Here is a 144,179-nt window from a genome sequence, read left to right on the forward strand (position 1 = left end):
TGAGGGTAGATGGAATGTTTAGATTTAGGCCATATTTCTAGAACCTTTCTCACCATCTGCTCAGTTCTTCTCTAGGTGGTTTCTCCACCATCGCTATGTGGGTTTCTTACAGCATGGCAACTTGATTCCACACAGCAGGAATGAAGCTTGCTACACTCTCAGTGTCTGAGCTCAGAAATCCCAAATTATCACTTGTAATATGTTCCAGCAGTCCAAGGCGGCCACAGGATGGTCCATATTCAACATGAGGAAAAAATAAGCTTTGGGTCTTGAAACTAGGTACAGAGAGTGTACACAGTACAGGGGAGGTGTCATTGGGCAAATTCTTTTGGGACTAATTTGCAAAACCCAAAACAAAATTTTCATCTAGTATTCATTTGTTTAATTTTGTGAAAACCTGAAAGTTATCTGGCTTAATTTCATTGAAAAGTATTTACCAGGATCTTACTTGTGTTGTATAGCTAGGTTAGCTTTTGAGAATTTGGCATAGAAGACAATATTTTTTGAATAAACATTTTAAAAATAAATTATGTTCTAATTATAGCTGTTTCTCAATATTACTTTGGGGATTTTTAAAAGTCACTTTCAAATAAAACAATAAAGCTTAACTGTTATGAATGTTAACATTTTAATTTAGAAGGACTCTACAAAGTAAAAAGCAAAATTAAAACTTTTAAGAACGTCTCAATTGCTTCAGTAGTTCAAGAGCAATTAAATTCCCAATTTTGCACATCTATTCATTCATTTTCCTTTATATGTTTATAAAACTCTTTAAAAATATTGTCCTTTATGGTCTTATAAGCATATAAAACACATTCACATAAATGTCTCTTGCCCTTCAAACATTTTTTTCTTTCATGATGAAATCATTTTGGTAGGTTCTAATTAAATCAATGAACCATAAATATTAGGGCAACTGATCAACTGAAGAATTCTTGCTGTATTCAGTAGAAGTAGTTCCTAGGATTTTGTGTTTAATTCACTCCATTTTACAGGTTCATAAACCATGAAAACATCAATTTTATTCAATATTTTTTTTGGCACACTGATTGAATAAGTTTCCAAGGAATGAGACGTATGGTTGAGACATATTCTGCTCTATGAAAATTTTTTCTCACATGAATGTAATTTCATAAAATTGCCAAGAAGTTTTTATTTCTAGACAAATACAAATATATGCCTATTGTATGCACTATCAGTGCTCTTAAATCTTCATCTCTCTCAAAATAAAATCAATGGCAGAGGCAATGTTAGCAAAACTCTTCTGTCTTTTGCAAATAAAAGCATTTTTAGGTGAATTTTAAAATAATGGTTCAGAGAAGACTTAATTGTGAGTAAATTAATTCTTGCCACTTAGAAACTGCAACACATATAAACCCTCAGCTCATAACTTTGGAAAAATTCTGTCAATGTTCCTTCATTATGTTTCCTGACTTCTGTCTCCCTTTGAGTTCCAACATTCTTAGGTCAGGGATGTGTGCCTTTGTTTTTGCACAATCTTCGATGTTAAGGTTTGCTGAAGCATGATAAGGTGAGAAAGGTCAGCCAAACAGCATAAAGGTGATCAGCAGAGCAATCACTAGAGTATCATTAGTTGATCGTGGATGGAATTCAAAGAGATCATAAATTTGTCTGCAGAAAAAAAAATATTTTTGTTCATTATTCTCTAATTGAAATTTCACATTTCCTAAATGAATGTAGGTAACAAATTATACATGTATTATGATTAACTATTACTTGTCACCAATATAAAACATATATTTCCATGTAAACTTACAGTTGTTGCAGATATCTCAAAATAATAAATTAACCACTACTTTGATATTATGGTAGGTTTTAGAAGTGCTACTATTTCTCATTACTTAATGTGTTAATGAAGAAATACTTACATTAATATATTATGTTGTAAAAATGTGTATAACTGTATATTTCCTATGAAATTTTTCACAGGGAATTTTTCATGAATTCATAAATCCACTCTAAAAAAGAGGTGCATGGATCAAAAACGATTAAGAACCCCTGCAGTTCTCTCTGAGCATGACTGTTAACTGATATTTACCATTTCCTTCTTCCATCATCTATTTTAGATATCTCATGTTACCTTGTATAAACACCTTTCCTGGTGGAGTTACCTGGATTTTTATTTTTAAGTTGCCTTGCCCTTAGCAGGACATGTTTGCTAAAAGTGTCCTTTAAATATCATTTAACATGAAAATACATCTTCTATACAATCTATAAGCAAAATGTATGAGACATATTTTCAAAAGATTTTCTGACACTGAACTTTTCTATTCATCTTGTATTTTCCAATATGGTATGTTACCTAGTAACTATGCTAATTTCTATGGCATCCATTGTGAATTTTCATTATCCATGCTATACTAGGCATTAGGATTTTGCATATCATCCCTGTTTCTCACCATCTTCAATGTTATTACTTTACTGTAAGACATTATCTTCTCTTACCTGGTTATTGTAATGAAGGCCAAGTTGATCTTCCTGTTTCCAATCTTATCTTCTCTTCCAAGTAATACACTGCACAGCACCTAGAGATTTCCTTATTCTGCATGAGTTTAGTCATGTCACTGCTTTTCCAAAATCACTCCAATGTATGTCCATCTCATTCACATCTAATAGCCAAGTCCTACAACAGGCAGGAATGTTTTATATAATTTCATTAAATGACTTCTGTCCGGGTAGGCTCAACTGTGTTTTCTGCTTATGATCTCACAAAGGTGAAATCAAAGTGTCAATCAGGCTGAGTTCATATCTGAAGGCTTTGACAAGAATTTGCTTCTAAGCTCTTTCAGGTGATTGACAGAATTCAGTTCCTTGTGGTTGTAGGACTGAGTCCCTTGTTGGCTGTCAGAGAGGAGTCACTATCATCTTCTAGAGGTCCACCTGCGTTCCTTGACATGTTACACCCCTTCATCTTCAAGTCAGCCCTGTGATATCAATTGTCCTCATACTAGGAATAACTATGACTTTATTTTCTTCTGTTGGTCATTATAAAAACAACATCAACAACAAACTCTGCTTTGAAAAAGCAGAGAGTAATTTCCACTCACTCAGTTTTCTTTTTGAGAGTTTACTAATTAAAGTCCACTGGTTAGTAAACTTTATTACATTTTCAAAATCTCTTTGTCATGTAACATAATATAATATGGCTGAATATCTCACCATATTCACAGTCCTGGGAATTAGGGCTGGAATCTTAAGGTAGCCATTTTAGAATCATCACTGGCACAGATGGAAAATGTTTGGGAAAAGGGATGTATTAGTTTTCTATTGTTACATAAAAATATTGTCACAAACTTTACAGCTTAAAGCAGCATTCATTTACTAGGTCACAGTTTCTAAGAGCCAGGAGTCTAACATGGCTTATCTGGGTCCTTTGCAAAGCTATTATCAACATATCCATCATGGCTGCATTTGAATCTGGAAACTTGGCTATAGAAGGATCTACTTCAAGTTTATGTCATTGTTGATAGAATTTAATTCCTTATGGTTATAGGAAGAAGGACTTTATTTTCTTGCTGTCTATTGGGTGGAGATCACCCTCAGTTCCCAGAGCACACTCTCAGTGTTTTGTGTCTTGTGTCCCCAACATAGCTGTTTGCTTCATCAAGCCAGCAAGGAAGAGTCTCTTCCCAAAATGGGCAATACAGTCTTATAGAACGTAATCATGTACATTAATCTCTATGTCTCATCATTTGTGTCTTATTCTATTGGTTAGAAGCAAGTCATATGTCATGTCTGCTCAAGAAAAGAGGATGATAAAAAGGAGCAAAAACTAGGAGGGAGTGACCAGGGGGTGGGGGGCACCTTAAGAATGTTTTCATGACAGAGAAGTTTTGGAAAACAAAAGTAAGAACAGAGAGAAATGTGTGTGTGTGTGAATGGAGCTTGTGTGTGTGTGAGAGAGAAAGAGAAGAGTGAGAGAGAAGTAAATACATTTTGGTATGGGGGGGCAATAAGACTAATGTCATTTGAACCATATCAATGTATGTGTAAACCTGTTGTGCTGCTTTATTCTATGGCCATTGAACTCTAAGTCTGATTTTCTTTTGCTTTGAGTAATATAGTTTGAGTTTGGTTTCTGTCACTAGTAACTTCTGTCAATTGTGAATCATAGTCCTATATCAATAAAATGTTTTAAATAGTAAATGAACATTAAATGGCAGCTATATCATTATTATTCTTAGACAGAAATAAGAAATAAATCACAAAAGTCCTAGTTAAATTGCCATAAAAGATTAAGAAGGCCATTTCCTCATCAACTTAAGTGTCCTAATGTCCCTTCCATTCAAAAAGTCATTTTAGAAATGTTAACTTTGCCATAAGAAAGGATTTATATATTTTAGTCAATAAAATGTTTAAATAACCTTCTCTATGTCCAATATTATTCTTAAAACTAAAGATAAGCCCTGAATACAATTATAAGTAAAAGAAGGAAACAGATATAATATCATGATTTGAAGTTTTTGTAAGTATGCCTCAGAGCAGAAGGAAGAGAATATCAAGGTGTGTTTTATCAAAGCATGTAATACTTAGGTTGGATGTAGGGGGAAAGAAGAGTGAATCAAAAGAATAGATTTTGAGTAGGAATGGTGCAAATTATAAAGAGTTTTGCATGCTACATTAAGGATATTCTGTTCTGAAGTAGTTAGGAGTTATACAGGATTTTACTTCAAATGGTATCCAAAATCAGTTTTTGAATTAGAAACATCATAGTGATAACAATATAAAATGATTAGGCTTAAATGATAAGACATAGGAAGAGCAGTTAAGAGATTATTGAAATATACCAAAATAAATAATGAAAAGTATGAACTGGGAAATTTCAGGAATTATAAGAAAGGGGAAATACCTTCTGGAATATTTAGAAGGAGTTATCGATAGAATATGATACACAATTTAAAAACGAGGATAAGTCAAGGACTAAATATTGATTTGGAACAACATCAGCTGGGCAAATTGTACAGAAAATATTTGAAAAAGGAATATAAGAGGTGATGTTTGGTGAAGTTTGCAGAGCAAGGCAGAAAATTCAAGTTTGGATATTTTGTGTTTGATATTGGGAAATCATCAACATGCAGAAGATAGCTGAAGCCATATGGATGAATATCTTTTTCTAAAGGAAGAGTTTATATTCAAAAAACACTTTTAGAATTGCAGGGAAAGCCACTGAGAGGTAATTATCAAAATGTGAGGTGGAGAACAAGGAAATAGCTGAGTACTGCATAAGGGGCCAAGGCAGTTTCATGAAGGAAGCGGTCTTCAACATGTCAAATATGGATGTTGGAAGGGAAAAAAATCAAACACTGGAAAAATATAAGATTACCTATTGAATTTTACATGTAAGAGTAAATACACTTTAAAAGACCATTTTGGGGAAAAATTTGAAGATAGAAGTCATTTCGTAACATCTTAAAAGTCAATGTGGATGATCCACATTTAGCTTGAGATTAGGTAAATAAAGCAGTAATGATATTAAATATTTTTTATTGAAGTATATTTGATTTAAAATGTGTTAGTTTCAGGTGTACAGCACAGTGATTCAGTTATATATGTATATTCTTTTTCATATTCTTTTATCTTATAGGCTATTACAAAATGTTGAGTATAGTTCCATGTGCTATACAGTAGGTCCTTTTCATTATCTATTTTATATATGGAAGTGTGTATATGTTAATCCCATCCTCTTAATTTATCCATCCCCCCCCCCTTTGGTAATCATAAGATTGTTCTCTATGTCTGTGAGTCTATTTCTGTTTTGTAAATGAGTTCATTTGTATCCTTTTTTTTTCAGATTCCACATATAAGTGATATCATATGATATTTGTCTTTCTCTGTCTGGCTTACTTCACTTAGTATTATAATCACTAGGTCAATCCATGTTGCTGCAATTAAATATTTTGAATAATTAAGTGGCAGAGAAGAAGGGACAGCATATTAGTGGAGGCATGCCGTAGGGTGTATATCCTAAAAAAATCAAGAGGCTAAAGTAAATAAGACTGAAAAATAAGTTCTATGTCAGTGTTTTGCTTTAATATTCTCTAAAATCGTTCCAAAGTGTGTTCTGGAGAATAGCAGCACCTGACAATCTTAGGACTTGCCCCAGACATTCTGAATCAGAATCTGTATTTTGACAGCATCTCTAGGTGAAATTTGCATTACTCTAAACTGTCTTGATGTACACATGCCTGCGTACTTAAAGGAGGAGACGTTTTTGGCAATGACTTATGACAACTTATATTAATGCTCAAATAATCAGCTTATGATCTGAAGACATCCTTTGTTAAGCAACTTATTTCTAAGAAAATAATCTTACAAAGAGCACCTCACTGGATCTAACTAATATGAGATAAACTTGAGTTTTGTCCTTTGGGTAAATACAGTTTTAACTATCTTAATTCTTACATCTGAAAAGCCAAGTCATTTTGAATAGCATAAACCAGAGACCCAGGAGGGAAAATGTGGTTCAAAGTTGCCATCAGAGTGTGCATTAAGAGCCCCATAAAGACAAACCCTTCTGCAAGTAACAGACAGTTGGATTGGAAGTTCTGGTTCCTTTGAGTAGAACTTTTACAGACAAGTATTCCCCAAAGAGTAAGACCCCAAGATCCCAAAACACACTGCCTGTCAACAAGCAGTTACCAAACTGGAACCACATGAGACCTCACAGGAAGGGTACCATATCATTGCATTCTCCTCTAGATTCCCTAGTAATTAAATGTGAATTTCATTTGAAAATGAAGTTAAAAATAGTTTTTTAATCTATATGAAGGAACAATATAAATATTTAAGATACACTACCAAATGTAAAATAGATAGCTAGTGGGAAGCAGCCACATAGCACAGGGAGATCAGCTCAGTGCTTTGTGACTGCCTGGGGGGGTGGGATGGGGAGGGTGGGAGGGAGGGAGATGCGGGAGGGAGGAGATATGGGAACGTGTGTATATGTGTAGCTGATTCACTTTGTTATAAAGCAGAAACTAACACACCATTGTGAAGCAATTATACTTCAATAAAGATGTTTAAAAAAAAAAAAAAGTGTGTTCAAACAGGTTTATATAAACACAAAAGTTAATTGTCAATACCTGTGTAAGGAAAAGTACCCTGGAAATTTTATACAACTTACTTCTTTAATATAAAAATTTAAACATACAAGTTTTAAGAAGAAAAATATTGGAAAGTCTATAGCATTCTCTGAACTCCTTACCAGAAATAATTATTTTATTCAATGGTATTATATTTATTTTTATCTCAAGTCTTTCATTCACCTATTTTACTAATATTAACTGACCATATACTTTGAAACAGTTAATGTGCTACTCAGTTGGGATGCATTCGTAAACCTGAGAGTCCTTGCTCACAGAGCTGGACATTCAGGAGACAATAAAAGTAACGAATTGTTGTTCAGCTTAAGGAAGGGGGATCGCACACGGCAAATTCATTTCAACTTAGATCCCATTTCAGTGATCATGACCGGAAAAAAATGTTTGAATTAAACAGGATATGGGCAATGTAAAATAATAAACTGTTTCCTTTAGCAAATTAACTTATTTAACATATATTAAGGAGAGTGTTTGAAAACTACTTACTAATAGTGAAATCCATGGCCCAAATCAGCCAGTAGCAATGCTCTCAATCATTAATATGCGTAGGTTGAAATGAAGATTCTGATTTGATAGGTCTGTAGTAAGACCCAAGATCCTGAATTTCTAACAAGTTCTCAGGTTATCCCAAGGCTGCTGGATCACCCTTGAACTGATTGACAAGGTCATCTTATAGAACTGCTGAGTCACTATTCATAAGATTTTCCTCACAGAGTTACTTTTCCTTAAGACATAAATGCTCTTGCCACGTACCTTTAAAAAACTGTTGGATGTCTCTGTCCAGTGATTGTGTTAGTGTCTGTGGTTAAGGCTTTTGCGTGTGGCTTTTAAGGTGTTCATTTGCCCAGATCTCTTACTAAAGTAGGATGAATGTTCTTTGTAAACTTTCCTCACCAGAAGACTGACGTATCACCGCCTGAGGTGGTTACTGTGTGAGCAGGTGCATTGGAATAAAAAGCCAGATCAAGAAAATGAAATCCAAATTTTCCATCATTTACATTGTGTTACTGAAACACCTGACACAATTTTAAAGAGGACAAAAGAAATATCAAATACCCTGACATTTTATTTGAGAATTATTTCTTTCTATAAGAACCACATGTCTATAGAAAAGATAAAGTGCAGCTAAAATCTTTACAAGCAAAGCACACTGAAATGGAGCATTATTGTGTTGTTGAAACATCCCTTATCAGAACAGTTCTGTAAATAGGCTGTATTGTTAAAGGTAAAGCAAGTACTTTTAGCTCAGGTAGCCCATACTTCCTGACTGCTCGAAATACATCATATATATGTATACACACACACACACACACACATATATATAATGTTGGCATTCTGTATTAAAAATATGCTCTTTTAGTTATTCTTAAGTTCCATTAAAAATCCAAATTGGAACAATAACAATGGTTGACCAGATTAAGAAGTTCCAGTTTAAATCTAAGCTCTTTTGTTCAAAATCATGAGATATGTAAAGCACATAATTTCTGAATCTCAGCTTGATTCTTGTCTGTATCCCTTTGAGATTATGAAGATAAATAAAAAATAAAGGAAAAGTGTTTTATAAATTATGAATACTTATATAAGTGCAAAACATTATTCCTATTATTATAATATCTGAAACTGGGGAAAATAAAATAATGCCTAACTTTAACACTGGCTGATTGCAAGATGCTATATCAGACGTGGATTTTAAGTGTTATCAATTCACTTAATATATTCTGCTTCTGATTTCATGGATATTTACATAATCTAAAAACATTCTTCTCTAAAACTACTAGACACTGAAAACAGCAAATTTTTTTTTTTTTTTTGGAAGTTTGCAATAAAATCAAGAAAATCCTCAGGAATCAAAAGAAAAGTGCAAACCGAATAAAGTTGCATAAGCGTAGACTAAAATTGAAACCCTCCTGAAGAAGTTTGCCAATACCAGCATCTTAACAGCAGCCCAGTGGAAGGGAGACAAGGCCCTATGACCTCATAAGTTTCCTACGACAGTATCATAAGGTGAAAAGTCAGAACAATAGCCCTTAAGAATTTGTGGACTGCAAAAGGATACACAGGCAATGAAAGGGTAAACGTTAAAAATCCACCCACTACTAAGAAGATAAAATAAGATCTTTACTAGTTTTAGCTGGGGCAGGGGAAGCTATATTCCCAAGAGAATATGAAATTTTAGCCATACTCTTACTCATATTTGAGCTTTAAAAATTTTACTGGAAATCTAGGCCAACAAATAGCTTTAAAATGTTTTCAGATTGGTAGCACCCTGGAGCACTTGGCAGCAACAAAGAAATTTTCTATTAAAAAAAGGTCCCTACCAACCCAGGCCTTAGGAATTCATTTAAAATGATCCAAATATCTACTTGCCCAAATTTCAAAACACAAGAAACAAACAGTCATAAAGGATTGTCTTTAAAAACAAAATTAAATAAATCCAAAAAAATATTGCTGCGATTTATGTCAAAGAGTGTTCTGCCTACGTTTTCCTCCAGGAGTTTTAAAGTATCCAGTCGTACATTCAGGTCTTTAATACATTTTGAGTTTATTTTTGTATATGGTGTTAGAAAACATTCTAATTTCATTCTTTTACATATAGCTGTCCAGTTTTCCCAACACCACTTATTGAAGAGACTTATTGTCTTTTCTCCATTGTATATTCTTGCCTCCTTTGTCATAAATTAATTGACCATAAGTGTGTGAATTTATTTCTGGACTTTCTCTCTGTTCCTTCCATTGATCTATATGTCTGCTTTTGTGCCAGTACCATACTCTTTTGATGAGCATAGCTTTGTAGTATGTCTGAGGTCAGAGAGCATGATTCCTCCAGCTTCATTCTTCTTTCTCAAAATTGTTTTGGTTATTCAGGGTCTTTTGTGTTTCCATACAAATTTATTTATTTTTTTGTTCCAGTTCTGTGAAAAATGCCATTGGTAATTTGATAGGGATTGCATTGAATCTGTAAATTGCCTTCGGTAGTATGGTCATTTTAACAATATTGATTCTTCCAATCCAAGAACATAGTATATCTTTCCATCTGTTTGTGTCATCTTTTATTTCTTTCATCAGTATCTTATAGTTTTCTGAGTACAGGTCTTTTTCCTCCTTAGACCGGTTTATTCCTAAGTATTTTATTCTTTTTGATGTAACTGTAAATGGAATTGTTTCCCTAATTTCTCTTTCTGATATTTTGTTGTTAATGTATAGAAATTAAACAGATTTCTGTATATTAATTTTGTATCCAGTAACTTTATCCAATTCATTGATGAGCTCTAGAATATTTCTGGTAGCATCTTTAAAATTTTCTATGTATAGCGTCATGTCATCTGCAAACAGTGACAGTTTTACTTTGTTTCCAGTTTGGATTCCTTTTATTTCTTTTTCTTCTCTGATTGCTGTGGCTAGGACTTACAAAACTTTGTTGAATAAAAGTGGTGAGAGTAGGTATCCTTGTCTTATTCCTGATCTTAGAGGAAATGTCTTCAACCTGTCACCACTGAGTATGATATTTGCTGTAGGTTTGTCATATATGGCCTTTATTATGTTGAGGTATGTTTCCTCTATGCCCACTTTCTGAAGAGCTTTTATCATAAATGGATGTTGAATTTTATCAAAAGCTTTTTCTGTACTTATTGAAATGATCATATGGCTTTTATTCTTCAATTTGTTAATGTGGTGTATCACATTGATTAATTTACATATATTAAAAAAATCCTTGCATTTCTGGGATAAATCCCACTTGATCATGGTGTATGGTCCTTTTAATGTATTGTTGGATCCAGCTTGCTAGTATTTTGTTGAGCTTTTTTTTACATCTTTCAAGGAGAACTCAGTGCCTTGTCTCTGATTGACCTTTTAAATGAAGATAAGCTATATTTCAAATCATTGCTTCACTTCAAACCTGTGATTCCAAGCATTCTTAATCATTGACATGAGATTATATAACATCTAGTTCAAACCTCTTGTTTTTTAGTTGAGAGAAATGATGCTAAATAGAGAAAGGTATTTGTATAGAAGATCACAGGGCACAGATATGTGCTGTCTCTCTTACTTATTGATTTGGAGTTGTAGTTTCTGCTACCTGACTCAGTTTCCCTTTATGCTTTGTTTTGGTCTGATTTTAATGATCTGCCCTCATAATTCCATCAGACATCCTTTTTAATCTTGTCAGGACAGAATCCACCACCCCAGATAATTTTTAGTGTGTAATAACTCTAATAACATCTAATAATCCCTGTCATCTCTGAATGTTTATTGAACTAATGAATGAATACATCTAAATCACCAAATAGATTTGACTTTCTACTAAATATTGGCTTAGAAAGGGATCTTTTAAAACATCAGGGAATTACTCTATTGGAACTGAAGAAGACTAAAATATATGAACACACACTTAAATTGAATTTAAAAGCTTTGCAATTTTAGGTTAATTAAATAAGATCTATTTCTTTAACGATATTTCTATAGATGTTTTAATATACTCAAAATTATTTAAATGCTATAATTTTCACTTAAAATTACCTCAAGATGTTGAATTTATATTCCCAAACCCAGGCATATGCAAAGTGTTTTTAAAATTTATACTATACTTTATAAAATAAGTTTTATTCAGATTTATCCATGTGAAGATATTGATTTTGGTGTATTTTTTAAAAGTATGCTATAATTAGCTTTATATATTTATTGTTTCAGCCCATGTCTTAGGATTTTCTGCATCTGGTAAGCAAGCTTGCTTTATACACACTGAATAGCAATAACTGTAAAATATTCAAAAAAGTGAATTCCTTCTTGTAAATTAGAAATGGTAAAACTTGATAAGTTTACTTTAGGCTACTGTATCTTCATAGTCTCCCTGTAATTCTATGAAAGCTAATACCTGAAGAATAGTCCGAAAAAAATCAACCCCTTAAATAAGATACTTTTTACCACTTAAAAATGTGTGTTTTATATGAGAATTTCAAGCCCAGAATGTGGAAATTTTCAAGTAAGTATTTATATGATACTCTCATTTCTCATAGAATGTGGATCTCTAAAAAAATAAAAATAAACTGCATCAAATGAGACAATGGATATGAAAATATGTAAAAATATATATTACCTCATCAATGTAAATTATTGTTACTATTATTATTATGCTATTATTTTTCACCTTTACAGAGCAGTAGTGACCCTATATAATACAAATTATGTGCATTGTTCTTCAGCCTTTGATGCAGTGATGTGCTCAAATCATGTTTTTTATAGAAGACCCCATCACATTTCAAACTTAGTGTAATACCATGGCAGTAATAGTTCATCCATTCACTGAAATCTGAAATGAAGTCTATGGTTGTCATCAACTTTTATATCATCTTCTATTTCTTGCATTTTTAAGACAGCCAAATATATAAAACAAGATAGACCCCAGATAGCAGGGATAATAGTCCCTTTATTTTTTCTTTAATATGTGATAAATGGCCTAAAATTAGCAGTCTTTATAAATTTAGAAAAAATAATGTAGAAGCTTGATATGATACAAGCTACTAGAAAAATAAAGGGATATTATGAGAAACACTGTGACAACTAATTTTATAACTTAAATGAAATAGACCAATTTCTTGAAGAACACAAAAACTCAAACAATGGGAAATAGATAATTTGAAAAGTCTAGTCTTAGTCTAGCCTTAGATCTATTAAAGATCTGAATTAATAGTTAATAACCTTCCTAAAGAAAGCACTAAGCACTAAAGATTTCACTAATAAATTCTACCAAACATTTAAGAAAGAAATGATACTTTATATTCTTCACAAACTAAAATAGGAGAATAAACACAGCTATTGCATTTTATGAGGCTAGAATTACCCTCATACCAAAATCAGATAAAATCATTGCAGCAGGGAAGGAAAATTATATACCAGGGGTCCCCAACCCCTGGGCCACATATCGATACCAGTCCTTGGCCTATTAGGACCCAGGCCACACAGCAAGAGGTGAGAGGAAGGCAAGCAAGTGAAGCTTCATTTGTATTTAGAGCTGCTCGCCATCACTTGCAATACCACCTGACCTCCGCCTCCTGTCAGATCAGTGGCGGCAATAGATTGTCATTGGAGTGTGAAGCCTACTGTGAATTGCACATACGAGGGGTCTAGGTTGCGTGCTCCTTATGAGAATCTAATGCCTGATGATCTGGGGTGGAGCTGAGTTGGTGATGCTGGCACAGGGGAGCAGCTACAAATATAGATTATCATTAGCAGAGAGGTTTGACTGCACAGAGACCATAATAAATCAATTGCTTGCAGACTCATAACAAAACCCTATCAGTGAGTGGCAAATGACAATTAAGCTGCATCTGGTGGCAGGCTTTATAGTGGCAAGTGAGTTGATGTACTTCAATTGTACAACCACATCTGGTGGCAGGCTTTAAGTCAGAATCTGACACATTTTAGTCCACGCGTGGCCTGCCCATTATTTTATTTACCACTTCCGTCCGTGCCTCTTTCCCACACTGTGCACTTGTCTCAGTCACAGTTTTGGTAAGCCCACAAGCTAATCCTAGCTGAAATGAGTAAAAAACAAGCATCGCTGGAGAGCTTCTTTGAAAAGGGGGAAAGACCCAATCGTGAGACAGCAGAAGACTCTAAGACGGCCAACAAGAAGAAAGTTGCATTTAAAAGAAAATACCAAGAGTCCTACTTAAATTACGGGTTCATTGCAACAGGTGATTCACATTCTCCAAGCCCACTTTGTATAATATGTGGCAATCGGCTATCCAACAAAGCCATGAAACCTTCAGAACTGCTTCACCACATAGAGACCAAGCACCCTGCATTAAAAGACAAGGCTTTGGAGATTTTCAAAGGAAAAAAAAACGTGAACAGGAAGAACAGAAGCATTTATTGAATGCCACCATTCATCAAATGTATCTGCACATAGAGCATCACTCTTAGTGGCTAACCTCATGGCTAAAGCTAAGAAGTCCTTTACTATTGGTGAAAAGTTGATCCTGCCAGCTGCTAAGGACATTTGTTGTGAACTTTTAAGAAAGGCTGTAGTTCAAAAGGTGGCAAGTGTTCCTTTTTCGGCTATCACCATAACTAGACAAATTGATGAAATAGCAGAGGATATTGAGGTACAATTGTTAGAGAGGATTAATGAGTCACCGTTGAGTCATTAATGAATCCAGATTGACGAGTCTACCGATGTTGACAACAAGGCAACAATGCTTGTTTTGTGTGATATATTTTTCAGGAGGATGTGTATGAGGATATGTTATGTGCACTTTTATTACCAACCAACACACACAGCTGCAGAACTATCCAAGTCTTTGAATGATTACATATCAGGAAAATCGAATTTGTCACTTTGTGTCAGCATATGCACGGACGGAGTGGCTGCCATGACTGGATGGCTTTCTGGTTTCACTACTCAGGTCAAAATGTCGCTTCTGAATGTGAGTCTCTGTGCTGTGTCATCCATAAAGAAATGCTGGCTAACCAAAAAATGTCACCTGAACTTAACAACGTTTTGCAGGATGTGATCAAAATTATCCCTCATTAAAATACATGCCCTTAAGTCTGTTTGCGCAGCTCTGTGAGGAGATGGACACAGAGCACACACGTATTCTCTTATACACAGAAGTGAGATGGCTTTCTAAAGGTAGATCACTGGCCAGAGTTTTTGAGTTATGAGAGCCGCTCCAGAGATGATGTCTTTTAGTAAAACCGTCACCACTGGCAGCACATTTCAGGGATACAGAATGCGTCGCAAAACTTGTTTACTTGTGTGACATATTCAACCTGCTCAGTGAACTCAATCTGCCACTTCAGGGGAGAATGACAACTGTATTCAAGTCAGTAGATAAAGTGGCTGCATTCAAAGCCAAACTGGAATTAAGGGGGCGACTAGTGAACATTGGGATTTTTGACATGTTTCAAACATTAGCAGAGATTTTGAAAGAGACTGAGCCAGGGCCTTCTTTCTCCCAGCTGGTGCATGATCACCTATCTCAGCTTTCAGAAGAGTTTGAGCATTACTTCCTAACCACAAAAGACTCTCAAACTGGGAAGGAATGGATCCGCAACCCATTTGTGAATAAGCCAGGTGAATCGACTTTGTCCGTGCTAGAAGAGGATCAACTGCTTGAGATCACAAAGTATGGTGGCCCTAAAAGTATGTTTGAGACAACTTCAAATCTCCATGCGTTCTGGATTAAAGTCAAGGTGGAATATCCTGAGACTGCCACAAAAGCACTGAGAAGCCTACTTCCATTTCCAACATCCTATCTTTGTGAAGCAGGGTTTTCTGCAGTGACAGCAACCAAAACGAGATCACGGATTGGACTGGACATAAACAACACACTTTGGGTGTCACTGTCTCCCATCACCCCCAGATGGGACCATCTAGTTGCAGGCAAACAAGCTCAGGGCTCCCACTGATTCTGCATTATGGTGAGTTGTATAATTATTTCATTATATATTACAGTGTAATAATAATAGAAATAAAGTGCACAATAATGCGCTTGAATCATCCCGAAACCATCCCTGCCCCAGTCCGTTGAGAAATTGTCTTCCACGAAACCTGTCCCTGGTGCCAAAAAGGTTGGGGATCGCTTCTATATACCATCAACTCTCATGAATGTAGATGCAATAATGTTACATCTAACAATATATAAAAGTAATTTTATACCATGACCAAATGGGAAATATCCCGGTATTCAAGGCTGGTTCAACATTCTAATATTTATCAAGATAAACTACCCTATCAGATAAACATCATATGATTATATGAATTGATGTGAAAAAAGGGAATTTGACAAAATGAAACACCCAGTCATGATGAATTTCAATTCAAGCTAAGAATAGAGGGGGACTTTCTCAACATCATAAAGAACATCTACAAACAACCCACAGCTAACATCAAACCAAAAATAAATACTTTTCCTCATAAGATTGGGAATAAAATGATGTTGTTTTCTTACCATTACTATTTAACATCCTATCTGAAGTCCTACCTAGTGTAACAAGATAAAAAATGGAAGCAAAATATATATCTATTAGGAAAAGGGGGGAAAAAAACTATCTTTGTTGCAGATGACATGATTATCTATGTAGAAAATTTCAAAGAACCAGAAAATTCCTGGAACTAACTAGCTAGTATACCAGTGTCACAGGGTACATAGTGTTATGGGTTGATTGGTGTCCTCCGAAAGATATGTTGTAATCCTAAGTCACGTACATGTGAAAGTGACCTTGTTTGAAAATAGGTTCTGTGCAGATATGATCAAGTAAAAATGAGGTCATTAGTGTGGATGTGAACCTGATATATCTCCTTATAGAAAGAGGGAAATTTGTACAGAGACAAATAGGAAGAACATCATATGACAACAGAGACTGGAGCAATGCTACTGCATGCCAAGGAACACGAAGGATGGAAAGTTAACAACTGCAGTTAGGAAGAAGCAATAAATGATTCTACCCAGGGTCTTATACAGGGAGCATGGCTCTGCTGACACCTTGAATCTGGACTTCTATTATCCAGAACTGTGAGAGAATAAATTTTGGTTATTTTAAGCCATCCAGTTTGTAGTTACTTTGTTATGGCAGCGTAGGAAACTAATACACAGGTTTAGATACAAAAGTCAATTATTTCCCTTTTCAAGAGCAACAAATAATTGGAATTTGAAGTTAAAATCAAAGCAATTTATAATAGAACCAAAAGTAAACTATTTAGGTATAAAGCAAAATATGTGCAGGGTATGAATGCAAAAAACTGGAAAACTCAGACAAAAGAAATCAAAGAGAATCTAAACATATCAAGTAATATCCTATGTGTATAGATAAGACAAATATTGTTAAGATACAAATTGTTCCCAACTGGATTTCTAGATTCAGTGCTACCCCAACAAGTACCATTGAGCTGTTTTGTAGATATTGACAAAGTGATTAAAAAGTTTATATGGAAAAGCAGAAGACCTAGTAAAGCCAACATAATACTGCAGAAAAACAATGTCAGAGGGATGATTCTACTTGATTCAAGATTTGCTATAAAGCTACAATAATGAAGACAGCATGATACTGGCAAAAGAATATACACATAGATCAACTGATCAGAATAGAGAGCCAAAAACACCCACACAAATATAGTTAGCTTACCTTTGACAAAGGAGAAAAGGCAATTCAATGAAGAAAGGAGTCTTTACAACATATGGTACTGAAACACTGAATGTCCACATGTTTAAAAAATAATCTACACATACACCTTACACATTTCAGATAAATTAACTCAAAATAGATCAGAGATCAAAATGTAAAACACAAAACTAAAAAACTTCTATAAGAAATCATCATAGATAATCTAGCTGGCCTTGCATTTGGCAATGAATTTTTAGATACAGCACCAAAAGAATGATCCAAGAAAGAAAAATCCGATAAGTTGGACTTTCTTAAAGTTAAAACTTCTATTCTATGAAAGACACACTGATGAGAATGAGATGATGTGCCATGACTCAAAGTATTTGCAAAAAGAAATGGCAAAAGGATTTATATCCAAAATACACAAAGAACTCTTAAAATCCAACAATAAAGAAACAAACAACACAATTGAACACAGTCAAAAGGGGGGAGTCTATGAGTGTGTGGAGACATGGTATATATGGGAACTTTCTCTACTTTTCACTCATTTTTTTCTGTGAACCTAAAACTGCCCCAAAATAAAGTCTGTAAGGAAAATAAATGATAAACAAACAAAAATGAGCAAAAGATCTTAACAAACACCTCAACAGAGAAAACACAATAGGCAAACAAGAATGTGAGGATATTCTCAATATCAAAACAACAATGTGATACCACTACACACCTTTTAGGAAGGCTAAAATTAAAAAAAAAAAAAAAAAAAAAAGGAAAACCAAAAAACTGATATCATCAATTGTCAGTGAGGATGAAGAAGAAAAAGAACCCTCCTTCATTGCTGGTGGGAATACAAAATGGTACTGCAACTTTGGAAGAGAGTGTGGCAGTTTCTTACAAAGCTAAAAGTGGTCTTGCCATATGACCCAGTATTGTGCTGCTATTTATTTGCCAACTGATTTGAAAGCTATGTCTACACAAAACCTGCACTTGAAATTTTATACAACTTTATTTATAATTGTCAAAACCTACTAGATGAAACCAAAATTTCTTTCAATAGGTGAATGTATAATCAAAGTGTGATGCATCCATGCAATGGAATATTATTTAGAGATTAAACAATTAACTATCAAGCATAAAATGATATGGTTGCTTCTTAAATGCATGTTATGGAGTAAAAAAAAGAAGCCAATCTGAGAAGGAATTATATCATGATCTGGAAAAAGGCAAAACTAGAGAAACACCAAATAATGGGTGGCTGCTAAGGGTTTGGGGGGAGGAAGGGAGAGTTGAATATATGAAACATAAGGAATATTTTATGTGATTCTATTTGTATGTTACTATAATTATGGATGTGACACTATGCATTTATCAAAACATGGAAATTTATAACATAAGAAAAGAGAGAATTTTAATGCATGCAATTTAAAATGTTTTTTAACAATAGGGTGATTTAATACACTTATATACACCTTAAATTTACACAATGTTACAGGCCAAACATATCTCAATACACCGAAAAAAAATTTTTACAAAGTTGGGGAAATCACAGGATTGGGTGTGAAATTGTATAATCTTACTGTATTGCAAATGTATGAGACAACCTCACTGAAGGAGGTAGAAGAAAATGTCCTAACCTAAGCAACTTCAGAAATGAGTGAAATTTGTAAAACTAAAGGGCAACTAGTTGTTAAAGTTGTTTTCCATGAGAGTATTGGTTAAAAATTCTGATTCTGCTACACATGTATACTGGAATGGAAACAATTAAGTAAATGGATGGCAGATGGTAGGAGCCTGGTTTCTCACTGTTGGAAGGGGAATTTACAAACAAGGGGAGGAGGCTAGAATGATCCATAGAACAATGGGTTAGAATTAGATACATCTGCATAAACTGATGTTTAACTTAATATAGATACAGATGGTTACATATATCAATTTTTATAGATGTTTGTATATCCATTGGTTAGTATATATGCATATATTTCCTTCTAAGTTAAGAGAGTTTAGAAGCAAGATACCTGGTAGCTACATATAGACCTAGTGCTCACTTCTTGGTTTCTAATACCATTCCTCCAAAGAAAGGAACCAGGGATCCTTGTAGCAATGAAAGGAAATATACAAGATGAGCCTGGAGCATCTTTTAGTGCCAGAAAGTAAGGAAATGCTATTTTTAAAAAGCCAGTCACACCATTTGGGTATGCTAAAGGGACACAGATGCCAACTGAAAGAGCTCCTGATAGCCAAATCTGGAAAAATGTGGGCAAGAAAATAAAGCAACATTGTATTACAATCTAAAGAGTAAAATACATATACAAGAGTTCATACTGATGTCAATTAATGATTGAATAAATCAATACCTAGGAACAGAGAGAAAATCTCCCATGGAGAAAATGTCCAAGTAATTTATATAGTTACTTTGTCCTCAAAGAGTTCACTCCTTAATCATGGGCTTAGTGACTTTCTTCCAAAGACTACAGTATGGAAGGTTGAAAATGGAATAACTTTACAATGAGTAAAACTGACAAACCCTAACTTTGATAATCAAAGTCATCATCAACAATGATAAGTAGTGTGGATACCACACTTCCTTTTTAGGATGTGAGTAAAATGACACTTCACCTCTGTAGTATTTTTTTCCCCAAATATCTGTAACCCCACTCTAATCATGAGAAAAAAACACAGACAAATGCTAATAGTGGGGCATTTTATTAATTATCTGACCAGTACTCTTCAAAACCATCATGATCATCAGAAACAACCAAAGTATGAGAAACTACCACAGACAAGAGGAACCCAAAGAGACATGACAAATAAATGCAATGTGGTACCCTGGGTGAGATGCTGAAACAGAAAAGCAAGGTAGGTAAAAACTAAGGAAATCTAAAAAAAAGTATGTACTTTAGTCAACATTAGTTTGTTAATTGTAACAATACTATACTCATGTTAGATATGAACAAGAAAGGAAACTGCAGGGTATATGAGAACTCTCTGTACTACCAATGCAAATAATACATAAGTCTAAAACTGTTAAAAACTGTATTAAATTAATTTTTTTCAGAGATTGAAACTTCATTTATGTGAGTATTGGAAAAACATTTCTATGATGTAAATCCTTTACAGAGATCTAAAGTTTCAAACACAGTGTAACATTAGAGAATATATTTTTAAATATTCATATAATGCAAAAAAGTAAAACACTAGAAAGGAAAGAAGAGATTTTATAAGAGCAAGCAAATAGAACACAAATTATAAAATTATATATTCACAGCATACACTCTAATAAGCAGAGACTGTCATCTAATTTTACCAATTTCTAGTTACTTCATAAATTTAAATGTAATGATTTCCTTCATACATTTCTCACTTCTTACTATGGCCTATTTACAAACATTTATTGTGGGGAACTGACTCTATAAGTATGCAGCATATACCAATGTATAAATTATCTAAAATATCTTTAATTAAAATTTTAAAAATATACGTTTCACATCAAGGGAATATTTCTAATAGAAATTTTTGCAAAATGCCACCATTATTATTTAAGGCTACTATTTAACAATGAATATGACAGTAATATATTTGATACAAATTATTTTTTCCTAAATACATAAAACATCAACCACATTAATAACATAGCCTAGATCAAGAAGTATAATTTCATATAAGAAGTTCAGTAGGGCTTCCCTGGTGGCGCAGTGGTTGAGAATCTGCCTGCTAATGCAGGGGACACAGGTTCGAGTCCTGGTCTGGGAAGATCCCACATTCCGCAGAGCAACTAGGCCCGTGAGCCACAACTACTGAGCCTGCGCGTCTGGAGCCTGTGCTCTGCAACAAGAGAGGCCACGATAGTGAGAGGCCTGCACACCGCGATGAAGAGTGGCCCCCTTGCCGCAACTAGAGAAAGCCCTCACACAGAAATGAAGACCCAACACACCCAAAAATAAACTAATTAATTAATTAATTAAGAAAAAAAGTTCAGTAGAAGTCTACTCAGTTCTTAATAGAGTTCCTTAATTTATTTTCATTAATTAAGATCCAAAAAAAAATCCAGAAGTTTTCAACAATCCATAAAACTTTAATTGAACATATAAAAATATTCCCTATTTGCAGATCAATGCAAACAGTCAAAAATTTGAGTTTTTGAATTAGAATCTTATGAAACACGCACTATGAAGACATGCTTACAGTATGTGTGTGTGTGTGTTTCTTAGTGAATTTGTTTCTGGGTATTTTGAATGGATGGCAACAATCATTTGGATATCAAGAAAATTGTTTTATTTTTCCAAATGAAAAGTGACAGAGTCACTCAGCCTTGAGATGATTGACAATATCCATTATAAACTGTAATGAAGTATATTTGTGGATGCTTTCTCCAATTTTCTTTAATAAAACGACAAATTGAAGCTATTATATGACAATATTTCAAGTATTTCAGAATTTGTTTTATATTAATATATCATTGTATCTAATTTCTGATATTTGAAATATGTAACATGATTAAAAATTTCATTTAGAATGAAATATAAAAATGTGATTTAAAAGTAAGAATATATATATTTTAATTTCATATTAATATCTATTTTATTTGCAAAGTTTATAAAATATGTTCATTTATAAAATTTTGAGATTACATAAGGAATATATTAGATATTAGTATGTAGTTGAGGTTATAGTCATATTAGTGTAGTGGGAGTAAAAATGACTTTACTTTTCTCAACTTTATTTTCTTAAATTCCCAATAAGCACAGCATCGGAGTCTAATAGTGAATCATCTTTTATGTTAAAAAGTTTAGATTATTCCTTTGGGTTGTTAATTTTGATACATGATTATGTTCAGCTCTCCAATAGTGTTTAGTCAACAATATATTTCAACTTATGGATTTATCTGTGAACTTTTCATTCAGAAGTTGCCTGATAGGATTTTTTAACATATTGTGGAACTGCATTAAAACAAAAAAACAAACAAAATCTGTTAATTAAAATAAAGCACTGACTGTAGCTCTGAGCACCACAGATGTCATAGTGTAGCTTAAGAAAGCTAGCAACCTAGCACATATGGATTGCAGAGATAGGAATCAGCAGGCAGATTTCAGAATTTTTTTAAAGTATTTTTTTTTTTTCATGACTATTCTTGCCTGTAAACATAAGCATTGGGAATAAAGCGATTTCATATTGTATTTCTTGTGTAAATACTCATATTTGAAGGAATATATATGAATACCATCAACAGAATTATTGAACATAACAATGCTTAAGACTCAGGCTCAAACATTATTGCTTTGCCTCCTGACAATATCTGAGAAGCCATCTCTAGGGGGAAGGCTCATGAGACTTAAGAGTGAAGTGAGCATTAGAATTAGAATTTTTATTTCTTAATTTTGAATAAATCAATTTTTATTATAAAAAGATGGCTATTATTTGCTGTTTTATTTTCTTAAGATTTAAATGTACTTATTGTAGCATAATTGTCGTTTCATTTTTTTTGCTTGTTAAATGTTTTTAGAAAAAGGTTACCCAAATGATTTTATTTTTTAGTTTTCCTGAAGATTATAGATAATTTTATGGTTATTTTCCCTAATAAAAGTGCTTCCCAATTAAACTTTGTCATTTGATGATTTTCAGATACCATAGTCTCATATCTCTTTGATGATTATTCTACCCACATAGTATAATGTGTCCAACCCTTCTCTATCAAGATAGATATAAAGGCAAAGACCAATAAATGTTCAGCCATGGGGTACTTGGACAGGGGCATCATTTAAGCTCTTGTAGAAGGTAAAGGATTTAGAAGCTCCTCATATCTTACAACTCATGTGAAAATTGTTTTAAGCTATCATATTCTACTTTTTGTCTTAATATATAGTTAGCAGCTCCCCAGTTTTCTTCCAAAATTGACACTTAAATAAGAGGCATCAATTTTATTGTTGTCCAAGCACCTTATTAGGAATTGTACACCCTGATGTTACATAAAGTTCACTTTCAGAAGCAAAACCTAGAGGATACAGATTACTAGCTTCTTGTCAATCATCGTAAGTAAAAACATTAAACTCTGCTGGAAAACAGGAAGCAGATTCTGGGAAACAGAATTCTAAGATGGCTCCCAAATTTCTGCTCCCTGATGTACACACCATATATAATCCTTCCCCCTTGAGTGTGAGCAGAACCCCTGAGTTAGTGGTTTATCACTTCTATGACTACACTTTATTGCATGATAAAAGGACTTTGCAGAGGTAATTAAGGTCCTCAATCAAAAAGTAGATTACACTTGGGGGGTCTGACCTAATCAGGTGAGCCCTTTAAAATAGGGTCTAAATATGAGAGACTAAAGTAGCAGAAACTCTCTCTCCACTTTTTCCCATTCTTCTCTCTCTTACTCATCTGCTTTTTTGCTGACTTTGAAGAAGCACACTGCCACGAGTTCTACCACTGCAAGGAAATACATTTTCCAACAACTGCGTAAGTTGGGAAGAGTACCCCAAACCTCAGATGAGAACACAGACCCAACTGACACCTTAATTACAACTTTGTGAGATCCTGAGCACAGGATCCAGCTAAGCCCTCACAAATTCTGACCCGTGCAAATTTTGACAGAATAAATTGTGTTGTTTTAAGCTGCTAATTTTGTGGTAAATTGTTATGAAGCAATAGAAAACTAAAACACAAGTGTCTAGCACATTGAAAATCTTTAAAAATATTATAAATTCTACTCACCTCTATATATTTCTCTTGCCCCTCACTCTTTCCAAAAAGCCATGCATAAGACTGTAATATTTTATAATACCCTATGTTTAAAAATTCTACAGAATATAGGGAATCATGCAAGAAGCTTGAATGGGGGGACATTGTAGAGTCCCAGTGGGTGGCTCAACATTGGGAGGTTTTGCTCTGCCTCCTTTATTTCAGATGTAAAAGGTCTATGTTATCTCTATATCTCCTATTATTTCATAAACATTTTTAATAAAGCAGTTCCACTACTAGTCATTAACCAAGGCCCTGTTATAAGTACATTTAATATAAAAGCATATTCTTTTTTATGTTAATATTCCCATATTGTATCAATTGATTTTCTATTTTACCACAATGCCATTTTTCAACTCTATATACAGAACAGATATATATATATATATATATATATATATATATATATATATATATATATAATCTCCCAATTCATAATCATGCTTAAAACTGAGTCCAATTGGTATTGTTCTTATATAAATTTGAAAAGTTAGAGCAACGAAGAAATTAAACAATGATTTAAAATGTCATTAAGTATTTCAGGGATATTGTTACCTTCTAATAATTGTAATTACAAATAAAAATATTTTTCTCTCTTCTTTGTAAATTAAAACAATTTAAGTAAGTTAAACAAAGCTATAGTGCCAAATTATTATAGAAATAGTAAATAATATGTTGTGTAAGCATGGTACAAATAATGCAAATAATTAAATCATAGTTTAAGTTTCATCTCCCAAATTCGCGATAGTATTCAATGGAGTATTATATTTTTCCTGAAATTGCATGAAAATTTCAGCAGACTCAAGATACTTCTGATCACTGATAAGTAGGACAATCTCTCAGTTGCTTTAAACTTTGGAACAGAAGCTGAGTTCAGAAATTAGAATGCTCATCCAGTTATGTTTATCAGAACTTCAATCCTCATTGAAAAGTAAGACATCCCTCACCCCACACTCGACCAACAAGGGTCTGGCAGTAGAGGACTCTCTAGCCCAGCGGTCCCCAAAATTGTTGGCACCAGGGACCGGTTTCGTGGAAGACAATTTTCCACGGACTGTTGGTGGGGGGGAATGGTTGAGGCGGTAATGCGAGTGTTGAGGAGCGATGGGGAGAGGCAGATGAAGTTTTTCTTGCATGCCTGCCTCTCACCTCCTGCTGTCCCGCCCCGTTCCTAACAGGCCATGAACCAGTCCGCGGCCCGGGGGTCAGGAACCCCTGCTCTAGCCCTTCTTCATTCTTTCCTCCTGACCTCTTTCCTCTCCCATAGCTTTGATATTAGAACTCTCTGTATTTATGATAAGCTCCTCTTTGACCGCTGCTTTAACAATATGCAATTATTCTCCCGTGGGTATTTTCATGGCTTCATCACCTCCTTCCAGCTGGGCCCTTCCATATATGTCTCTTATTCACAGGCAGTCCCTTGCCCTCAGTGGGCTCTTCCTACCCTCCTTTCAACTTCTGATTTGCAGACATTTTAACCCGTTGTAAACTCTCACTGTTTTGATCTACTTTTATCTAACAGGTCTTCTTAGGCAGGCCCCATTTTAAAGTACTGGAACATTGCTGCCTTGGGTCTATATGTGGTCCTTGGATTTTGTGACTCTTACAGGTTATGGAGAAATTTGGAGTTATTTACAAAGGCAGTATCGATTCTTTCTCAGGCTGTCTCTATCCCTCAAGTCGTCTCTTTCACCTACTCCATCTGACAAATAATCACAGTTTTTAATCTATACTGCCTCAGCTATTTAATAGAAATTCCCAATTTAACACCCTGTCACCCGTCTCAATTCTTCTGTTTCCCACCAAAAGAAAAAGTGAACACAAGAGTTGAATGTCATTTGCACATAAGTTTAAACTAGAATAGAAGAGTTTTTGCCCATACTTAGTACCTCTAGATTTAACTGAAGGAAGTAAATTAACAGAATATATTGTTACTTACCATATAATAGATTTATGGATGAATGTTATGTTTTCCTTATATTATCAATATTATTCAAGCTCTGTACAATGATTATGTACTGTACTTAAATCAGAAATCAAAACAACACAATATTTAGTTCTTTAAAGGCAAGCAACTTTAAAGTGAAGGAGATTTCTGATTATAGCTTTCAGGACTTCTATTATTGTTTCCTCAGTTTTTTGCTGGGTTACCACCTCAATCTCACAAATGTTATCCACCCATGACTGTGAAGTGAGGTTGGGTCATAAGAGATATGGTTCTAATGCTCAGTTTCTTTTTAGGATTATTCATCCAAACATGAAGTCAGAGAGGCACATGCTGGTGTCATACTCTGTACTCTTTTTTCCCAGCACTAAAGTTAGAATGCTCCCAGGCTTCAGAGGGAAGTCTTCTTTTAACACTTATTTCATTTTCTGAATGTGACAAATATGCCTAGCTAACTACACTTGTTAAGGTTGGTATTTTAAAATGCCATTAAACCTGCAGAGTGTAAAGGATCTTCTTCTACAGTGTACAAAAAAATACAAAGAGAATAGATTTGTTTCTGTCCAATTAGTATGGTGAGTTATTTCACAAAATATAGGATCCCTTCAAGGCAGTGTTTGCCTGTTAAAAAGTCACTTGTGGTAAGAATAAAATGCCAGAATTTTTGAGTTTCTTTATATATATATATATATTTACTATGTGACAAACATGCATCCCTAAAAATCTGCTTAATAAGGAGAATGAAATTTGGCACTGGTTTAGCCTCCTAAGTATGTTATGTCCAAGACTGAAAAACACCTTGAACTTTTTAATGATGAAAATTCCTTCACTGCATGTAAAACAAAAACAAAAAATTCTTGGAGAGGGTAAATTTAGTGTAATGTAGTAGCTACTTCACTGAATGATCAGTATGGGAATAGCATATCACTTGCAATAATTTTACAGACGGAAATATCAAAAGATGATTTTTCTAATTTCTTATTCTAACTTTCCTTCTCAACAAATAATACATGTTTTCACTGAATATCAAAATTTCAACATTAATCTAAACCACCTCTCCTTTAGAGGGTTTAAAATATTTTTTCAATCACTATCCTCACAGTTGTAACCTCTCCTTTATAACACTGTACCATATACATGTATAAAAATATACATATAATTGTCCTTGTTAACTGTGTGTCTGTGTTATCTCTTGTACTAGATTATAAGTTCCTGGACAACAGAATTTAGGTATTAGTTATGCCTATCATACAGATATGGCCATGGTGCTTTGTTATTAATAATTATTTTTAAAATGAGGTATAATTCTATTGTGTTTGCACTAGGAATAATATACATAGAAATAAAAACTGAATTAGATGATACAATGTATGATGTGTAAGTTTCTTAGGTTGTGCTTTTTGAACTCTAGAATTTCAATAGCAGTAATTAGTAAATAGAAAAAAACTACTATTGTGTGAAGTTTGATTTTATTCCTACATAACAACTTATGAAAACAAAGGATTTTGTTGATAGTTGTAGCATAAGTGTGAGAGTGGAAAGAAAGCACAGAGTAAAAGCAAACCTTTTGTCTTTTTGGCATAAAAGTTAATTCCTAATTCAGAACTGAGATGAAAATACTCTCTATGGATGGTTTATATCTGTATCACAGTTAAGCTTCCCAAGTCTTATCCAACACTGTAACAACAGTGTCTGAAGCAGAGTCTGGTACTGAGTAGTTTTTCAATAAGTATTTGTTGAATGAACAATCCAAAGACTTTGCTAAAGAAAAGAGATAGAATTCACATCTCTTTGTTAAATAGCTCAGGAATAAGGGCAGAAGCTTTGCAATTTTAGCTTTACCTACCTCCAGTTCTCTGTCAGTCTCTGACAATGGATGGGGCACAAAAATGTTAACTTTTACAATAACATGGATTGGAACTCACTGGATATACTCATTCTTGGTTTAAAACCACATTTTGTGTTTTTCCATTTGTAGTCTTCAAAAGACAAATTGTTGGATGTAACTTTCAATAATTTATTCATTCAGTAAAATATTTACTAAATACCTATCAAGTATCAGCCACATTACAAAAGCACTAAGTGTATGGAGAAGGGTTCCTGAGGCTTTGACCTAGTTTGGTGGCCAGGATGTCTGCCTGATCTAAGGAAGACTGAACTGGGAACTGAAGAATGAGAAGGCAACATTTAATTTCGGTAACTATGTGAGTGGGTATGTGTTGGAGAAGTTGTGAAGGTTTGTACATCGAAGCTAGAGCAGGACAAAACAGCACTGCTAACACAATGCATTCGGGGAACTGAAAGAAGCCAGTGTGGTTGGAGAGGAGAATATGGCCTCATGCAAGTTTAAAGTTGAGGAAGTTCAGAGTAGCCAAATACAAAAGGCTTCTTAGCTGGTAGTAAAAATTATTAATCTTAAAGGAAGAGAAAACCGTTACATATTACAACACTTTCCTCAAGAAACACAAGATTATGTGTATTCTCTGTGTTATAAGTCCCTCTGCCTCACCTGAATATTGCAAAATCCTCCATTTTCTTTTTCCTACAGATGACTGTTTGAGGGGTGCTTTGTGCCACAACTGTGTGTAAAAGTCTCTAATTTCTATTGTTAAACAACTGTGATATCATACCATGCTGAGTATGAGACTCCTTGTTTTTCATGCATGCAGAATTTTTTTTTAAAAAGGTAAAATCCTGGGAATGCCCCAGCAGTCCAGTGGCTAAGGACTCTGTGATTCCACTGCAGAGGACACGGGTTTGATCCCTGGTCTGGGAACTAAGATCCTGCAAGCCCCATGGCCACATAAATAAATAAATAAATAAATAAATAAATAAATAAATAAATAAATAAATAAATAACTTTTAAATTAAAAAAAAACCCAAATTAAAAAAAAAAGGATTATAAAATCCTTTTAGCAAAAAGGGGTACTGTGATAAAGCAGGAGAAAAGAGGAACATTGATGTAAAAAGAAGGATTCTTGCACTAAGTAATTGAAAATATGAGTTGCCTATTAGATGTGAATTTAATGGCATCAACAAGTATTGACCAACTCTCTTTCTTCTAAAGAGTAGAGTGTTTTTTTAAAACAATTTTTATTTTCTGTAGTATCTTTTTGGTACTCTCTTATTCCTTTATTTTCTTTCCTTATATTAATTCTATTCTAATAAGTATCCAAGTCGGATTTGGTACCCCAAATGAGAATTGTGATACTTATATTTCACACAGGATGATTTGGAAGGTATGCCTGTTATATTAATTTTGTAAGGTTTGGATAAAAGACTTCCAAAACCTTTACCTTTTTTTTTTTGTAATCATAATCAAGGAATAAAAATATATCTGTAGATTTTACCATTATAAAATAGTAAATTTAGTTGTTTCTTCCTTTAATTTCTCCATTTTGTACTTCAATTTTTACCTCCTCAAAACAAGGTTTGCTTTCCTTTCTTATAACATTTAATAAGATGGTATAGAGTTTAAAAGGCAGCTTCTTATAAAACTGGCAATAAAATATACTCATTAATTCAAACTATGTTGATCTTTAAACTTTCATTGGGCCACACTGTCCATTTATACCACAGTTCCCTACTGTCACACTAGAACAGTATGATAGAGTGATTAGCAGCCCCCCCCAAAAGGTATTCACATTATAATCCCCAGAACCTACGCATTTGTTGCCTGTCATGGCAAAAAGAACTGTAAAAATGTGACTAAAGATTTTGAGATGGAGAGATTATCCTGGATTATCTAGGTGAGCCCAATGTAATCACAAGGGTCCTTGAAGGAGGGAAACAGCAGATTTAAACTCAGACAGAAGGTGATGTGATGACAAAATCAGGGGACAGAGAGGGAGATTGGAAGATGCTACACTGCTGGCTTTGAATATGGAGGATGAAGTCATCAACCAAGGGGCGCAGTAGCCCCTAGAAGGTAGAAAAGGCAAAGAAGTGGATTCTCTCTTAGAGACCTCAGAAGGAAGGCAGCATGCTGTCAATATTTCAAAACGTCTGACTTCTAGAACTGTAATAATAGAACTTCTAGAGCTGTTTGTGATCATTTGTTGGAGTAGCCACAGGAAACTAATACAGACCATTCAAAATATTTGATTCGCTCTCTCTCCTTCCTGGCATATAGTAGAATTTTTCTTCTCCACTCTCAGGAATGGCTTTATGACCTACTTTGACACATCAATGTGAACATAAATAATTCAAGTCACTTCTGGGCTGAAACTCTAAGAACCATGCTGTTTTTCTCTCAAGCCTCCTGACTGGCAAGGATCCAGAAATCCTATCATGTGGTTTCTGCAGTGAGTGAGGATGAAATAACTGACATGACCCACATGATCAAGTAGCATAAAAGACAACCCTCTGTTACTTTAATAATAGACAATAATAAAAATAAAATATGAGCTTATGATAAATACATGATTTCTTATAGTATACTATTTGCTATTTTGTCTATTATCTAAATAAATACTGTGGTTTTTTTTTCAGATTGTTCATTTTAGAGTATGATTTTCTTTGTGTTTCTTTTCTCTAACTAATACTTCCATGAAATCCTATTATTCCTGTCATTATTCTGACATAATTTTAAGCAGTAAGAGAAAACAGTAAGTGAAAAGTAGATCTAATTATGATAGACCCAGTGATTCTCATTCTTTAGAAATGCCATTAAGGTAAAAATGTATTACCAATGAATATTTGAAAAAGATCAACCTTTATGTATAAGCTAATGATGTGAACATTAGTATACACATACATATGTGAATGGATGAAACATTAAAATTATAAGGACTAAAAGTGAAAAAAATGTGGTAGTGGGGCTTTGAATTAAGTTAAATTAGAGTGTTGGTTTGGTTTCTTCATATAACTTCATGGAATAATTATGCTTCTGCACAACTATTATGTTAAAATTTGTTACCCCTACATTCTAAGAAACTTCTACAGAGGTCATTAAATCCAAGTAATTTTCCAATGAAAAATCAGCTTTACAAATGAAGAATAAGACATAAATTAAACTAAGATAAATTATCATTCTTGCCAAGTTGATCAAGTCTCATAAAAACTGCAGAGTATCTTTAGCTCATCTGGTATTTTCTAGAGTCTTTGAAATAAGAATCTGTATAAATTGTATTTGTAACACTTAATAGTAGTAATTTTGGTTCACCTTTTCCTGCTGCCAGATATTTTTTTTAAAGCCAGGCACTGGTATTTACATGCTGAAATATCTGCTTAAGCCAAATTTTTAAATGGCTTTTTACGCTGCAGTTGAAAAGCCACAAAAGCCCAGTGAACTGAGATTTCCCATCACCTAGTTTTTAGTTCCGAGCCTGAACTCCAAAGAGAGGACCCTTGTAAGGTGCAACACCTAGATTTCTCAAAGTTATGTGTCAAATTGTAGAGGCTAACCTATTGTGAGATAGAAGAAACAAAGCCAATAAGGCAATCAGGCACCAAGAATCAAGAAACCCTTCCACTTACAAGGTTACTACCAAGCTGCATCTAGGAAAGGGTCAAAGAAATCATGATTTCTTCTGCATCAAAGAAATCATGATCGAGGTGGAATTTCTCACTATGCAGGTACATGGCACTTGAAGCACATATCATTTTGTAGAAAAAGTGAAGGCATTCCTTGCATTTTAAGAAGATAATTCATATAAATTATATGATGTTTATTTCATTTTATTCCTGGACCTTTGCCATGTCTGCTAGAAATGCATACAGCAATGAAGGTTCTTTAATTTTAGGTTCAATATTAAAATAATATTTGAGCTACTTATTTCTAAATCTAGCAGAATAAGTCTAAATAATCAGAACCATCAGAAATATCATAATAAGTCTCTTTGTATATGTATTATAAATATGTCACATTCATATATATTTTATATATTTGTATGAATTAGAAGAGTAAAAGACAGAAGAATAAAGAATAAATAGGGATTATTGGTAAAGAGCATCATCTTATTATGAGAATATATAGTTTATGATGTTTATCAAACACTCATGCGGAGATGCTCTATAAGGTATAAAAGTCTGGGATTCAGGGAAGAAGGGTCAAAGGTATACATGTGTGTCACCGACAAGCAGAAGGTAGATAAACATAATGTCAGCAGATGATTACATAGGATTGAGGCATGAACCCTCAGCACTTCACACATAAGAATTGCAAAGAGAAGAAGCATCCAGTGAAGAAGACTTGGGATATTTGGACAGTGACACGGAGGAAAAACTAAGAGACTGAGATGACCTGATATGCAAGAGAAGAGAGCAAACCAAGACAGAGAGTTTGGTCAATGCTGTCTAAGGCTACTGTTCAGGAGAGGAATTTGAACAAAGCAAAGTATGCACTGTAATGTGGAGGACACAGGTGGCCTTGAACAGCAATCTTCCTGGTATAGTGAGGATGAAGTTCCAATAGACTGTGGCATAAAGGAAGAATATGAGAATAAGGAAATTGAAGCAGTGATTGTAGACATTCCTTTACATAATATGCTGTGAAAAGGAGGGAAGATATAGAATATTGCCAGCAAGGATAAAGAAGTTTTAATTTTTTAATTTCTTTATTTTTCTATTTGACAAACTAGAACTTATTTTCAGCTGGTTGGAAAAACCAAGAAGAAAGAGATAAAATAATTAACTAGGGCTTTGGTCCTCGACAAGGAAAATAGGAGATGATATTCAAAACTGAGAAATTAGAGAATTTTAAGAAATGGAGATAAGTCATTCATAATAACAAAGAAAGAGGCAGAGATTGAGGCCCTGACTGAAGTTGGTCAGTAGATCCAGTGGTAAGAAAAGCTGAAGTTTCTGTATCAAGGTGTGCTCTTCAGACCAAAATTGATGTACTGTAACAACAGTGGTCCTTTCTCAGGACCACTGGCTGTAAGAAGGTTGTACCTACCTTGATGACATAACCATCTCTATTCCAAAGCCAAATCCCCACTACTCTTCAATGTGTCAAATCTTGGGTGCTAACATTTTCTAACTTTTTTTCTATACCTATTTAATTTGGTAAAAGGTCAAGGGCTGATGTTTAAGAAGTGATAGAATAGACATTTTAGTATAAATAACATTAAAATAAAAGTTCCAGCTTGTGTTTATCACTAATAGTGTGGTTGAAGTTGATAGATTTTAAGGCAGAAGATGGTAGGTATCTGAGATATGATGGAAGAGAATGATGCTTTATTTCTTTTTTGTATTCCCCAGAAGGCAAAATATTTAACTTTACGTTTCTTACTACTTCAACAGTGCTGAAAATGTATTTATTAAAACTGAACTATTTTAACTCTATGCCTTCAACATTATTTCTTACCTTCTGCAGCACAAAAGCAACTTATATATCTTTAGAAATGTACTGTTACAGAGCATGCACATAAATCGATCATTATCCCTTTGTGGAGCAAGAAGTCACTGATCTCTCCCAAAACCTCACAGGTGAGATTTTTTTCCTCTTGAAGTTTTGGGGATTAGCGATCTAGCCTGCTGTGTTATCTATCCCAGTGACTGAAATATTAATAATTATAGAGAACTTATAGTAGATAAGCACTTTCACCAAAAGATATTCTCTCAAATCTTGTTTCCACTATAAAAACTAAAGATGGTTCCTCCTAGATTCGTTGTTTCAAAGAACTGTATTAATTAAGTCAAACTATATGTGCTCTTTATTCTAAAATAAACACTTGTTATGTGGCCCTCTAATGGAACAATTGTCTAAGAATGGTATATTGATAACAACACAATTAATTTTGGTTATTAAATTTCAGAATTGAAGTTATTTATGATCTTTAGCAAAATGAAGTTTGACTTATTCCTGTTGTCAGCATACCTTATGTGACCAGGGCAAAATGGTCAGAATAACTTTAAAATATTTTTTAAAATGAAGAATTACATATTTCTCATCTTTTATTTTCAAAAATGTTAAATTTTATTCATCACCAGTTTCCCAGTGGCAAATTTAACCATGTATTCTATTATATAATTTTATTCTACACAAATGGTGGCAAATGTTATTTCCCTAATGACATATCAATACTATAAATGTGAAACTGGTTGAATTACAAATGCTTTAACAAGACAAAAATATAAATTTTACTTGAGAGATAAATTTAAACTTCATTAAACTTGCAGGACCTTTGAAATCTTCTGAAGTATATGGATTTAAGATACAAAAATATGACTCTTTCAGTGTAAGGAGGGGAACTTTAAATTAAATCACAATATGATTTTTGCTTAGAGGAAATACAGAGCTATTAATAAATTTATTTTCTTACTTTTTCTTTCATTTGTCATTTCAATTTTGTTCTTTCCACTTTTATTCTATAGCCAAATACATTCATCCTGACCAACTAGAAGCACAACTCAAATTAAAGAAAATGCATACAATAGCAGAATTTGTCTCTTCTGGAACATAATTTCCCTTGTCCCAACCCCTAACAAATTTATTAGCCTTCTCTCTCTCTTTCCCTGCTGCTCCCTCATTCCTCACTAACTTGACTAGTTTGAAACAAGGTCAGTGAAAGGATCAGTTCAAGGACCAGGTGACAAAAACAGCACATGTAATCTCCTTACTTTTCAGATTAACTTGGAAAAATATTGAAATAACATTCATTGACATTCAAAGGCTATCCATGAATCTTTTAAAACTCACCTTGTAAATGGTCACCTCATAAAATGTAAGGATTGAAGATGCTATATTTTTATCCAAGACATAACTCCAGGGCTATGATAAATATTGTTGCAGTTTGTGGCTATGCAAGAAGGTGACAGGAGATAGATATTCATTTATTTCTCAGCTAAAGTTTTGTCATAATAACTACTACTTGCAGTCCTAACAGCAATGAAATTTCAGGTCATCAGCTTCAAATGCCACGACAAGCAACATTTACAACCTGGTTTACAAAAGAGAATTTTTTTCCCCAGGTTCATTGAAAGTTTGAAGCTTGACTGCTTTCCTTTGCCATAATAGTCAGGAAGGTAATATTACAACAAATAATTATATGTATTACATTTAATAGCAGAGTCTCATTTGCTATAATAATAGTAGCTGTGCTCCTGAAAACATTAAATTGTCCAAAACACATTAAAAAACAAATTTGAGGGGAAAAGTTTAGAAGCTAGTGAGAGTCACACTTACAAAGAAAGACACTTGCCCTATAACAAAAGAAAGAAAGATTGTTTTTAATAGTTATGTTGGGACCTTATGATAGCAAAAAATTGGATTTCATTACTGCAAAAATTAATATTACTGGAGTGGTCTCTTAAATCTCAATTAACACTTGTATCTCTTCCCTTTCCCTACAATGACCCTGCTGGCAACACAGTTTCAAAATGTTTCAAAAGAAAACAAACTCGGGATGTATCCCGAGGTTTTGACCTCAAAATCTATTTTTCTATTTCTGAGGTGCTGATCAAGATACAGTTATATTCTGTATATATATATACAGAATATAACTGGATCTGTATATATGTGTGTGTGTGTATATATATATATATATATATATATATATATATATATATATATATATATATATATATATATAGTAACAGGAGACATTGCAAATTGCAAACCCTATTTGACAGGTCACTTAAATCCAACTTTAAAACTTGTGCTTATAGCTTATTATGCAAAGTTCATTTCATTGCCATTGCTTGGCCAATATATTCAGCTTTGAATTAAACCAACGTGTCATTGAGCTCCCTTATTCCATCTGCAAAGCAAACAATGTTGAGTATCTCTGATTTTTATTAGAGATATTTTATTACAGAAACTTCTTTCAAAGAACTCTATTTTCTCCTATAGTGATTTAATAAGCAAAAATAACATTTTCAAGAGCTTTCTGAATTGTTCTATACTTACCTGCCACCAGGCTTCAAATTATAGTTTTTAGAAACCTTATAGAATGCTTTCCCTGTGAATGAGTTTTCTATGGTTGCTATAACAAATTATCAAATATTTAGTGACTTACAATGATACAAATGCATTACCTTACAGTTCTATAAGGATCTCACTGTGCTAAAATCATTCTTTCCTGGAAGCTCTAAAAGAGAATCAATTTCCCTGTGTTTTCCAGCTTATGGAAAACCCACATTCTTTTATGGCTCCCTTATTCCATCTGCAAAGCTAGCAATGTTGCGTACCTCTGATTATTCTTCTGTAGTCATTGAAAAGGAGCAGGGCCCTGTGGTCCTTGTCCCCCCATACCCTGTGCCTGCCTTTTGTCTGTGGAAAAACTTTAGCCAAAGAATAAGTTTAATTAGAGAAGTGAGAAAATTCAGAAACAAAGGAAAACAGTCAAAGGACACCAAATAATAATAATTTAGTCATTAAACAAAGTCAAGGACCTTTTACTCTTCCTTAAGGGCTACAGATAATATTCTGAGCCATATCCTGTGAGCTGTCTTGTAGATACTGAAACCCCACCCATGGAAAAAGTTAACTACATGAATACCAGACTGTAGCCATGACATAAGCTGCCACAATTCCAAGAATTGGCCTCAAGGAAATGGGAACAAACTGACCCTGGAACTGAGGAGTAACTGTACTTAAAACAATTAAGATGACGCTGGTCAGACCACTGATGACCAGTTTCAAGATGACTGTCAGAGCTGACTGTGCTCTTTCTGCATGTAGCCCCCTCCCTCTGTCTATAGAAGCTCTTGCCCCCTGATTGTCGGGGAGCGGGGAGGGAGTCAGCCTTTGGACACAAGTCTGTCTCCTCACCCCAGTTGCTGGCGTCCAAAATAAAGCAAACTTTTCTTTCCACCAACCTGGCCTCTCTATTGGCTTTTGAGCGGTGAGCAGCCGGACCCCACTTCCTGTTGCAGTATCTCCGCCTGAGTCTCCTCTTCCGCTGCCTGCTTCCACTTTTAAGGACTTTTGTGATTACATTGCACCCACCTAGATAATGCAGGATGCCTTTTCTATTTAAGGTCAGCTGATTGATAACCTTCATTCCATCTGCAACCTTAATTTCCTTTTGCCTTATAACCTAATATATTCATGGAGTTCGAGTATTAGGACTTGACATCTTGGGGAAGCATTATTATTCCTACCACTCCTTGCAAACTGATGAACTCCTTATTTGCATCTGTAGTTAGCTACAACGTTCACAGTAATCAAAAATGGATCCAGAAATTTTCCTCCTTAGCAAATCCTAGCAGCGATGAAGAGAAAAAAAAAAAAAGATAATTCATGCATATATTCTGTCACAACCACGGAAAAAAAATTGGGAAACCAATACTCTGAATACATCTCTCATTGATCAGATTGAACCTAACTGTTTATATTGTTACTCATATCTTTTAGACATAATTAAACAAAATTTTCCTTGATGTATTTGATATTATTAATTTGATTAAGATTGAATATTATACATATGCTGAATAAAGCTTACCACATTTGTTTATATTCAATTACACAATACTTCTTTTAATTCTGTGTTTTACATTTGACTATAAGTTCCTTGAAATAAGGGCTATAACATATCCATCCCCATGTTTATCACGGCTTACATATTATTATGTTGCACATTACAGATGTTCATCGAGTGGACGAGTGGATGAGTGGATGAATGCATGCCAACCAGTAAAGTTCTTTCCATATCATTTAGTCCAGTAACAGGCCTTTAAAAGCTTCAATCAATATTCATCCTGTCATGTGATACAATTTCCCTTTTTTCCCCATCTCTTTCAAATAACAATTCAAATCATTGACTTTAGAGTAATTTAGGCAATGTTAAGCCAGCCATCTTTACTTTTCATTCCAAGGTTTATTATAAGTGGAGAAAGAGGAAACTAAAAAAAAAAAAAAATATATTGCTGACTTTGAGGGCAGTTGCAATATAAATTTTTATAACATAGTTTATTCAACCTTGCTAGGTAATCATTTCATGTTCTCAATCATTTAGCATATAATTTTAAAATCAAAAGAACAGCATCATATCTAGGATTAATAAAGATGAGTAGAGGCTGCCACATTCTGATGTAAAACTGAGATGCTTCTGGGGCCAAGCCAGCTGCATTCTTCATTATATCATAACTTATTGACAAGGGAGACATTCTTGAGCTTCTTTAATTTTGTCAGTTATGGAGTCTAAAATGGCTATCTCAGGCTGGAGAAATACAAAGTCTCTCTGGGTTGGGCATTGGATTTCAACAAGAACTCAGTACCAAACCAATAGCTACTTTTTGAAAAGGGATGTGTCCAGTAGCTTTGTCATATTGAAGTGCAAAACTCCAAAAGGAGGTATCTCCAGCTGCCGCTCTTTGCATGCTACTTCTCTTTTTCATGGTAAGGGGGCAAAATGACAGCAATGTTTCCTTGGTTTACAGACCTCAGAGATTAGAGGCATTTGTATTAAATCCTAACTCATCTGCTGGTTGTAAATGTCAGGGTAGTTTGTCCCACTAAAGTACTTGTCTAATTACAGTTTTCCCTTATTGAGATATTTGGATGGTCTCCTCTGGCACTTATGAGATGGGAAATTACAAGCAAATAACATAATCCGTCAATTCCTTACATACATTCAAAACCCTAGCAGTTAAATTTGCTGTTTCAAGCGTTCAGTTACAGTTGCCAGGAGATCTTATTATCTCCTGGCTAGAGGATTGAGAAACCAAAGCTGGAATTTAAGTGACAAAGGCTAAGTTAGGAGTAACTAAAGCAGCCAGAGAGACTTTCCTCTTTCTCTCTCTCTCTGTCCTTTGATCCTTTTGCCCTAGAATTTGTTTTCATCCAATGTCTCAGCATCTGGAGTGCACAAGGCTCAAGGGATTATTTACTCTGCCCCCTCACCTGCTACCAGAGTTCTACCCTACATTTCTTGGTGCCTTTGCTCACCTCAATACCCAGCATTCACAAGAGACTGGGCATGTGAGTGCCTGTATCTAATAGAGCTCTAACAATTCAAAGTCTTGTTTCCCTGAAGTTCTTATGTGTATTCAGATGGGCTACATTTACAGTGAGATCTTGGCTCTAATCTTTAAACCCCTAATCTTTAAAGCAGCTGAGGTCTTGGGTACCTGATTTTTTTCTCTCTCTCTTGTCCATTGTCTCATCTTGTATGTTACAGACAATGACTTTTTCAGCATGTAGTTATTGAACATGTACTATGTGCCAACATGAGGATAAAGCAATGGGCAAGAGAGAAAAACTTTCTGCCCTCATGACATTATAGTGGAAAAAGACAGAATTAAGAAAACAAATAAATCAAATGGTATATTAATGATAGAAGCTAAGAAGAAAAAATAATGAGAGAAGGATTTGGGAATTATGAGGATTTGATGACTTTAGGAAGATTGCCCAGAAAAGGTCACCTTAATGAGAAGATGGAACTAAAATTAAAAAATCTAAAGGTGAGGGAGTAAACACTGAGGATGACAGAGGGAAGGGGTTCAAGTAGGGAGATGATGAAAAACAAAAAACTTATGGTGGAGTCATGTTTGGACTATTTGATGAATGGTATGGACAATAGTATGTCTAGAACAGAGCAAGTGGAATACAGAACACAGGTGAAGTTACACTGGCTCTGATGAACTATATCTGTGGTCATGCCATTAGGGAAGTTCATTTAACATATAACTGAATGCTAACGTATAACATATAATATAAAGTAAAATTGGAGAAAGTGTCATGAAGAGTTGGAGACCGAACTCCTTCTGTAAAAGATACTTGAAGTTTACATACTGAGAGTAGAGATTGCAAAAATCCAAACAAAGGCTTTGCATTCAAGACTCCTAAGTGATTACCAAAATTCATTCTCCTCTTCCTCAGCAGAGATGGTTACATTTGAGCATATGGCTTCTCAGCTAGATTATATTTCCCACACTCCTTTATAATTAAGAGTGGCCATATAACTAAATTATAAAAAAAGGCAGGTATATGGGAGCTAAGTAAGCCTTGAGACATTCGGAATGCATTATTTCTCATATCTTCCACCATCCTGAATCTAAAACAAACTTCTTCCCCCCTACCTTTATCCTTTACTCTTTCCATTCTTTCTTTACTTCCTTCCTCCACTTCTTCCTACTTTTACAAATTATTCATCCACATCTGCATGCCAGGCACTCCACTAGCTGCCCGAGGTTCAATTATAAGCCAAACCAGAATCTGTTCTACCTCTAATGAATCTTATATGAATAGATCATGAGAAAAGAGTTGCAGAAGTTACAGAGATAAACGTTACTTTATGATAATTACAATAGTAATAAAGGAAAAGTATGAATAAAAATAATAAAAGAAAGATGGCACTATAGCATATGGTTTAAGAATTCTGTCACTTTCTGTAATTCATTACTGCATAAACTTAGGGAAATTATTTAAACATTAAATTTTTCACTTTCTATTTTAAAAGAATATTCAGAGAACACTTTACATAGCTTCTATCATATAGTAAGCTCTTAAGAAATGCTAGTTTTTGTGATTATAAATAATTTTAGACATTGTAAGGATGATGAATATGATACATGGAAAATTCATGTAAAATGTTCACTACATTCTCTGGTAAATAGAGCTTAACAAATGTAAGCTCTGGATATTTTGAATGAGTAATTAATAGATCATGGCAAAGTCACCATGGAAGTCTTCCTGAGAATGTAGTGATGATCTGAAAACTTAAGAGTAGGAGTTAAGGGGCTTCCCTGGTGGTGCAGTGGTTAGGAATCTGCCTGCTAATGCAGGGGACATGGGTTCGAGCCATGGGTTCAGGAAGATCCCACATGCTGCAGAGCAGCTAGGCCCGTGCGCCACAACTACTGAGCCTGCACTCTAGAGCCCGCTCACCTAGAGCTGGTGCTCCAAGACGAGAGAGGCCACCACAATGAGAGGCCCGTGCACGGCAATGAAGAGTAGCCCCTGCTCACCGCAACTAAGAAGAAAGCCCACGCACAGCAACGAAGACCCAACGCAGCCAAAAATAAATTAATTAAAAAAAAAAGAAAGAAATGTAATTGCAATAAAATAAAAAGAAAAAGAGTAGGAGTTAAATGTAATGTGTGGGAAAGTACTATTCAAAAAGAAGGAATGCTGTGTGCAAAGATCATATGTCTAGAGACTATAAAGAACATTAGAAGAACTGAAGAAAATTCAATGTGTTAGAAGTACTGAGAATGAAGGGAACATGGAGTGATTAAAAATGGAGAGGTAAGTAGAGGACAGGCCACAAAGAGACTAATAGACACTTTACAGGATATATGCTTTAAATTGATATTATTTGCAAACTCAAATACCTTCAAAGGATGGGCAAGAATATGACCATGTGAGAAGCCTAAGCAGAAGACAGCAGAAGGTATGGAATTTAGTTGGGGCACCAACCACTTAAATAATTTATAATCAAGCTTTAGAGTTGTCAAATTACACATCTTAATTCAAGGATCAATTTTGAGGATAAACCCTTGGTCATCCACTTGATTTGTTCTGGAAAAAATATATATTCCAAAGAGTCTTTCACTCAGTTGAAAACAATGACTACTGATCAGAGTTTCCATAAAAGAAATATTATTAATTTGCTGTGACAAAGAAATTATAGATTTTTCTCTATATCTAATATTAAAGTAACACCCATGAAGCTTACTGATACAGTTATTATAGCAAATCCATGTTAATTGTGAACTGGAATTGAAAAGAATGATATTGACAGGAAACTATGCATTATGTTCCATACTTAACATCAAGATTTGGCAATAAAAAAGAGCTATCGTGTTACCTAGACCTTACAGTCCTTAAAGATCCTATCACGATATATTGCGATTTGGATAAAGATGACCATTTAAACAAAAACAAAAAAAAATCAGGAGTGAAACAATACACTCTTTCTTCCACTCAGATCAGAGAGACTCTATTTTAGTAAATTATACTTTAATTAAAATTTTTAAAAATCGTTGAACTCTCTTAACGTGAGATCAAATAAAGTTGGTATATGTTAGGAATGTGTTTCACTTTTCAAATAGCTCTTCAAAGCTAATTATTGATCAGATAATGATGCCTTTTTCTAAATTGGAGTGATACATTCAGTGTTAGAATAACCCCAGGGGACAACAACACTGGAAATAATCAATTAGAATATTTAATGTCAGCAAATGCCATACTCCTGGGTACCAAGAGAAAAACCTCACCTTCAGAGATGCATGCTTTGTGCATCTCAATAATGTGCAGAACTAGAACTCCAAACCTAGTCAACAGGAAGTATCAGAAAGCCTGAAAATCCTGCAAAAGCTAAGGCCTTAGGAGAAGTGAACATATTTGGGGAAAGAGGAAATAACTCCTTAAAGACGGAAAACGGTTCTCCAAGAAAAAGGGCACCTCTGAGAGCCAAGACCGCAAAGAAACATACCTAGAGGAAGTTATAGGTATAGGAAATAAATCTAGGTTTTAGATGAAGGAACAGTCCCCTACTAGTCCCCAGCTATGTCTTCCCCAATTTGGGGGTTTGAGGGCAGACATAACCTGAGAAGAAATTTTTGTCTAGCACACACTCTGACCTTGAGGATCATGGATTTCAAAACTTTGAGAAATAAAGTTGTGAGATTTATCTACTATTGTTCTGGTCACTTTGAACTTTGAGGTTACATCTTCTTCTATTATTTCAAAGTGGAACTAAAACAAACAAAACATATATTTTTTAATTGGCTATTTTCAGACTGAGGAAAAATATAAATAATATCAACTAGTAGTTTACAACACCTCATAACAATTTATGGGAGATATATAAAAAATACCTTTCAAACAATTTGCAAATAAGTGGGAAAATAGTTCTCTGCTAACATCAGATTATAGTTTTTAGTCTGATATGTCTGGATGTACATGATTTAACTTCAATGAAATAGTTACTGAAACAACAGGCTTCATTGATTTTATTTATAATAAAATCTATTTCACAAAAGGGACCATTGAAATTATAAAAATGGTTTTTTTTTCTGCTTTTTTTAATGTGAACTTAATCTGAGTCTTTAAGATTTTCCAATTTGAGAGCTTTTTCTACTGGAATATATTTATAATCAAGTTATTGCTTATGAACAGACCATTTATTTTAGACCATTTTATTAAAATAATATACTGTTAAATGTGATACCCTAAGCATTTCATGCACAGGACAATGTTATATATATTATCACAGTGTGAGTGACCATGCAAAATTACATATATGTGTGGTCATTTTCACTGTGACAAATATATCACTGTTCCATGCATAAAATGATCAGGGTATCACATGAGACTGTACAAATAGTTATAAATGGTATTTCCTACTATAGCTATATTATTATAAAAAGGATGTGGTGATTACACTGTTAGCGTAATAACATTATTAGAGATCTAATGTAAAATATAACTAATTTTAAGTATACTGATGGCTGTCATTAATATATTTGGAAATGGATATAACCTGACCAAAACACAATAATTAAAATATTGCCACAAGATACAATTTTTAGACTTGTGTTAAAATATGTAACTAAAAATACATACGCTTCATATGCCTGCTAAGCTGATAGCCCCCCTCATCAACTGATTTGTCCCTATGCTATGTGTTTATGGCTTCTATTCAGACAGATGAATAGCTTGCAAAAATAAGAATTACATGATTTCCTTGTGTCTTTATTGTACTACAGTTCCCTTCTCCATTCTCTGCACAACAGTCAATGTGAAAACACTGAAGGGAAAACAATGTTAGTTACATGCAAACTTGACTTGACAGGGCCAACCAGAAGCAGGCAACATGGATTCTTTCAATGTTGAGTTTAAGTATGAATGTGAGTTTCTCCTGGATCTTACAATCTAATCAGGTATAAGATTAAATATATTAGTGTATCTATGTCTTTCCATGTATTCTCTATGATATGCAGAATCAGGGTAAACAGTGGCTGAAACCTCAGCAATATGAGTAGCATGGTTGAAACAAAATGCTCGTGAGAAACATGGTTGAGAAAAAGAAGGAATCAAAGCTTGGAGGTGATGCCAATCATATGGAGCTGGCCTAAAGTTAGGAGATCACTAGAAGTGCTTTAAACCAGAGTATGACGTGGTGAAGACCAGTGTATCAGCAGTGAGGAAAGTGAATGTGAAGAAACTGAATGAGAACAGAAACTGACCCATGGTGGACCAGCAGGGGTGGAAAGGAAGTGTCAGATGTCAGAACTATTTAAGAAGCAGGATGTGCTGACTTGTCTAAAGATGGAGTGTTGAGCAAAATAAGGAAGGAAGGGTCTACAGAAACTAGCAATTCCTGTCTTTGGGAATGCCATGGCTTGTGTAACCCACATCTTATGGGGAGTGTTTAAGAGGAGAAAAATATTTCCTCGCTCATTCATTATTCAGAAACATTTTACCCTGAGTGTTGTCGAAGGCGATTTCGTGATCATAATCTAAATCTTAGTAGAGATAAATGGGAGGTGCTATTATGTATCACCTGGTACAACATCTCATCCTGTTATTGTTCTAATTACATGAATGAGCAGTTTAACGTACCATAAAATCCCAGCATATAGAGAGAAACATCACCAGCCTGCAATTCAAATAGGATTTTTAGAATAGTTTTACCTATGGCTTTTAAATTAAAAACCTAATGTGATTTCATCTTCAATTAAGGGCAACTGCCAAGTATAATTGACCATAGTAATGTAACTAGTAATTGGAGGATATTCAAACACACACATGCTCTATACATATTTTTAAGTGGGTTTAGCCTATTTCATGGAGCTGCAGGCCTAGAAAGATCTTCATGAAAGATCTAGTTCAATCCTTTTTCTGAGAGGAAGAGCAAGAATTATGAAATACAGATAGATGCTCAGGAAGTATAAGGTACAACCAAGGGGAACAACTAAGTCTAACCTTACATGTAGCAAGGTCAGGCTTAAGCATTGTCCATTGACTTTGTTTCCAGAATTCACACTAATTAACTAGCATCCCCATCTAATCCTCTTTCTCCCCCTCACTCCCCACCAATCAGTTAATACTTTTCATTCTGTCTTCTGGTTGGAGCCATTAGCAGCTGACCCAATATATGTCACCATTGCATTATTAAAATGTGAAGGTTCAAGCACAAAAGAGTAAAACTGTGATATTTAAACTTGGAAAATTCAGGTGAGAATCTTGTCACTATTCTAATTGCATGGAAGGAAAAACTAAAAGCTAAGGTGTATTCTTTAGGTAGGAGGAAAATAGGAGGTAAAAATACGGGGTTAAATTTTACCACACACAATTATTATGAATTTTAAATTTTTTGCAAAACTAACTATTGTTCATTCTCTTTATTGTACCATTTTTTACATTTTTTATCTTTTAAATAAATTTATTTATTTATTTATTTTTGGCTGCATTGGGTCTTCATCATGGGGTCTTCGTTACCGCACGCTGGTTTTCTCTAGTTGTGACGAGCAGGGGCTACACTTCATAGCGGGGCGAGGGTTTCTCCTTTTGTGTCTTCTCTTGTTGCGGATCTCGGGTTCTAGGCACACATGCTTCAATAGTTGTGGCACGTGGACTCAGTAGTTGTGGCTTGCGGGTTCTAGGGCGCAGGCTCAGTAGCTGTGGCACATGGGCTTAGTTGCTCTGAGGCATGTGGGATCTTACCGGACCAGGGATCGCACCCGTGTCCCCTGCATTGGCAGGTGGATTCTTAAGCACTGTGCCACCAGGGAAGTCCGAATTGCACCATTTTTTAAATGTTTCTTTGCTCTCTGATCTCATCATTATTATTTCCTTCTTCTACATTCTGTGGGCTTATTTTGATGTTTTATCCTAACTCTTTGGGATAGATGTTTTCATTAATTTTCACATTTATTCTTTTTAATAATTATTGATAATTAAGACCACTTTCATCTTTACACTGCTTTAGGTCAACCCACAAGTTGTCACTTGTATTTTTTTGGCATAATTCGTTTAAATATGTTTTCTAATTCCACTGTGGGCTTATGATTTGTGGGTTATTTTAGTACTTTATTAATTTCCAAACTTGTGGAGATATTCTAATTATTATTTTATTAGTCATTTCTCACTTAATTTACAGACAAAGAACATACATAGACATTTTGAAAGTTGCTAAGTTTTCTGGTTGTTTTATTAGTTACTGAGAAATTGTTAGCTGTTAATTTGGATTTGTCTATTTTCCATGTTATTCCATGGAAATTTTTCCATGTAAATTATTGAGTTATATATTAGATTGTATTAAGTTCTTACATATTTGTTATATCATCTTGGGAGTTGATCTTATTATCAACATGAAATATTTCATTTATTTCTAGTGATCCATTTTTGGCTTAAACTTTGTTTGATATTAATATAGCTATAGTTTAATGTTTGCATGGAATATCCTTTTCATTGTTTTACTTGCAAACTTTCTCTAAGCTTATGTTTTGATGCTTCTCTTGCAATTAGATTAGTTGTTTTTTTTTTTTTTTTTCCATTCTGAGAGTCTTTTTTATTGGTGCATATAGTCTTTTCCAATTAATACAATCATTGACGCATGTAGGCTTAAATCTGTCTCCTTAATATGTGCCATTTTTTTCCCTTGTGGTATATTTTTCCCTCCTTTGTTTGCTTATCTTGTATTGTTTGTTGTTTTTCTGCTTTTATTCCCTCTATTTGTTTAGATCTTACATACGCTATTTTGCTATTGTTTTATAGTAATGGTTTCATTAGAGATTGCAACATATTAAAGTATCTCAGAGTCTTATATTGATTGAAACCTTTTACTCTTTTGCCAGCAATGCACTGACCCTTAATTTTCTCCTCCACAAGAATATTCTATTACTTCTCTGAGTTTCAAAATTCCACATGGTATTGCTATTGTTTTATAGAGTCAATATTTATTTAAATATAGCATATTTACCTTCCATTTTTCTCCTGCCTAAAAACACATTTCAGTATTTCCTTCAGGGCAGTTACAAATTCTCTTTCTGTCTCTCTTTGTCTTTTCATCTCTCTCTTTCTTTCTCCCTTTCTCTCTCTCTCTCTCTTCCCCACCTTCTCTTTCCTCTCTCTTTTGCCTTTCAAATATATTTATTTTAGCATAACAAAAGGAGATTATTACTGGCAGTACTTGTTTTCAGTACATGGAAGATTCATACCATTATCTTCTTGCTTTGATTTTTTTGTACCTTTAGAATTTTATCTATTTTTCTTTTTCTGACTTTTAAAATATATCTTTTTTGCCTTTGCTTTCTGCAGAAATAACAGTAATGCATTTACCTTTTTTTAAATGTTGCTTAGCATTCTGTGGATTTCTTGCATTTTTGTTTTTATATCCTTTATCATCATCACCTCCAATCCTTGATCTCTTCCTCTTTCTCAGTCATATTCTTACAAGGATTTTGTTTCAAGCATAATATGATTGATATTGCTGAGACTGTATTGCTGAGGCCTCAGCCATTATTGATGCTGGTTGTGCTTATCACAGAGATACTCATGTTCACAGTTAAACTCAATACCAAAGAAATCCATAATGCCTGTATCTTGGTCAGTCTTGTGTTTACTTTCAACAGCCAAAAGGAAGTCAGAATGACTATAAGTCAAAATTTTTCTTATATGCCTTTCCATGGGATTATTCACTGAGCACCTTGGGATGAATAAGTATCTTCCAGATTCCCTGCAGCTAGAATAATTGCACTTGTTGCTCATATGGTTTTGTCTGTATGTACCTGGTACACATACACAGAGGAATAAAACATCTCAGTGATTTAACACAAGAAATGTTATCATTTCCCTCATTCGTAGTGCGTTTCAATGCAGATTATATGTCTCATGTGGGTAGCATTCCTCCATGCAATAACCTGGTGTTACCATCTTCTTCTAGATTTTAATGCCTTCCCTTTTGCCTCATTTCTTCTGCCTTCATCTTCTGACACATCTCTTTTACTAGCTGGAGAAAAAAATTTTTAAGGCCTATGTAGTTATACTGGACACCCATGGGTAATTCAAGATAATCTCCCTTTTCAAGGGAAACTGATGATTTTAATTATATCTGCAACGTCTCTTGACAGTAGTAGTTAGATGAGTGTTTGATTGAATAATCTGGAAATAGAGATCTTTAAAATTCTGCCTACCATAATCAGTAACACAAACTTGAACCCCAAACACATATTTCATTCATTTATATTACCCTAATCTTTCCTAATGAAAACATACAGATGTTTTTGTTTAAAAGTAAATGGAAGCTTAAAGTCATTAGTTTAAAAATTATATTTAAGGAGTAAATTTAAACTTTAATGTGAGCGCCATTGACAAGATTTTATAATTGTGAAACATATGGATGATAAAATAATTTAAAGACATGGGAAAATACCAGGAAGCAACAATTTTTGTCTATTACATAAACGGATATAATGGAAAGTCACTTTACACACCTGTGCTCTAAAAAATCAGGATCTAAATGAGAAATAGAGACATAGGCTTAGAGATGAGGAAGAGAAGAAGAGAACTATAAAAATATTCAAGATTACATTGTTCAGAATCCAAGGAGAATGATATTATGGTAAAAATAATATTTTTTTAAAAAGTCCAGTAACTGTTGCACTATTACTGCTCCTACTGTGGGGTAATTATTAAGGTGCTTATTTACATGCACTGTGGTAATATTTTAAGCTTAAAGGTTAAAGTCAGTAATAGAAAGGAATTAATCAAAAAGTTGATATTTTAAAATTCTTTAGGTCTCTTCATATATAACGTTTAATGGTAAACTAAATAAATGACCCAAATAATTGGAGTAAAACAATTCTTATGCATCCACAAAGTGAAAAAAAATCTCTGAGGTTTAAATCAGGTATAATTATCATCTACATTGATCAAATTGGTGCAGTAGTTGTTCAACAAAATTTTTAAATTTTTACATTTGCAGACACTGCTTTATTGACTTTTTGGATAAATATATGCATTCATTAGTTGTCTGGGATGCAGATGCTGAGATGGGGTAGGGAGTTGAAGAGGTCTATCTGGGGCTGATACCTGTGAAATATATTGCAGACAAAACAGAGTGGGGCAAAGAAAATTTCCAAACTGCAATGTAGACCTAATACTTGTAAATAGAAACAGGTATGGAAGCAGAATGAGCAAGAAGAGGCTTAGACCACAATTCAGATACACAAGTTCTTGACTAATTCTTCAGGGAGCTCCAGAGCAGAGACTGTCTGTCAGAGTTCTTCACTGAGAAGAAATGACCCAACTCTGGTACCCTCAGGTCAACCATTAGCTGGATATTCCTGGGATGAGTGTGATCTAAGTGTGAAGTTAGTCAGATACTGATATTGGAGTTAGTCAGAGCTGGAGAATGTCAGTTAATCGTACTTCTTACATCTGAATGGCATCTTCCTTTGTGAATAGTTATCTGAGCTGTACAAATTCATTGCTCTCACAGTCCACAACTTGTACAACAGGCAGTTTCTTTTCCACATGTGATTGGTGTCTAGGATTCCTGTGGACTTGTCTTCCTGAGATAAAACTTAGAAGATGCAGATTAGTGGGAAGAACTACAGCCCTCCTCACTACCAAGATCATATCTGCTTTTCATGGCTGCTGACTTGTGGTTTCGTCAAAATCCTCATTCCGTAGATGTCTGAGCCTTGGTAACCACATATTTCTTAATCAAGGTCACTGCACTGATCCATTCAAACTCACAATTGTGAGAGACAATTAAAAGAGCAATGGGAAGGCAAACTTCTGAGTCCAAAACACATTGCAGCCTACCCGCAATGTAATAGCAGCCCTACCTCTTATTGCCTATCATGGTCAATTATGGTGTTGAGATAGTGATTCTTTTGTTTTCATCTACTGGTCCCTGGATATGGAAAGTCCAAAGGAAATATTGATTTTATATTTGCCTATATATTTACTTTGGATTTTCATCATTCCTTTTTATAGATTTAGATTTCCATCTGGTATCATTTTAATTCTAACTAAATGGCCCCTTTTAAGATTGTTTTGTTTTAAATTTTCAGTTGTTTAATATCTGTAATTAATCATGGTCTGATAGATTTATAGAAAACACTGTTTTTGAAAAATACATATTGTTGAATAAATCTATATAGTATAGTAAGCACAATTTCGTTTCTAACATTACTGCGATACTTTCTTTTTTTCTATAATTCACAATTTTGTATTATGCCAAGGGCAAAGAAGACTCTCATTTGTGTTAGATATTTCTTACCATTAAACTGGTTTTAAAATAACCCAAATATCGTATTCTAAAACATATTTAAACTATAAATATTTGTACCAAAAAAGAACATTTCACTTAACATTACTTAAATTACTATGTATAATTTTTGGCTGTTTTTTAATATGTTTCCTAGAAAAATAGTTTGCTCATTAGAATATTGGTTCATAGTCTTTATTTAGGAATACAGATTCCTAAACCTGATACAGTCAAGTGTCTCTTATCCATGTGTAGATTAATTTTATTAGATATTAGTAGGTTAATTTATTAACTGAAACTGGAACTAATTATTTTAGGAAATATACTTCAAATGTTCAGTCTATGACTGCTTTCCAATACTAATTCACCATAACCTCCTACCCTTCAGTAGGGGTTGGTCAATATAAAGACTGTAATTGACAATGAAGACAGAGTTGTCTCTTGTGCCCTTTAATCCTTAAAAGGGTGTTTCAGCATTTTTACAGGGAGCAGTGGAATTGTAGCACTAGCAGTCAGGCTAGATTATTTTTTATCCCTTTGCCTACCCATTTGTGTTTGGGGCATCATAGGGAAAACATGTGACAGTCAGGATATGGTTGCAGTATATTGGTGTCCATAGTCAAATACCATTCAGTACCATCTAGTTCCTCATGATTACGTGTTGTAAGAGATTTCTAAAAAGTTGTGAAAAAGAACTGGTTGACTGCTCTTCATTTTCTTGTAACACCTTCAAAAAAAACACTGGTTAATTCCTGAATTTTATCTATCTCTAACATTAAGGAACCAAGCATCAGACATGGGCTCCTGGTGCCAATTTAGTGAGAAGACCTTGAAATAATTATTACTTGTTTATATGAGGGACATTAGATCAGGTTGGACTCTGGTCATGCAAGCCTTCCCAATGGTGATTAAAAAATTGGTAGAAAAAATAAACAGACAATATTGAGATAGATAATAACCTGCCATCTATCCCACCTTCTGAGTTTGGACGGAACTGTGGAGCTACATCAAGGAGTAATAGTGGGTCTGGGGTGGGGTAGTGCATTAAAAGATAAGGACACTAGAGGACACTAGATTATATTATCCCTCACATCTACTGCCCTGTAAACAAGTGTGGTGTGTCACGATGTCAAATTAGAACACAGGTAGATTGGGAGAGAAGGAGCAAGGATGAACTTTCCATAACAATGGAGCAGTTAGGACCTTGCTTTTTTATTTTAATCAGTATTTAGGTTTAATCTCTGATTTATTATCCAGTCCACTGGATAATAAACTCCAGCCATGGACCTGTGAATTTGAGTTCCACTGAAAAAAACATTGCTACAAGACAGGCCTAATCATTCCAGAGAGACCGCTGTAGTGTTAGTGTTTCAGTTCCTGACCTGAGAAAAGATAGTATGCAGGCGGACCAATGGAGAAATCATCCAGGTTATCATTGGCAGTCGTTCCTCAGTAATGTGTAAATTTCTCCTCTTCACCAATATGCTTGCCTTTCAAATCAAGGAGGCTAGTGGACTATCTGTATACAATTGTAGTACAGGCATCTAGGCAGGCTTTTTCAGGTGAGACCAATTTTTGAGTAAGGTGTGAAATTTGAGTTAGGACTGAAGACATAGCGTTTTCTGGGAAAGGAGTCAGAGAAGATGCAGGCACTGGTATCAAGCCAAGAGGTAACTTGGCATCCTCAGTGAACTAAAGGACGAAAAGTAAAATTAGAGTGCTACTTATAAACTAGGGAGTTTTGCGGGCTAAGGCTACACAGGGAAGCAGGAGCCAGTCTTGTTTGGACATGTTTTAAGCAGTAGAGTAGTGAATAACTTGATTAGATTTATGTTGTGGAGACAGCGAATCAAAAAGAAGGTGCTCATAGTAACTGAAAAGAAAAGACATGATGCTTGTCTGAGCTAGAAAACTGGAAGAGGGAAAGGATAGTGAAGATTCCAAAATTTAAGAGCTTCTAACAGACAGCCTTATACACTGGAGAAAAGCAGAGACTGAATTCAGGTAGATCGGGTTTCAAACACCATCTTTATCATTTAATGATTTTTGTACTTTGGCCAAGATGTTTAATCCCTGTAATTATCAATTTACATTGGTAAATTGAAGATAATAGCAGAACTTACTTCTCAAATTCTTGCAAGAATTCACTGTAATATTGTATGCGAAGTTCTTGGCGCAGTGCCTGATGTAAATCCTCAAGGCACAATAGTTATTTTTACTATAATCCACTGAACATGGCTATTGATCAGAAGTTGCTATAAAAAAAAATCACCCTAATATATGATGAGAATAATGATATTTTAACAATTGTTCTATCGAAATGTTTCTTCATATGATTTTGTTTGTGTTTTAATTGAGCAGTGTTTGTAATGCTATATAAATTACAAAGGGATAGATAATATTTTCCTAAATAGAACAAATAGGCATTTACTCTCAAGTTTCTCAGAAATACTTAATTTCATATAATCTAGAGCGTCAATTTTCTTTTGAAGTTTAAGTGCCTATATATGTAACAGCTTCATGGGTCATACTTAGGATGGTTGATGGTTACAAAATCTATTCCTTAATCTAGAAATAAAAATGTTACTGACACAATTTGAAAGTAGTAAAAATGGGCCATGTGAAATGTGGAATGTATGATCATCTTTAAATATTATTTTTAAACTGGAATAAACAATAGGGTCATATTGTTTTTACAATACCCCCTTGGACCCTTGTTTTGAGGGCACTGGGTAGAGAAAGAAGAATTATTTTTTGCCATACTGGCAAAATGTAGCCTTTTGTAAAGCTTTCTAGCTTTTAATCTGAGGTCAAATTTTTAAATAGGATTTTTAAGATATGTTCTTCATGTTCTCCAATTTCACATTGGTTGGATACCCTCAAGTAAATCCTGAAGCACTGATTACCTGCATTTTGTGCATGTGAGGCCTCTTGCTATTTTACAGATTAGTTTATGAAACCATTTATCTCAGTTGGTAGCTGAGTATTCTCTTCTTCTCTGGCTAATTCAGAGCTGTTTGTTTTTTGCTCCTGCTGTGTATCCGCCATGCGGCAGCTGTGGCTCTTTTTTTTGTACAATATCTTCACTCCAGAATTCAAGCTGAAGGAGCAGCCAATAGGAGGACCATTGTTAGTCTTTATAGGAACAGGAAATAGAAAGCATGATGGTTCTTTTACCGGAAGTGACACATTACTTCCTCTCCCATGTCACCAGACTAAACAAGTCACGCAGTTGAGCCAAATTTTATCAGGAGAAAATCTCCTCCCAGGAGGGAGCAGCAGATATCGGTGAGTAGTAATGCAGCCTACCACAGATAGCAAAAGTGCATGATGATTGTTTAAGTTTACTTTTGTTGGCTATAGTGCGCTTTACCATTTTTTTACATGTTCTTTGCTGGTTGTATTTTTCTTGTATACATCTTTATTCATATCATCTGTGGCATGCAAGGCTCTTATTATTCCCTGAGCAGAGCACAACAACATGAATTTTCCAAAGTACCATTCGGGGCCCCTTAAGAGTCTCAGGATATCTTTTAGAAAGAATCTGAGGGGCAGAACTGACTAGCATGCTGATTTCAGTGGGCTACTTGGCTGCAGAGAAATTGATAAAAGTCCTCAGTACAGCCTCTTCCTAACACCCCTGTGGATAGTTTCAGGTTGCAGGGAGACTGAATGGATCCAGGTCAAAACAAAAACACACTTTCATGTACACTTCCTGACAACTTGAAAGTGATACCAATACATAAAGAAAACCTAATACAGAATGAAAACCTGGCCCAGAATGTGGAAGATCACAATTCTGAGCTTTATTATTTCAAATTCACTTCTTACTGAGAAGGAAACTATTGAAGTGACCTAAGATAATGGCATCATAACCAAAGAATTTGTTCAGAAAACAAATTTTAGTTTTTAGTTTTAACACCTCTGTCATAATTTAAATGTTCAAATTAAAATTTTTCTACATTCCAATATGTCACATTATTTCATTCTCAAGTATGGATATTTCCATTTTATAACTTTTCAGATTATTGATAATGGGAGATATCACGAAATTCCATGCTTTTTGAAAATGTTAGTAAATGTTAGTAACTTGAGTAATTTGTATTCAATTGCAGATGGCTTTATTTTCCCAGATGAAAATATAGTAATTCTATAATAGAAAATGAATTTTTAAAGCACTAAATGGGAATTTGTAATAAGAACTGGAATATAATATCTAGGTGCCATTTATTAATGCTGATTATTTTATGATGATGATACAAAATATCCCTTGCTAAAATCAGTACATTTATTTTGGAAGCATGTAATTTGAAATTATAATATCATCTTAGTCTTATTGAGACAATTTTTTAGAAGTATCGTTTGTTTTTCACTTAACATTACTTTCATTCCACAGATAATTACTGTCACCTTCTTGGTGACAGGCCTGGAGTATACTTATGGTGAACACATCTGAAAACGTGTTCTCCACAAGCATATCGCCTGGAGCATGAACTCAAATGATAAATAAATGAACACATAAAGCTATAATATATCAGTTAGTGGTAAGCTTTGAAAAACAAACAAAAAACATTATAATGACAGAAATTGAGGGATTACTATTCTTACAGTTAGTGAACATTTCTTTGAGGGATAGATATATTAGCAGAAATGCAAATGAATTATATCCTTTGCACATTTTCACCAATTGAATTGTACTGTAGATTCATTTTGGATCAGTGATGATGGTGAAAGTAGGTACTGTGTAGTATCATACCGTCAAGTAGATATTTGAGTTATCAGAGGACATGCAGCCTTCCTGGAATGTTTATCCACACTGTTGCAAGGAATAGCCCAGAATCTTAGATGTGTCACTTTTTTCACATTCTCCTGACATAAGTGAGAATCTTTGAGGTTATACTTTTTAAGAATTTCAGGTACTTAATGTCATGTGACAAATGGTGATATTTTCATTTTTGTGTCCAGGGGAAATATCTTACTCTTGAAAAAATAGGAAGATATAAACACAAAACAAAACAAAACAAAAAAACTCCCCAGTTGATTATGAACATAATTTGAATTTCTGAACTATAGCTGACCTTGCTGGAGCACAGGATTCCTAACAAGGGAAGGAACTGCAGGTGATTCTTGAGAAAAATGTGTTATTAAAGGAAGAATTACTGACCATGAAGCTTTCAAGTGAAGATTTGAGCAGAGGGAAAATATCAGATAAAATGAAGGATAAAGAGTGTGAGGAAGAAAAATGAACCAAGAGTTCTGCATTGGGATGTGATGATCTTAAAGGGATCTTCTTCTTGTAAGAGTGTCAGTAATTCTTTTCAGCTGACTTTGAAAGTCATCTGACTTTTCTTTAGGTAAGCAAAGATTGTTTCAGCAAATTGTTTCTGTAAATAAGTGTTTCTTCACCTTTTTTTCATTATCATCCTCCTCTACTATCTTTGAAGAATGTTTTTCCAATAAACCACCCTTGAAACTTTAATAACACAGACATACTGTCTATCTGGTTTATCTTTATGTACCAGTTATCTTTGCTTTATACAAAAAGTTTAAGATTTTTCACCACCACCAAGAACCATTTTTTGCCCACTTGGAGACAATATGTTTCCCACTGATAATTAATGCTGGAAATCAATAGAGGAACTTGTATCTTTATAGTTGTACTTTGTGCATTTTCTACTTTTAGAGTGTTTTGAAGGAAATAATAATTCTCATAAAATATCCAAGTTATATCAAGTCATATGTTAGTTTTTTTAAAGATTATCCAAAAATGCACTAAGGATTGCAGCTAAGCTGGAAACTGAGAGTGTTTTTATTTGCAGAGCCACTTGCTGAACTTAATGATAAATGAAATGCACATGAATTAAAGTTTTATGATAAAGTGATAAAATGTTTTCAGACTCAAGACTTCTTCAAGCATAAATTTTACCTCTGGCCTTACTGAGGACTCATTTGTAAGAAAGACCTCTGAACTTACTGACCCTATTAACTCAATTAACTGGTGTCTGAACCTTGTGTCCCTATTAACTCAATTAACTATCTGCGTAACTGTGGTCAAGTTACCTAGCTATATGGGACAATAAGTTTTTTGTCTAAACCTGAATACTCTTCAAAGTGAAAGTGGGTTCTTTTCTATCGTTGGAAGTTTCAGTTTATTGTGGGGCTGAGCACATAAGTCTGTTTGCACACTGCCATCAGAAAACTGAATTATATGTTCACTCCCCATATTTGAGCCATATCCTTATTTGTTTATTAATTGTAATTTGTAGCCCTCTATATTCTAACCCCAGAGAGAATTCATTGGACAAAGGGTACCAAAGTCAACCCAGATTAACAGTTACAATGTTTGTTTTAAATGAATAAAGGACATTCTATTTTTATATTAGTCTCCACTGTCCTTGATTGCTAGACAGTCATCACCAAGTGTCTGATTCACACTTTATGTGTGCTAAACCATGTAGCCAGGGATCAGGATTTGAATTGTGTTGATATATCAAACCAATTCCCTAGTCTGATGGTTAATGGCAGCTTCCTGTAGTGCTTCTCACTGAGATGTCCAAGGCTTGCCTTGTGATTCTTTCTAAATGTTACATCTTCCAGTTCTGCCTTTCTATTATTACTGATATAAACCCGAGTAGACTATCAGAGCATAACTCATTATTATGAACAGAATGTCATCATCGTAGCCAGTACAAGGAGTGAACTATCTATTCAAGATTCTTATTTCCTCAGAATCCTGTAAAAACTATGGGTGAGCCAATGTATCACTCACAGATATAAACATAAGTTGAAGTAAAAAAAAAAAAAAACAAAAAACTTGCTTTGAATAAGAAAAAAAGAGAAAAGAAACGTAAGGACTGGGGCTTCCCTGGTGGCGCAGTGGTTGAGAATCCTCCTGCCAATGCAGGAGACACAGGTTCGAGCCCTGGTCTGGGAGGATCCCACATGCCGTGGAGCAGCTGGGCCCATGTGCCACAACTACTGAGCCTGCTCTCTACAGCCTTTGAGCCACAGCTACTGAAGTCCGCATGCCACAACTACTGAAGCCCGTGCGCCTAGAGCCCGTGCTCTGCAACAGGAGAAGCCACCGCAATGAGGAGCCCATGCGTCGCAACAAAGAGTAGCCCCTGCTCGCTGCAACTAGAGAAAGCCCACACGCAGCAGCAAAGACCCAATGCAGCCAAAAATAAATAAATAAATAAATAAATTTATAAAAGAAACAAGGTAGTAGGAACATCAAAAGATTATAAAAAAGAAAAAGAAAAAAGAAATGGAAGGACTGTATTTTGTAAATATCAGAGATTATTGTAAACATCATTAGAATCATAGACTCATTGAATCTTAGAGCTCACCAAGTCTCTTTTATAACATAGCCAAGTGGAGAAGTACACTTTAAAACATCACTAGGAAAAACTATTTTGGCTTCCCCTTAAATAGTCTGTACATCTGTGGCTACTACTGGTCAAGTGGCTTGTTTGGAATAAGATAAAGTGTTCTTCAAAGAGAACAGAGGTCTTAAGCAAAGAACAACATAAATGTCCATTTCATCTCTGAACAGTTAAAACTTTACCAGGACCAGGTAGGTATTCCTTACATAGAACAGGATTTTTTTTTTTTTTTTTTTTTTTAATGGCTGTGTTGGGTCTTCGTTTCTGTGCGAGGGCTTTCTCTAGTTCCGGCAAGTGGGGGCCACTCTTCATCGCGGTGCGTGGGCCTCTCACTATCGCGGCCTCTCTTGTTGCGGAGCACAGGCTCCAGACGCACAGGCTCAGTAAGAACAGGATTTTTTAACTTTAAAATCTAATTGATTCTGATTCTCACCTCTTTAGTTATGCCAGTCAAGGTCCCATCATATTCCAAATAATATTCCAAATAATATGTGTTCAAACACTTGAATCAGTCCACATTACATGTCATCAAGTTATTTCAAATGTATATTTATGTATCATTCTTGTTTGTAATACGTTTATGATGGTTTCATGTGAAGAAATGGACAACACAATTAAACTGTAGAAAACGCAGACTAAAATGGAATAATGAAATTTTACTTAGATGACTATCATTCTATTATTTCTGCTGTTATTTTATTCATCTTTAGTAAAGATATAAAATGTTTTCCATACTTTACTAAATTAACACGTTTTTGACATCAAAGATTTCTGTCTTTTTTCTATATCATATTAACACATCCTGATTGGGTTTACTACTTAAATCAACTGAGTTGTTTATTATTTTAAATTTGATTCTACTATCTTTTAGGATATTCCTACCATCTCATCTCATTTGTAAATTTTAAAACTAAGACAATTGCAAATTCATATACCAGATACGGTTTAAGTCAATTGTGCAAGTTTATATTCTTTCAGTAATATTATTTAGGTATTATATACTAGATAAATACACTAATAGCTCCCATCTCTCAACCCACTTTTACCTATTCTAACACAATAAACAGTGTGCAATGTTCTAGGTAGTTAGAATAATCAGAGGTGTATATTTTATTGATTAACCATTTAGTAGCCAGATGTAATTAGACATTTATATTCAGTGAAACTTTGCTGTATCTTAGCAATTACTTCTTTTTCTTCTTCTTTTTCATTTCCAAGTCAATATCCAACCAATTGAGATTTATTATAAGGTAATTCCTTATAATAAATATGGTAATTCCTTTATTCTACTCTCTACTTTTCTCACATTTTTTACTAGCTTTTTTGGATTAAATTTCTCATTTTACAAAGATTGTAATCACACATGTTACTTTAAAGCCTAAGAGTGTAAATCTAACTTGGGTAGAGAAAACAATATACTAAAGGTGCTAAATACTCTCATATTACACTATTCCTTGAACAGATCTTGCATTATTTTGCAGTAATACTCAAAGTACTTGTTACAGTTTGAATTCTGTCCCCCCAAAAGATCTTGAAGTCCTAACCCCCAGTACCTGTGAATGTGATCTTATTTTTAAACAAGATCTTTGCAGCTGATCAATTAGAGTCATCCCTAATCTAATATGACTGGTGTCCTTATAAAAAGGGGACATTTTGGACACAGAGACAGACATGTAAATGGAAGACAATGTGAAGACACAGAGAGAACACCATCTACAAGCCAAGGAACTCTTGAAGTTACCAGAAGCTGGCAAAGACATGACACAGATGCTCTCTCACAGCCCTCAGGAGGAACCAGCCCTGCCCACACTTTGATTCCAGACTTCTAAATTGTAGACTTCAGAACTGTGAAACCATACATTTCTGTTGTATAAGTTACTCATTTTATACTACTTTGTTATGCCAACCCCAGAACACTATTAAAGTATTCTTTTAATATTCCAGATGTGTTTCCCTTTAGAGCATATAGATTTAATGTATTTGATTTCATTGTAGTATATGCTCTCTTTGAATATGGCATATATTCCAAAACTTTAATAATTTATACAACAAAAGTGATATTGTGCTAAGCCCTATGCTTTCTATTTTCTCCCAACCATTTTTTTTTTTATTGAAAAGTTTATTGCTCATGGCTACTTCAGAATGGGTAGACATTCTGAATTCCCTTTTCTTATTAAAATATTATGATTTATATAGGGTTTTAAAATTCAAAGGTTAGCTTTGGAATCCAGCAGATTTATTTAGTTCTTTACTATTTTATGATCAACAGTTTAATTGTATGAACATATTTTGTCAATAATTTTAGAAATTTTAATACCATTTAAAGTTCAAAGCATGCTCAATTTAACTTCAGTTTCATAAGTAGTATTTCTGAGAGTAGGAAACATTTCTCTTATATTTTTGCCACTATGACAACTAATTTATTTTTGTCCACATAGTAAATCTCCAATAGATACTTAGGCAATGGCAAAAGTATAAAAAGAAAGGAAAGGGATACATAGTTGTTGTATAAAAATTTTATCAAATAGGATAGCAAATAATAGACAGCAATGCAGTCATTTTATTTTAAAAACATAAATGTCTCATGTCTACATGAGAGATTTTAGCAAATTTTCTTATTTTCTTTACAAAATTTCTGAGACCTTTGGAACACTGAGAAATAGACAAATCAAATTGATTCCTTTCCATTTAAATGTACAAAGTTGCTTTTTATAGTCCATTTTCCAAGAACTTTTTTCAATTTACATTCATCGTCTTTTATTCCTAATGATATTTAAAAAGGACTGCAGTACATTTATGCTTCCTAAATCAATTTAGCATTTACACAATCTTTGGAATGTAAATAAAATTTGCAATTCTGCTGATTCTTGCTAAGTGCTACTATACCTCCTTGTAGGTCAATCAAATGCATTTATGAATAATGTTAAAATAATACTAGGACTGTGGAAATTTATAAGAAGTCCCATCACTAGTTCGATTTAGCTTACTCATCACACTAAGATTTTTAGTCATAATTTTTACTGATTTCTCATTGATTTTGAGGAATGATTTATGTACAATAAACTTCATCCATTTCAACTGTACAGTTCAATGACTTGTGACAATGCTATAAATCTCTGCAATCACCATAATGATCAAAATCTAGTACATTTCTACCTCCCCTTCCCCTACAACACACAATTTCTCATGCCTTTTGACAAACCATCCCTCCCTCCACCCCTGGATTCAGCAATGGCTGACCCGCTTCTCTTCTCTACAAACTAATTTGCATTTTATGTGCTCTATTTTGTTCCTGGCTTCCTTCATTCAGCATGATTCTGAGATTCATCCATGGAGTTATGTTTATGGTAATTTGTTTCCTTTTGTTGTTGAGAAGTATTCTATTGAAAGACATAATACATTTCATTTATCCATTTATATGTTGATGGACATTCAGGTTGTTTTCAGGTTTTGACTATTGTGAATTTTGTTGCTACGAATATTCATGTACATGTCTTTGTGTGGATATATGTTTTCATTTCTTTTGATTAAGTATCTAGGAGTGGAAAGCCTGGGTCATATAGGAGGAGTATATTAAAATTATTTAAGAAACAGACAAAATGTTTTCCAAAGTGGTTGTTCAGGTTTTGTTTTGTTTTTTTTTAAACTTTCAGTGGGCAAAGTGCTGAATTTTTTTTTTTATTTTTATTAATTGATTTATTTTTGGCTGCATTGGGTCTTCGTTTCTGTGCGAGGGCTTTCTCTAGTTGCGGCTACTGGGGGCCACTCTTCACCGCAGTGCGCGGGCCTCTCACTGTTGCGGCCTCTCTTGTTGCGGAGCACAGGCTCCAGACGCGCAGGCTCAGTCGTTGTGGCTCACGGGCCTAGTTGCTCCGCGGCATGTGGGATCTTCCCAGACCAGGGCTCGAACCCGTGTCCCCTGCATTGGCAGGCAGATTCTCAACCACTGCTCCAGCAGGGAAGCCCGGTTGTTCAGTTTTATACTCCTAGCAATGTATGAGAATTTCAGTTGCTCCAAAGCCTCACCAAATACTTGGTCATTTTAGCATTAGTCATTCTAGAAGATATCTAGTAGAATCACATTTTTTTGGTTTAATTTGTATTCACCTTATTTCTGGTTTTGATGAGCATATTTTCATTGCTTAATGACTGGTTTTTAGTTTTATTTTGTCTAGTGCCTGTTCAAATGTTTGCCTGTCTTTAGTGAGTTGTTTCCCATTTCATGATTGAGTTATAAAAGTCCTCTATATATTCTGCCTGTAAATCCTTTCTCAGATATGCATATTGCAAATATTTCTCCCATTCTGTAATTTTCATTTTTATTTTCTTAGGTTTTTATTCTGATCAAGTCCAGTTTATCATTTTTTTTTATTTAGTATGCCTGACTTTTTTTTTCCTAAAACATATTTGCCTACTCTAATATTACAAATATTTTTTTCTTTTTTTTTTGTCTAGAAGTTTATATTATTCTAGCTTTTGTACTAGGGTTTATGATATGTTTTAAGTTAATTTTGTGTGCGGTATGAAGGAAAGTCAATATTCTTAATATCTCACATAGATATATTTCACATAGTTATTTATTTTTTCCAATACCGTTGGTCAGAAAGATTTTCTTTCCCCTTAATTGAGTCGGTATCTTTGTTGAAAATCAATTGGCCATTTATGTGTAAATCTATTTCTATATTCTTTATTGTGTTTATATACTTATCATATATTGCTCATTGGAACACTATTACAAGTAGTTTAAAGCCTCCAATGTGTTTCTTCATTTTATAAGTTGTTCAGAGACAATGATAACTATGTAAGATGATGGATATGTCAATTAGCTTGATTGTGTATATGTTTTATATATCCCAATGTATACATATGTGAAAACCTCAAGTTCTACACTTTATATATATATATATATATATATATATATATATATATATATATATATATATATATATAATTTTTAATTATGTCAAGTAAATTATTCTATCAAGTCTATCATAGCTCAGTAAAGCTGGAAAAACTTTTCTTATTTTTTGGTAGCTTGTCATTTTATACCCCCCCAAAAAAACCTGCTAATGTTTTAATGGTATTGTACTGGATCTAAAATCTATTCATCACTTTTGTGGTAATTGTCATTTTAGGCATATTAAGCCTTCCAAACTATGGACAGGGTTATTCCACTATTTATTTAGATCTTTTAAAATTCCTATCAGTAATGTTCTGTAGTTTTCAGCTTAAAAATCTTTCATGTCCTTTGCTAAATGTGTCTCCAAGTATTATATGTTGGTACTGCTGTAAATAGAATTAAAATAATAATCCTATGTCATATCATAGAATACTATGTGCACCTACTTACATAATCCACTTATATTTAGAGTTTGTGTTATGTAGGAGAGAGTACAGGCTTTGTAGTCCTACAGATTTAAATTTAATTCTGACAATTATTAGATGTACATTTTATTCATCTCTACAATGATTATGATGATAATATCTATTCATTTAATTGTGAGAATGAAAAGAGATTTCATGGTATATAGAGAATGCCAGTATACTTTAAATCCCTAGTTGCAAATGGAGAGGAGAGTGAAAAAAACAAAAACTTTCTTTTATCACTTCCAAAGAAGATGAAAATACACTTTCTTTTTCTGTTTTATGAAACAATTCCCATTTCTGCCAACACAACACTCTCCTCTCCATATCCTGTACAAACTTTCTTACAATTGTTGGAAAAAACTGTTGGAAAAAATCAGATAGCTATCCAGACAACTACAGAATTTCTCCTTTTTATTCACATGTAAAACATTTTCCCAGCTTTAACTATTTCTACTACACACATTCTAAACAAGTACTTATAATAATCTTAAAAATTTGATTTTAATGCCTACCATTTATGAAACAAAAAAGTAAACAAGACAAATCATAGTAAACATAGAAACTACACCCTAGCCCTTTACATCAATTGTTGATGAAAAAAATAACAAAACCTTCTCACTTCTTTATAGATTGTGTCCTTTGAAGCAACAATAAATTGAGCCATTAAAATGTAAAACACTCCATTGAACTTAAAGGCAAACAGTGAATGTGAAAACAAATACCAAAGGGAAAAAACATGTTCTCTAATCTCTGCTTTTATGCCTCCTTTTGTCTTTGATAGGTGATGAAAAATGCAATTCTAAATAAAAATGTCACAGGGATCGCCATACTAATATTTCAAACTGCTTTGCATACCAATGAGGGTTACTAAAATATAAAAATAAATAAAACATAGGAGATGCTACCTAAATGGGAGTGGGAAGACAGTGAGACAAACAATTCTATCAAGTCTATCATTAAGTAGCTCCTTTTCTAATGACAAAGATGACATTTATTTCATAGTCATTCAACTTATTTGCTAAAGATATGCTAAAATATATTCTGAGACTGTTCAGATTTTATCGTTAGTTTCTAAGTCCTTAAGTACTGGATCCTTCTTCAGCTTCTCCAAATTCTGCGTCGAACACGTGTGCTTTTGTGTGTGTGTTGACTCCATAATAAGGGGCCTTGCTTTCTTCAGGGCCTTCACTCTACTAAGGTCAGAGGCAATGAAAATTGACAGGCGTTTTAGTCTATCTTTATGAGCTGCAGCTCTTCTTGTAGGTTCCAGCTTACATTTGATCTTGCCAACCTTGCATCTATTTGCCTATTTCATCTGCTTGCACTGTGCTATTCAAGTTTTAGCATCAATCAGACAGGAAGACAAGCTCCTTAGAGAGACTGCTTAACTGGCTCTCACAACTTCCTTAGGTCATATCCCTCTAACAAATCACATTGAAACTTGACTGATTCACTATAATCCTAATATAAAGGAGTTAGATCTTTGTGGAACGTTTTTTAAGGATAAGCTTCTAAGGTCTGACCATGTAAGTAGTAACTTCAAAATTACCTGTATTTTTTTCCTCTTATCACTTTCTTAGAATGCTTACTTAGTGAAGATGAATCCTACCCAAGAAAATGAGCAATACTATGTAAATGTATAGCATTTTGTTATATCATTATTGAGTAGAACTTAATATCCTTTGAAATAATTGAATGCTTATGCTTATTAGTCTACTAATATGTAGAAGAAAATAGAAGCATTTTTTGTTGTTTCTATGTTAGATAGATATTTTACTAAAATGATATAAGGTATAGTACAGTCATGCATTGCAACTTCATTCAAAGGGTTAATATAAATAGGTCTATTTAACAGATTCACTATAGTTTATTGGCTCAGACTTCTAAGACTTAAACTTTGAATGGTCACAGAAAAGATATTGCTTCTTTCTCTTTAATATTTTTCACAGACTATGTTATCACTTTGTGTCATTCTTTTTCCCTAGAGGAGATACACTCTTTTGATTTCAGATTGAAAATGAAAGAGGCACACTAGAAAACAAAATGAATTTTGACATGTTTTACTCTTGAGAAGAATTCTGGACTTTGGCGGCACTGAATCTTATCAGAACAATTCACTGTAGAAGACTAAACTCTGAAATTGAGGCAGGATTTCAAAACTCTATAGATTTGGGGAAAAAATAATATAAAGAAGCCTCTAAGTATCACTTTGCTAAACTATATTTCTTCTACTGCGTTTGTTTGACCTATTTTACTAACCATACTGAAAATAAGAGCCCTATATGACAAGTTGTTGTAGGTAAGAAGCTCTTCAACTACTGTTCAATACAACTAAACTAAACAATCAAGTTTTATTAACTTACACTGTTAATAAGTGAGACCCCAAAACTTAGAAACTTGCCTTAACTTGGAAGTTATGGGAAAAGGAACTAATGAAAACTATGGCAGAGTGCTATTCTTTTTTCTCATTTCTCTCTCCCCTCTCTATACAGTCGGCCTTCTATAATCTCAGATTCTGCATCCATGAATTCAACTAACCTCAGATCAAAAGTAATTTTAAAAAATTTCTAGAAATTAATGAAAAACAAAATTTGCATTTTCCATGCTCCAACAACTACTTACATCGTATTAGGTATTTTAAGAAATTTAGTGACGATTTAAAGGACGAGGTGCCTAGGTTATATGAAAATACTATGCCCTTTATATAAGGAACTTTGGCATCCATGGATTTTGGTATTTGCAGGTGTCCGGGACCCAATCATTCTCAGATATTGAGGGACAATTGTACTTTTATGCCATACTCTTCGGTCTGAACTACAGGTTAAAATTATTTTCCAAAAAGGGCCCAATAAAAAGGAGGTTAAGGCAATCCTACCAGATTATTAAGGAGATGTTACTATTGAGAGGAGTATTGATTATATGGAGGAATATATTGAATATGAGGAGGGAAAGGCATTGAATTAAATGAAGAGTTAAATTAATAAATTAAAGAGAGAAATGGTTCAGTTAAACAAGACCTTGAAAGTAAAAACAAAAGCAAACAAGAAATTAGTACTGTGGAGTGGGTTTTACTCTTTTAACTGCAAGAATAAAGATAGGCAGGGGCAGTTTACTGTTAAGACCAGTTAAAGTGAAGTGTCCTACTCAGAGTGATAGGGTACATACTCCATTCCCAGGTGTCCTTGTAATCAGGACTTTCAACGTAAACTCTTAGCATTGTAGTGACAAAATGCACGTGACTTAGATAAACACTGTTTGGGACCAGATACTCAGGTGATCTACTTATAGAAAATATCAGAATATTTTATTGTAGCACATTAAAAACTATCCAGTTAAGTGAAAAAACATACAGTTTATGAATGGGAAGAGGCCTTAATGGCAAAATAGCAATTATCCAGGACTAAATATGTAAATCCTTTCATACCAAATAATGATATCTGTCAAAATGGATTAAAATATATTTGGAAGATTAAATCTCAAGTAATACTTATGGTAATTCTTTTTTTTTTTTTTATTTTGACTTAATTTTATTGTTTGAATGTGTTAAAAGAAGTACATGTCTGCTGGTCAAACTATAACAAGGTATCTTAAGAGTAATATTGCCTCCATCCCCGATCCTTCCATTCTGTTTCCTACCTCTTCTATGTGTAACATTTTTTGTTAACATCTTTATTAGAGTATAATTGCTTTACAGTGGTGTTACTTTCTGCTTTATTACAAAGTGAATCAGTTATAAATAAACATATGTCCCCATATCTTTTCCCGCTTGCATCTCCCTACCTCCCACCCTCCCTATCCCACCCCTCTAGGTGGTCACAAAGCACTGAGCTGATCACCCTGTGCTATGCGGCTGCTTCCCACTAGCTATCCATTTTATGTTCGGTAGTGTATATATGTCCATGCCACTCTCTCACTTTGTCCCAGCTTACCCTTCCCCCTCCCCGTATCCTCAAGTCCATTCTCTACTAGGTCTGCATCTTTATTCCAGTCTTGCCCCTAGGTTCTTCTGACCATTTTTTTTTTCTTTTTTTAGATTCCATATATATATGTGTTAGGATATGGTATTTGTTTTTCTCTTTCTGACTTATTTCACTCTGTATGACAATCTCTAGGTCCATCCACCTCACTACAAATAACTCAATTTCGTTCCTTTTTATGGCTGAGTACTATTCCATTGTATATATGTGCCACATCTTCTTTATCCATTCATCTGTTGATGGACACTTAGGTTGCTCCCATATCCTGGCTATTGTAAATAGAGCTTCAATGAACATTGTGGTATATGACTCTTTTTGAATTATGGTTTTCTCAGGGTATATGCCCAGTAGTGGGATAGCTGGGTCATATGGTAGTTCTATTTTTAGTTTTTTAAGGAACCTCTATACTATTCTCCATAGTGGCTGTATCAATTTACATTCCCACCAACAGTGCAAGAGAGTTCCCTTTTCTCCACACCCTCTCCAGCATTTATTGTTTGTAGATATTTTGATGATGGCCATTCTGACCAGTGTGAAATGATATCTCATTGTAGTTTTGATTTACGTTTCCTTAATGATTAATAATGTTGAGCATTCTTTCATCTGTTTGTTGGCAATCTGTATATATTCTTTGGAGAAATGTCTATTTAGGTCTTCTGCCCATTTTTGAATTGGGTTGTTTGTGTTTTTGATATTGAGCTGCCTGGGTTGTTTGTATGTTTTGGAGATAAATCGTTTGTCAGTTGCTTCATTTGCAAATATTTTCTCCCATTCTGAGGGTTGTCTTTTTGTATTGTTTATGGTTTCCGTTGCGGTGGAAAAGCTTTTAAGGTTCATTTGGTCCCATTTGTTTATTTTTCTTTTTATTTCCATTTCTCTAGGAGGTGGGTCAAAAAGGATCTTGCTGTGATTTATTTCATAGACTGTTCTGCCTATGTTTTCCCCTAAGAGTTTGATGGTGCCTGGCCTTACATTTAGGTCTTTAATCCATTTTGAGTTTATTTTTGTGTATGGTGTTAGGGAGTGTTCTAATTTCATTCTTTTACATGTACCTGTCCAGTTTTCCCAGCACCACTTATTGAAGAGGTCGTCTTTTCGCCACTGTATATTCTTGCCTCCTTTATCAAAGAGAAGGTGACCATATGTGCATGGGTTTATCTCTGGGTTTTCTATCCTGTTCCATTGATCTATATTTCTGTTTTTGTGCCAGAACAATACTCTCTTGATTACTCTAGCTTTGTAGAATAGTCTGAGGTCTGGGAGCCTGATTCATCCAGCTCCATTTTTCTTTCTCAAGATTGCCTTTGCTATTCGGGGTCTTTTGTGTTTCCATACAAATTGTGAAATTTTTTGTTCTAGTTCTGTGAAAAATGCCAGTGGTAGTTTGATAGGGATTGTGCTAAATCTGTAGATTGCTTTGGGTAGTATAGTCATTTTCACAATGTTGATTCTTCCAATCCAAGAACATGGTATATCTCTCCATCTATTTGTATCATCTTTAATTTCTTTCATCAGTGTCTTATAATTTTCTGCATACAGGTCTTTTGTCTCCTTAGGTAGGTTTATTCCTAGATATTTTATTCTTTTTGTTGCAATGGTAAATGGGAGTGTTTTCTTAATTTCACTTTCAGATTTTTCTTCAATAGTGTATAGGAATGCAAGAGATTTCTGTGCATTAATTTTGTATCCTGCTACTTTACCAAATTCATTGATTAGCTCTAGTAGTTTTCTGGTAGCATCTTTAGGATACTCTATGTATAGTATCATGTCATCTGCAAACAGTGACAGCTTTACTTCTTCTTTTTCAATTTGGATCCTTTTATTTCTTTTTCTTCTCTGATTGCTGTGGCTAAAACTTCCAAAACTATGTTGAATAATAGTGGTGAGAGTGGGCAACCTTGTCTTGTTCCTGATCTTAGTGGAAATGGTTTCACTTTTTCACCATGTAGGACGATGTTGGCTGTGGGGTTGTCATATATGGCCTTTAGTATGTTGAGGAAACTTCCCTCTATGTCTACTTTGTGGAGAGTTTTTATCATAAATGGGTGCTGAATTTTGTTGAAAGTTTTCTCTGCACCTATTGAGATGATCATATGTTTTTTCTCCTTCAATTTGTTAATATGATGTATCAGGTTGATTGATTTGCGTATATTGAAGAATCTTTGCATTCCTGCGATAAATCACACTTGATCATAGTGTATGATCCTTTTATTGTGCTGCTGGATTCTGTTTGCTAGTATTTTGTTGAGGATTTTTGCATCTATGTTCATCAGTGATATTGGCCTATAGTTTTCTTTCTTTGTGACGTCTCTGTCTGCTTTTGGTATCAGAGTGATTGTGGCCTCATAGAATGAGTTTGGGAGTGTTCCTCCCTCTGCTATATTTTGGAAGAGTTTGAGAAGGATAGGTGTTAGCTCTTCCCTAAACTTTTGATAGAATTCGCCTGTGAAGTCATTTGGTCCTGGGCTTTTGCTTGTTGGAAGATTTTTAATCACAGTTTCAATTTCAGTGCTTGTGATTGGTCTGTTCATATTTTCTATTTCTTTCTGGTTCAGTCTTAGAAGGTTGTGCATTTCTAAGAATTTGTCCATTTCTTTCAAGTTGTCCATTTTATTGGCATATAGTTGCTTGTAGTAATCTCCCATGATCCTTTGTATTTCTGCAGTGTCAGTTGTTACTTCTCCATTTTCATTTCTAATTCTATTGATTTGAGTCTTCTCCCTTTTTTTCCTTATAAGTGTGGCTAAAAGTTTATCATTTTGTTTATCTTCTCAAAGAACCAGCTTTTAGTTTTATTGATCTTTGCTGTCATTTCCTTCATTTCTTTTTCATTTATTTCTGGTCTGATATATGATTTCTTTCCTTCTGCTAACTTTGGGGTTTTTTTGTTCTTCTTTCTCTAATTGCTTTAGGTGTAAGGTTAGGTTGTTTATTTGAGACGTTTCTTGTTTCTTAAGGTAGGCTTGTATAGCTATAAACTTCCTTCTTAGAAATGCTTTTGCTGCATCCCATAGGTTTTGGGTCATTGTGTTTTCATTGTCATTTATTTCTATGTATTTTTTGATTTCCTCTTTGATTTCTTCAGTGGTCTCTTGGTTATTAAGTAGTGTGTTGTTTAGCCTCCATGTGTTTGTATTTGTTACAGATTTTTTTCCTGTAATTGATATCTAGTCTCATAGCATTGTGGCGGTAAAAGATACTTGTTACAATTTCAATTTTCTTAAATTTACCAAGGCTTGGTTTGTGACCCAAGATATGATCTATCCTGCAGAATGTTCCATGAGCACTTGAGAAGAATGTTTATTCTGTTGTTTTTGGATGGAATGTCCTATAAATATCAATTAAGTCCATCTTGTTTAATGTATCATTTAAAGCTTGTGTTTCCTTATTTATTTTCATTTTGGATGATCTGTCCATTGGTGAAAATGGGGTGTTAAAGTCACCTACTATGAATGTGTTACTGTTGATTTGCCCTTTTATGGCTGTTAGTATTTGCCTTATGTATTGAGGTGCTCCTATGTTGGGTGCATAAATATTTACAATTGTTATATCTTCTTCTTGGATTGATCCCTTGATCATTATGTAGGGTCCTTCTTTGTCTCTTGTAACAGTCTTTGTTTTAAAGTCTATTTTGTCTGATATGAGAATTGGTACTCCAGCTTTCTCTTGATTTCACTTTGCATGGAAAATCTTTTTCCATCCCTCACTTTCAGTCTGTATGTGTCCCTAGGTCTGAAGTGGGTCTCTTGTAGACAGCATATATATGGGTCTGGTTTTTGTATCCATTCAGCCAGTCTATGTCTTTTGGTTGGAGCATTTAATCCATTAACATTTAAGGTAGTTAGCGATATGTATGTTACTATTAAATTTTCTTAATTGTTTTGGGTTTGTTATCATAGGTCTTTTCCTTCTCTTGTGTTTCCTGCCTAGAGAAGTTCCTTTAGCATTTGTTGTAAAGCTGGTTTGGTGGTGCTGAATTCTCTTAGCTATTGTCTATCTGTAAAGATTTACTTTCTCTGTCAAATCTGAATGAGATCCTTGCTAGGTAGAGTAATCTTGGTTGTAGGTTTTTCTCTTTCATCACTTTAAATATGTCCTGCCACTCCCTTCTGGCTTGCAGAGTTTCTGCTGAAAGATCAGCTGTTAACATTATAGGGATTCCCTTGTGTGTTTTTTGTTGTTTTTCCCTTGCTGCTTTTAATATTTTTCTTTGTATTTAATTTTTGATAGTTTGATTAATATGTGTCTTGGCGTGTTTCTCCTTGGATTTATCCTGGATGGGACTCTCTGTGTTTAATGGACTTGATTAATTATTTTGTTTCCCATATTAGGGAAGTTTTCAACTATAATCTCTTCAAATATTTTGTCAGTCCCTTTCTTTTTCTCTTCTTCTTCTGGGACCCCTATAATTCGAATGTTGGTGCATTTAATGTTGTCCCAGAGGTCTCTGAGACTGTCCTCAATTCTTTTCATTCTTTTTTCTTTATTCTGGTCTGTGGTAGCTATTTCCACTATTTTATCTTCCAGGTCACTTATCCGTTCTTCTGCCTCAGTTATTCTGCTATTGATCCCTTCTAGAGAATTTTTAATTTCATTTATTGTGCTGTTCATCTCTGTTTGTTTGCTCTTTAGTTCTTCTAGGTCCTTGTTAAACATTTCTTACGTTTTCTCTTTTCTATTTCCAAGATTTTGGATCGTCTTTACTATCATTATTCTGAATTGTTTTTCAGGTAGACTGATTATTTCCTCTTCATTTGTTTGGTCTGGTGGGTTTTTGCCTTGCTCCTTCATCTGCTGTGTGTTTTTCTGTCTTCTCATTTTGCTTATCTTACTGTGTTTGGGGTCTCCTTTTCACAGGCTGCAGGTGCGTAGTTTCTGCTGTTTTTGGTGTCTGTCCCCAGTGGCTAAGGTTGGTTCAGTGGGTTGTGTAGGTTTCCTGGTGGAGGGGACTAGTGCCTGTGTTCTGGTGGATGAGGCTGGATCTTGTCTTTCTGGTGGGCAGGTACATGTCTGGTGGTGTGTTTTGGGGTGTCTGTGGCCTTATTATAATTTTAGGCAGCCTCTGTGCTAATGGATGAGGTTGTGTTCCTGTCTTGCTAGTTGCTTGGCATGGGGTGTCCTGCACTTTAGCTTGCTGCTGGTTGAGTGGAGCTGGGTTTTGACGTTGAGATGGAGATCTCTGGGAGACTTTCACCATTTGATATTACGTGGAGCTGAGAGGTCTCTTGTGGACCAGTGTCCTGAACTTGGCTCTCCCACCTCAGTGGCACAGCCCTGATGCCTGGCTGGAGCACCAAGAGCCTGTCCTCCACACGGCTCAGAATAAAAGGGAGAAAAAAAAGAAAGAAAGAAAGAAGAAGATAAAATAAAATAAAGTAAAATGAATAAAATTAAGTTATTAAAATAAATAATAATTAAGAAAAATTTTTTAACAATAAAAAAAAAAAGGACAGTCAGAACTGTAAGACAAATGGTAAAAGCAAAGCTATACAGACAAAATCTCACAGAGAAGCATACACATACACACTCAGAAAAATAGAAAAGGGGAAAAATATATATATATCTTTGCTCCCAATGTCCACCTCTTCAATTTGGAATGATTCTTTGTCTATTCAGGTATTCCACAGATGCAGGGTACACCAAGTTGATTGTGGAGATTTAATCTGCTGCTTCTGAGGCTGCTGGGAGAAATGTCCCTTTCTCTTTTTTGTTCGCACAGCTCCCGGGGCTCAGCTTTGGATTTGGACCCGCCTCTGCGTGTAGGTCGCCTGAGCGCGTCTGTTCCCCGCCCAGACAGGACGGGGTTAAAGGAGCAGCTGCCTCGGGGGCTCTGGCTCACTCAGGCTGGGGGGAGGGAGGGGTACAGAGGAGGCGGGGCGAGCCTGAGGCGGCAGAGGCCAGAGTGACGTTGCAGCAGCGTGAGGCGCGCCATGCGTTCTCCCAGGAAAGTTGTCCCTGGATCACGGGATCCTGGCAGTGGCGGGCTGCACCGGCTCCCGGGAGGGGCGGTGTGGATAGTGACTTGTGCTCGCACACAGGCTTCTTGGTGGCGGCAGCAGCAGCCTTAGCGTCTCCTGCCCGTCTCTGGGGTCCGCGCTGATCGCCAAGGCTCGCGCCCATCTCTGGAGCTCCTTTAAGCAGCACTCTTAATCCCCTCTCCTCGAGCACCGCGAAACAAAGAGGCAAGAAAAAGTCTCTTGCCTCTTCAGCAGCTCGACTTTTTCCCAGACTCCCTCCCGGCTAGCTCTGGTGCACTAGTCCCCTTCAGGCTGTGTTCACGCCGCCAACCCCAGTCCTCTCCCTGCGATCCGACCGAAGCCCGAGCCTCATCTCCCAGCCCCGCCCTCCCCGGCGGGGAAGCAGACGAGCCTCTCGGGCTGGTGAGTGCTGTTCGGCACGGGTCCTCTGTGCGGGAATCTCTCCGCTTTGCCCTCCGCACCCCTGTGGCTGCGCTCTCCCCCGTGGCTCCGAAGCTTCTCCCTCTGCCACCCGCAGTCTCTGCCCGCGAAGGGGCTTCCTAGTGTGTGGAAACCTTTCCTCCTTCACAGCTCCCTCCCACTGGTGCAGGTCCAGTCCCGATTCTTTGTCTCTGTTTTTTCTTTTTTCTTTTACCCTTCCCAGGTACATGGGGAGTTTCTTACCTTTTGGGAGGTCTGAGGTCTTCTGCCAGCGTTCAGTGGGTGTTCTGTAGGAGTTGTTCCACATGTAGATGTATTTTTGATGTATTTGTGGGAAGGAAGGTGATCTTCGTGTCTTACTCTTCCGCCATCTTGAAGCTCCTCCCCCTATGGTAATTAAAAAAAAAAAAAGAAAACGTACAGTGTATGGCAAACTGGAATGGAAATGAAATAAGAGATCAATGGATCAAAATAGAAATGAACCAATGCCTATGGCAATTTGCTAAAGGACAAAAGTCTTATTTTACATCAGTTGATAAAAATGTATGCTTTAAAAACTGGTATTGCCAAAATTGTTTTCTATATTAAAAATAATACTTGACATAAAAAAATTATAAGTAAAATAATATAATAATGTATTCAGTATTATGCTGGTTAAAATATTTAACTCTTGGATTTTGAGGGGTGGGGAGAATACTGATGTGTACTATTTTCCAATTTCTACGATGTAAGTATTACCGCCATGACCAATATCAAGCTATCAATGTGATGTCAATAGGTTCACAAAATTTCTGAAAATTTAACAATTGGCCCTTGCAAACAGGTAGCAGAGCCCTCAACAAATCACTGCATAGATTTGTTGTGAGAATTAAATTATTTAACTACATAAACCGTTTGCCACACAGAAAAGAATATGTATTAGCTCTCATTGAGTTTCTTTTTTAGTGCAATATAGGATGCTTCTCCTATTTGCATCACATGTGTAGGTGAACATACATAATAATCATTTAAATTAATAGCAATATATGTACACATAACGACATTGAAAAAACAAGCTAATATTGAAGGGCTAGAGAACTCCCTAGCATTCCTATGATTGTGTATTGCTCATCTAGTGGATGGTGTGAGGAAACAAGTATGTACAGTAAAGGATTATTCAGCAGGCCTCGGTTGTCCAATGCCTGCACATTCCAAAGAATGGTTTGGCTCTTGACCAGCTTTTGTGAGATAACCTCTAAGTTCTTGGAATATCCTTCCTGAGAAGAATGTCTTCATTCAACTGAGACCTTGAGCCATGTCAAATAGTCTAGGATAACCATGTGATTTATGATGGGGGTCTTGGACTATGTGGTATGACTTGACCTAGAGAGGGACTGGAGACTGAGTAACTGAGGTCAGTTATGTGATCACTCATTTCATACATGCCAACTCCTAATAAAAACTCTGGACACCAAGACCCTGGTGAATTTCCCTGATTGTGACACAGAGTTGCTGGCAGAAAGTGCTTTCCTTACAACTCCACTGGGAAAGGACAATTGAAGCTTGCCCCTATTTTCTCTAGGACCCTGTTCTATATACATTTTACCTTTGCTGATTTTAATCTGTATCCTTTTACTATAATAAACTGTAACCCTGGGTATAACAGAAAGGGCCCAGATGGTGTGGGTAGCTGAAGTTTAAATCTGATGGCCTCTTATTTCACTTTTCCCGACTTTTCCCCACAAGTTGTTTTCTGATTCCCCTGGTCCTATATTATGTTCTATTTCTTATATTATACCCTATTATTTTGTTAAAAAGCATTGTGATCTATTAATTTTCACTAAAGAGTTAGCTGGTAATAACATAGTTTTGCCTTTCCCAATCATACTTGTATTTGAAGAGATTCTTTAAGGTTGAAAAACCCTTTGAATAATTACTGAAAATGGAATTTTATCCAAGATGAACAATGAAGACAATGTTGAATATTAATTCCTCTACAGCAGTACTGCATTTGACAATGTCTGAAGAAATATTTGGTTGTCAAAATTGGGGTGGGGATACTACGTGTAGTTAGGGGATAGAGTCCAGGGATCCTACTAAACATCCTACAATGCACTGGACAGGATCCCCACAAGGAGGAGTTGTCCAACCCAAAATATCAACAGTGCAAAGTTGAGAAGATACCTGCTCTATAGTTATCTATAATCATTTGATCTGAAAGTATTGAACTCCACACTATTTAAGGGAATAAAAGAGCACTAAAATATTTCTTATCGAAGACAAAAATCAGCCTGTGAGGTTTACAGTTTCTAATGAATAAGCATAAACCTACAACACAGAGAGCTAAAGATATTCAAACTACATGAAGTTTAATCACAGGTATAACCAGCTAATAGGACTTGAGGTATTAGTTTAAATACATGCTGATATTTTATTTGGTTAATGTATTTACAATGAAAGAATTTTTTTCCTATTTACTAGATGAAAATTTCCTCTTGGTCATTATTGATACTTACTTTAATGGAAAAATAATGCAATATTTGCTTGTGTGCATATGGATTATGGTATTAATAAGACAGTGCTTTGTATAGCAATATCTCAGTTTAGAAAAAATTCACACCACATTAAGTCCCATCAATATTTATGATGTTTCAGTTAATTTTGCTATGACCTTCAAATTGCAAATAAAAAATTCCTTTCAAGTTTTTAAATTTTGAAATTAAGCAAGTATTGCCCCCCATATATAGACAGCTGGTGAGCATTTGACATTAAGTGTCCTCGCAGAGTATAAAGTTAGCACAGTGAATTTCAGACAATTTTTTTTGTCATCAAATGTATTGTTGATCATATAAATGGTTATCCTTTGCCCTCAGTCCATGCACATAAAATTCTGATTGATGTCAGTGGGAGCCATGCGAGGCTTCTGAGGACACTGAAGTTTGACACTTTATGGTGTTTTCAGAATATTTTTGAAGTCCAGTTACTGAGAAGAAATACACTGTTTAAAAAGTAGTTCTCTGGGGCTTATTCTTATCCACTAGGAACAGGTTTAGATTGCCTATTCTAAATGCAGTGTTAGGCTGGAATTGCAAAACACAATATGGGTAGTGAGTAGTTGATTTCTAATGGATTGTTTCAGTTGATTTCAATTCCAGATTTATAGCCTTGGGGGCCCATAGTGGCAAACCATCCACCACTCTTTTTGAGCACTAATATTCATGAGTTTCTTTCATTCAGTTGCATTAGTGGTAGTTTTTTTTATTCATAGTATTGCTATAATTTACATGCATTACTTTTATTAACACAGGCTACAAATTTCATTAAACAGAACAAGTGAGATCACCTTTGCATCAACAAATTCATTAGTGAATTTCACTTTTACCTTGTGATGAAGTATGTTTTTATAAAACGTCTTCATTTTTTATTGATGCTTATCTTGATAAATATATTTAAGTACTCAACAAATAAATCTCCTTGAGTTTTTTCTTACAGAGAGAGATGGGGTCTTAGGGTAATCACAAACAACCATCAAAATGATGGCAAGTGATGGTTCGTCTCAGAAGATCTTAAGTATATAAGTCTGCTATTCAGCATATAACATTTATCATTTATAACAATATTAAATACATCAGCTGTTTTAAAATGAAACAATTTTTGAGTAATCTAGATTTCTTATGTAACAGGACTAAAAATATCTAAGCAGTCAATTAAATGAAATGTATTAAATAAGATAAGGAAGACTTGCTTAATCTCATTCACCAAAATATTTAGTCAGGTTTACAGATTTTTTAAGAAAATGCATATCATGTATAGAAATAATTATAGTTTTTTAGTCAGAAACAAATTTTCTGTTATCTGATAGCTCCATGTCTCCCATTTGAAGATCTAAATGCCATAACCCAAGTTAAATGTCCTAAATTTTGTCTTTCTTAGCTACCTCTGGTTTTCATTTTGGAGCATAATTAAGCTGTGCTTAGAGCTACTGAATCTGAGAATCTTCTCAGAAAAATCTTTGTCATTTTGCTACTTTAATCTTATTACTTCCATGCAGGCTCAATGCTCTTGACAGCTCATCCAGCATGAGCCTGATAATACTTCTCAACCAAAACTGAAGGAAAGTGCTGAAGCAGCGGTCAAGAGAAGGGATGCTTCAGAGAAGAAAAAGGATTGACAGACAGCCTTTCAACCAGGAGCTAACCTTTACGTTCAGGAAGATTTCAGGGAGAGTATGCAGAAGTCAGGATTAAGACAATGAAAGTTCAGAAGACAGGAAGCAGAATGTAGAAATGGAGCCAAGAGATGGAAGCAAGAAGATAGCAGAGACACAGTTTAATAACTTTGACTTTTTCTCCTGATAAAAGAGAGATATTGAAAAGCTTTAAGTAGGCAAATGTTTCATTAGATTCACATTTTAAAATGCTGGTTCTAGTTTTATGGAGAGAATGCAGTGAAGTGAAGACGGAAGTCTCTGAGACAAGTTAGACTCTTGAGAGAAGATAATGTCCTGAGGTCATGCAGAAGATAAAATTAACATCCCTAAGAGAAATAGACAGTAGTGAATATCCAGGTCGTAGAACTGATTATATTTATTAATTAGTTGGCTGAAGAAAAAGAGGGAATAAAAGAGTCAGAGATAATCTTAGATCTTGGGCTATTTTGCAGACAGAAATGTCATTCAATGAGAAATACAATACAGATGATAAACCAGCATTTTGGATAGCAAGATAAATTTAGTTTTAGACATATGGGGTTTGGGGATTCTATAGGCATTCAAGTGTGAAAGTTTGGAAGTTACTTTTTAAGTTTATGTGCCACAGAAAATCACCTCTTCTGCTGCATAAACTATGCCTTCAATAGATTCCTCAAAACTGAGTACTGCACCAGAGAACATGGAACCGCAAAGCTCATTTTCCTTGAGTAATGACTTGTCTCTGAGGTTCTGCTAGAGAGGTCTCATTTGTTCCACCGGATCTATTCCACTCCTTGCCATCCTGCTCTGTACAGCTGGACTGTATCAATGGATCCTTTGTTCTCTGGCTTCTGATCAACTTCAGCTGCTAGTAAGAGATCAAAATGGAGGAGGAGAGTGAGGACACTCCTCTCCGTGGAATTGACACCAGCTGGTTGCATTGGACTGAATGTTTGTGTCCCCACCTCCCCCTCCAGATTCGTATGCAGAAAGCTTAATCCCCAAAGTAATGGTGTTTGGAGGTGTGGCCTTTGAGAGGTAATTGGGTCATCAGGGTAGAGCCCTCATGACAGGATTAGTGCCCTTATGAAAAGAGGAAGAGACAGGACCTCTCCCTCTCTCTCTGAGTGTATGTACTAAGGAATGACCATGTGAAGACATAACCAGGAATAGAGCCCTCACCAACAACCTGACCCTGCTAGCACCCAACCCCTCCAGAAAGATGAGAAAAAAATGTTTGTTGTGCAAGGCACCCAGTCTATGGTATCTTTCTTATAGCAGTCTGAACTAACTAAGACACTGGCTACTGAAAGGTCAGCCTCTTCATACAGACCTTCTTTTCCAGGTTTTGATAGCCAACCCTTCCTCTTCTTGTCCCATCAAGTCTAAATGCTGTAAGCCACCAACAAGAACCCCACTTCTTGTTCGCACACAGTGTCACCAAATTACCTCAAGTTTTCCTACGTTCTTTTGACATCTTTGTAAACAGGCCGTTTATTACACTTCTCAAATTACTCAACTTGAGAGCACAACTTTATTTCTGTGACATATTAAAGGCTGAGATTTGTGTCATTTTGGTTTCTCCAATATCACCCTCAGCTGAACCTAGTTATCTTTCATTCAGAAGGGAAAATATTATTAACAGAAAGAAAATTACATGATACAGAGAAATGCCCATGGGGTGAAAATATTTTTCTCCCTAGGTTTCACTAATGACTATAAAATTTTAAAATCTCATTGTTTCTCAAAGGGAATTAATTATGAAAACAAGACTAGTCCCCTTCCATTTGAATGGAGTATAACTTACCCTCTAATCTGTGCAAGATTAGATGTGAGATGTGGTTCTATCCAAAAATGCTATTTCTCTACATACAAAATAAAAAATTACCTGGGGAAGATTTTTCTTTGATTACAGAATCATAAATGAATGCCATGTCCAATGAAAATCAAAACTACTGTTTTTAATCCTTCTGGAAAAGAATGGAATGTCTTCAGTCCAACATTTACTGTTTGATTAAAAATATGGTTTATTTTAATATCACATTATGATCAATTATATAAGATGACAGGATAAAAGTCTCTGAATTTACAATAACAATGTCAGATCAATATGCATGGTCATTTATTCAGGTTATTTAAATAAATGTTTTGACTATAATATTTACAGACATCACTATTTTTAAGTGCCCACCAAATTATAAAAGGTTTGTAAATTGCTCTCCTCAACTTCTCCTTTGACTTGCACTCCCAGAGAATTGGGTGCATTTGTCAACTTCCCGGCTCTATTTTAGTGTCCCTGTCATCATTCCCTCTGGGCCCCTATTCTCTGTCACACTATCCACAGGTGCTTTGCCATGTGTATTTCAAGATGAAAAGCAATTTATGAATGTATTTAAGCTGAAGTCTGACAAAAACCACATTTTAAAACTTATGTGTTATGAGTGTGTATAAATAGACAGATACAAATCCTTACAAAAACCTCCATAATGTCATTTTTTCCCCCAAATATTTCAAACGAACAAGTAGCATTCAGTTTTCTGCAATGTCCTGACATCCAAAGCACACAGCTAGAACGACTACTATCTGCTCTCCAGGCCAGAGGAATCATTCTATTACCACTAAACTCAAAAGCACTTCTGTGTTTCATCTCTCCTACTAGGACACCAATAAAATGGTCTTCAGAGAATTTAAGTTAAAAAAAGATGCATGTAAAGTCATTGGCTTAAAGCAACTTCTCCTCTCTGACCTTTGAGAGTTCTTAGGAAATACAGAGGTTTGGGCTACGTGCCTGTGCTTGGAGGGTGTATGTATGTGGGGAGCGGTCTGTTGTGCAAAAATATATTCACAACAACAAAACTGTGCCTCTCAAATAATCCAGTTACAAGAAAAACAATTTGCCAGACTTGGACATGGATGGAAGAAGAGACTTCCAGCTCTTATGATATAGGAATTGCCAGAAAACATAGTGACTTCAGAGTCATATCGTTCTGATTACTGGACATTAAACATAAGAATACATGTAAGTTTGATTTTTAAATGGGGAAAAATCAGTAAATTAGTCATGAGAATCTGCTTTGCTGTGTGTGTGTGCGTATGTGTGTGTGTGTGTGTGTGTGTGTGGTTTCATTCTCCTCTATCCATCTTTATTCCATCCCTGTGAAACATATCTAGAGACTAGTTTAGTAAACACGCTTCTGACCAGTGCACTCATCATAGAGTGTGAATGAGTCTTAGTGTGACCCGAACCAGCACTGCCAGACCAGGTCCAGGACAGGATTTCTCAACATTAGCACTATGGACATTTTCAGCCAGGTAATTCTTTGTTGTCAGGGATGTCATACACACTGTAGAATGTTAAACAGCATCCTTGACCTCTAATGCACTAGAACCAGTAACATCTCTCTCCACTTCCCCACCCATTTGTCACAATCAAAAATATCTCCAGACATTCCCAAATTTCCACTGAGGGGAGGGAGGACACAGTCACCCCCAGCTGAGAACCAATGGTTATAGGATAAAAAACATCATTGATAATGACCTGATTCTATAATGCTTGAATAAAACTATTTAAATTTTTCAAAACAAAGCACACATGACTAGTCACATTGCCAGGCTAAAAGGTCTTTTTATTGTGTAAATAAAATCCCAGTTTTCAGTTTAAACATTAGCAAATAAGAGGCAGAGTAACTGAATGGTTGAAGACCTTGCTTTTTGGATCCAGATTACCACTTACTGGGTGACCCTGGAGAAATCGTCCAACATCTCTGTCCCACGGTTTCTTCACTGGTAAATGGGGATAATTAATAACTATTTTATAATGTTGTTGAAGGATAAAACCAGTTACCATATGTAAAGTACTTAGAATACTGCTGGGGATATAAGGATGCACTCTTATTGTTTCAAAATAGAGGAATAGATCTTGAAAGAGGGTTTAAGGTAGCTGACCTGTGTGTAGTACCAGCCCCACCACTAATTGCATATCCTCAGAAAAATCATAACTTCCTTCAGCCTTAGTTTCTTCATGTATAAAACATGGCCTTGAATGATATTCCAAAAGTCATAAAATTCCAAATTCTGAATCTTTGATCGTGAAATCTTATTTTTCTAGCAATCTTTTAAACAAAAGGCAGAATTTTATAGTTATATACACCATAGAAGAAATGTGCCTACCCATGAAAATTACTGTCTTGATCTAACATTTCACTGTAACATGCATAATTTCTAGCCACACAGAACATGTATACACCACCGATGCACTTTTTTCTATTTGCTGTGTTTTGCCTTCAGGAGCCATTACTCTAATGAGCTTACTCCTCATGATACTGTCAAGAATGAATATCAGACATGAAAATAATGCTAGTAGCTGAATTCTCTCCAAGTTTTCAGTAGCTTTTGGTCTTAGTGGTACATCAGCTAAGTCATAAGCAGACAAGGAAATGGAGAAGTGGTAAATCTAGAAAAATGAGATTATAAGTAGAACACACACTGAACCAAGGAGTGTTACAAGGGAATTTCCAAGTTTAAAGCGCAAACTCAAAGTTCTTAGAAATGAAAGAGGAGAGAATAATTATACCTGTTGTGTTTCTAGATAAAACAGAACATTTCTGGAGAGTAACCAGCCAGACACTTAGGAAGAGAGCATCTTACATTGTAAGAACTAAGAAAAGGGTGAGGGGGAGACATTAATAATCTTTCTTTCCAGTGGAAATATTTTGTTATGTCCCTTAAAAAGGGTTGAAAGTGCAGTAATTTTAACTGACAACTGGGTTTCCTATCTCCCAAGAAAGAGCTCTGAATACAGTTTGATCACCATTCTGCTCAACTGTTCTGTGATAACAGAAATAGTCTATTGGAGTTAGATGGCCCAAGATATTAGATCTCCCATGGAAAACACCAGTTTTCTGCCACATTCCTACCTTCTCATTCCTGAGAAGGCCACATTCCTTCTCAAAGCTGTCACTCATCATTCCTTGGAGTGGGATGCGATCCAGTTGATGCTGATCACGGGTGGCCTCCACCTGCAGTGGTTTGCAGCAGGCTTTCAGTCCCCAGCCAGAGATTGAAGTCAGGCTGGGGCAGTGAGAGAGCTGAATTCTAGCCACCAGACCACCAGGGACCAGCGGCAAGTGACAAGGCCCTGACCCATATGGCTTTGTAGAAAATGAATTTCCACAAAGAAATGGAAAGTAGTGAATCAAGAAAAGCGTTTATTAGGGGGGAAAAGAGTACATGTGGATAGACACACAGGTGGGCTCAGAGAAATAGCCATGCCCTCATGGTAGTTTGAATCACTTATATGGGGCGTTTCTTCTGGGTTTCCTTTGGCCAGTCATCTTGCTTTGCCTGGTTCTGAGCCCGAATTTGGTCTGTCTCAGGGTCCTCCCCTGTGTGCACGTGCATCTCTTAGCCAAGATGGATTCTAGTGAAGAGGCCTGTTGGTAGGTTGACATCACTGCCTCTTTGACCTCCAAGGAGCCTTTCTGTGCATGTGTAGTCGGGAAGGTCTCTTTGACCTCGAGAATGAGAAACATGTGGTCTCTTATCTGGGCAGGGCTTAGCTCCTCCTCCTCTTCATCTTGGTGTATCTGTCCACAGGGGACAAACTCCAGCTACTCAGCCTGGGGCCTATCGATCTCCTCCCTCAGTGCCACTATACAAAGGACCCATTGGAGTAACTTCTCTTAAGCAGTCCTTCCAAAATCAAAAAAAGATTTGGCTCAATTTTTTAAAAAATTTATTTATATTTGACTCAATATGAAAGGAACTGGGGACCCTAAGGGTCTACCAACCAGCCAGGGTGTCACTTTGGAGGCAGTACTGACTTTTGTCACCCAGCTGATGTAGGTCCACTTGACGGGTCCCAGCAATCCTAAACATTTTATTTACTCAGGGCCACTGTTCTTGGTAGAAGCCAGACATTAGCTAATCCCCTTCCAAAAAACACTAACTTGCCTCTCGAGGGCAGTCTTAAATACTTAGAAGTGCTTAAGGAAAGACTAGCTCTCAGAAGAATATGAGGGTTTTCCGCGGTCAGGCTACCCTAGGTTATGTGGAATTTCCCAACGGATAACTGAATCCTAATGTATGGGCAAACTGTGAATAGTTATCTTACTATATAAGTTATTCAATTATAAAGTGGGAACAAAATTTGTCTCTGACTCTAGGTGAAGTGATCATTATCCCTTTAGTTCTGGTAAGCATTCAGTTCAGCCTCACCTGATTGGCCAGTGTTGTTAAGGAAAATGAAATAGTCCGAGACATCCTCCTTGTAGACCAAGGCAGATTCTATGCAATTGCTATACCTATACCTGGATTAATGCCTCAGGAAATTGGAAGGGTCAGTACAGACTTTTAAAGAGAAAACTACCTAGATGTCTAAGGTGTACCTTGATGGTTAGGAGATCAGTTCAGCTGGCGGGTTTGGGACTCTGGAACATTTTTGAGGTTAGTACTTCAGGTTGACACATCCTGCTGATTGGTGTCCTGTTGAGGGTAGCCTTAATTAATTAACTGCTCTATACGAAAAATGGATTGCATCACAGTCTCTGTTGGCCAGAGTAATCCAAGTGGCCAATGGAGTGTCATATTCATGGCCAGAAGACAAGACAGTGTAGAAATGAGGAGTAGATATTTCAGCAATTCTCTATGGATTTCTTATGTTTTAGCACATCTTGCGGGAAGAGGCTCTGCCCTTTTGTTCCATAATGTTTGTGTCGTGAACAGCCCGGGTGGACATAGTGTCTCCTTCCTGAGCAAAGGGAAGTTTTTTTAACTGTCTCCCTCTGTTCCAAAGGCCAGGCAGTTTTGCATGAAGCCCACTGTAAAAGATCAGGATTTCCTAAACTAGGATTCTTTTCCTATAATGCAACCCATTATGTGTACAGGTGTCACCTGATCCTCCTTTACTTACCCTTTGGCAGTAGAGGCTCAGAGAAACATCATAAGAAAATGCTGCCATTCGGGCTATAACTACTGCTATGATTAATAAACCATATTTTGTTACTGGCCCAGCAGTCTCATTTTCAGCCAGCATCCATGAAACTGTGGTTGACTAGTTTGCAAGTAGGATAAAATCTAAGACACTTTTAGAATTCTTGAGACTAATTAGCAGAAGTATGCTTCTGTCCCTCAACCACAAAACTAGCTTAAATAACAGTGCATTCTATTTTCTCTTTTGACATTGGACATTCTTCTGTTTGTTCTCTGTTATTCCCTAGCCATTCCACTGCCATGAGATTCTAGGATCCAAGGAGATCAAGAACAGTTCCACCACATATAGACAGAAGAAGGAAGCACTACCAGTTTTACTTTCCTTTGTCTGATCTTGCCTGTGTTTTGTCTCTTTTACCCGCGTCTTGTTCCTGTACTTCTTTCTCCAACTCTGTGAAATTGTTGTTATCTCTCCAATTTAAAAAGCGACTTAAGTATTACAAGTAAGTGTGAATTAAAAAGAACTTAAATGTTTATAAATATAATACAATATATAAGAATTAAAGAAAAAAATAAAATTTGCCCCATAAAAAAATGCCAAAATTTCACCAAGCTCTTATAAGACTTGATTCTTAACTCCTGTACCAGCTTTGTGCAAAAATCAGTTGTTCTGGGAACACCTCATGGGGGTCCTTTTTCTTTTTTGTTTTACATTCATTATGGCAACCATCTAAGCTAAGTAAATTCAATTTACTCAGATTATGGAGGTGCAAGTTTGCACCCTAAAGCCTTATTAGATTATTCATTTCACATATCCAGAATCAAAATCTGTTTGAACTTGTTAAATATTGTCAGTATTCTTAATTTAATCAGATAAAAATATTAGCAAAAACTAAAATAAAGCATCTTAGGTTGTGTTTGTTTTTAGATGTGTGTTTCCATGATTATACAATCAATTAAATTTAACAGTAATAGACACAAATAGATATTTTTGCCATGTTTGTATATCATACTTAATGTTTATATGCATTTATTTACTTTCTTCAATTAAATAGCAAGTTATCTGGGAGCAGAACTGGCTTCTCTTTTGTTGATATAAAATCTCTACTCAAGAAGCTTATATTTTTGGCCAACTGCTTGCTGTTTAGATTAAACACATTGATTTATCCAAACTCCTCTTATCCTATAGGATATGCTTTTAAATAAACATTCATGTCAAATGAGCCACAAACTTGTAAACATTTGGGCGTAAAAGTAAAAGAAAATGTGCATTAACATTAGAGATGATCTTATGTCTTAGTTCAATCATTCTTTGTAAGATATTACCATGTTTTTTAATCTAACAGCCACAGAGGGAAGACTCATGACCTTTCAAGTTTCTCAGAATCATCTAGGAAACAGCAATTTCAGAAGCATTTTTATCTGTGACACTGTACAGTGCAACAAAATGTAAAATTCAGAAATTACATTCTATGATAAATCACCAAAGAAGTTCCTTTATCACATTCATTGACATTTCTGCAGTGAACAGATGAATTTATAACAGAACTTTGCCCAATAAAACTGAACTAGATTAATGGAAGAGAAAAGGAATCCTAATTCTGTGTAGGCATATTTTGGGAATCTATTTCGACTCAACTTCTTTTTGATAGCAGGAGTTCTTTTATTTAATGTCATGCTAGACACTAAAGCAATTAGACTTTGTATATTTAGATATGCGTACAAGAGGTTTTTTTTAATCCATTGAAATGAAATTTAATATTTAATTGTATTCCAATTAGTTATGTTAATCTGATATGTAATTTAAGGTTGATTGTAGGCAAAAAGGCCACTTTTATTTGTGTTATAATATATTAAAAATGAAGTCATTCTTCCTATCTATATGGTATGTTTTTCAAATTTATTTTGTTAATTTTTAAAAAATTTTAAAACTTTTATTGGAGTACAGTTGAAATATGATATTTTGTCAATAAGATGTTTTAAACCCAAGATGCAAAAGGCTATTATTCAATATAGATTTATTTTTCTATTTATATTAAGAATATTTTTGACACATAAGGAACTGTCAATGTACCTTGATTGTACAAAAGAAGAATGAGATTGTGTTATGTAGTTTGCCTAGTGACCACAGGTAGTTACGGCAGAACTAGTAATGGGCTGGTGATTAGTGAAATCATTTTTCCTATTAAACCTTGTGCTTACTTATGAAAACAAAAAAAAAAAATTGGTCACCTCTTCGTCTAGTATATTTTAAAATAACAGGAGGAAACTGAACAAAAAATCTTCTAAGCAATTTTCCTAGCCTAACATACGTATTTCTCACTAGTCTTAATTTTTTTTTAAGTTTTTCTAGGCTTTATTTTGAGAGTTTGAAATACTTTTATGGGTACAGGTACATGCAATCTAAAACAACTGAACAATGAAAAGTATTTTAAATAGATAGAAGAGCTAAATCAGTCACTCAAAAATACACACGCTAAAGTCTAGATCAGCATGTCCCAAGCTTTTTGGCCCCAGGGGCCAGTGGTTTTGTGGAAGACAATTTTTCACGGACGGCGACGGGGAGGGAGGATGGTTCAGGCGGTAATGCCAGTGATGGGGAGCAATGGGGGGCAGCAGATGAAGCTTCGTCACTCGCCTGCCACTTACCTCCTGCTGTGCGGCCTGGTTCCTAAAAGGCCGAGGACTGCTACCAGTCTGCGGCCTGGGGGGTTGGTCTAGATAATTCCGTCAAGGAATCTACTCAATCATTACAAATAAAAAAAGCTTCTAAGGCAAGTATTTCAATAGCCATATTTGACAGCAAAGCAGTGAGCCCAGTTTAGACCATTAGTTTACTATTTAACTTAGCGTGGAGTCTTCTATTTGAAAATACAAGATAAAAATATTTGCAGCCAAAGGTTACATTTTAATTCTCTGGAGCATAACTGTGATTAGTTCCTTATATTTAAACAGGAATTTTTGTAAAATGCTCACCAAGACCAGCATTCTTTTCACGTAATGTATTTTCTGATGCATCAGACACAGTTTAAACATAAGAAGAAATCCCCCTGGAAGAATATGTATGTGACATCTAGTTTTCTGTTCTGCATATAAGGAGCTTGGAAGTCATCACTGCCTATGAAGAAGTAAAAAGCTAAACACCTGAAAAATCAACAACTCTTCTTGGATCTACATATAAGAGAGCAGAGGACACAGGGCAAACCTCTGTCCCCAAGACTGGGGAGTCATACAGGGAATACAGAAAGTCTTGGCTTACCTGAACGGAGGGTCCTGAACAGAAACCATGAGGGAAGGAGAGGATGGAGAGAGACCATCAGTCGTCTCTGACTCTGGAGCCGATGTGCTCACCTGGCATACTATACTGTCTTAATCTAGATCTCCTGATACCCAGTTGTCTTTTCCCTCTGCCACATTGACATTTTAGTTGACCAAAACATTTTATTTATGTATAAATTGACCACATTTTTCATTGTATTCTTAATTCATTATGCAGCCATTCTCCAAAATAGCCTATATCACTTAACTGGTATTAAGACTTTGGAATAATGTAATAATATTTGTGATCTTATTATATGTTCATATTTATAACTAAGTTAGAACAAACATGCAGTGTTCTAATTTGATCCATACTGATCAATATACAGACATTCAACACAGTTGTCATTAACAAATTAGAGAGAGAAATAGTTCCAACTACTTTAAGGCTATACACATTGGCCCTAGTTGTTCATCAGGTTGCATATAAAATAGTCATTGAATTTGTATTCTTTGTAAGGAATTATAAGTTTCATATTTTATTAGTACAGATTTAATCTAGATAATAAATGAAAAAGGTATATAAAAAGCCTAAAAAAACATTAAAAAAGTGAAATTAAACAGGATTTGATAAAAAGACTTTTTATCATTGCTTTTAGTTTTTAAACTTGACTACTACTGAGTTAACCCCTAATTTCAGCAGTGACTCAAAAATCATAAGATAAAATTAATTTCCAGATTTAAAAAAAATTTAATTAGAACTTTGTTTCTGAAAACGTTCAAAACATTTCTATGTGCAAGACAACGTAATTAATGTAATTTTTATTACTCTTGAAACTGGGAGATGGAAGCATCAAAAAATTAATTGGATACTAGATATCACAATAGGGAAATATTATTTGAATATATTTCTGGTTTGAATCCCAGAACCCACTACACAGATTTTTTTTTTTTTTTAACGTTTTTATTGGAGTATAATTGCTTTACAATGGTGTGTTAGTTTCTGCTTTATGAAGAAGTGAATCAGTTATACATATACATATATCCCCATATCTCTTCCCTCTTGCATCTCCCTCCCTCCCACCCTCCCTATCCCACCCTTCTAGCTGGTAACAAAGCACTGAGCTGCTCTCCCTGTGCTATGTGACTGCTTCCCACTAGCCATCTATTTTACACTTGGTAGTGTATATATGTCCATATGTACACTACCACTCTCTCACTTTGTCCAGGCTTACCCTTCCCCCTCCGCATGTCCTCAAGTCCATTCAAGTCCATAGGTCTGCATCTTTATTCCCGTCTTGGTCCTAGGTTCTTCATGACGATTTTTTTTTTTTTTTTTAGATTCCATATATATGTGTTAGCATACGGTATTTGTTTTTCACTTTCTGACTTACTTCACTCTGTATGACAGACTCTAGGTCCATTCACCTCACTACAAATAACTCAATTTCATTCCTTTTTACGGCTGAGTAAGATTCCATTGTATATATGTGCCATATCTCCTTTTTCCATTCATATGTTGATGGACACTTAGGTTGCTCCCATATCCTGGCTATTGTAAATAGAGCTTCAATGAACATTGTGGTATATGACTCTTTTTGAATTATGGTTTTCTCAGGGTATATGCCCAGTAGTGGGATAGCTGGGTCATATGGTAGTTCTATTTTTAGTTTTTTAAGGAACCTCCATACTGTTCTCCATAGTGGCTGTATCAATTTACATTCCCACCAACAGTGTATGATGGTTCCCTTTTCTCCACACCCTCTCCAGTTTTTATTGTATGTAGATTTTTGATGATGGTCATTCTGACCGGTGTGAGATGATATTGCATTGTAGTTTTGATTTGCATTTCTCTAATAATTAATGATGTTGAGCATTCTTTCATGTGTTTGTTGGCAATCTGTATATCTTCTTTGGAGAAATGTCTATTTAGGTCTTCTGTCCATTTTTGGATTGGCTTGTTTGTTTTTTTGATATTGACCTGCATGAGATGCTTGTAAATTTTGGAGATTAATCCTTTATCAGTTGCTTCATTTGCAAATATTTTCTCCCATTGTGGGGGTTGTCTTTTCATCTTGTTTATGGTTTCCTTTGCTGTGTAAAAGCTTTTAAGGTTCATTAAGTCCCATTTGTTTATTTTCATTTTGATTTAAATTCTCTAGGAGGCGGGTCAAAAAAGATCTTGCTGTGATTTATGTCATAGAGTGTTCTGCCATTCTTTTCCTCTAAGAGTTTGATAGCGTCTGGCCTTATATTTAGGTCTTTAATGCATTTTGAGTTTATTTTTGTGTATGGTGTTAGGGAGTGTTCTAATTTCATTCCTTTACATGTAGCTGTGCAGTTTTCCCAGCACCACTTATTGAAGAGGCTGTTTTTTCTCCATTGTATACACTTGCCTCCTTTGTCATAGATTAGTTGACCATAGGTGTGTGGGTTTATCTCTAGGCTTTCTATCCTTTTCCATTGATCTATATTTCTGTTTTTGTACCAGTACCATACTGTCTTGATTACTGTAGCTTTGTAGTGTAGTCCAAGGTCCAGGAGCCTGATTCCTCCAGCTCCATTTTTCGTTCTCAAGATTGCTTTGGCTATTCGGGGTCTTTTGTGTTTCCATACAAATTGTGAAAGTTTTTGTTCTAGTTCTGAGAAAATTTCAGTGGTAGTTTGATAGGGATTGCATTGAATCTGTAGATTGCTTTGGGTAGTAGAGTTATTTTCACAATGTTGATTCTTCCAATCCAAGAACATGGTATATCTCTCCATCTATGTGTATCATCTTTAATTTCTTTCATCAGTGTCTTATAATTTTCTGCATACAGGTCTTTTGTCTCTTTAGGTAGGTTTATTCCTAGGTATTTTATTCTTTTTGTTGCAATGGTAAATGGTAGTGCTTTCTTAATTTCACTTTCAGACTTTTCATCATTAGTGTATAGGAATGAAAGAGATTTCTGTGCATTAATTTTGTATCTGGCTACTTTACCAAATTCATTGATTAGCTTTAGTAGTTTTCTGGTAGCATCTTTAGGATTGTCTATGTAAAGTAGCATGTCATCTGCAAAGAGTGACAGCTTTACTTCTTCTTTTCCAATTTGGATTCCTTTTATTTCTTTTTCTTCTCTGATTGCTGTGGCTAAAACTTCCAAAACTATGTTGAATAATAGTGGTAAGAGTGGGCAACCTTGTCTTGTTCCTGATCTTAGTGGGAATGGTTTCAGTTTTTCACCATGTAGGATGATGTTGGCTGTGGGTTTGTCATATATGGTCTTTATTATGTTGAGGAAAGTTTCCTCTATGTCTACTTTGTAGAGAGTTTTTATCATAAATGGGTGCTGAATTTTGTCAAAAGCTTTCTCTGCATCTGTTGAGATGATCATATGGTTTTTCTCCTTCAATTTGTTAATATGGTGTATCACCTTGATTGATTTGCATATGTTGAAGAATCCTTGCATTCCTGGGATAAACCCCACTTGATCATGCTATATGATACTTTTAATATGCTGCTGGATTCTCTTTGCTAGTACTTTGCTGAGGATTTTTGCATCTATGTTCATCAGGGATATTGGTCTGTAGTTTTCTTTTTTTTGTGGCATCTTTGTTTGGTTTTGGTATAAGGGTGATGTTGCCCTCATAGAATGAGTTTGGGAGTGTTCCTTCCTCTGCTATATTTTTTAAGAATTTGAGAAGGATAGGTGTTAGCTTTTCTAAAAGTGTTTGGTAGAATTTGCCTGTTAAGCCGTCTGGTCCTGGGCTTTTGTTTGTTGGAAGATTTTTAATCACAGTTTCAATTTCAGTGCTTGTGTTTGGTGTGTTCATATTTTCTATTTCTTCCTGGTTCAGTCTCGGAAGGTTGTGCATTTCTAAGAAATTGTCCATTTCTTGAAGGTTGTCCAATTTATTGGCATATAGTTGCTTGTAGTAATCTCTCATGGTCCTTTGTATTTTTGCAGTGTCAGTTGTTACTTCTCCTTTTTCATTTCTAATTCTATTCATTTGAGTCTTCTCCCTTTTTTTCTTGATGAGTCTGGCTAACGGTGTATCAATTTGTTTATCTTCTCAAAGAATCAACTTTTAGTTTTATTGATCTTTGCTATCATTTCCTTCATTTCTTTGTCATTTATTTCTGATCTGATCTTTATGATTTCTTTCCTTCTGCTAACTTTGGGGTTTTTTTGTTCTTCTTTCTCTAATTGCTTTAGGTGTAAGGTTAGGTTGTTTATTTGAAATGTTTCTTGTTTCTTAAGGTAGGATTGTATTGTTATAAACTTCCCTCTTAGAACAGCTTTTGCTGCATCCCATTGGTTTGGGGTCATCGTGTTTTCATTGTCATTTTTTTCTAGGTATTTTTGATTTCCTCTTTGATCTCTTCACTGATCTCTTGGTTATTAAGTAGTGTATTGTTTAGCCTCCATGTGTTTGTAGCTTTAACAGATTTTTTCCTGTAATTGATATCTAGTCTCATAGTGTTGTGGTCAGAAAAGATACTTGATATGATTTCAATTTTCTTAAATTTACCAAGACTTGACTTGTGACCCAAAATATGATCTATCCTGGAGAATATTCCATGAGCACTTGAGAAGAATGTGTATTTTGTTGTTTTTGGATGGAATATCCTATAAGTATCAATTAAGTCCATCTTGTTTAATGTATTATTTTAAGCTTGTGTTTCCTTATTTATTTACATTTTGAATGATCTGTCCATTGGTGAAAGTGTGGTGTTAAAATCCCCTACTCTGATTTTGTTACTGTCGTTTTCCCCTTTTATCGCTGTTAGCCTTTTCCTTATGTATTGACATGTTCCTACATTGGGTGCATAAATATTTACAATTGTTATATCTTTTTCTTAGATTGGTCCCCTAATCATTATATAGTGTCCTTCTTTGTCTCTTGTAATATTGTTTGTTTTAAAGTCTCTTTTGCCTGATATGAGAATTGCTACTCCAGCTTTCTTTTGATTTCCATTTCCATGGAATATCTTTTTCCATCCCCTCACTTTCCAAATGTATGTGTCCCTATGTCTGAAATGGGTCTCTTGTAGACAGCATGTATACGGTTCTTATTTTTGTATCCATTCAGCCAGTCTATGGCTTTTGGTTGGAGCATTTAATCCATTTACATTTAAGGTAATTATCAATATGTATGTTCCTATAACTATTTTCTTAATTGTTTTGGGTTTGTTATTGTAGGTCTTTTCCTTCTCTTGTGTTTCCTACCTAGAGAAGTTCCTTTAGCATTTGTTGTAAAGCTGGTTTGGTGGTGCTGAATTTTCTTAACATTTGCTTGTCTGAAAAGTTTTTAATTTCTCTGTCAAATCTGAATGAGATCCTTGCTAGATAGAGTAATCTTGGTTGTAGGGTTTTCGCTTTTCTCATTTTAAATATGTCCTGCAACTCCCTTCTGGCTTGCAGAGTTTCTGCTGAAAGGTCAGCTGTTAACCTTATGGGGATTCCCTTGTATGTTATTTGTTGTTTTTCCCTTTCTGCTTTTAATATTTTTCATTGTATTTAATTTTTGATAGTTTGATTAATATGTGTCTTGGCGTGTTTCTCCTTGGATTTATCCTGAATGGGACTCTCTGTGCTTCCTGGACTAGATTAACTATTTCCTTACTCATATTAGGGAAGTTTTCAACTATAATCTCTTCAAGTATTTTCTCAGTCCCTTTCTTTTTCTATTCTTCTTCTGGAACCCCTATAATTCGAATGTTGGTACGTTTAATATTGTCCCAGAGGTCTCTGATACTGTCCTCAATTCCTTTCATTCTTTTTTCTTTATTATTCTCTGCCGTAGTTTTTTCCGCTATTTTATCTTCCAGGTCACTTATCCGTTCTTCTGCCTCAGTTATTCTGCTATTGATTCCTTCTAGAGAATTTTTAATTTCATTTACTGTGTTGTTAATGATTGTTTGTTTGTTCTTTAGTTCTTCTAGGTCCTTTTTAAACGTTTCTGTTATTTTCTGCATTCTATTTCCAAGATTTTGGGTCATCTTTACTATCATTATTCTGAATTCTTTTTCATGTAGACTGCCTATTTCCTCTTCATTTGTTAGGTCTGGTGGGTTTTAACCTTGCTCCTTCATCTGCTCTGTGTTTCTTTGTCTTCTCATTTTGCTTAACTTACTGTGTTTGGGGTCTCCTTTTCATAGGCTGCAAGTTCATAGTTCCCATTGTTTTTGGTGTCTGCCCCCAGTGGCTAAGGTTTGTTCAGTTGGTTGTGTCAGCTTCCTGGTAGAGGGGACTAGTGCCTGTGTTCTGGTGGATGAGGCTGGATCTTGTCTTTCTGGTGGGCAGGTCCACGTCTGGTGGTGTGTTTTGGGGTGTCTGTCACCTTATTATGATTTTAGGCAGCCTCTCTTCTAATGGGTGGTGTTTTGTTTCTGTCTTGCTAGTTGTTTGGCAGAGGGTGTACAGCACTGTAGCTTGCTGGTCGTTGAGTGGAGCTGGGTCTTGGCATTGAGATGGAGATCTCTGGGAGATTTTCACCTTTTGATATTATGTGGAGCTGGGAGGTCTCTGATAGACCAATGTCCTGAACTTGACTCTCATACTTCAGAGGCAAGGCCCTGACACCTGGCTGGAGCTTCAAGAGGCTGTCATCCACACGGCTCCAAATACAAGGGAGAAAGAAAGAAAGGAAGGAAGAAAAAGATAAAATAAAATAAGATAAAATTAAAAAGTTATTAAAATAAAAAACAAAAAACAATTATTAAAAAATATTTAAAGAAATTTTAAAAAAAGAAAGAAATAAAGAAGAGAACAACCAAACCAAAAAACAAATCCACCAATGATAACAAGTGCTGAAAACTATCCTAGAAAACCACGCCCCCCCCAAAAAAAATAATGGACAGAGAGAACCCTAGGACAAATGGCAAAAGTGACACTATACAGAGAAAATCACACACAGTAGCATATGCATACACACTCACAAAAATAGAAAAAGGGAAAAATATATATATATCGTTGCTCCCAAAGTCCACCTCCTCAATTTGGGATGTTTCATTTTCTATTCAAGTGTTCCACAGATGCAGGGTACATCAAGTTGACTGTGAAGATTTAATCCGCTGCTCCTGAGGCTGCTGGGAGAGATTTCCCTTTTTCTTCTTTGTTCGCACAGCTCTTGGGATTCAGCTTTGGATTTGGCCCTGCCTCTGTGTGTAGGTTGCCTGAGAGCGTCTATTCTTTGCTCAGACAAGATGGGGTTAAAGGAGCAGGTAATTAGGGGGCTCTGGCTCACTCAGGCCAGGGACAGGGAGGGGTATGGATGTGGGGAGAGCCTGTGGCTGCAGAGGCCAGCATGACATTGCAACAGCCTGAGGCGCGCCGTGCGTTCTCCCGGGGAAGTTGTCCCTGGATCACGGGACCCTGGCAGTGGCGGGCTGCACAGGCTCCTGGGAGGAGCGGTGTGGATAGTGACCTATGCTCGCACACAGGGTTCTTGGTGGTGGCAGCAGCAGCCTTAGCATCTCATGCCCGTCTCTGGGTCCCGCGCTGATAGCCACGGCTCACGCCCGTCTCTGGAGGTCCTTTAAGCAGCGCTCTGAATCCCCTCTCCTCGCGCACCAGGAAACAAAGAGGCAAGAAAAAGTCTCTTGGCTCTTCGGCAGCTCTAGACCTTTTCCCGGACTCCCTCCCAGCTAGCTGTGGTGCACTAGCCCCCTTCAGGCTGTGTTCACGCCGCCAACCCCAGTCCTCTCCCTGCAATCCGACCGAAGCCCGAGCCTCAGCTCCCAGCCCCCACCCGCCCCGGCGGGGGAGCAGACAAGCCTCTCGGGCTGGTGAGTGCTGCTCGGCACCGATCCTCTGTGTGGGAATCTCTCCGCTTTGCCCTCCTCACCCCTGTGGCTGCGCTCTCTTCCATGGCGCTGAAGCTTCCCCCCTCCGCCACCCGCAGTCTCTGCCCGCAAAGGGGCTTCCTAGTGTGTGGAAATCTTTCCTCCTTCACAGCTCCCTCCCACTGGTGCAGGTCCCGTCCCTATTCTTTTGTCTCTGTTTTTCCTTTTTTCTTTTGCCCTACCCAGGTACGTGGGGAGTTTCTTGCCTTTTGGGAAGTCTGAGGTCTTCTGCCAGCGTTCTGTAGTTGTTCTGTAGGAGTTGTTCCACATGTAGATGTATTTCTGACGTATCTGTGGGGAGGATGGTGATCTCCACTTCTTACTCTTCTGCCATCTTGAAGCTCCTCCTATGGGTTTTTTTTTAAATATAGAAAACAATGCACAGGTTTTGTTTTCAATAATCTTTTTATTCAATTCTGCACGTGAAGCAATTATTTTATGTTTGAAATACCACTAATCATTTTGCCATAATTTGAAATTCTGTAGGAATTTCCAGGAATGCCAAAGTAGCTGAATATATATTTTTCCTTTTCTCCATTATAGTATATATGAATCCCATCTGTAAAATGTCATAAAAATATTTCAGCATTGGTTCCAGTCCTTTGTCAACCCATACTCATAATTATTTGCACTAGCTTGCTGTCACATGTTCAAAGGGAAAAAATCAGACAGAATAAGTGGTACATTACGAATCATGAGCATTTTTCATTATTATTTCCATCAATAAAATGTAGGATTAAGTGGCTTAATCATTTAGTTTCTAGGTACCACCTCATTTTGGAAAGCTACCTGGGATGTCTTTTGGAGATTATATTTAAAAGAAATTTAGACTGGAAAAGACAAATATGAGACTAAAATAAAATTGTGAAGGTAGTATTGATCAATATGAGAAGCATATTAACAGGACACAGGAAGTAGTTACACTGAACACCTTCTCCATGCAGGAGCTTCATGGAAAGAGACGCCATTATAGTTTTACCTATAGGCTTCCTTCCGCCACTGCATTTTGTAAACTCATGTTCCTGCTCACCTCTGAAGTGTTACTCGGTGTCATTTCTGCAATCCCGCACTGCAGCAAACAGCACTCTGTTATTTGGCAACAGGAAATATTTCCTTTCTTCAATACGGGCATATCCACTTTTTGTCCTCTTTGCTCTGTGTTGTTCACTCAATCTCAATCACTCTGTTCAGTGTCCCCAATTCTGAAACCTTCTTTTCTTTTTTTTTTAATTTTTTGGTTACACCGCACGGCTCGCCAGGATCTTCCCCAACCAGGGATTGAACCCAGGCCACCACAGCAAAAGCCCGGAATCCTAACCACTAGGCCACCAGGGAAGTCCAGAACCTTCTGATTAAAACTTGTCCTTCACATCTCAATCACATATCATTTTTTTCCAGAATACGTTTATTGATGGCTACCCAATACCATCAATTTTAAGTGGGTTTAATGTCACTACATGGCATTTTCATGGTAATCATTAGTTGTCATAATTTTAGAATTCCTCAAATTTTATCAAACTTGTTTTTGTTTCTTTAACCCTCAAAATTGTAAGTTTGATGGAATTTTAGTTTTAGGGATCTTTACATACCTAGTATCTAACATATATACATGGCATAAGTTCTCAATAAATATTAGCATGAATTGGTTATTTATAAAATTCCTCTCATTTTTCCTCTCAAAATGTTCACTCCTCAGATTTTCATATACAGTAAAGTGTCTTACAAGTAGAACTTCTGTTAAGTATTTTCTAGACTATTTAGTCTTGGGTCTATTTACCCAATAAGATGATAGTAAAATATGGTTATGCTTATAATCTCTCAGATCTTAACAAGTTGATACTTTTTGACAATGCAAAAATATTTAAAGATTATTTATATGTTAACTATACATACTCCTCATTTTCATGTTTTGTGTGGGTGCTACAACTTTGTAAGTATAACGTATAGTTTTAAAGCAATACACTAAGCTTATGAAAATGAGAAAAACTTTAACAAATTAATTCAAATAAGTTAAAAATATAGATTTTAGCAATGTTGTGTCCCTCAAGGATCTATGAGACTCAACAGTTTGTTAAAACAACACAACCTGCGATGATCAGAATGTACCAGGGTGAATTTAAAAATTAAGCCTGAGGCAAATCAATAAGCAAATTCCTCTCAAAATTCAGGACCCATCAGGAGAATTTGCATTTCATAAAACCACAATGTTTCAGGTTAGAGTAATTACTCAAGATGTTAGCAAAGTGTATGTATATGAGGTTTTATAACAGTAAAAAGATAAAATACTGCAGGAGAAAGAAACACTGACAAACACCCAACATGTGTGAGAGACATTTAAGCAGTTTCCAGGGTTTACTCTCAATTGCATAGAGTATAGTTTGTCTCTAGATCATAAACCACCAATATCCATGTACAGTAACTTGATTTCAGGAAAGAACCAGTCTCACTCAAGGAGGTATTTTTTATAACCCTCTGGCTGCATGACCAAACTTCAATGCAGAAATCAAGAGACCAAAACAGAAATCAGGTGTAAACCATCATTATGGATATTTTCTATACAAACTGGATTGGCAGGGATACATTATTTCTGGAAGATATAGAAGAGAACCATATCCTCGACTTTCAAGCTTCTAGGGGTTACCTTCATTCCTTGACTTGTGTTCTCACATCCCTCTAACCTCTGTTTACATCATCACATCTTTTTCGCTGACTCTGACTCTCTTGCCTCCATTTTATACAAACCCTTATAATTACATTGGGGCCATCCAGATAATACAGGATAATCTCTCCATCTAAAGGTCCTTAATTTAATAACATTTGCAAAATCCCATGCACAATGTAAGATAATATATTCACTGGTTCTAGAGATTAAGGGGTGGATATTTTGGGAATCTTCCACAGATTTTTTAAAAATTTATGCATTGAGTGTGGACAGTTAGAGAGCTCAAATGCAAATTATATTTTCCATTTTTAAATTCCTACAGACTGGTGGGACCATAATTATCCTGTAAGTTTATTTATTGTACTTCTACTTGCAGAGATCCCATCATCCTTGACCTATGCGTACCTTTATCTGTAGAGATACGTTTAATTGCTCATCTTGAAATAGTGTTCACAATCTGTCCCAACTTTCTCCTCTAGCATGGTGTTCACCTATTTGTTGAGTTTCTGTAATTTATTTCCTATCTGCCCAAACTTCTTGCCACCTTTTCTTTCCTCCTGAAATAACATTGCCAATAAATCATTTTCCTCAGTAGTTCTCCCTTTTAAAGGTTAATTTAACTTTTCCCAGGAATCCTAGACTATTGTCATTTATGTTTAAGTCTCTTTCACGCTCATTTGGAAAAGCTGATTTATCCACCAAATATGTATTTTCATTGCCTGCTCATTGTTTAATCATGGTTTGAATCTAGCTTTTGACAGAAAAGGACTAAGTTTCCTAGGATAATATCTTAAAGGTATTATTAGCCACTTATACACTTTAGATTGAGTATGCCAAAAAGTTTACCATAGGTGACATCTGTGGACATTGGGGCTATCAGTAGCATGTTTGTAAACCCCACAAATAAACTTTAAGCTAAACTTAAAGTTTACACTTTCGGTTTACACTGTCCAATTATACTTTACTTTGAAAATTTTCCTCAACTCACAAAGAGCATGGTTCACAGGTGTCAGGGCTTATAATACTATGACAAGTCAGATGTAGAGCAGATGGACATAATGTCCAGCATATCCTATACATTTCTCAACAGATCATCTGATGTTCTTGGTTACACTAAGACGCATGTCTCTGACATGGAACAAGTCAACTTCATGCTTTCGAGAAGGAGACATGTGAACTGCCAACAAGAGTCTTCTGTAATAGTTATAACCCATAAAGCAGGAACCAAAAGACGAAGAGACTTTTATGATTATTCAAGTGTTCACCACCCACAAGGTGTCACAGGTCATTTTAATACATCATTTAGTGAATACAGATTGAATACTCCTTATATCCAGCAGGACCCAACCTAGATCTTCATTTTCATATAGAATAATAGATTATATCAGACAAATAATTTCACTCTATAGACACTGTAAATGCACTTAATAGACAATATCATTTTTTGTTCTCAACCTCACAGGAGGCACCAAGACAAAGTAATATTTTCCACTTTGCATTAACTATTTATTGGCTCGCTGTCAATCAACATTCAATTCTCTTTCTTGCCATTTGTCATTAATCTTCACCCATACCCTCACTTCTAGGGTATAATGGTTAAGCAAGCAAGAGGACTGACCTGTAGAGATGGCAGCAATATGAGTCTGCTCAGTGGTTTCCAACTGCCAGTTATATGGAGAAATATTAGATAAGTACATGAATATAGGACCAATTCATCCACTGGTGGAAAGAGGCAGATTAGACAAGTAAATAAAAGGACAATTATTCCACAAAAGAATAATTATTTCTCTAAGAATTTAAAAGAATAGTCATTGTGTCATGTTAGGCAATCAAATTTTCCTTCAGAAAATTCATAAAGTCAACACATTATCTGGCACTACAATTTGAGGCAGAAAGAAAAAAAAGTAGAGTAAAATGCATGAAAGTTCTTGTGTCATCCCCCATTATCTCTTTCCTGTCTTCCCAACAGTATCTTCACCATTGATCCACCAATGATCTCTTACACACATATTCATTCAATCATGTGAACTGTCCCTTGAGTTTCTTATAAATTCTCAACTTCTCAAGCAGGTGTTTCAATCATCTGTTATAATTTTAAATTATCTAGGTTTTTTGCGTGTGTGAATTTAAAGCAAATGATAAGTCCATTGTACATTTAAAAAAATAATAATTTCAACAAGTTTGAAAACTCCCAAAGGCAATCAACAACTTGAAAGTGACTCTTGAAAAATAGCTACTTTATGAGGTAAGAATGGCAAGTTTGTTGCCTTTTTGACGAGGGGTATGAAAGAGGAACTTAAAACTAACTGGGAAAATTTTAAAGTGAGAGATCTTTAGAAGAGCTAAGATAATAAATTCTTCACACATTCTGGGATGGAAAAGCCAAAAACCCAGTAAAAATTGAAAGCCTGAGAGACTTGAAAACTTGTTGGGGCTGTGAATGTATTCTTTAACCCACATACATCTTAATTGGCAGAAAACCTAATTGGCTTGAAGAGTCTGAGCAGTCTTTGAAAATCCTTGCCTGACCCCTGAACCATACCTGCGCAGGAGACATCACTATGGAGACAGTCTAGAAAGAAATCAACCAACAATTGTACACATGAGGGATGTAAATTTAAAAATTTGAGTCCAGACACATTAATTGGATAAGCAAATTAGAATTTGATTTCTTTCAAAGAACAAAGCAGACTCTAAAGTCATTACAATCATTTTTAAAGAAAGTGTCCAATTTCAACAAAAAATTACTAGATATATAAGGCAATAAGAAAGTATGACTCTTATTCTGAAAAGAAGCAGTCAATATAAACTAACTTTAATTAGGCCCGAATGCTGAATTTAGCAAACACTTCAGAGTTTCTGTTAGTATATTAAAAGAAATAAAGTAATAAATCCTGAAAATTAATGCATAAGTGGGAAATCTCAATTTTTAAAAAAGAGAATTAATCTTGTTGAAAATTTAAAGCTGAAAAATATAATATATTGAATTGAATGAAAAATACAATATTGATATATTTATTAGGTTGGTCTAATAAAGATTTATGATGGCACAATAAAAAATACATTCTCCCCAGGAATATAAGATACCCTGTTGCATAATAAGGTCTTAATAAAAGTATTTATTGAGTGAATGAATGATGAATAAAGGCCTAAGGAATTTTATTGGGATGGTATTTACTTAGTAAGTGCACTGTTCTTACTTAGATTGTCTATGTATGTTGTATACGCATTCATGGAGTTGAGAGTGTAACTAATGGTACTTGAGCACCACCACCAAGAAACTCATTTGTCCTGTAATTTGTGTAGCAAGAAAGGAATGTTTTTGCTCAACCCTAATCTACTGTACTATTCTCTCTTTAAAGGCAACCAGTCTTTAATGACAAACAGTAGTATCAGTTTCATAGGTATGTTTCAAGATAATTCAATGCATGTACTTGCATCTAAAGTTAATTTCTTTCAGCTTTACTGTAGCAAATTTACATACAATAAAATTTATTCATGTAAATTTTCCATTTGATAAACTTTGATAAATGTAAAAGAAGTATAACCACCACCACAATCTAGTTTTAGAGCACTGCTACACCCTAGATGTTCTTTCATACTTTTGCATTCAATTAATCCTCAGATAATTGGTCCCAGGCAATGAATCACCAGATTTCTGTCAGTATAGTTTTGCCTCATATATTTTTATATAAACAAAATCATGCAATATGCAGCTTTTTGTGTCTGACTTCTTTCAGTTATTATCTATTTTTTTAACAGTATTATGTTATTGTTTTATCAGTTGTCTGTTTCTTTTTCTATTTCTGGGTAGTATTCCATGGTATGGATACACCATATTTTATCTATTTATTAGTTCATTTAATAATCATAAGAATCATTTTAGTTGATTCTTTTGATGAGGAGCTCTTATGAATAAAGTTTCTATGAGTACTCATTTGTATGTCTTTGTATGAACATAGAGTTTATTTCTCTTTGTTATATACAGAGGAGTACAAATGCTTAGTCATTTAGTAATTGTACATTTAAATTAAAAAAAAAAAACCTTCCAAATTGTTTTCCAAAATCATTGTACCATTTTGCAACTGAATCAGCCAAGTGGAAAATCCAATATGGAAACTTATAAAGAAAATCACCTGTCTTCCTAAGGTAGTTCCTGATGGTTGATCGGATTTGTTCAACTGGAAAACTGATGTGGGCGGTCTGGGTACAACTGAGTCATCTCTGAAGGTTCCCATTATTCTGGTGCTTGGAGTACTTTGATAGTGCCCTAAATTAAATGTTGCATGAATCAAATTTGGCAGATATGGTCTCATTCCATGTCTGAAGGTGTGCTGTATTCATGAGAAATTTTCCAGAAACCAAGACACTGTAGAAATGAGGAGGTGAATATTAGGGGAGAGACAGATGATTTCCTCTTTTTCTTTCACATCACTGCATGTCTTCTGGGCAAGGGATATTGGCAGCTTTTTTCCAGACTATTTTCTAAGCATATTTGGTATAGCAAACAGCCTTGGAAGATGGAGATAAAGCTTCCCTCAGCTTCCTGACCAGGATAATAAAGGTAATGTCTCTGTCCAGGGCAAATTTTGAGCAGGTTTTCCAGTAGCACATTATAAGATTAAAGATTAAGAAGTGCGGGGTCCCTCAGCTGTAACTCAAACCCACTGTATATTTAGCATCAATCTATGCCACTTTACATCACCCCCATGATACTTGGAGGTAAGGAAATAAATGCAACATGAAACTTAGGCTGCCTTCTGTGCTGTGAGAAAAAATGTGTTTGTCTCTGACCCAGGAGTCTATGTCTTCTGCCACCATATATAGACCTGTGGCACCTTAATTTACCAGCCTACAAGTAAAGTAAACTCTCAAACCCTTCCCAGTTCTTGACATCTTGATCTCATGGAGCTTACATTCCAGTATGCGGAGGGAGACACTAACACAGTAAAGAATTGGGTATTAGTACTTCAGGTCATAGAGCATGATGCAAAAGAATAATTCATATAAAGAGGATAGAATGATGGTTGTGGATGCTGTTTTATATGCGGTGATCCAACATTGAATAGAGACTTAAAGGAAATAGGAGTGTGAATTATCAAAATATTCCAAACAGATGGCTGCTTCTTTATGTAAATCCTCAAAATACTTTAGTTGGAAATATTTTGTACTGTTTGAATTTGGTTAATAAGATGCATGTATTAGCTTTCTCAAAAAAAAAAAAAAAAACTAAAATTAAACTTAGTGGAAAAAAGATAAAACAGGCCGAAAAAGGCAATCTGAAAAGACCTAATGAAGGTACAGCTAAGAAATATCCATTCTAGTTAGATAACTACTTAGAGAAACCTAAGCAAGTAAATAGTAAAATTGATTTTGCCATTGTTAAAAATAAAATAATTTTCTTAGGCTTTTTGCATGTCTTAATTTATATCCCCATATTTCAATTTATATTTAGTTGAAAAATTTGTGTCTTCAAAATGATGCAGATTAAAATGTATAGTTTTAGTTTGAGTATATAATGTTGCTAAACCCATACAAGACAAATGTTCCTCCTCCTTATTCTCATTAGGTAAAATTGCACATTTTGAAATAAAACACAGTGAGAATATTTTTTTCTCTGTTTTGTGGGGGAAAATAAAAGGGTGAATAGATGTACAAAACCTCTGATCCCAGAGGCATAGAAGCAGTTGGATTACAGGCGTAAATTTCAATACTTACCAGGATTCTGATACACATAAGGTATTGCAAGATATTATTACTGTGTTTAACAAGTCAGTTTTCATAGGGTTAATGACATTTTGTAACATATATGTTATTTGTCATGACTGTTTTTTGTTTTGCTTTGGTTTAAAGAAGTAAATGTACAGGATGTTTTATAGTCTTAGTTATGTTTACAGTAATGAAAGGGAAAAACCTACAACAAAGATTACTCTACCCAGCAAGGATCTCATTCAGATTTGATGGAGAAATTAAAACCTTTACAGACAAGCAAAAGCTAAGAGAATTCAGCACCACCAAACCAGCTTTACAAAAAATGTTAAAGGAACTTTTCTAGGCAGGAAACACAAGAGAAGGAAAAGACCTACAATAACAATGCCAAAACAATTAAGAAAATGGTAATAGGAACATACATATCGATAACTACCTTAAATGTAAATGGATTAAATGCTCCAACCAAAAGACATACTGGCTGAATGGATACAAAAACAAGACCCGTATATATGCTGTCTGCAAGAGACCCACTTCAGACCTAGGGACACATACAGACTGAAACTGAGGAGATGGAAAAAGATATTCCATAAAAATGGAAATCAAAAGAATGCTGGAGTAGCAATTTTCATATCAGGCAAAAGAGACTTTAAAATAAAGACTATTAGAAGAGACAAAGAAGGACACAACATAATGATCAAGAGATCAACCCAAGAAGAAGATATAACAATTGTAAATATTTATGCACCCAACATAGGAGCAACTCAATACATAAGGCAAATGCTAACAGCCATAAAAGGGGAAATTGACAGTAACACAATCATAGTAGGGGACTTTAACACCCCACTTTCACCAATGGACAGATCATCCAAAATGAAAATAAATAAAGAAACACAAGCTTTAAATAATACATTAAACAAGATGGACTTAATTGGTATTTATAGGACATTCCATCCAGAAACAACAGAATACACTTTCTTCTCAAGTGCTCCTGGAACATTCTCCAGGATAGATCATATCTTTTGTCACAAATCAAGCCTGGTAAATTTAAGCAAATTGAAATCATATTAAGATTCTTTAACACCTTTTCATACTCACAATACATTTATTCACTAACTTTACATTCCTTTTAGTAAAAACTTGCAAATGTATTGACTTAAGTTATTTTCCACTGCAAAGCTTTTAGATATTTAAAATTATTCTTGTTTAGGTTCTTAAAATTGAAGACCATTTTTCATGTAAAATATGAGATGATAAGAATATAATGAGAATTTGCAGAAATAAGCAATTTTTATTTAAGAAGAAATGTTTTATGACTTGCATTGAATCTATTACCCTAAAATATATAATTTTGGCTGAAATGAACATGGATAAAGAATGAGAAATCTCATTCACTGTGGGCCATTTACATATTCAATCCTGGGACATCTTCATGATACAAAAATCTGTTTAAATTTATTTTGCTTTTTAAGGATGTCCTTTTATAGATGCTACAGAATTTGGAAGTTTTAATATTTTGGTAGAACACATAGACCTCTTTCCTCTAACACACACACACACACACACACACATTTAAATTCTTTAACAAAATTAACAAAAATGACTAACTGGTATTTTATCAATGCATAGTAGCAGAGTTTAAGTGCTTATGATGTCACCTAGCTGATTCAGCTGGAAAAAGGCAGGCGTTGATATATTGGTATGTTTTCTGCCCCATACTGGTGAGGAAGCAGGCTACTCAGGGAAATTTGATGGAAAAGGAAATAAGCAAATTGAAAGCTCTTGACAAGACTCTCTGATCTGTGGAGCTGACGTGCTTTAGTTCTTCGTATACTTTCCTCTCTGCTCTCTGTACATCCAGTGATGGCCGAACATCTTTTTTATCTTGGGATATTTTTGCATTTTTATTAAATTTTGGGATCCATCAACCTCACTCTGTTCTCTGTGGTAAATGCCTACTCTCGGTTTTGTAGTCATAAAAACATGTCATTCTCAATATCTAATGGAGCTAGATGCCTAATTCTAAGTCATGTTGGAGCGCTAGTAGGCCTGAAAGAGACAGTCTGATCCCAGAACTCTCTGTATCTGGCTCCTCTTCAGGGTCATTAACTAGAGAAAATAGTAAACGGAAGAGAATTCCATAGAAACACAGAGATAATGCAAAATTCATGAACTATACTCTAGATAAAAGGAGAATAGCTTTAGTGTGTTGAGCTCCAAGAATTAAAAGCAATACAGGAGAACCACTAGAAGGGAGAAAATCAAATTGGTGTTTTTGTGAAGAGAGCAACAAGATGAAAAGTTTGTGTTATATCCTGAAGGTTATTCCAGTTTCTGTATGATGACATTCTGTACGATATAAGAATGAAGTGTTTTGCAAACGCTTTATGGTCTTTTTACTGCTCACTATGTGTTGTTTAGATTATTGAGTAAAACTAAGCATTTGTTTTAAATTTCTGACAAGGGAAAACAACTAACAAGCATAAAGTTGTGTGAATTTGGGAAAGCAGGGGAAGTTTAGATTGCATAAAAAAGATGAATATACATATATCTAGGAACACGCACTGAAGTATACTGAAACAAATACTGTTTATTCAAAATTCCAAAGTTGTAATTTATTATACATTGCCTAATTCTACAAAGACACAAATAATTACTTTGTAGTTCTACAGAGACACAAATAGATGGTGGTGGTGTGTGATTAATTAATCAAATCTTAAATCTGAGGAAGTAATCAAAACTCTGTGTATGTGTGTGTGTATATACATCTATATACCCACGTTGTTCTGCAAGCAGAGTACTGACATGACCTTGCCACAGTGCTAGAAGTAAGACCAAGTGACAGTGAGAAGAAATAATATATTCCTTAATAATTTTATCAATGCTAATTTTGGTGATTGAGAATAAATGAGGAGACTTATGATAGGATTAGGTGAATTAAGGTTCAGATATATCTGAAATGTAATTGACTTTATAGAATGAGAAAGTGTCCAATTACCTAAGCTATGGCTCCATTCTATCTTTTGTTTCCTCATCCTGTTGGTTCTTTATTCCACAACACCTGCCAATCAAACCTCCTCCACTTCACTCTCACTACCAAGTTCAAAAAATAGCTTCTTGTGTTTTTTCCTCTTAATTTCATAGAAATAATGGAATTTTGTTGTTACTAGCCACAGAGAACTGCAATAATCCTTTTGGTTGAATAAATCCTTCACTTTGATATATTGAACTATCCTCAAATAACCCAATAGATTCATGTTATCTGTTTCTTGCCAGGACCAATATAGAGCAATGGACTGTGATATCATACCACCATGGAGAACTAAGCAATTTGGTCAATTGGGATAATAAATAAATTTTAAGGAAAGTGAAATTTTGGGGGGAAATGATTCTGAGAGAAAATATAAAATAAATTACAGAATGAAATATTTATAAAAACCCTAATTTCTGTGAAAAATATTTTGGCTTTTTTTTTTTTTTGTATTAGAAAGTGCCAAGACAAACATGGCACTCTAGAAGTACAGCATTCATTTGGGAAGATAATGTTATCCTTTTTTGTTTCCATGACTACCTGTTTAATAGAGTGGGAGTCTCTTCAAATATGATATTTCCCCTCTACTTCAATGATAATCCTACATTTTATAACCACTGCCCTCTTAATCTTATAGGTACCACTTTTAGAACAAAACCAGGGGTGCACATATATTTTACTCTTTACTTTTTCTATATTTACCTAGAAAATTGAAATAAATATTTTGGCTACAATCAATATAGTGAAAAGGTATGGTTTAAATTCTGCCTTTCAACTCGTTTCAGAAATTGCCCAAAGACTTTTTATAGATATGTCACCAAATTGATTAGCCAAATGACCAAAAAGAATATAAAAGGGTGCTGAATGCCAGAAAGAAAATGTAAATTAAAACGGCAATGTGATACCAATACACACTTACCAGAATCACTAAAAATAGCCAAAAAATATCAAGTGCAGGATAACATATGGAGTTCATTTATTTTCATTCTCATCTCCTCCTATTCTTATTTTCTAACGAAGCCTAATGAATAAAGAGTTTATTTGTTTGTTTGCTTGCTTTAACCTTCACTGTAATGACAGTGTCAAGAGCACACTGGAGTTACAGAGGACACTCAACCATCTCCTAAATGACTAATAACCCCATTTGTTTAGGACATCAGTTCATTTCTCATGCAAACACAGACACACACACAGACAGACAGACACGCACACACACACCACACACACAAGGAGACACTTCTGCAAATCTTGTTGTTCTGGGTGTCAGTTTATTTAATTGTAAGTAATTGTAAGTAAAGTAAGAGAGTAATTATAAGATATGTGGAAACTCTCTGTAATACCCTAGAGCTGACAGAGATCAACTTACCCTATAGCAGGGAACCTCACTTGTTTGGTCAGGCCTAAGATGATCCGGAGTTGCTGGACAAACAGTGAGCCACCTGCATAGTATGGGTGGTAGAGATGGCAACCAGCCACCAGTCGTATGCTGTGGGCATGCAGTGATAGTCTAGGGGAGGGCAGAAGACCTTCAGAGCATGGGGTTGTACAGGAGCTGGAGAAATGGAAGTTCTAAATACGATTCCCCAAGCCACCAGCAACTGCCTGTGGGCTCTGTGGGGCTCTGTAGAACCCTCAGGCTGGTCAGGGGCTCTAGTCTCAGAATGATGAGGGCTGTGAAACGGCTATTTCTGCAAGGTCAGAGGGACCAGATATAGTCTAATCTGGGCAGGCTCCACCTGATGCCATCACACCCACATGGCAGGACCCTCTCACCCCCAAAATGAGAGGGTGTAATATCCCTCCTTTGGTTTCTCCTGAGAATGTTTAACACCCTGCTTACGTTAAAGGATTAATACTTAAAGGAATTTCTTTGTTTATCACAGAGCATATATGAAGGGTACACTCAGAGCTGAGGGGCAGTTAATTGATAAGTGACACTGGAGGCCATCCAGAATTCTCACTTCCTTATCTGTTTCACCTAGTGGGAAACATGAGACCATAATAGTTGCAAAAATAGAGTGAAGAGATAGGTATTAGTATTCTAGGGTTGCCATAGCAAAGAACCACAGACTGGGTGGTGTAGACAGGGAAAATATATTTTCTCCATTCTGGAGGCTAGAAGTCTAAGATAAGGTATTCTTTGCATATAGATGGCAATGTTCTCTCTGTGTCTTCATATGGTTTTTCCCTCTATGAGTATTTGTGTCCTAATCTCTTTTTATAAGGATACAAGTTTTATTGGATTAGGGTCCATGCATATCATCTCATTTTACATTAATTAGTTGTTTAAAGATTCTATCTCCAAATACAAATACATACTGAAGTACCAGGGGTTAGAGTTTCCACACGAAATTTTGAGGAGACACAACTGAGACCATAACAGAACAGTAACTGTTTCTCTAATGACAGACAATTCTTCTGTAATAATCTATTTAAGATAGATCAACTAATTCAGTCGCCAACTCTCCTACTCTGACATTATCTTTCAGGGTATTGGAATTTCCATTCCTAATTTCAATCCTGCCATCATGGTGGAAAGTGTCTTAATAATAGTCATACTTTCACTGAGATAGTATTCCATTATATTTAAGCCATCTTCTTTTTTTTTTTAACATCTTTATTGGAGTATAGTTGCTTTACAATGCTGTGTTAGTTTCTGCTGTATAACAAAGTGAATCAGCTATATGTATACATAAATCCCCATATCCCCTCCGTCTTGCGTATCCCTCCCACCCTCCCTATCCCACCCCTCTGGATGGTCACAAAAGCACGGAGCTGATCTCCCTGTGCTATGCAGCTGCTTCCCACTAGCTATCTATTTTACATTTGGTAGCATATATATGTCAATGCTAATCTCTCACTTCCTCCCAGTTTACCCTTCCCCCTCCCCGTGACCTCAAGTCCATTCTCCACGTCTTCATCTTTATTCCTGTCCTGCTCCTAGGTTCATCAGAACCATTTTTTTTTTTTTTTAGATTCCATATATATGTGTTAGCATACGGTATTTGTTTTTCTCTTTCTGACTTACTTCACTCTGCATGACAGAATCTAGGTCCATCCACCTCACTACAAATACCTCAATTTCGTTTCTTTTAATGGCTGACAAATGTTCCATTGTATATATGTGCCATATCTTCTTTATCCATTCATCTATTGATGGACACTTAGGTTGCTTCCATGTCCTCGCTACTGTAAATAGTGCTGCAATGAACATTGTGGTACATGACTCTTTTCGAATTATGGTTTTCTCAGTGTATATGCCAAGGAGTGGGATTGCTGGGTCATAGGTAGTTCTATTTTTAGTTTTTTAAGGAACCTCCATATTGTTATCCGTAGTGGGCTTATCAATTTGCACTACCACCAACAGTGCAAGAGGGTTCCCTTTTCTCCACACCCTCTCTAGCATTTATTGTTTGTAGATTTTTTGATCATGGCCATTCTGAGTGGTGTGGCATGATGCCTCATTGCAGTTTTGATTAGCATTTCTCTAATGATTAGTGATGTTGAGCATACTTTCATGTGTTTGTTGGCAATCAGTATATCTTCTTTGGAGAAATGTCTATTTAGGTCTTCTGCCCATTTTTGGATTGGGTTGTTTGTTTTTTTTGATATTGAGCTGTATGAGCTGTTTGTAAATTTTGGAGATTAATCCTTTGTCAGTTACTTTGTCTTTAAATATTTTCTCCTCTTCTGAGGGTTGTCTTTTCATCTTGTTTATGGTTTCCTTTGCTGTGCAAAAGCTTTTAAGTTTCATTAGGCTCCATTTGTTTATTTTTGCTTTTATTTCCATTTCTCTAGGAGGTGGGTAAAAAAGGATCTTGCTGCGATTGATGTCAAAGAATGTTCTTCCTAAGTTTTCCTCTTAGAGTTTGATGGTGTCTGACCTTATATTTAGGTCCTTAATCCATTTTGGGTTTACTTTTGTGTATGGTGTTAGGAAATGTTCTAATATCATTCTTTTACAAGTAGCTGTCCAGTTTCCCAGCTTCACTTATTAAAGAGGCTGTCTTTTCTCCATTGTATATTCTTGCCTCCTTTATCAAAAATAAGGTGACCGTATGTGCGTGGGTTTATCGCTGGGCTTTCTATCCTGTTCTACTGAGCTATGGTTCTGTTTTTGTGCCAGACCATACTGTCTTGATTACTGTAGCTTTGTAGTATAGTCTGAAGTCCGGGAGCCTGATTCCTCCAGCTCCATTTTTCTTTCTCAACATTGCTTTGGCTATTCTAGGTCTTTTGTGTCTCCATACAAATTGTGAAATTTTTTGTTCTAGTTCTGTGAAAAATGTCAGTGGTAGTTTGATAGGGATTGCATTGAATCTGTAGATTGCTTTAGGTAGTAGAGTCATTTTCACAATGTTGATTCTTCCAATCCAAGAACATGGTATATCTCTCCATCTCTTTGTATCATCTTTAATTTCTTTCATCGGTGTCTTAGAGTTTTCTGCATACAGGTCTTTTGTCTCCTTAGGTAGGTTTATTCCAAGTATTCTATTCTTTTTGTTGCAGTGGTAAATGGGAGTGTTTCCTTAATTTCTCTATCAGATTTTTCTTTGTTAGTGTGTAGGAATGCAAGAGATTTCTGTGCATTAATTTTGTATCCTGCTCCTTTACCAAATTCATTGATTGGCTCTAGTAGTTTTCTGGTAGCATCTTTAGGATTCTCTATGTATAGTATCATGTCATCTGCAAACAGTGAAAGCTTTACTTCTTCTTTTTCAATTTGGATTCCTTTTATTTCTTTTTCTTCTCTGATTGCTGTGGCTAAAACTTCCCAAACTATGTTGAATAATAGTGGTGAGAGTGGGTAACCTTCTCTTGTTCCCAATCTTAGAGGAAATGGTTTCAGTTTTTCACAATTGAGGACAATGTTGGATGTGGGTTTGTCATATATGGCCTTTATTATGTTGAGGTAACTTCCCTCTATGCCTATTTTCTGGAGAATTTTTATCATAAATGGGTGTTGAATTTTGTCGAAAGCTTTTTCTGCATCTACTGAGATTATCATATGGTTTTTATCCGTCAATTTGTTAATATGGTGTATTACATTGATTGATTTGTGTATATTGAAGAATCCTTGCATTCCTGGGATGAACCCCACTTGATCATGGTGTGTGATCCTTTTAGTATATTGTTGGATTCTGTTGGCTAGTATTTTGTTGAGTATTTTTGCATCTATGTTCATCAGTGATATTGGCCTGCAGTTTTTTTATTTTTGTGACATCCTGGTCTGGTTTTGGTATCAAGGTGCTGATGGTTTAATAGAATGAGTTTGGGAGTGTTCCTCCCTCTTCTATACTTTGGAAGAGTTTGAAAAGGATAGGTGTTAGCTCTTCTCTAAATGTTTGATAGAATTCACCTGGGAAGCCATCTGGTCTGGGGCTTTTGTTCGTTGGAAGATTTTTAATCACAGTTTCAATTCCAGTGCTTGTGATTGTTCTGTTCATATTTTCTATTTCTTCCTGGTTCAGTCTCAGAACGTTGTGCTTTTCTAAGAATTTGTCCATTTCTTCCAGGTTGTCCACTTTATTGGCATCTAGTTGCTTGTAGTAATCTCTCATGATCGTTTGTATTTCTGCAGTGTCAGTTGTTACTTCTCCTTTTTCATTTCCAATTCTGTTGATCTGAGTCTTCTCCTTTTCGTTCTTGATGAGGTGGCTAATGGTTTATCAATTTTGTTTATCTTCTCAAAGAACCAGCTTTTAGTTTTATTGATGTTTGCTATAGTTTCCTTCATTTCTTTTTCATTTATTTCTGATCTGATCTTTATGATTTCTTTCCTTCTGCTAACTGTGGGTTTTTTGGTTTTTTTTTTGGTTCTTCTTTCTCTGATTGCTATAGATGTAAGTTTTGGGTTTTTATTTGAGATTTTTCTTGTTTCTTGAGGTAGGAATGGATTGCTATAAACTTCCCTCTTAGAACTGCTTTTGCTGCATCCCATAGGTTTTGGGTCATCGTGTTTTCATTTTCATTTGTATCTAGGTAGTTTTTGATTTCCTCTTTGATTTCTTAATGACCTCTTATTGTTTAGTAGTGTATTGTTTAGCCTCCATGTGTTTGTATTGTTTACAGTTTTTTTCCTGTAATTTATATCTAGTCTCATAGCTCTGTGGGCATAAAAGATACTTGATATGATTTCAATTTTCTTAAATTTACCTAGGCTTGATTTGTGACTCAAGATATGATCTATCCTGGATAATGTTCCATGAGCACTTGAGAAGAAAGTGTATTCTGTTGTTTTTGGATGGAATGTCCTGTAAATATCAATTAAGTCCATCTTCTCTAATGGGTCATTTAAAGCTTGTGTCTCTTTATTTATTTTCATTTTGGATGATCTGTCCATTTGTGAAAGTGTGGTATTAAAGTCTGCTATTGCTATTGTGTTACTGTCAATCTCCCCTTTATGGCTGTTAGCATTTGCCTTATGTATTGAGTTGCTCCTATGTTGGGTGCATAAATATTTACAATTGTTACATCTTCCTCTTGGACTGATCCCTTGATCATTATGTAGTGTCCTTCTTTGTCACTTGCAATAGTCTTTATTTTAAAGTCTATTTTGTCTGATATGAAAATTGCTACTCCAGCATTCTTTTGATTTCCATTTGCATGGAATATCTTTTTCCATCCCCTCATTTTCAGTCTGTCTGTGTCCCTAGGTCTTTAGTGAGTCTCTTGTAAACAGCATATATACAGGTCTTTTATTGTATCTGTTCAGCCAGTCTATGTCTTTTGATTGGAGCATTAATCCATTTAAATTTAAGGTAATTATCGATATGTATGGTCCTATTACCATTTTCTTAATTGTTTTGGATTTTGTTTTGCAGGTTGTTTCTTTCTTTTGTTTTTCCTGACTAGAGAAGTTCCTTTAGCATTTGTTGTAAAGCTGGTTTGGTGGTGCTGAACTTCCTAGCTTTTGCTTGTCTGTAAATGTTGTAATTTCTCCATTGAATGTGAATGAGATCCTTGCTGGATAGAGTAATCTTAGCTGTAGGTTTTTCTCTTTCATCACTTTAAATATGTCCTGCCACTCCCTTCTGGCTTGCAGAGTTTCTGCTGAATGATTAGATGTTAACCTTATGGGGATTCCCTTGTATGTTATTTGTTGCTTTCCCCTTGTTTCTTTTAATATTTTTTTCTTTGTATTTAATTCTTGATAGTTTGATTAACATGTGTTTTGGCATGTTTGTCCTGGGATTTATCCTGTATTGGACTCTCTGCGCTTCCTGTACTTGATTGAGTATTTCCTTTCCCATATTAGGGAAATTTTCAACTATAATCTCTTCAAATATTTTTCTCAGACAATTTCTTTTTATCTTCTTCTTCTGGGACCCCTATAATTTGAATATTGGTGCATTTAATGTTGTCCCAGAGATCTCTGAAACTGTCCTCATTTCTTTTCATTCTTTTTTCTTTATTCTGCTCTGTGGTAGTTATTTCCACTATTTTATCTTTCAGGTCACTTTTCCGTTCTTCTGCCTCAGTTATTCTGCTCTTGATTCCTTCTAGAGAATTTTTAGTTTCATTTATTGTGTTGTTCATCATTGTTTGTTTGCTTTTTAGTTCTTCTAGATCCTTGTTAAACATTTCTTGTATTTGCTCTATTCTGTTTCCAAGATTTTGGATCATCTTTACTATCATTACTCTGAATTCTTTTTCAGGTAGACTGAAAAGACTATTTCCTCCTCATTTGTTTGGTCTGGTGGGTTTTTACCTTGCTCCTTCATCTGCTGCATATTTCTCTGTCTTCTCATTTTGTGTAATTATTGTCTTTTGGGTCTCCTGTTTGCAACCTGCAGGTTCATAGTTCCCATTGTTTTTGGTTTCTGCCCCCAGTTGGTGAGGTTGATTCAGTGACTTGTGTAGGCTTCCCAGTGGAGGGGACTGGTACCTGTGTTCTGGTGGGTGGCACTAAGTCTTGTCTCTCTGGGGGGCTGGGCCATGTCCAGTGGTGTGTTTTGGGGTGTCTGTGAACTTAGGCAGCCTCTCTGCTAATGGTTGGGGTTGTGTTCCTGTCGTACTAGTTGTCTGGCATGGGACATCCAGCACTGGAGCTTGCTGGCCCTTGGGTGGAGCTGGATCTTAGCATTGAGATGGAGATCTGTGGGAGAGCTCTTGCTGATTGATATTACATGGGGCCAGGAGGTCTCTGGTGGTCCAATGTTCTGATCTCGGTTCTCCCACCTCAGAGGCTCAGGCCGGACACCAGCCTGGAGCACCAAGAGCCTGTCACTGGCCTGGGTTTAAAACTGGGGCCATACAACTTCCACACAATGTCATACAACCTACATTTCTACTTACAATGTACTTTATTTGGTTTAATTTGCTTTATCACCTCATAAGCCTGAGTAGCACCTTGGAATTTAAAGATGTGCTAACTTTTTTCCAGACTTTGTATTTATTCTGGTTATTTAAATTTCTATGTTATGTTCAGTTTATTTATTTATTTATTTATTTATTTATTTATTTATTTATTTATGGCCATGACGCACAGCTTGCAGGATCTTAGTTCCCCAGTCAAGGATCTAACATGGGCTCATGGCAGCGAAAGCACTCAGTCTTAATCACTGGACCACCAGGGAATTCTCTGTTCAGTTTATTTTTCTTAGTTTTTTAAAAAATTTAGTCATCATGCCATAGTAACAATTGCATTTAGAATCAGTCCAGAACCTGCTTTTCAGTATTATTCCTCTCATGTAATTTTAGAGAATGCATAGGACCTCGTCTTGTGATGCAAATTTTGTGCTAGATCAAATCATGTTCCTGCTGCACAGAAGAGCTACTGATGTCCTGCCTAAACCTGGCTGAATCTTCTCCATGTAGATTTAAGGATATATATCTTTGTATATATAACTATATATGTATCTTTGTATATGTGTGTGTGCCTAAATTGTGTATTTAAAATATGAATATTTTACATACATTTTATACGTGTGTGTGTTTCTCATATGGGTTGTCACAGGTGGAATTTATTGTCGATTTTTCATTCTCACATACAACAGATAATGAGTCAATGCTTTAAAATTTATGGAAGAGAAATGATATAAATATGCTCCGTTTTTTAACTTCAGAGGATACTAAGAGATATTATGTTTGGATGATGCTATACATTATTAAACCAAACTTGTTGTTTTGCTACCTAATCTTTTCCTTCTTTCTTTCCATGCCTCCATTTATTTTGAAGAATGAGTGAAGAAAGCTGCTGTTCAGGCAGACAGTTCAATTTATAAACTCTCAGGGAAAATTTCCTCTCAATTGTGTGAATAAGATCACAAAATGAGATTCACTATAAGCTTTATATTTATAATAATCTTAAATGGAACAGATGGCAGTTCATTTCTGTTACTTTATGTTGGGCACGTAGAATCATTTAATTTTTGTATCAGTCTTCCTATTTAAGGTAGAATGTGCTAAATTATTGATATAATTTGCCTAGTTTATTTCTTTAAGTCCTCTCTTTACAATTATAAATCTGGTGTTTGAAATATAAAGCATATTTCATAATTTAAAAAATCTATTATGCTCATATATTTTCTATTAAATTTTATATACACTACCAAAAGTAAAATACATAGCTAGTGGGAAGCAGCCGCATAGCACAGGGAGATCAGCACGGTACTTTGTGACCGCCTGGAGGGGTGGGATGGGGAGGGTGGGAGAGAGGGAGATGCGGGAGGGAGGAGATATGGGAACGTGTGTATATCTGTAGCTGATTCACTTTGTTATAAAGCAGAAACTAACACACCATTGTGAAGCAATTATACTTCAATAAAGATGTTTAAAAAAAAAAACTCAAATTCATTATGCATTGAGATAAAAAACAAAATGTATTAGATTCTTCCATCCTATCATAAGTAATCATAAATGTAATCATAATGAGTCCTAATAAAAGATTGCCTGTATTAGTTCACTAATACAAATAATAAAATGAGAATCTAGATATTCCCTAAAATGTATTCTTTTGGGTATATTTTAACTTCTCCAAAGATATAATTTATACTATTTATATGTACAGTCGACCTTTATTTAGATGTTGCAAAAGATAAATGTCAAGCAAAAGTGCTGTTGAAAGTAATCAAAATATCAATTTATTGCAATATTGGGTAAATTAAGTCACATAAAGGGTTCCCAAAGGAGAATATGAGCAGGGTCAGTGAACTGTAGGAAGTATGCAGAATGGGAGAGCCTTTTTCCCCCAGGACCCAGTTATTGTTAGCCTTGTCATATCAAGAATGGATATAGCTCTAAAATTAGGAGAAACTTCAGGTCTTTATAAACATGACTGAGAAATAGGATATTCTGTTTATGTTTCTTTCCAAGTATATCCAGCTTCCAATTGCTTCTGGCCACATGCATTGCTACCATCTGAATCTGAGCCACATCCATTGTCACTGGTATTATTGCAAAAGCCTCTCAGATTTTCCTGTCTCTTCACTTGCTCCCCTGTGTTATTCTCATTACATAATCAGACGGATCCTTTTATAATGAAGGTCTAATCACGTCAATGCTGGGTTCAAAATTGTAAAATACTTCCTCATTTACTCAAAGAAAAGACAGTCCTTATAGAGGATTGTGATTCAGCTAGCACACTGTGATTCAGCCACCACTGACTTCCTCAAGGAACTTATCTCCTTATAGATTTTCCTTTCACAGTGCACTTCACCCACGCTGGTCCCCTCTGGGTCTTTCAGTGACCCAAACAACATCCCCACCTTATAGCATTTGCACTGGCTCTTCCCATGGTTAACTCACATATCCTAGAAAGCTGCTCAAATGTTGCCTTCACAATGAGGTCTATTTCTTTGAACTCCAATTATAATCACTAAAGTTCCCGTTTCTAACTTGCCTCTGCATTGCCCTTTCCCAACTCTGCTTTATTTACATGAATAATCTTTAATGCTTGATATACTAGATAACATATTCTTATATTTCATGTTTATTTTGTGTTGTATCCAGCTAGAATAAAACTCTGTCAGGGGCTTCCCTGGTGGCGCAGTGGTTGAGAATCTGCCTGCCAATGCGGGGGACACGGGTTCGAGCCCTGGTCTGGGAAGATCCCACATGCCGCGGAGCAACTAAGCCCGTGAGCCACAGCTACTGAGCCTGCGCGTCTGGAGCCTGTGCTCCGCAACAGGAGAGGCCGCGACAGTGAGAGGCCCGCGCACCGCGATGGAGAGTGGCCCCCGCTTGCCACAGCTAGAGAAAGCCCTCGCACAGAAACGAAGACCCACACAGCCAAAAATAAATAAATAAATTTATAAAAAAAAAACAAAAAAACAAAAACTCTGTCAGGGCAAAGACCCCTCTCATTTTCATTCATTGATCGGTCCCAAGTGCCTCAAAGAGTTTCTGGCATATAGTACGTGTATACCTCAAAATTATTGTATGTGGAAGAAATATTATAGAAAATACTTTTAAAACATGCTTTGAGGAAGTAATCTATATATATATTTTTTTGCTTTTAAAATAATTTAACTAGTACTGTATACAGATACAAAACTCTAATATGGAGGCAATTTGATATAGAAGCAGTTTAACACAGAAGTTATTTAATATACAGAAACGTTACAAAGTTGTTAGTTTTGTGTAAAAAGGAAAAGGGAGGAGGTTTTTTCGTTGTTTTTTTTTTTTGAGAAGAAAGGAGGAACAAAAGGAATACCGTGTTTATCCCAGCAATTAAAGCAGCTGATACCTCCAGGGTGGAAGACTCAAGCCTACACTAGCTGCTGCATTTTGTATAGAGATGCAGAAGAGTTTCTATGTCACCTGAAGCTGGAATTGCCAAAATGGTGTGTTTGCTGGGCTGCTAGATTCCAGAATTACCCAACTGCTATTGTTGCTTCAGCAACTTTTAGCAACTTCTAGCAACTGCCTTGATGTTTAAGCCAGAATTAGAAAGATGCTTTTTTCTGTCCACCTCGCTATGTCATACTGACAGAACTGAACAGAAATTCTCTGTAAAGAGAGCTTAAAAAAGTATGATTTGTAGATTTCCTCATACAGCAGAGAAGGCTTGGTATGGAACTGAGAAACAATGGAAAATAGCCAACACAGCAACCAACTACTTTTAGCAATTAAATCCAAGTCTCTTTTTTGGCACATACCAGGTCAATGAGTTACAGGGAATTTTACATGTTAGTTATATTTTTTTCTCTGACTTTTTTCTATTACATAAATATAAGTTGAGAAATAAATAACATGAAAAACATGGACCGTTTTTGCCATGTGCAATGGCCAGCGTCATTTCACTGGTACCAAACAATGACTTTTCATTTTGGTTTCCTTCAATTTGTTACAAATTATAGTAGCTTTAATTAATCTCTCCATGACTACATTTTCTATTTTATAATGCTCGATTAACATTAAATAACATGTTCCAAGCCACCAGATTTGATGATTTTTTAAAGAGATTAAATATGTTTGATCACTAGAATGGTTTCCGGAGATTTCATACCTTTGGCGGACACTTTTTTCTTCACGAATCACATTGTGAATTACACTTTCTAGAATAGTAAACATAGTTGGATATTTCCTGAGATGTGTAAAAGCAAGACTATTTTCCCACTAAGCAGAAGTAATATACACATGGAAACACTAACATGCCAAAAATGCATACCAGAAAACAGATTTATACATGATGAATATTTATAAACTTCATTATATGCAGTTTCCTTGCCAATCTTCTAATCCTCCCTACACAAATCAAAAACTTTCCATATTCTTTCCTTGAAAGAAATATAAAATCAAAAGTGAGAGTTGAAGATTTCATCAAGAAATTGTCACCTTAAAAACAAAGAGATTATTAGTCAAATAATAATTCACAATCACAAAATTCAAAGTCTTGAGCTAAACAAGGACATTTCAATAAGCAAATGTTACAATCAAGACTTTAATTTAAACACTGGGCAGTCTCTCTCTCAGAAAATACAAGTTTGTGAAACAGGAATCAAAACTAAATATCAAGATCATGAAGGAACTTATCAACTGTTATTATTTTTGGATATGATTCATTCTATACACTGTTGTTTTATCTTTAAAAATAGTTTAACATTTCTTAAAAATTGTACAGGTAAATTGATTTGGTCATATTTAAAATCAGTCTTAATGTACGTCTTCATAAAGAAACAAGGAAAGAAAAAATAAAAATAAGAGCAAAAAGAAAGCAGAACAATAATGTCTTGACAAGAAAACAAAATTTCCCTAACATTCTAAGAGACAAGGCCACTTAATAGGCTTTTGCCAGAGTTATACTAACCCCTGCCTTGTTTGCCTATTTCTGCAGTTCCCCCGGACCTGATCTTTCTCCTGCCTTAGGCATCCATCAGGAGTTGGCTCAATCTGAATTCTTGTGACTATTTAGTAGCCAACTAAACCCCACCGTGCCTAGTAAGATCATATCATTGGTCATCACCCAATATGTTTTCCCTCTGGCTCTCCATCTCCTGTACTTCTATCCCCTGCTGTTCTGAGCCCTTTCCCCTGACCCATATTGAAATGCTTCTTTCTGGAACACTTGATTTTCTGTGTTTGTTTAAACATTCTATATTCTAAACCATCTTTGAAGGCTTTCACCTTTAATTAAAAACGGATTGTCTTTTCATTATAACATGTCCCCTGCATCCTAGACTATGCCCATTATCCCATATGCTATATTGTTGCATTGCTTATGTATGGGAGGAAAAAATTTTCCTCTACCCTTCTGAGTTCTTTAGCTAGTTAATAATTAAATTTACATAAAACAGATTAACAAGAGAAAAACCAATATAATTACTTATGTACAGGAGCCCCAAAGATATGGGACCCAAGGGCAAGTAGGGCAGCTGAAATTTATATGTTATGTTTTGCTAAGGAATGGGATAGGGACCCAGGATTCCAAAGGGGAAAATGGTAACTCACAGGACAATAAAGAGAGCAGATGTTTGATAGTTAGATATTTGTCCTTCCATATAGGTAGGTCGTACAGATGAAATTTATCTATGGTAACTGCACTCTCTTGGAGCTACCCCTCTACATAAAATCTTTTAGGTAGTTAAGGGGAAGGTAAAAAGCTCTTCCTGGGTCTTCAGCTCAAAATAATCCACATGCCAAAGTGGATCATTTTGTGGGGTCTGGTTGTGAACACCTTCACTTACCTCTTGAAAAAATACTTACTTTTTGAAAATTATGGCTTTACTACTTCTCATCCCTTTCTCTTCTCAGTTTTCTACTGACTTTTTAATGCCCCTGTTTATGTAGGAGTTAATTGGGTAGTTGCTATTGTTTGCTTGTTTGTTTCTACTCCAAGTTATTTCAGTCCTCTTGATTATCCTAATTTACCTATTTACCATGTTGATAATCCAGCTATCTATTTAGATTTGTGTTATTGAAATTATGATATCCAGTCAAAAAACTGCAATTAGTCCACAATGAGATAAGCACTGAAACTGAAAGTAACACATTGGAGATCACAACATCCTTGTATATAATTATTTTTCTAATTTCATTTGTTTGGATTTTTTGTGAAAGCACTTCTATGCAACAAATTTGAAATTAAAAAAAAAATTCCTCTTCCTCTTTCATGGGCTTTGAAAAACACTGTTCTAGATTAATTCTTTACCTCATCAATTTCAGAGGCTTTAATATCAACCCTATTTCAAACTTTGAAGTCCGTGCACATCTCAAGGATTTATCAGTAATTTTACAGGTTCAGCTTTTATAATACTATATTGAAATATATTACTAATTCACTATAATCTACATTTTTGTTTCTTTCATTATAATTCCATCATTATAACTGCACTTTATGTAAAGATATCTAGTCCCTTAATCCCTTTATTTAAGCTGAGTGGCCTTCCTTTCTGCTTAGTTATCTAGCTAATGTTACCCATTCTTAATTTCAACTATTCTCTTGCAAATTTACCCCTTTGCAAATTTTTCCCTACAAGCATCTACAACTGAAAAGTTCAGCACTATCAAGAAAATAAGAAAATTTGCTAAATGATACTACTTATACTATCTTGGTTTCTAATCTGACTAGATATTGAATGATCCAAACAAATGTTTTTGTTTTTCCTTTTCTAGTCTTCACTCTCTTTACTCTTCTCAGCCTTACCACCCTTCTAATTCAGTGCATATCTTCACTTCCTACTTCACAAATGAAATATAAAGAAATCATCCTGACTTTAGAAAATGAACTGATTGTGTTGCAGGAAGGGGGATCTCTTCTAGAGCTGGAGAGTGGACTCTTGTCTAACACTCGGAAATGAATTGTCCAGGGAGACACGTGTACTGACAAAGCAAAAGACTTTATTGGGAAGGTGCGCCTGGGCAGAGAGCAGAAAGGTAAGGGAACCCAAGAGAACTGCTCTGCTAAGTGGCTCGCAGTCTCAAGTTTTATGGTAATGGAGTTAGTTTCCGGGTAGTCTGTAGCCAATCATCTTGCTTGTCCCATATTTGGTCTGACTCAGGGTCGTTCCTGGTGGCATATGCATCTTTCAGCCAATATGGATTCTAGTGTGAAGAATTCTGGGAAGTTGGTAGGACAATATTATGGGCTGGCATCTCCTCCCTCTTTTTGGCCCCTCCCAAATGGGAACCCCTGTTGTGAAACAACTCATGCAAGTGGTTATCATCAAGCCTAGCCAAGGCAGGTGGTTTCAGTCAATCGTTCCCTAACAATCACGTTGCTGGGTTAGCATTTATGTTTTCATCTTCATTTACAATAGATTTATTTTTACTAGTTATTTCTAAACTCAATATTAATATCATTGTCCCTAATTTTATATATTTGTAGAAATTGATCCGATAAATATTCCTTCATTTTTAAAATATGGTCTACTTTGACCTAAAAACAAAACAAAACAGAAGGCAAAACCAAAAAGCAGCAATATCCTGATATCCATGTTTTTCCTGTGACCACTAAATATCTACCATTTTCCATTAAATTTATAAATTAACTTAAAAGGAAATTTGTGATGATGAATAGTCCTATCTTAAGTTTTTTGCTAATTTCTATATTGTTACTTTTCATATGAATCATAATTTTATTTTATATAATAAATATGTATATATAACATTATATCTGTTCTTACATACTCTAACACACATAATTATGTATATAATATACATATACACTATATATATTTGTGTGTATGTATATTTATGTTATATATATATTTAAAATTTGATGTTAATGCATTTAGTAGTTGTACAACTTCATTTATTCAGTTATTTATTCATTTAACAAAAATTATTTAGCACCTGATATATTCCAGGGACACAATGGTAAAATCATATGTGGCTTCACCTATTGTGTGAATTTGCTTAATTTATTAGTGAAAAGGCATTTGAAAAATAACCGCCCAAATAACTACTCAAAGGCACATTTGATTCCTACTCTCACTGAGATTACAGTCTAGGCACCCAGTTCTCTTTTCTTCTATTCCAAGTGTCAGATTTTCCTTGTTTTTGATGATCTTAACCGTTTTGAGGAGTAATGGTCACATAAATATGGAACATCCCTAAACTGAGAGTTGCCATATTTTCTTTTTGCCATTTCTGATTTCCTGAATGTAACTTGAATTATATATAAATTATAATTATGAATTTTGGGGAACACAAGCATTCAGTCTATAACATAGCCTAACTTAAGACTAAAGAACCTGCAGAATTAACCTACATAGAATATTTTATTCTTAATCGTATATTAAGATCAGAAATTAATTATGTAGAAACAAATCTGAAATATAGAGAAATAAGAAAAAGACAATTTTTGGAAAGATAATTAAAGTTGACAAATCTTTAATAAGAATGCAACAGAAAAGAAGAAAATACATAAATATGAACTACAAAGAATACCAATGAGATCATAAAAACAGAGAGAGCAGAGATAAATATACTTAATTATATGAATATCTATACAATACACGTATCTGTCTATATCTATATCCACACATACATGAGTCTACTCTTATAATTTATGTTCTATAAATTGCCACATACATTGAATTAGCAAATACTTAACTCTTAGGGAAAAAACACGGTTAGGTTTCTGCAAATATCTGGTCAGAAAATTTCATCTATTGATCAGTGCAGACCCTTGCTTTATTTATGTCTTTGTTTACAGTTTATTTAATATATTGATATTTTGTTAATTTATGAACATTAAATTCTTTGCCAACAGCATTATAATGCATGCCTCAACAGAGCTTATCTGACACATGTAATTTCTCCATAAGTTCCATCACACTCTTGCACTTAGAACACTAGACAGCGTTTCAAGCACTAAACTTGGGAGATATTTTAAAAAGCGACATCACCACCAAAAAGTACAAAAATGTGAAAAACTTGGCACTTAATAAACCACAAAAAGGATGATTGTTTATAATAAGAGAGCTAAAACAAGAAGGCAGAGCATTGCCATGTCCAGTCTCACCTGGAGATGTGTGTATTGTATCAGGCAACTCAAAATTTTAGCTCTTTGCACATGTCCACAAAAGACCATGTAAGTGTCGCAAATAGTTTTTAGATTCCAAACACATTTTAGCTAGTAGGTGAGTTTACAGATATGCAATCCATGAATAATGAGGATTGATAGTATATATATATATATATATATATATATATATATCATAATACAGCATAAACATACCATACTTAGTGTATATACATCATATAATGATAGATATGTGTGCATGTATATATATGTATATACATACAGCTCAGAAAAAATGCCAATTATCAATGGTAGGATGAATTTAAGGATACATTCAGAATGTAAATAGAGTAGATTGATTCCTAGGAAAGTCCTATCAGTCAATTGATACATAGCTCTAATAGCATACAAAACTATTCTAGTACATAAAAAAGTATAAAACACTACTGCAATCATTTTCTATGGCAAGTGTAACCTGAATACAAAAATGTGACAGGGATAATCTGAGAAAGGAAATTTCAGTACACTTATAGATTTTCGTGCAGTGTTTTGTAGAAAATAATTTATCAACACAAAGACATTTACCAATCACATTTTGCATAACATCAGAATCGTCGGGTAAGTATTGAATTATTTGCTTCAGCTTCATAAACTTATAGTCAATGTGCTGAATGATGATTGTACTTAAGCATATACATGTCTATAAATGGCAATATTAGATAAATTCCATTTGGCTCTAATAAAAATTGGAAAGACTTTTAGTGCATACCTTGATGAAATATTTAATCACAAATTCAGTAAGTAGGCTTGGTGTCTAATACAGCTCCAAGCCCAGTAGAAGAAACACTTATCATTATCTTATATTCTTATCTTTAATAAAAATTAGTATTATTCAGCTTGATTATTAAACAAATAAAAATGCTATTTTGACATACACACACAAACTTGCACTTAAAAATGCCAGTTTATTATCTTTTAAAAGGTTTCCTACATATAAATAGGTTGTGTTTTAAAGGTTTATTTTTGGCACTTGAACATTTTCTACAAAGTCACAGTGATGACCGCTTAAGCAAATCAATAAAGCTACTTAATTTATAAGCTTAGTATAATAGTCTGTGCTTGAGATCTGTATCAGGACCAGAAGGTATTGGAAAGAGTTGAAGGAGATGGAAATGAGGAAAGTTCTTTGATTTTCTTTTTTTTTGAAACAGAATAGTTTTTTGGGTACAAATGTCATTGAAACATTCTAACTCTGATTTACCTTTCTCTGCATCAAAATAAGTGCTCACTGAGCTACTTTCTCTCTCTGGTATAGCGTTAAGACCTGCTCAAAAGTTCCATGCTTCAAACTGCCTTTATTTTATTCTTCCTAATCAAATATTCTATTTTTTATCAGAGCTTATTTGCTAATGAATATCAGAATTGTCACATTTAATATCACTAAGACTATACAATTTCATTCAAATATATGATTATATGTTATATCTTTTCATGTTAAAGAACAAATTATTAGGTCAAGATGGATAAAAGAAACATTTAAATGTTCATGGACTCAAAAAACCTTAAGTTTGAAAATACATAGAATTTATGTGCATAACTTATCTAAAAACAGAGCAAATTTTGTAAGTATATAAGATAGGGGGGGTCCCCTGGGAAAGAGAACCAGGCATGATTTTCTTGACATAAGAGAAGCCATTTTTGGCCTAAGCCATTTTGTGATCTAAGCTTGGCCACAATGCTTGCCCTTGAACAGGTCTCAGTAATTCATGATCTTAAGGGAAGGGAGGGAATTCAGGAACAAAAGAAAAACAGTCAAGAAACAAAAGTTCAGTGATAAAACAGAGTCCTAGTTGCTCCTCAAAGGATAAACATAGCAATCTTTTTTTTTTTGTTATTTTTATTCTTTTTAACTTTTTATTTTATATTGGAGTATAGTCAATTAACAATGTTGTAATAGTTTCAGGTGCACAGCAAAGGGACTCAGCTATACATATGCATGTATCCATTCTCCCCCAAACTCCCCTCCAATCCAGGCTGCCACATAACATTGAGCAGAGTTCCCTGTGCTATACAGTAGGTCCTTGTTGGTTGTCCATTTTAAATATAGCAGTGTGTACATGTCAATCACAATTTAAGTTTCAGAAGTCTAAAACAAATTGAAGTTGGGTGCTTTGTGTCTAAGAATGATTTTCTTCTTATGCTACAGTGTACATTATTTTGTATGATTATGATATTTAATAAGACTGTTAAGATTCAGATAGAATTTTTTTCTACAGTAGGGCATTTAAGGTTATAAATTTTGTCACTCAGCATAGGTTGCTTATTTAGTTGTTTTACTTGCTTAGTCAATAATTTCAATAAAAGTTTAAGATCACTTGAAAAGTCATTATCTTGTGAATTTCTGTTCCTATTGTTATAGAAATCTTGAGAAACTACTGCCATCCTTTTATCTATCCTTCCTCTAATTTTTTTCTAGTTATTGCTCTTGTATTCTCCACAAACAATACTGTTTATATGAAGCAGAGCCCCAGGCATTAAGAAGCAGCACCTAGGGCTCTGCTTCATCTAAACAGTATCATATCTCTGCTCTAACCCTTTTCACATTCCCCAGTGAGTCAGTTCCTATCTACTTTTCCTTTATTCTTTTCCTACTTTTATTCCTGTTACTTCACATTACCTTCTAACCAAAATGATCAAGGACTTGACTTTATCAGCTCTCCTTCTTTGATATTCTTCTGTTACGTTTTCAATCTGTCCTATTTTCCCATAAAAATAGCAGGAGTCATAATCCCAGATTGTAAGGCCTAATAACCCTGAGATTGCCAAATTGTTCTTGCATGGATAATTTTAAAATAATTTTAAAGTTTTTATTCAAAAAAGGGGAAATAAACATAATCCAAAAAAGGGGAAATAAACATAATCCCAAATCAGTTCCATTTAAAGCAACTCTACAGATACTAACAAATTTACCTATTTAATATAGCTACCAGTAAATTTTAAGAATGTCCAAACCACCATAGTTCGGAACAAATTAAGTACAGAAACTAATTAACAAGTCAATTTTTCATAAAATTAAATTTAAAAATAGTGTTTTTTTGCTTGCAGACACTGATGTATTTCTATTATATGAATGAGTGAGATAGTTCTTGGAAGTGTAAGATAAGTAAACCTTTCTCCACCTTCCATTAATCTACCTCATTTCATGAAAATGAATGTTTTCTAACTATATTGGAAAATTGTGACTCAAATAAATCCCCCTCTTTGATACTCTCTAATAGTGTCCTAGGAAACTTGCAGCTTTGGGTGAGTATTCATCTAGTGTTTAAGTTTGTATTGTTTTGAGTAATATAATTGAACATTTGACTTTCATCTCTGTGTGTGTAGGTTTATGTTATTGTTTTGTATTTTGCTAATTGCTTGTTATTTCTCTTGTAGATTTTTCTGGAAAGTCTTATTTACTAAAAATTGTATTTCTGGGTATATTTGTATGTTGCACACATGGAATAAAGTAGGAGTTTTAATTTATCTTCTTCAAAATGTGTTGTCAGTTGTTCCAGTGCCATCAATAGCTTTTTATATATTAAATTCCAATATATGATCAGATATATTACTACCGTCCTTATTATAACTGGTCTTTTAGTCTGCTCCTTTCTCTCATTATTTTTTTGGTAATAGTAGTTTTTGAAAGAAACCTCATAAGTCTTTAGTTCTTAAAGTCTTTTTATCTTCTGGCTAAATATTATTGTAACTGAGCAGAATCTTATGGGGTCTTCCTGGGACAGACACCCCCCACCCAATGTCATCTGCCTGCCTCTTGTTTGTAGAAAAACTTAAGCCTCCTAGGCTTTCCCTGAGTTCCAAAGAATAAATTTAATCTGAGGAGTGCAGAAACAAAGGAAAATAGTCAAGCAAGCAAAAAAAAAAAATAGTTTAGCTATTAAAGTCAAGGACCTTTAGTTCCTCCTCAAGGGCTATAGATAATATTCTGAGTAATATTCTTTGAGCTATTTGCAGATACTGAAACCCCCACCAGCTTGAAGTTAACTGTATGCTGCCCACAAGCATTTAGACTCCAGACCAGTTGGAACCAGAAGGTTAATGATGTTGACTCCTGGTTACCTCACCACCAACCAATCAGAAGAATGTCTGGGAGCTGATAACGCACCCCACAACCCCCCTCCTTCATCCTGTCATTAAAAACCTTTCCCTGAAGGCCATTGGGGAGTTTGAGTATTTTAGGACTAGCTACCTGGACTCTTTGCTTGGCACCTGCAATAAACTCTGCACTTTCCTTCACCACAGTATTTGGCTTTACTACATACAGGGGAGAAGACTCAAGTTTGGTTTGGTAATATTTTTGCAGGCTAATAAACAAGTTAAAAAGTTTAAATTTTGATTGATATTCTTTAGTTTACATAATAATTTGGCAAGAAATGAACTTCACTGAATATATTAACGTATCCTATACTTACTCCCATATCAGGAAAATGAATTTATGTTACTATCTCCTTAGGTGTTGTAGAGGAGAAAAATTGGAGATTCACAAGCTGAGATACAAGTTAGGAAACTATGATAAAGCAACACAAAAAATATAATGCTTTGGATATTTGACATAATTTAGTAACACAAAGTAAATATTATAAAAGTTTATTTTTTCTCTTTTCTCTGATATGAGTCCAAGTATAAATCTCCAGTGATGGAAATATAACTTACAAAGCCATAATCCTATGTTCTTTCTCTCTTGTTGCTCTGCTGTGTCCAACAGAGGGCCCTGGTGGTTGTTTTTGGTCTCAACCTCATATCCACACTGTAGTCAGCTGGAAGGAAAAAGAAAAAGGTGGTGGTATGATCCTTTCTTTGACTGGTGAAACCTGAACACTGTACACACAACTTCTATCCACTTATGAGGGTCAGAATCTAGACCTAAGTCTATATGTAGCTGGAAGAGAGGCTACATATATTCAGCTGCTGAGCAGGGGTCCAACCAAACTTCCATTAATAGATGTGTTTAGAATCCATATTGGTAGATAAATGGCAATTTCTGCCATAGTAATCATTGTTATATTCTAAAGTTAAAAAACACATTAATTTGTAATTACCACTTAAACTAGATTTTACTTAAGGGAGGAGGTCTGTTAGTTTTCCCTAACACTTTTTTTTATTTCTTAGTTTTATTATATGTTGTCAGTATATTTTTTCCCTTTTGAGAATTTATTCAGAATTTCCACATGACCTGATATGTAATAAATGTATAGGTCCTTTGTGTCTTGTTGGGGCTTTCATAGAAAATGCATTACCTTTTCTACAAGACACTTTTTACCTATAGCTATTGTATATGATTTTCAAAACTTCTGTATATTTTCTCTTGAATTGTTTTATGTATAAATTAAAAATATATATATTTCTTTATTTCTTGCACTAAGATAGTAATCATTAACCAAGAGGTAAGTTAATAATATCTGGAATTTGTACATAAAATTAATAAATAAATTTTAGTAAATATTGATGACTTTTTAACAGATAAATTAATTCTGCTTCAAGAGCATAACATTTAAGCCTGCATTAGCATATTTATATTCTTTGAAAACATATTTTCTTGTTACATAAGAGGAACAAATCTATTCTTTTAACTCTACATTTTGCTTCATAAAATAGAAACTAAATATTAAAAAAATCATAAGAGAGAAACTGTGTGTGTGTGTATATATATATATATATATATATATATATATATATATGTATATACAGAGAGAGAGAGAGAGAGAAATTCAAAAAAAACTTTAGTTCAAGGGATTTACAAAGAGATCATTTATTCAAACATACCAGTGAGTTCTTAAAAAGAAAATCTTTTCTGTTCTAATTAAAGTAGCAAACTTCACAACTTGAGTTACTCAGCTCATTTGTTTCCTGACTTCTTTATTTCAAGTTAAATACTTCCAAGGTAGGTCATATAATTCAGTGACCTTTAAAGTAAAATTGAAATATTTGATTTTACTGCTTTTCTTTATCTCTTTTTCTTTCACCACATACAGCCTATAAATGCCGGTAGAATTAATTGCCTAATTAAAGGGAATAAAAACATTGCCTTTTGAAAGTTTTCAAATTTGTATATCCTGCTGTGGAGATTTTGCTTGACTACCTGACCTATATAGTCTGCACTTCTTAAAGAAGGAAAATAAGAGGTCTACTTTGGAACACATTTTTTACTTGATAATGAGTGCAACAAGACTGCTCATAATTTTATATTATTTTATATTTAAGTGCTTAATCTAAGCTGTTTTACTGTTTAATCTTTTACCATAACTATTATATATACTCTTTAATAAGATCCATTATATGTTTTGTTTTGTTTTGTTTTTCTGGATACAATTTAATAATATGGCACAAAAGTAGGAATAAAGCAAATACTAATCATTGTTAGATTATAACGCAATAACACACATTTCCCAACAAGAGGATTGGATGACTTTGATTTATAAGTTACACAAAGAAGCTGTATACCTAAACAACATACATCATTTATTTTACCATATCACTTGAAGAAAAACAATATATATGTAGTTATATATGCTTCATATTAGTTTTACCTATTAGGTAATCTTCTTGTCTCCGAGTATCTTGGGTTTCAGGTATACATAGTATAGTCATGTCAACTTTATAAGGTCCTACTTTAAGCATTAGATACAAAGGCCTGGATATAAAGGCAAGATTGCTAGGTTAAAAAGAGTTTTTTTTTGTGACATTACAGAAAGACAGAAGCAAGAGATATTTTGTGATCAACCTGTGAAGGAAGAATGAACCTGTGACCTAAAATTTAGTTCAGATATCTAAACTGATGATGTCATGCATGAATCAAGGGGATATCAAAAGTTTTATTTCTTATATGATGTGGATTTCTGGAGAGAGTATGGCAGGCTTCCAGGCAGGTCTGAAAATGGCTTATGAAAACCTGGAGAGATCACTAGCTTGCCTTTTATTGTAGTTACTGTTGGGGACAGGTCAAGGTTTCTTGTGAATTTGGTATAGGGTTTACATGGTTTGAATTTCCAACTGGTACCAAGGTAAGGAACAAGATTGTATTATTGGCTTGACAAGATGTGGGACAGAAGAAGGAGGGGAAGTGGTGGGGCATGAAAATAGTCAACAATTAAACAAAAATGGATTCAGATGCAATTACAACTTACCCTAAGGTTTGACTAAACTAAAATGTGCCATGATTCATTTTATTGTATTTGAACTTGTTAAAGTAAGCCATTATGATATTCTGTGAGACTGGTAAGGAAGTAAGAGTTTTGACTGAATCCCTTGGTTATGGGCTGTGATGGTTAATTGCTTGTATCAACTTGACTGGGTCATGAAGTGCTTAGATATTTGCTTAAACATTATTCTGAGTGTTTCTAAGAGGTTGTCTGTGGATGAGATTAACATTTAAATTGGTAGATTGAGTAAGCAGACTATCCTGCTTATTGTGGGTAGGCCTCATCCAACTAGTTTCAGGTCTGAATAAAACAAAAACACTGATTTTTCCCAAATAAGGAGAATATTTTCTGCCTGATAGCCTTCAAGCTAGGACATTGACTTTTTTTCTTGCTTTCTAACTCAAACTGAAGCATCAGCTCTTCCTGGGTCTTGAGCCTGCTGACTTTCAGACTGAAACTACACCATTAGCTCTTCTGATTCTTGAGCTTTTGAACGCAGACTAGAACTAAACTTTTGGCTCTGCTGGAGCTCTAGCTTGCTGACTTATTCTGAAGATTTGGGACTTACCAAACTCCATAATCACCACTTATAATCATCTCTTTATATATATTATACATATAAATCTCTTTTTATAAATATACATATATATATATATATATATGTATATATATGTATACATCCTACTGGTTCTATTTCTCTGGAGAGCCCTGACAAATACATGAGTCCAGCATTGTGTATTTTGTGAAGTGAAATGAGTGTCTTGATCACTATCGATGATGTTTAGAACTCCAAAAAGGGTAAAGAGTGTCTTAATAGGAACACTTAGTGTGGCTTTGTTATATGAAGAGGCATGTGAGAACTTGATTTATATTATGGGCATTTGTTTTGTTGGGGTTTTTGTTTGTTTGTTTTTTAATTTATTGAATTTATTAATTTATTTTTTTGACTGTGCTACACGACTTACAGGATCTCAGATCCCCAACCAGGGATTGAACCCGGGCCATGTCAGTGAAAGCCTGGAATGCTAACAGCTACGCCACCAGGGAACTCCCTATCATGGGCATTTGTGAGTCACAAAATTCCCAGAGTTCTTTTCCCCAAAGGGGGAAACCTTGGATATCAAAATTTTATGGCTGCCATCTGCCTGGCCAGATGACCAGATCATTATCAGTGAACTAAGATTCTGTAAAAATATGCAGATGAAGCCAATAGTTAGCTAAGACATTCAATATTAAGATGACTGTGAAATCTGACTAACTCAAATTCAATATCTATCAGGGACATTGGTTTGTATTTTTCTGAGTATTTTTGTCCAGCTTTGCTATCAGGATGATGTTGGCCTTGTACAATAAGTTTAGAAGTGTTTCATCCTCCACAATTTTTTGGAAGAGTTTGAGAATGACTGGCATTAATTTTTATTTAAATCCTTGGTAGAATTTACCAGTAAAGCCACCTGGTCCTGGGCTTTTCTTGGAAGGTTTTTGAATACTGATTCAAAATTTTTACTAGTTATAAGTCTGTTAAGATTTTCTACTTCTTTATGATTCAGCCTTGGTAGTTTGTATGTTTTTGAGAATTTATTCATCTCTTTTAGGTTATCTATTTTCTTGGTATATAATTATTCATAGTAGTCCCTTATAAACCTTTAATTTTAATTCATTTAATATTTGTCATATTTCCTTTTTCATTGCTGATATTGAGTCATCTCTTTTTATTAAGTTAATTTTGCTAAACGTTTATCAATTTTCTTAATCTTTTATAAAATCTAACTTATTTCATTCAATTTTTAATTGTTTCCCTACTCTCTGTTTCATTTATTTCTGTTATAATGTTTATTTTCTTACCATTGCTAACTTTGGGCTTATTTCGTTCTGCTTTTTCTACTTCCTTTAGGTGTACAGTTATTTTTTTGAGATTTTTTTGCTTTTTAATGTTGGTATTTATTACTATAAACTTCACTGTTAGTACTGCTTTTGCTGCATCTCACAAGTTTTGGTAAGTTGTAATTTTGTTTGTCTCAAGATATTTTCTAATTTCCCTTTTGATTTCTTCCTTGACCTATTGGTTTTTAAAGACAGTATTGTTAAATTTTCATATATTTGTGAATTTTTCAGAAAAAAACATACTTGGTATGATTTAAATTATTCTAAATTTGTTAACATTTATTTTGTGATATAACATTTGCTTTATCCTGAAAAATGTTCCAAGTATGCTTGACAAGACTGTGTATAGGCATACCTCAAAGATATTGTGGGTTTGGTTCCAAACCACGGCAATAAAGCGAATATCACAATAAAGCAAGTCACACAATTTTTTTTGGTTCCCCACTGCATATAAAAGTTCTGATTCTATTATATTGTAGTGTATTAAGTGTGCAATAACATTATGTCTAAAAAAAATGTACATACCTTAATTTAAAAAATACTTCATTGCTAAAAATTGTTAACAGTCACCTGAGCCTTCAGTGAGTCATAGTCTGTTTGCTGGTGGAGGGTCTTGCCTTGTTGTTGATGGCTCCTGACTGAGCAAGGTGGTGGTTGCTGAAGGTTGAGGTGGCTGTGGCGATTTCATGAAATAAGACAACAATAAAATTTACCACATCAATTGCCTCTTTCATGAACGATTTCTTTGTAGCAACCAGTGCTGTTTGATATATCCACAGTAGAATATTTTTTTCAAAATTGGAGTCAATCCTCTCAAATCCTGCAACTGCTTTATCAGCTAAGTTTATATAATATTTTACATCCTTTGTTGTCATTTCAACAATCTTCACAGCATATTCACCAGTGACAGATTCCATCTCAATAAACCACTTTCTTTGCTCATCCAGAAGGAACTCTTCATCCATCAAAATTTTGCTATGAGATTGAAGCAGTTCAATCACATCTTCAGGCTCTACTTCTAATTCTCGTTCTCTTACTATTTCACCACGTCTGCAGTAAATTCCTCCACTGAAGTCTTGAACCCCTCTAAGTCATCCATGGGGGTTGGAACAAACTTCTTCCACACTCCTGCTAATATTGGAATTTTGACTTCTTCCTATGAATCATGCTCCAAATGGCATCCAGAATGGTGAATCCTTTCTAGAGGATTTCAGTGTACTTTGTCAGATCCATCAGAGGAATCACAATCTAGGGTAGCTTATAACCTAATGAAATGTATTTCTTAATTCACAAGACTTGAAAGTCAAAACTACTTCTTGATCCATGGACTGCAGAATGGATGTTGTGTTAGCAAGTATGAAAACAACATTAATCTCATTGTATATCTCCATCAGAGCCCTTAGGTGCTCAGGTACATTGTCAATGAGCAGTAATATTTTGAAATAAATTTGTTTTCTGAGTAATATGTCTCACCAGTGGGCTTAAAGTGTTCAGTAAACTATGTTGTAAGTGGATGTGCTGTCATCTAGGCTTTTTTTTTTCCATTTAGAAAGTAGGGGCTGAGTAGATTTAGCATAGGATTTTTGAAATAGTAGATGAGCTTTGGCTTCAACTTAAAGTTACCAGTTGCATTAGCTCCTAACAAGAGAATCAGCTTATCCTATTGTGGCTTTGAAACCAGGCATTGACTTTTCATTTCTAGCTATGGTAGTCCTAGATGGCATCTTCTTCTAATATAAGACTATTTTATCTGCATTGCAAATCTCTTATTCAGGGTAGCCATCTTCATTAACACTCTTAGCTAAATGTTCTGGATAACTTGCTGCAGCTTCTATATCAGCACTTGCTGCTTTACCTTGTACTTTTATGTTACGGAGATGGCTTATTTCCTTAACCCCCATGAACCAACCTCTGCTAACTCCAAACTTTTCTTCAGCAGCATCCTCACCTCTCTTAGCCTTCATGGAATTGAAGAGAGTTAGGGTCTTGCTCTAGATTAGGTGTCGGCTTAAAGGAATGTTGTGGCTGGTTTGATCTTCCATCCAGACCACTAAAACTTTTTCCATTTCAGCAATAAGGCTCTCTGGCTTTATTATTATTTGTGTTTTCACTGGAATAACACTTAATTTCCTTCAAGGACTTCTCCTTTACATTCACAACTTGGCTAACTATTTGGTACAAGAGGCCTAGCTTTTGGCCTATCTTGGTTTTCCACATGCCTTCCTCACTTAATCATTTCTAGCTTTTGATTTAAAGGGAGAGACATGTGACTCTTCCTTTCACTTGAACACTTATACATTTATTAATTTGCCTAGTTTCAATATTCTTGAGTCTCATGGAATAGGGGGCCAGAGGAGAGGGCAAGAGAAGGGGGAATAACCAGTCAGTCGAGCAGTCAAAAAACACACAACATTTAAGTTTGCGTGTCTCATGAGGGTGTGGTTCGTGGTACCTCAAAACAATTACAATAGTAACAACAAAGATCCCTAATCACAGATCACCATAACAAATACAATCATAATGAAACAGTTTGAAATATTGTGAGAATAACCAAAATGTGATACAGAAATACAAGGTGAACAAAAGCTTTTGGAAAAATGGTGCTAATAGACTTGTTCAATGCACAAGGCTTCAATCCGTAAAACATGCAATATATGTGAACCACAGTAAAACAAAAGACAATAAAATGAGTATGCCTGTATTCTTATGCTATTGAGTGGAATGTTCTATACATGGCTGTTAGGTTCATTTGGTCTATAGCTTATTCAAATTCTGTCTTTCTTTATTGATCTTCTGTCTGTTTGTCTATCCATTATTGAAGGTGGGATATTGAAACCCCTTACTAATATTATGTTGCTATTTATTTCTCCATTTAGTTCTGTCAATGTTTGCTTCTTATATTTTAGTGTTGTAATGTTAGCACATATGTATTTATAATTGTTATATCTTCCTGAGGTATTGACACTTTTATCATTTATATAATGTTCTTTGTCTCTTTTGACTGTTTTTGACATAAAGTCTATTTTGTCTAAGTATGATCTCTTCTATTCTATTTTGGTTACCAATTTCACAGAATATCTTTTTTTTTATTCTGTCACATTCACTATATGTGTGTTCTTAAATATAATGTGAGTCTCATAGACAAAATCTAGTTGGATTTTTTTTTTTTAATTTTACACTTTATTTATTTATTTTTGGCTGTGTTGGGTCTTGGTTTCTGTGCGAGGGCTTTCTCTAGTTGCGGCGAGTGGGGGCCACTCTTCATCGCGGTGTGCGGGCCTCTCATTGTCGCAGCATCTCTTGTTGCCGAGCGCAAGCTCAGTAGTTGTGGCTCACGGGCCCAGTAGCTCTACGGCATGTGGGATCCTCCCAGACCAGGGCTCGAACCCGTGTCCCTCGCATTGGCAGGCAGATTCTCAACCACTGCACCACCAGGCAAGCCCCTATTTGCATTCTTAAAAAATATTCTTGAGGGTTTTTTTTTTTTTTTTCAGACGCAGTTAAGTTACTTGAAATCAATTTGATCCTCTTGGGTCTTGATTTTAAGCTTTCTTAGTGCAATATTTAATCTTGGGCTAATTTTTCATGACTACCAAAGTAAGGTCCTGTTTTGTATTCTATTCAATGTCCATGAATTATAAGATTTTCTACTTGCCCTGCAAGTGTTTTGGCACAGTTCCTTCTATTATTTAGATGTTAGATAGTTCTTTCTCTGGCTTCAGGTGGATTCCTCACTCATATGCCCTAATCTGTACTCAGATCTATAATTTGCAGATCTCCGAAGTTTCTCTCTGGGCAGCTCTTACTTCTCTGGCACTCTGGTACTCTGCCCTACAGACTTTATCTACCTTGGCTTCCCTGGATTGCTATCTCAATTTCCTCATCTCACGGTGACTATGGATACTTCCTGTGTTTCTCTTCCTTATGCTGTAGCCTATAAACTCTCTGGTTAGTAAACTGGGAAAATTTTACTGCTCAAGTGATTTATTTTTCCCAACTCTTAAAGATCATTGGATTTCCTTGCCTGTTAAGCATTGTTTTGTGAAGCATTGTTACGTATATTTAGATTAGTCTTTCAGCTGTTTCAGTTGGGAATATGGTTCCTGTTATTCCACAAGAAGAACTTACTTTCACATTTTTTTCAAATTTTAAGTTTGAACAATTTAAAAATTATAGCCAATTTTCAAGAATACCAAACAACCTCCAACTATCTTTCATTTAGATTAATTAATTTTTAATATTTTGCAATATTTTCTCCCTATGAATAAGTATTTAAAAGCTTTGTACCATTTGAAAGAAGCTGTAGACATCATGATTTATCACCCTTTAATACTTCAGCACATATTGAGAAGAAGGAAAATCACATAGACCAAATAATGAAAGTATTCTGTTGTCCTAGTGATGTAAAAGCAAACCCCTCCTGATGTTTTTATTGATCAAACTAGAGGAAAATCAATGGTTGAGAATCAGAAGCCAATCACTGAATTAATTTGTTCTAAGTTAGATGTTGACATCTAAGAGAGATACTCTAACTAGAGCAACATTTGATTAAGATTATGGAGGTGGTTGTGATAGAAGATGATAATGAAGCATGAAGCAAAGCCTAAACATGCAGGGCTTTATAAGTTATTTGATCAAATCTATATGTTCAAGGATGTAAGGAGTTAAATATCAACAGGGCTTAAACAAGGCATTTTCATATTCATAAATATGCCTATTTACTTCTTTTTAGAGAATGGATTTAAAGTTCCAGAAGGGCAAGCCAAACAAGACACAATTCATAATCTGTAACTGTAATCTAGGGAGATTATCACAGTGATTCAATATAGGTTACTTGTCATGATTTAGAGAAATATAGAAATACTTGATTAAACAATTACAAGAAATAAAGATCAATTTATGACTAATCATATAGAGAGAGCAAAGGAAAGGAAGTCTCAGATACATTTGAAGAACTTCATCATTGCTGACTCCACTGACTGAGATAAAGAATATAGATTGGGTTTTCTTTTTTGAGGGTTAGGGATAATGAATGTAGGCTTTTGAGAAGGACGATTAATAATACACCTATATTAAGTATCTATTGCTTTGTAAGAAACTACCCCCAAAATTCGTGTCTTGAAAACACAACAAACATATTTATCTCACACAATTTATTAGAGTCAAGAATTTGAGGATGGTTTAACTGGACACTTCTGGCACTAAGTCTTTTGTGATGCTGCAGTCAAGACATCTCTGGGACTGCAATGATCTGACTCATTGGCCGGAGCTGGAGGATCCACATCTAATGTAACTCACTCAAATGTTTGCAAGTTAATGCTGGTTAATGGCAGACCTCAGTCACTCATTTGATCACTTCCCTCCAGGGCTGCTTGAAACTAACTAAAAAGTATTTCTGTAGATCTGTATTTAGTAGGATAGTTTATATATCCTTGAGATGGATAAATAGTTATTTAATTATTCACCACCATATCTGGATACCAGCAGGCTCTTCTAATGAGTACAGCCCCTGACCACAAAGCAGGGAACTGACCAAAACATATTAATCCTGTGGAGAAGGAGTACGGGCAAAGAGTAAGAATTTATTCTAATACTTCTAAGATAATCACCTCTAAATAGAAGGATAAGGTTAAGAAGTTTTTCCCCTAAGAACGATTTTGGGCATGGTGATCTTTACATATCTTGGGAGTATATCTTGAATCTCCCTGACCTGATCTTATGCAAGGAACTAAACTGGAGATAAAAAATTATATTTGAAAAAATATTGAGATTTACCTGGGGAGATGAAAAGAGTAAAGTGAAAGAGAAAAGGGTCTATTAAAGAGTTTGTTATAAACATTTATGCTCTCTATTTTTTAATATGGTAAAATCACAGCGTAACAATCATCAAAGCATCTGGCTTGACGTTCATGTACTTTTTCAGTCATCTTTGTTGTCTCTGGAATGAGTCAGAAATAAAGTTAAATTTATTTTATGTAAAATAATAAGGATAGTATGTCATACATGTTTTATGCATGCATTCATACACGTGGATTAGTAATAAGAAACCTCTAAGAAGAGATGGCTAGAAATTGATGTATGCACAGAGCTGATATGTACTAGAAAGGAAATAGAGTATTTGGGGAGCAAAACTAGCAAGGCTTTTAATAAAAGTATATTAAAACATATATCTTTATCTAAAAAGGTGTTTAAAAATATTTATATATTTATTCCCAAAATTTTGGCTAGGTATTTTATTTCATAGAAGTCACTTATTAAATACATTTTATATTAATTGAATTAATTAATTGTATTTGATGATCACTGGTCTATGTTATCACTATCTCCCAATATTAAGTAAATATTATAAGTTTAAACTTTCTCTACCATGCACACATGGTTGAAAGTAGGCTATGTGTTAAGAGTCTTGTGTTCTTCAAATTTTGTCTCAATAAAGTGTCACAATATTACATAATATAATTTTTGCTGTTTTCATTTTGACACAATAAATTTGTAATTATAGTTTTGTACTTTTATATAAAGTCATATATCAAATTTCAATAATATTTTCCTAAAATTAAATCAGTTATATTTCATTCCTTAATTCAAGAGAGCCTTTTATTTTGTGTCCCTGCTAGTGTTTTGTCATTATAATACTTAAAAATAAAAAGAAGTATTATGTGACACAAAAATGTTTGTAACATTCTGGACTAAACCATGTGTTGCCTGGGAGAGTATTCTGGGAAATGAGCCTGAAAAGATAAGTGGTGTCCAACAATGGGTGGCCTTGATGTCATGCAATAAAAATCAGTAAAATATTTTAAACCGGGGAAGTTCATGAATAGATTTTTCTGTAATGATAAGTCAACTGGTACTATGGGAGATTAGTTATAGAAGAAGCTTTTGCATCAATGTTACCCAGAACTATTATGCATTTTACATAATCTCAAATAAAATCTGTTATATAAAAGAACTTCTATATTTATATCGACTGTGATCTAATTTTATTTTCATTTGTTTGTTTCTAGGTTCTGTAGGAGATATTTAGGCTCTGTCGACCTGACTGTGTTAGTCATGGCAGTGACCCCACACAACACTTACCATACAGAACAATAAATGTTGCATGAGAATCAATTTCATAGAGCAAAATTTTCCAAACAGTTTTCTTCGTTACGTATTGTCTTACTCTAAATCTAGAAGATGAACAGTAGAAAATACATCATGATCTTTTCAGTACTGTAACCGATGTAAATAACATAAATTTTTAAAGAATGAGTCTGTTCCTTTAAATCAGTTATTAATGTTTACATTTCAAATAGTGTCAACAATATTAATGATGTACTGACTTGTAGACATATCTATAGGTTGACTGCTCCGTAGGCTCAATGATAACCTCAGGCATCAAGGCCTTTTCTCTCATCTGCGATATCAGCTACATTCTAAATTGCCCCATCATTTAAGTTACAGGATTGGTGCTAGTAAGCATTTGGAGCTGTGTACTTCCTCACTAGAGTCATTTGGGAGCAAGAGTTCTCACACTATGTCTTCCTGGCATGTTATTTTGAGTTATGGGGGTAGATATAGGTGTGGGCTAGATGTAAGACAAATTTCTCTCCAACATTCTTAAAGATCTCCTACACAGTAATTAATTAACTTTGCATACTTTCTTTTGTGCAGAAGAATCCTGATCACCTTTCATTCAAATTTCCAGGAATTAGATTTAGGGATAGAGAAACTGTTTCTTTAATTGGTATTATTTTTATTTTGTATTTTAGTACACCACTGGAAAAAATTTAGTTTTCAGTAACATCAGTATCAAAAGTCGGGCATTTGCTACAGCAATCCTTTGAAATGATTAAAATAAATAAACTAGTTATGAGAGTGTTGAAATACAATTTCCTACATAGCATTGTGGGGGAAAATTAATTTGCTATTATGTTTAGATGATTAAAAATAATTTGGTCTATTAAAAATGCTCAAGAAATAGGGAATTGTTATTCTATTTGGGGGCATCTACAGAGAGCCTTAATGCACACAAGTATAGACTGCTATATTTGTTTCTAGTAGACTGTTTGCAATTTATATTTTTAGTTTATGTTTATGCTTTAATTATGCAATGTCAATATGTATTTTGAGATGATTCACTTGCAATTTATCCACATTTCTTTAGTGTGTGGGATTAAAAGCCATTAAAAACATATGGCCAGTTTGATATAATACTTGCTTTTGTATTAGTTAGAACTCAGTTTTGTAAATTTAAAATGATTTCCTACTTCATGTTTCCTTACAATCATCTGATTATAGACATTATGCATTAGACATTATGCAGGTTCAAAGAACCTGCATACCTCAATAAATAAATTAAATACCCCATGCCTTTTGTATGTTTTAATATTGTCTTGAATTCATTTTTTTCTCATTCAAATTTTAAATTAATGGTTATTTCTGCAGTAGCAGCACAGAGACAAAATGACTTCTAAGTTTAATTTGCAAAAGGATGTACTGTCTTGTCTAAAGAATAGTGATAAATGTTTGATACTCATTCATGTTGGTTTACATATTAATGCTCCCTGACCATCCACCAGTACATTTGAAAATGAATAACAATGTGAAGCAATGAATTGAGACAAGTCGTCCATGGTGTTTCTCTGAGATGTATCAACTTCCAACAAAGTCTACTGAAATCCTCTTTAAATTAAATGCTTGTTGCTTACAATAGGATTCACGTGGCTTCCTCAGTAATCCTGAAGTTTCTAAAGTAAATAAAAATGGACTATGCTGTACACTTGAAACTAATACAATAAGTCAAACTATACTTCAAGAAAAAAACAGGAAAAACATGTATTAGAATTCTAAAGGTAAATTTTCCCTTAAAATTTTATTTATTTATTTATTTATTTAGCCGCACAGTGTGGCTTGTGGGATCTTAGTTCCCCAACCAGGGATTGAACCTGGGCCCTAGGTAGTAAGAGTGAGGAATCTTAACCACCAGACCACCAGGGAATTCCCACCCTCAAATTTTTAATTAAACTGATTTACTGCAGGTATAGAATACCTTGTCTCACAAATACCTAGAAAAGTTCCTACTAACCCCCAAGAAGTTATTTATTAATAACAAATATTTCTCAAATAGTGATTATATTTGCAAATGTTTTCTATGTAATTCTTTAAATGTTACACTTTAGAGAATTTTTTTATAAGTCTACAAGAGTGCTCTAGTATCCTATTCCTAGTCATTGTGCAATATTTTTAAATAGTATTTAAATAGTTGTTTACATATTCAAATGTATGTATATGTGAAATATTGGGAAATCATAAATATATGTAATATTAGAGAAACATCACATTATGGCTTAGAAAAATAACTCACAGCTTCAATAATTGATAACACATATAGTTGAATATAATTTTCCAAACTATTATAATCAAGAGTATAATCAAGCTTTAGTATATCATGAGTAAACAACTTGAATTTTGTAAAACTGCATCTTTATGTACAGTGCAGTGTTATCTGCTTCATTATCATTATGAAGATTGACCTGTTAAACTGTCAAAGATACGGTATGGTAATGAACAGATAATTACAGATCAATTGCAATCAATCAACAGTTCCCATAATTTCTCAGACTTCTCCTCCTTAGATTATTAAGTTAGATGTTATAATGTTGTCACTTAATTAATTCATATCTGATGGACCATTTTCCTAGCATAATTTTATGTCATGCCTGGAATTTAAAGTGAATTTAATCAATTTGTTGCTATTTGAAATAGGAATCAATGCATTCAGTATTTTAATAAACTAAACATTACATTGTTTTTTTTTAATTGTTATTGGAGTATAGTTGATTCACAATGTTGTGTTAGTTTCAGGTGTACAGCAAAGTGAATCAGTTAAACATATACATATATACACTCTCTTTTAGATTCTTTTCTCATATAGGCCATTATAGAGTACTGAATAGAGTTCCCTGTGCTATACAGTAGGTCCGTATTAGTTATCTATTTTATATATCATAATGTGTATATGTCAATCCCAATCTCTCAATTTATCTCTTTCCCCTCTTACCCCCCGGTAACTATAAGTTTGTTTTCTACATCTGTAACTCTATTTTTGGAATTTTAATAAATTCTTTAAATGGTAATATGTAAAGAAAAAATTGTCCACCTATATATACTGTATCACTATATTAAAGAACATACCTATGAAGAGATAATATTTTATATACAAAAATTATGTGTATGGATATTAGTAAGATCTTTATATATTTAAGTTTCATCTATGACCTACAAAATGATAACACTTAACTTATTTGGTTATTTTGAGGGTAAAGGAGATAATGCATGTAAAATAATTTACACATAAATGAATTAGCTAACTGTTCTGTGCAGGCGGACAAATTTTAGGAACTCTAATGGCTAAGAAAAGAGTTTGACTCTAACCACAAGGCAAAGCATAAGAGCTAGCTGCTGACTACAGTTAAAGGCCACGTGGAAGATCAAGGTTACAAAGTAATGATAAAGAGCAGCCAAAGCCTGATAAACATTTTCAGAAATAAAAACTTGTTCTGTAGTTATAGTAAGATTTTTTTTTTTTTTTTTTTTTTTTTTTTGCTTCTCTGGATTTGGCTATTCAGAGTTTGGTGAATTATTCACCCCATCATTCTTTGTTTCTCTATTCCTTTAAAAACATATTATTTTTGCTAGCTTATTTATGTATAATTTTTTTAATAATGTATATATATATTTTTAAAGGTTTTTTTAAAAAGATTTATTTATTATTTATTTATTTATTTATTTTTGGCTGTGTCGGGTCCTAGTTGCAGCACACGGGATCTCTGTTGAGACATGTGGAATCTTTTGTTGCAGAGTGCCGTCTCCTCGCTGCAGCGTGCGGCCTTCTTTCCATTTGTGGCCTGGGGGTTCCAGAGCATGTGGTTCTGTAGTTTGCAGCATTCAGGCTCTCTAGTTGAGGC

General features: G+C 34.9%; 1 long non-coding RNA gene across 1 annotated transcript; it reads left to right on the forward strand.

Annotated features, from left to right (window-relative positions):
• Nucleotides 1–6,845: 6,845 nt before the first annotated feature.
• On the forward strand, nt 6,846–119,661 carry LOC309660195. Its single transcript, XR_014263258.1, has 2 exons — nt 6,846–7,056; nt 117,907–119,661. It is a non-coding gene; the product is annotated as an uncharacterized lncRNA (long non-coding RNA).
• Nucleotides 119,662–144,179: the final 24,518 nt, after the last annotated feature.

This window comes from Balaenoptera physalus (genome assembly GCF_965194825.1).
Source record: "Balaenoptera physalus genome assembly, chromosome: 4".
Classification (NCBI taxonomy): Eukaryota; Metazoa; Chordata; class Mammalia; order Artiodactyla; family Balaenopteridae; genus Balaenoptera; species Balaenoptera physalus.